The 144,179-nt window shown below is 33.1% G+C and overlaps 4 protein-coding genes and 2 long non-coding RNA genes across 9 annotated transcripts; 5 read left to right on the top strand and 1 right to left on the bottom strand.

Annotated features, from left to right (window-relative positions):
* Positions 1 to 7,693: 7,693 nt before the first annotated feature.
* On the top strand, positions 7,694 to 28,967 carry LOC105347703 (cardioacceleratory peptide receptor). Of its 2 annotated transcripts, XM_034446911.2 has the most exons (7): positions 7,700 to 8,209; positions 17,468 to 17,603; positions 19,978 to 20,175; positions 20,897 to 21,045; positions 26,854 to 26,974; positions 27,845 to 27,967; positions 28,282 to 28,967. In XM_034446911.2, the coding sequence occupies exons 1-7, from the start codon at positions 8,087 to 8,089 to the stop codon at positions 28,530 to 28,532; spliced, it is 1,101 nt and encodes a 366-aa protein (XP_034302802.2). In that variant the 5' UTR covers positions 7,700 to 8,086; the 3' UTR covers positions 28,533 to 28,967. The 2 variants fall into 2 exon arrangements, with proteins under 2 accessions (XP_065932251.1, XP_034302802.2); XM_066076179.1 differs by lacking the exons at positions 26,854 to 26,974; positions 27,845 to 27,967; positions 28,282 to 28,967 and adding an exon at positions 26,109 to 26,245 and having other exon boundaries at positions 7,694 to 8,209.
* Positions 28,968 to 45,577: 16,610 nt separating this feature from the next.
* On the top strand, positions 45,578 to 54,874 carry LOC117681892 (uncharacterized). The gene is made up of 2 exons (XM_066076180.1): positions 45,578 to 45,972; positions 50,676 to 54,874. Exon 2 carries the CDS (start codon positions 50,676 to 50,678, stop codon positions 52,557 to 52,559), a length of 1,884 nt encoding a protein of 627 aa, XP_065932252.1. The 5' UTR covers positions 45,578 to 45,972; the 3' UTR covers positions 52,560 to 54,874.
* Positions 54,875 to 57,489: 2,615 nt separating this feature from the next.
* LOC136271491 (uncharacterized) lies at positions 57,490 to 59,100 on the top strand. The gene has a single exon (XM_066071601.1). The coding sequence runs from the start codon at positions 57,490 to 57,492 to the stop codon at positions 59,098 to 59,100; it is 1,611 nt and encodes a 536-aa protein (XP_065927673.1).
* Positions 59,101 to 70,053: 10,953 nt separating this feature from the next.
* Positions 70,054 to 90,979, top strand: LOC109620815 (uncharacterized). Of its 2 annotated transcripts, none has more exons than XR_010711011.1 (4): positions 70,054 to 70,145; positions 82,120 to 83,966; positions 84,086 to 87,595; positions 89,021 to 90,979. It is a non-coding gene; the product is annotated as an uncharacterized lncRNA (long non-coding RNA). The 2 variants fall into 2 exon arrangements; XR_010711010.1 differs by lacking the exon at positions 70,054 to 70,145 and adding an exon at positions 72,898 to 73,004 and having other exon boundaries at positions 89,021 to 90,978.
* Positions 90,980 to 113,404: 22,425 nt separating this feature from the next.
* LOC136269716 (uncharacterized) lies at positions 113,405 to 119,515 on the bottom strand. Of its 2 annotated transcripts, XM_066076181.1 has the most exons (6): positions 119,428 to 119,515; positions 118,809 to 119,025; positions 118,494 to 118,666; positions 118,315 to 118,410; positions 117,212 to 117,364; positions 113,405 to 115,128 (listed from the first exon to the last, which is right to left on the bottom strand). In XM_066076181.1, exons 2-6 carry the CDS (start codon positions 119,023 to 119,025, stop codon positions 113,920 to 113,922), a joined length of 1,848 nt encoding a protein of 615 aa, XP_065932253.1. In that variant the 5' UTR covers positions 119,428 to 119,515; the 3' UTR covers positions 113,405 to 113,919. The 2 variants fall into 2 exon arrangements, with proteins under 2 accessions (XP_065932253.1, XP_065932254.1); XM_066076182.1 differs by lacking the exon at positions 117,212 to 117,364 and having other exon boundaries at positions 113,406 to 115,128; positions 118,809 to 119,509.
* Positions 119,516 to 122,831: 3,316 nt separating this feature from the next.
* Positions 122,832 to 140,172, top strand: LOC136272940 (uncharacterized). The gene is made up of 3 exons (XR_010711012.1): positions 122,832 to 123,120; positions 134,690 to 134,756; positions 136,709 to 140,172. It is a non-coding gene; the product is annotated as an uncharacterized lncRNA (long non-coding RNA).
* Positions 140,173 to 144,179: the final 4,007 nt, after the last annotated feature.

Below are 144,179 nucleotides of genomic sequence, written 5' to 3' on the forward strand. Positions count from 1 at the left end.
TAATTTATCGCCTGTCATGAAGTTGAAGAGAGAGAGAGAGAGAGAGAGAGAGAGAGAGAGAGAGAGAGAGAGAGAGAGAGAGAGAGAGAGAGAGAGAGAGAGAGAGAGTCTACTCTTAGTCATCTTTTGCAGACGATGGAAATGCTCGTTTTCTTTGATTTAGTAATGTAATTTCCTTTGTAATGATATAAAAATTGAATGACTTTGTTATTAACATCTTTGTCAGTCATTCGTAAAATCAGGAATAATTGGTTTAATATCTCTCTCTCTCTCTCTCTCTCTCTCTCTCTCTCTCTCTCTCTCTCTCTCTCTCTCTCTCTCTCTCTCTCTCATACATTGGCCTGTGTTCCGCGATTACGTTGGAAAAGTTAAAATTTATTTATTTTGGCGAAGACAAATTGCTAATTGCATTTACACAATTTTTTGTTGAGCTTGTTTTCATGGAAAATTTTGTAAAGAGAGTATACTTGTTAACAGAACAGGTGGAGGGAATTCAGAAGGAACTAATGGTTTTGTTAAAAAGTTAATACTGGTATAAACGCTTTTGTTTTTAACTTATTTATCTTACAACACGCTACACAAGCTTTCGACTGAGTAAAAGAATTAACACTTACGTCATAAATTTTAATCCCAATGTTTCAGTGGAATGTAACCAAAAACACGAACACGTGGCAGCGTGCATTTATAGAGTTACTGCAAGCTCCATTGTACTATGAAATACAAAAGAAAACCGCGTTGAAATTGAATAACATGCGTGCAATCATGCAAACCATACCAATGTAATTGGTCTGAAATCAAATCTTGAAAGGTAGTATTAAGATCTAATAGAGCTGTAATTGAAATATAATAATAATAATATTATATATTAAAATATAATGAAATATAATATTTTGAGATCACGTTAACTACATTGTTATAGCTAAAATTTAATCATATGGCAACATACTGTCCTTTCTGATATATTTCATTTTATCAAATAAAATATACAACACGATTGATAAAATGAAATATATCAGAAAGGACGATACCTTGATGAGATGCATTTCAGTTTCTTATAAAAGACGCACATACAAATGTATATATCTCTTTAACGGATTTCAAGAATCAAAAGACTGACCAAATACGGTTAAGTAATATTTTGGAAGAGTCGTTTGCTTTATATATTTCGTGAATTCTTGACATCCTAATAATAAATTGTGTATTTTACAATTTAGGTACATGTATATGTCTGCTGCGGACAAGGTTCAAAACCTAGCACTTCATGCAATCGCTTGCAAGGAGGTTACTTAAAGAAAGTTACTAAAAAAACTTTCGATTTGGAGGGGGAAAGGCGGGGTTGGGGAGGGAGAGTGGAGACTTGCCGAGTCTTTTCACATTTTCTTATCATGCATGCAGTGCCTTGATTGCGTTAAATTTAGAAGATATTATAGTAATTCAAATACCTAGTTAATATAAACACATAGAAACCCTGCTCAATCAGTACTTGATTCTTTCATGCAATCAGCACAATGAAAATCTAAATACATTTGGTGGAATGAACGAATAGTTCATTGAAGGTGTTACGCCAGATTCAAAAGATCAATGAATCCTTTCGCTAATTGATTGGGGAAAAACCCCAGAAAGTTAGACATGTGTGAGCTAACAATTGAATATCTGATAAACATTTATAATAAATAGTTGAATCCTGTTTGGATAATATCTAAACTCTGTTAATTGCTTCCTCCCTTCTTTTTTCATGCCAACAGATTACATATGTTGGTTATTGGCATTTTTTATGTAAGATATTGTATCTTAAAAATGTAACCTAAGTGTAAAAACGACATACATTGAATCACTACGAAATGTACAGTGTATTGTACATGTATTATGATTGTACTAATTATATATCCAAATTTCACCATATATGTACATTTGCATTACTTAGTCCTTTATAACTATATTGTGAAGAAATATATCATTTACAGAAAACAAAAACAAAATATTGAGTATATGTATGACTACCTTAAATTCATTTCAAATTAATTTTCTTGCAAGGACATATTGATTATAATATGCATCCGATATCCATTGACTTTTTTGTGATATGTTCCCCGATGTTCGTGCTTTTCAAATTACGCTTCAAATAGCTGTTCAAAACTCCGTCACTTTTCTAAATTAAAACAGATGTATCTATGGAAAAAGGTTGAAATCGGTAAATATTCACCAGATGACCTCTTGGATTTTTATTAGTGTCGTGTCATTAAAATTAAAAAAAAAACAACCCAAAAACGCGGATATAAATTGACTGTATTAAATCTCATGGTAACTGAGATTATCAAACTTGCTCTGGGTAAAGACCGTTAGTTTTCAATGCACTATATTGTTGATTTTTAAAAGTTATACATGAATTGTAAACTTAGTTAACATGATAATTAAGTAAGAACAAATGTAGAAGTATATGAAATCCACGAGGGAACCATGTTGTTAAGAAGTGTAAAGAAGGATCGATGGTCGTGGTCATTTTTAGACTGTATTGATCTCCTTTAGCAGAAAACCTCTACATGTATAATATAGAAAAATAGGAAAATAGCAAATTTAAAAGGAACACTGTTTACCTTTTTCTTTACTAAATGATTTGTTCAAGATAAAGACCTGGAGGTTAATTCGTTGACCACCAAGCCTCATCAAGAGAAATACTATCTTACGTCGGACTAATCCATTCTGTTCAAATTCTGTGACCGTCATCAGACTGTTTTCTACTTTGAGGTCTTTCATGTTAAACGACCCAAGTTTAACCTTTCTGACACATTCACACAAAATACAATAGAAACACGTATCATTAGGTTTTATTGCATACCCTGAAATTTACAGGAAAGAGGGAACGCACACAACCAGACGTCCGCGTGCGTGTTTGAAAATTACATGTACTAAATTGTCATGCACGTGAGATACCGGATTTGATTGTATTGGGTCCGTAAGATCCTGAAGACATGTAAAATTGTGTTTTGGTGATTGTAATTTCCACAAGAAATCTACAGATTGTAATATAAAAGCGAACTCAATTTCAGCATGGCTTCCGGCATGGCTTCCGGGCTCATTTTGTCATTTTTTCCTCCTTCATTTCACAATTCTGTTCAGTAATGACACTTATTAGCCTAGTAAAATTCGCCGTTGTCATCAGAGGGAAAGTGTAGCAATCACGAGTTCATGACAGTCGGGTTTGACCTCTGCATCGATTCGATCATTTTTCATTGGTGAAAGTTCTATTCGCCTTGTGCGTGATTCGTAATTTTTAGTCAATGGCATCATTATTAGATAAATTTGACTCTCTAATGAAACATTTGTGTCGCTGAAGTCTGCAATCACATTTAACGTCGAAATAAATGGATCATGTTTTTTATGGTGATAATAAGATATACATTGATAAAACAATCCTTTTAAGAATCTTCTTTTTTTTCAATATGATGTTCAGGGGTTTGAAACATTGAAAAGTACTCTGATAGAATTGCATCGAGCAATGACGTCAGCACACGACTAAATTCCAACCAGGTTCACTCTCAATCTAGAAATGAATAATGGTATTGATCTTCAGTTGGTTCTTTTAAAACAATCCAAATTTATCATGAATTTATGGATATGTTTAACGACACAAAAAAAAATACAAAAAATAAAAGCTTTTAATAACGTGATATGTCATGTCATGGTTGCTACACTATCCCTCTGATGACAGCGGCGAATTTTACTAGGCCTAGGCAAATAAGTGCCATTACTTAACAATAGTTATTCTAAATATCATGATATTCTATTCGATTTTTTATTATGATTGAACAATAAAAAATACATTAAATTTTATTGTATCTTCCTGTAACGTATCATTTTCAATTTATGGACTTTGTAACTGCTTAATTTAAATACGAAATTACACTCTGATACATGTAATACTATATACAGAGCAGCAGAGATGAAATTAAGCACACGTTTTGGGAAAAAAATGGGTGATTTCATAATAAAATAATTTTATCTTTTTATCCCTCTCTTTGTTTTTTTATCTGTCTGTCTTGTCCGTCCTACCTTTCTGCATGTCCAAATCATGACCAAAAATTGAATCATGGCACACAACAGTGTGTCATTAGGACTCATTACCCTAATCTGAAGTCTAATGTAAAGATTGCATCGTTAACATGTCATGTATACAAAAGAGGCTCTACTGGGTTGGGTCGTTCTTTTTATAACAGGTCTATTCTGACGCATGCGTGTACATTTAGCACACGTAGTATTGGTTCCGATGTGACCAAATTTGCCTTTCGGAAGAAGATGCAAAGTGCAACAATGCGAAGGCTAATGAACGGTTTCAATATTGTTTCTTCGCAATCGCATTGTCGCATTTTCGCCATTTACTCTTCTGACTCTTGCGGAACTCTTCAGCATTTGGAGATTTTAAAAGTCTCATGACAAAAAAAAAATAATAAAGTGTAATTTTGTGTTCGAAACCAATTTCAATGACATGTATGATTGCTCTGCGATACAAAGTGTTAGATATTCAGTCAAAATCCTTTTTTGTATGCAGCATGCACGTGAACGTGGGGTCAACATAGAACTTCAATTGAGGTGGTTTTTATTAATGGTTAAAAGAATAAAATATTGATACTCTCTTTTATTTGATAACAATTCAACAAACAAGTTCTCATTTTGTTTTATGTGTTATTCATATATAACCAGCTTCACTGGATGAGTTCTACGGCCATTTATTTTTTTTATAGTGTATCAGTTGAGATCAAGGTCCAATTTCCTTCCTATGTCGGCACGGAATTCATTGACATTGCAAAGCAATTCAAGAAACAATTAATCATAGAAGTTGCTGCGTGTCTTTTGTTCAATATAATTAATAATTTAGAGTAACGTCGATAAGAAACTTTTATATAAGTAATATGATGTATTAATGTAGTAGCATACATAGCTAAAGCCATTTGTCCAACTATTTTGAAATCCATTTCTTTCTTTACCATTATACATTATGTTGTATTACAAACAATTATCAAATCCATGTAGGTTTTAAAATCTAATTTAAATAAGCATTCTGGATGAACATTTCTAGACATCATTGGTCCAAGGAGATCGTATCAATCTCATTTTCGAACCGAGCAAATAGATATCTATTGCGAGTTTTATTACTGTTAATCATCGCAAAGATGGTCGCAAATTTTTATGCATATGGCTTAACACTCAACCCTAAGGAAATGGAGAGATGACCGAAGATGGTACATAATGTAAGATTAATTTCAATTTGCACAGGGACAGAAGCGATAAATGATCTTGTGGGTTTTCTAAGAGAGACTTGGTCCTTAAGCTTAAGGTTTTCTCTAGAGTGTAGAGTCTAGAGTGCATGTATGTGGGAATATTAATTGTGTTTTTCGTTTTCGGGTTTTCATTTAATACAGAAAGAGAGAGAGAGAGAGAGAGAGAGAGAGAGAGAGAGAGAGAGAGAGAGAGAGAGAGAGAGAGTTGCTTTAATTACTGGAACATGATCGCTTTCATTACTATAAAGAATAGCCACCCCTTGGCCATTTTTTTTTAATTAATCCCTTCCCTTTTATTATTGGCTTTAAATGTACGCGTTAGAGCTTTTATTTTAGCACGGATTTCAACACTTAGTCTAGCTAAAGAAATGAATTGATTTAACTTTAATAGAGTACTGAGTATTGCTGCGTTTACATTACGATATAATGAATAATATACGTTTTCTTTTCCAAGCGATTTTCTTTTCCCTGATACATGAATAAGGGATATAATATGAAGAATAACGACTCTTGCAGAAACATGTTTTTTTTTAATATTTCAAAAGATATTTTTTAACTACCTATTTACTGACATCTTCCCAAATCTACGTGTAGTACTTCTCTAGTGTAGAATACAAACTGGAACATGTCATGTCGAACATGTCATGTCAATTGTTTAAATGATTATTAAAGTGGTTATTTACGTTGCTGGTTAATTATGCGTTTTCTATTGTCAAACGATACGCGCGGGTATTAAATACGCGGATGGGTTATTTATCGCTCTCGTGTTGATATTTTTACCATACGCGCGTGGGTATTTTAAAGCGGTTTAAAGCTTACCATGCAAGTAGTGTAAATTTCCTCCACGCGTGAGTTTTCACTTTTACAGTATGTAAAAGTGGTGTCATTTTGGAGGAAATCGTTCATAAAGTATGCTCTTTGTAGGTCCTGCGAGCACAATTTATTGTTATTGAAATATTGACGTACTAGATCGAAATTCGGTACAACATTACATGTACAACATAGTACCTGCTAGCAATCCAACTGTCGCATATAACAGGCATTTAATTCCACCTCTACGTTTCTCGGTAACTATATAAGCATATCATTAAATGCTTAGTTTTGGATATCGTCGGTCCTATAACACACAAGCCCTTGCAGACAAAATGAATATAATAATTTGTCTGCACGGCCTGCTGTGTTACAAGACAAACGGTATCTAAAAATAAGCATTAAATTCTTAAATCAATATTTACTTTGATGTTTATATTTGAATTAAAGATATTTTTGTATATATCATCGCTATGTTTCAGGGAAATGAATGGAAAAGCCATAAAACGTTTTATTTACTGCGCATTCGCGACTTAATTAAAATATAGTGCCAGAAACTTTATCAGGGAAATCTCTTTAATGAGAAATATATATAAATCTATTCAAAACACGCGATGCCCTCGACGAGTACATTTACACATGTACATCATTAGCTAAATAGATTTGATAAATTAAGGTTAAATATACTATTAGCACACATGTATATAAAAGTATATATTTACATGTATGAGAGTTCACATGTTCAACGATACCAACACAGCTTAATTCATTTAAATAAAAAATAATTACTTTATTAATCACTTATTAATAAGGAGCATTTCATTCTCATCTCCTAAGCGTTCGTTCAAAACTTTACCGTGCAAGTCGCGGCCTTGTATTTTTAGCAGATGCTGTTTAATTATCGCGGGTGGCACGTGAACTACAACACATCTGTCCTATTTTGCTACACGAGCTCTAGATCTCTGCCACGCATTCTGCAATGTTGGTGAAGCAGAACGAAAGGTTCATAGATTACATGTGTAGCAAAATATTTGTCTCATTAATTCGTCCCTTTTTTTTCTCTTGTTTTATTGTCATCTCGGATGCCGGATTAAAATATTTCTAATGATTTCGGATGTACGTTCAGCGATTGCGCCATCAACTTGCGACTGCATGTGAACGCATTGTATAAGAAAATTCTGAATAAAAGTTAACTAAATTTGTATAATGTTGATGGTGTGAGTCTTCAGAATCGACAAAGGAAACATTGGTTTTATTCTGATCAAATGAACTAATTGTATGTGTAAGAATATCTTTGTTAAAAAAAACTGACACCATTCATTTTCATTCACGACAACTTAAAAATGATTATTTGAAAATTTCTGTTACACGTAAGTTGGTCAAATTAATGCAAAAATAAATAATTCTATTAAAATAGATTAATTATAAGTGTTCATAAATTTGGGATATATTTTGAAAGCCTGCATCTGGGTGTGAAACCTCGATTTAAGCTTTGAAGACCAAATGAAACCATACTAGTTGTAGTAAGGCTTTTATAATGTTCACAAGCGATCAGTTATTGAACGGTTACGTCAATGCACAAAATTACGAAAGCGGTGAAAATGCAGCTTGTTTCGTACTCCATGCTGCTTAAGTAGGAGGATGCAGTTTTAGAAAATGACTTTTTAATTATGTAAATCCCCTTATTATTCAACTTTACGAAACTGCATTATGATAGAGTGTTGTTCTCTCCTATGATCTTCTTCTCTCAGGTTCAGTGCGCTGCGAAGTATATAAAAAGATGACAAAGTCATGCCTCTACTGATCTATTGGAGAAGCTGTATAGCTCGTTACAGTGAGCGCCGTTACTGTGAGCGGTGCCGCTATTGCCGTTTCTTCTTTTAAGTTAACCCAACATCCTTTCAGAAATTGGTTTGAAAAAAAATCGTCCTCGCATTCAGTTTATTTTACGAAACATTTTTTCTTAAACACCGGAGTTCTTTTTTTCCCCCTCTGTAAAAATGAATGGAACATTTGGGGATTTATCTATCGTGAACACTTTTATCAACAGCTCTCTGCATAACAACAGCCTACAGATCCTGGATGGAAAAGATACTAATAATACCGCTGAAAAGTACGACCCAGTGAGTACCTTAATATTTTTTCTTTTTATATATATATATATATATATATATATATATATATATATATATATATATATATATATATATATATATATATATATATATATATATATATATATATATATATATATATTGTCCCCAACATGCATGCAAGTTATTTTTTTTTTACTAAATACTGCAATATAATGTTTACTCTATAAACATCAGTTTAAAAAAAACTACTTAGATGCATACATAAATGTCGGTGGTTTAGAAAACCATTTGAGGAAAATCTTTGAATAAAATATTTTAAATAAACCTGAATGAAATCTTGGTATAAATGTGCCAGTTATAATCTTACGCAAGAACACTAAGTAAAGGTAAATAAAATGACTTTTCCTATTTATAATTTTGAATTAAAAGTACTGATAACTCATTCAACAACAGTACGCTTGAAAAAAACCTTTTTCTAATCGAATTAAATGTTCTATCCGCATCTTTTTCTATTGTTAAAGTGTACAACGTAGAAATGTTGTCATTTGCATCTCCTGTCATTGTTGTCCTGAGAAGGCAGCAGAGATGGTTTACAATTCTCAAACTGTTTTACAGTATTTTGAATACTTATATTTTACTTTTACATGTGTACGACTTTAAAAAGTCGTGATTACGACTAATGAACTCGTTATAACGACTGTCAATTGACCGTTAAAAGCCGTTTTAAAGACTGATTACATGTATCTCGTTATGTCTATGCTAATTACAAACACTTAAAAAAACATTTCTCAAAACTTATACATTGATCATACTACACAATATTATATCGCAAAAATATTCCCTGGCAGTTTAGACGGTTTAATTCAGCAAACGGAAATATTTTCAGAATAAATGTATTTGGAACACTTCAGAGGAAATCCGGGTTAATTTGATATGCATCATTGACTACAAATAATAAGTAAGAGCTCGAGAGGTTCTGGCAAAACATTTTTATTTATATTTCTTGTCAGTTTCAGTTAAACCAAAGACACCTGCAATACATCTTTTAACACAACAGCCTCGTCTATAACGGACCTTATACTTTACTTTAGCAATATTATATTGTTCTTACAAACTTAACCAAAACTTGCGTATCTCAAGGAGCAGGTTGAATATTTTAGAAAAGTTCTAGAAAGATCTTAGTTCATTTGAAAGTTACACAGGACATTCCAGCAAAGCGATTGAGTTTGTTTACATAACAGTTGCACATATGCAAAAAAACACACACAAAAAAAACACGAATGCTTCTCCCAACCCCATCCACCTCTTGAAACCTTTTATCTTAACCATTTGGTGAATAAATATTTACAAATTCTTTGATAAAATCGATCTGAATTAAAGATTTAATCAAATTTTTATCCAAACATTCTAGCTTACTGGATAAAATAATATCAACAGAAGACAGATTGTTGATGACACAAAACAGAAGACAAGACAGATAGCCGATGACACAAAAAAGATTAGATTGTTGATGACACAAAACAGAAGACAAGACAGATAGCCGATGACACAAAAAAAGATTAAATACCGAAAGTGATTCCAACAGAGGTTGCCATTTTTCTGGACTGTTTTATTCTCTTAAATGACAGTCAATACTAGCTAGTATAGCAAAAATATGAATAAATAAATAAATAATCGACGAATCGACCTCTGACTAAAGGTGTGTAAAAGGATGCTTTATGAATTAAAATAATTTTCCTTTTCCAAAAGAAAACGGCGTGGCCCTTCTATTGAGAACTTATAAAATTCCTTCATAAATAAAATCTTTGCAGCAATGTATGTTGAAATTGGCTTAAAATTTCTAGAGAGGAAGGGAAAAAATGTTGAAATTCACATACGAACGGACGGACAGACTTCTCATCGCAGGTTATATGTAGCCTAAATGAATATATTTATTTCGTCAAGAAAACATGTATGCGAAAAATCGGAGGATTTACTATCTAAAATTATCCAATCACCTTGTAAAACTTGCTAAAAAGATGTTTTACGACATAAAACTACCGTTAGAAAACGTTGTGAAACAGCTTGAACAGATTATTGGGCATATTAGTACATGTTTCATTAAAAATCAAACTATATTATCTTAATCTTCAGACATCTTTGTGACGTCTCAGTCATTTGACAAAGATAACCATGTGTGTACCATAAACATGAACGACTAAGTCCCGTTGACCACGCAATCGATCATAATATTCAAAACCAATTGTCTTATTATTCCAACTGGAAGTGCCGCGATGAATCATTTCAAATAGATCCATAATTCATTTTGAAAATAATTTGGCACTAATCGGCCCATTGTGATAAAATGTGAAGATATTGTAAGTCAGTTAACCGTGTGTTATTTTTGAAATACCTGAACCAAACTCAAGCATTTACGGGTAGCTTAAAGGGGCATGGTCACGATTTTGGTCAAATTCTATTTTTATGTTTTTATTATTTACAGTGCTTTAGAAATGCATTTCTTATGATCAAATTAAATTTGAGAGTCATTAGTAGAGTTATAAGCAAGATACAGTAAAAAATCTTTTTCCAGCGTATTTGTCTATCTTTTTATTTATTTTAAGCATAGATATACAGTTCCTAACGTTTACCACATTCGTTTTAGGTTTAAAACTGAAATTTTTACTTCAACGTTTAAAATGTAAACAAACGCTTTGTTTACATAGCGAATAATTTCAAGCTCTGTAACTCGCTTATAACTCAACAAATGAGACTCTTTCGGTTGCCTATTAAAAATGCCTTTCTGAAGCATTGTAAATGTTAAAATCGGAAAAATAATTTTTGACCAAAATCATGATCAATATTGGAATCAATATCACGACCGCATAATAAATTGTACACATTAAAGATGTGTAAAATTTATTATGCGGTCGTGATATTGATTCCAAATAATAAATTGTACACATTAAAGATGTGTACAATTTATTATGCGGTCGTGATATTGATTCCAAATAAACATGCAGGAAACCAAGAATTATATATCATCAGAAACTAAGGCATGCAAATTTAATCCACACATAAATGTACTGTGTGATATCTACGAAGATATTAATAACGCAAAAAGGAGGGGAATAACATTTGTATGTTGTGCTTTTGAAAGCCTTTTCTTTTATCAAGTTGGAGATTTGGATGAATTGGTAAACGTATTAGCTATTGACAGATTATTTCTACTTCCTCGCTTCATCGTAATCAATTTAATGAGCTCTTGAGAATACCGGCGTCTTTTACTTTTATAATACACCGGGTTGTATATAATTTGTCTAAAGGCATTGTCAATTCCAGCACTCTTCAATCATATTGTATTCCTTTCATTCGAAAACAAGACGACCTCCTCTGTCGCAAGGGAATTCTTAATGTACTCAATGTATCGACTGATTATACGATTTTCAATGATCTAACACACTAGGTTAGAGTTATTTTACCATTCCGTAAGAAAAAGTCGAACACAAGCTGCTACAGATAAAGTGACATTTTGATGAAAACTTATGAGCGCTTTGAATTCACTTGACAACGAACAAAGCTCATTGATTCAAGCAGTTTATTAATGCGTCATCTGCTTGATTATCATGATAATGATAATAATGGGGGAAAAAAAACATTGAACATGCAAATGGATTTTTCTACTCGGATGAAGATTGCTCAAAAGTAGGTTACATGTAATGTTACACCGTGATGCAATCAGACAGACAGATTACTGTGCATTTATAATTTTTTTGGGGGGGGCTTTATACTTCTGCGATGTTAAAAGTCGGTCGGACCAATGTTCCGAGTCGATACTCCCCTCTCTCAGACAAGATTAACTACTAATCGATAATCGATACTCCCTTCTCCCAGACAAGATGAGCTACTTATCGATAATCGATACTCCCCTCTCTCAGTAAAGTAATGGAGGAACCATTTCTTATAGTGACCTTGAACTTGCACAAATGACCAAAGTTCTTGCTCAGGACATATTTGCAGATCATAGGCAATCTGTGTGACAAATTTAATGTGCTAATCATATTCCATTACATTCCATTCCATTACAAGATATGGCCTAGGCAGAAATTTGCATTTTTTACAATGACCCTGAGGGTGTCTAAATAGCCTTTGGCCAAACTCTCAAGACACAACCTCAGGTCTTTGGTAGGTCAAGCAATCTTCGTGTGAAGTAGAAACTTCAAATGTATCTCCATAAGAAAGGAATAAACCACACACGAATAATGCACTGTTCCTCCCAGTGACTCTAAACTTGCCCAAATGACCTTGAATCAAATCACACCACCGGGTAGTAAGCAATCTCTGTGTGAAGTAGAAACTTCAAATGTTTCTCCATGAAAAAGTATAGGCTGGACACGTATTATGCAACTTTTCCTTCCGGTGACTTGGAGCATGCCAAAGGATTTTGGATCAAAATCATGACACACCTTCAGGTCATCAGCAATCTGTGTGTGATGTAAAATCTTTCAATGTTTCTTTTTTATAACTGCACTGATCGACAGACGGGCAGACAAGATGATTCATAAACACCCCATCCCAAACTTTGTTTGTGGGGGTATATTTATAGTTAATGACCAAACACATCGTGTTAAAAAGTTTAAAACAGATTTGATGAATTATAAGTTGACCATTCAACCTCCCTCAGACAAAGAAACATTATCGTTCACTTTCAATATAATGACAGTAGAAATCATTAAGTACACTTTAGAAATATTGGCTGGCAAATTAAGACTTGTAAAAATTATGGCATATTATACAAATGATGACAATGCAATGCAGAAAATCGTTGACCAAACGTTTACAAAGTAGTCAAATTTTGTAGAAATTAAGTGTAAGAGTACAGATATAGGTATTGCTTTTGAACATTCTTAGGAGGGTTTTTTTTGCTGTGTGCACGATTAAAAGCATATTTTATTTTGCCTGAACTATAATTTTGAAATAAAACAAGTAAAAACTAAAGAACTTTTTTTTTAAACAAATAAAGCATTTTTTGTTCTTCCGTTTGCAATTCTTAACTATTTTTAGTTCTGGACATCTTTTTGATATTATATAAATCCAAGCAAAATTCACTTAAAATATGAGTTCTGTGTGCAATGTAATGTTAGACTTCTCTTGAATCCTTTTTTCATTACATCGGAAATCTGATAAAGATATAAAAAGATTATAAAGTTTCTAATCGTTACTAGAATTTCTACAAAACAATATCAGAAATTGATTTCAATTTTTCTCACATCTTCATCAGATAATGTTTACTATTCGAGCTGCTTTCTTTTGAATCATTTTGGGGTTATTGGTAAATCAAGAGGGGGTATAAATATCGCCATCTTTCATCATTTAACATCAAAACAGATTAAGCGATGCACAATTGCACAATTTAGACGGAGAACTTACAAGGAAATTAGACAGCGATCGCTTTGGTTCTTTGATTGCTTTGAAATAAATACTCTTGTGTAGCTCGTTTATTCGTTTATAAGAAATTCTCTCTCTCTCTCTCTCTCTCTCTCTCTCTCTCTCTCTCTCTCTCTCTCTCTCTCTCTCTCTTATCAGTATTTTCATTTTGTTCACACACCACTTGAGATGTAGAAGATTCTGTCACACAGGAGTAAACATCTCATCAAGAGATATTTTAGTAAGTGATGATTGACGTGGCGTCCTATCATTTTGGAATTTGTGATACTATAATATTTTACAATGACCGGTGTTAATATTCAAACCATTTTTTGTGATTCCCAACACCACAAACAGCCTATCAAACATAAACAAGGCATGTGACGTTCAACGTCTTCTGTTGCGTGTGATATACAAGACCTTAGTTAAAACCTTGAAAAATATAATTATATCGTGTAATTTTGATTTTTACAAGACAAGTGGGGAAACGATTATAAAACGATTCCCGAGCAAAAGCGATCAAAATTTTGATATTTATCAAAGGGTAAAAACAATACAATATAAACACAGATCCACACGCCTGCTATTCGCATGTACATGTGCATTGTACATGTAAATTGTTAATACAGCTTTGCTTCCACCTACTAAATACTAATAGAAAGAATACATAGCGGAAAAATGGATGCTGAAGAGTTTCAATTTAAAAGAATTTTGAAGTACAGCTAAATGAACATATATAAAACAAAACAGCTCGATGCAGTGACTGCGTCTTACTGACCTTCAGACATACCCTGTAATAAGTCATAATAAATATTTTTATTGTTAAAGTTATTCGTCAGAAGGACCATTAAGGTAGTCCTATACTCGGCACTAAATGGGCTCAATCATTAAAAGCTTAGCTTTAAATGATAAATATACATTCTAGCAATACATATACAAAAGAAAATATGCATGTTTACATGCTAGTTTGTTTGTTATCACCTCTCAGACGGGTGTACCCCCTTGCGAAAATTATTGACAATTATGAAATTTGCCAGACGTCCGTTGTTCCTAAAAATAATAACCAATTTTGGGAAAATTAGAACTGAACATACAAAATAGAGTATAAAGATTTATTTAAGCCATATCTCATCAATAATTTTGCGCAAATTTTTGTAAGTAAGTACGCTTTATTGCCTGATGTATCAAAATAGAATACAAAAAATGTAATGCTAGTATCGCGTTTGGTAATTTTTTTTTACTATTTTATGGACTCAAACTTAAATTCATGGTGTTTAGTCTATAGATTGACATCTTAGAAAAAAGATTTGGTAAAATGAATTATATGTTGACGGATTACTTTTCACGCTATAAGCTCTAAACCAAGTAGACCCTGACGAAAAAATTCGCAAAAATCACATTTTGCTACAGTTTTCTGCCTAGATCTGTCAACAATGTTAGATATCATTTAAACATTAATTTATTGACGATTGAATAAATTCGAAATAGCTTTTGTCTCTAAATTTACACCGGTTCTAGTAAAAGAAAAAGAAAATTTCGGGGGGGGGGGGCATCAAAACAAAGAAGATATAAGCATACCTGAGATCCTGGTTAATCAGAAACTTCGTTTTTCATTTTTAATTACTTTAACAGAATCGAGTTTCTCAACATAAATCATTTCTGTCTCTCATAGAATACATATATTACCGTTCTAATTGCTTATTATTGCCATTGTTTACAACAGCGATGTAGTGCAAAATCAATACCGGGTATCTAAAACGCTTTGTAAAAGTCGAACCAATATTGTAAAATCCGTATTATGACGTAGTGCGATACTCGGACTACTTTAAAATGAGAAATATCACATCGTTACGGCAAATGACAGAAAAGGATTTCAAATTTTCCCTTGAACGGACATATTTTCGAATATGATCGCGGATATGAAAGAGTCCCGCCATTAATTCCCAAATCTGTCAATAGGGGCGATTTCATGTAGTTAATCAATATGTTTATGCATGGAATCACCAGATAAACGTAACCAAAATCTGGAGAATATCAATAATTCAGAGGATTTGTAAAATTTATGTCCATTTTACGTTCGATGATGCCTATTATTAATGAACTTGATTATGATTCGCCAGAAGCGAAGAATAGATAGAAAATTCTGGCAATTAAGCAGATTTATATAATTGATAAAGCAAGATGCAATTTTCGATATCATTCTTAAAAGGCATACACATTAATTTTTTTTTTTTAATACGGCTTTAAGATCGTTGTGAATTCAATTAATTAATGTACACGATCGAGAGAAATTAATACAATCTTCTGTCTTTTGAAGGTAACACATCTCATTGCTGCTTAGCCTTGAAATTCTTTTGTACCTACATACCTACTAGTTATTTCATTCTGCAAGTTTTTAAGAGATTCTGTGTGGTCCATTTGTTCCTGAAGAACATTTTAACTTGGAGCTAACGTATCTTATAAAGTAGTTTTCCTTTGAACCTTTAAATTGAACCTCTAATTTTAAGTACTTACATCTCTCACAGATTATGTGTTGTCCGCTGGTATCCTTGAAAAACAATTAAGATGGATAGGAAACTTGACATTTCTCAAACAGGCACTTAGCAACGTTTTTGAAACGGGAAAGACTCATCACAATATTAATTATTGACAAGAACAGCAAAAACTTCTCAAATTCATGAAAATCCTAATCCGTGGGGGGAGGAGGGATGAGGATTAGTGTTACAAATCATCATTTATTTTACTTTAACCTATGACCAATTTTTCTTTACACGCTCCCAAAAAGTTGGGGGGTGGGGGCTCCATGTTAATTCACATTTTTATATGTAAATTATATGAATTTAAGCAAAGTGTTTGCTGTGAGAAAAATGGCTGTCAAATCCACTCTCTGCAAACCTGAAGGATCCAACAGTGGTTCCATCAAGTTCAGCAGAATTTCATTCAGAGCTACAACATGAGAGTTTCTGTATTTTGCAAAATGAGGCTAACTAAATAAATTGTTCTGAACCGTAAAAACTTTGGTTTAATAGGAGTTGGGGTATTGTCTGAAATAATAATCTTTATCTCTGCTTTATTTTTTTTGAAGAGGGAGGAACTAATTAGCTTTATGTAAGATTTGATTTTTTTCCCTTGTTAACCTTAGTTAATACTCATAAATTTGACAATTTGGCACCGAATTTTCTCTTTCATGCATTTAAATTTAAACTTGCATGAGTTTAACATAATTATTCGAAAGAACCATATCAGAGCCTTCCAGCCGTTTGTAGTTAATCTGAAATAGTGTTTGGGATAAAACTAATTATTGTAGTTTAAAAAAAAAATTATACAACATGTTTACATAGAATGATGAACAAACAACCATAGGCATTGAAATAATGCTTTTCTTTTGGGCCGAACAACTTTTCCTTCGATTCTCACAACAAAAGATTCGACCTTCGATGGAAATTCTACTGACAAAAATTAGATAATTATGCGACTTTGAATCGAAATAAACTAATACTTTTCCAACATTAGAATTAAAAAGCCTAATGCGAGGAAAATTATGTTTTATAGCATGAAAATAACTATTTTCGAGACGAAATAAGTTTTTGAACTTTACTAACGGACGGAGTATATCAGCGGAGCATCCTTAATCTTTAGCCATAAATCACCTTAATATAGGGAAATAATCGCACTAGAATGTTCGGAAGAAGACACTAAGCATTAAACTTAATTGCAAACGTCTCATATCGTGGGACAATAATGTTTTTTTTAAGAATGTTAGGGAAGGAAAAAGAGAGAATAATATCTACAACAGTTTGTTTATGTCATTTATCATAGACAAACATGAATTATTATACAGACTTTAGGTTCACTTTCTGTTTTATCCTTTTTTTTCAGACTCCATCTGTAGCATTCTTAGCTACCATTTTCCCTCTCATGGTCGCCGGAAACATATGTGTCCTGACACTTATATTCCGGAAAAGGGGATCTAAGACGCGCATGGACATACTGTTTGCAAACACTGCGTGCGCAGGTAAGAAGTAAAATTACAATAATTAAGACGGACATGTAAAGTCAGCAATTACTAGTTCATATTATACACCAGAATTCAAATACATGTACAACTAGTAATTGATTTGATTGCTAGATTTTTTCTGCTGGGTTAAGGACAAGGATTGTGTTATAAGCTATTATATGTGCACATGTACGCATACATGTATCATCCTTAATGCATTAATTCATGTTCGGGTGATATTTTTGATATACGATGAATAGATATCCGAATGCCTTGAAAACCACGTTAAACTTATCATGAAACGTTTATATACCTTTAAATTTTCTTCGAGTCAGAAGATTGCAGTTTTATTACAGAACAAAGTTAACAAATCGATACATCAGTTTGCGTTGGATTTGAGAACAGAGATTTCTTTGGAGAATAATGTCATGGTGCCTGTGTACATGCAATTCGTTTCAAAGGCGTAATCTGCGCGCCCTCCAGAGAAATGGTTTGGCATCTAAGAACACTTGGGGATCTCCGCGACCTAGTAATATAATTGGTATTTACAGCTTTTTCACGGATGTTTTCATTTACATATATCAAGAAGATTGTGTGTCAGAAAATAGAAAACCAAACGACAACACGATTCGTCTCATCTGACCCGAAAAAAAAATCTGAAAGACAAGTATGGCCGTGTGAAGATATTGATTACCTTCTAAGAATTCTTGCATGTAAAGAAATCGGAAAAGAAAGAAACCTTCACAGAAACCGCTTTTAAACAGGCTTAATTCATCAATCATTTGATTACTCCCCAATGCACCTGTTTTCAAAATATTCTACTATTAACTATTAAACTTTGTTTAATCTAAAAAAAATTTTTATACTTGAATTGCAAACGGACGTGAATTTCAATGTCTATTATTTCACAAGACTCATACACCATATGCAAAATATTAGCATATGGAACATTGTTCACCTGGCTATGAATATGAAAACTAATTAACAGCCGGCTGTGTGAGACCGGACCCTTACACTAGCACAATCGTCTTCAAGCTCCAAGTTGTTTCGTTTCATTGTGGTTAGTGTATGAATGAGGAAACTGTTGTCGAAAGAAAGAATTTTATTTATAAAATGTGTTAACATGTTGCAACAGGCTTCGACTGACGAGTGCGCGGGGACCAAGCGTAAGATTTAAGACAGGACGTCTTTTTAAAAAAAAAAACCGGTTAGGAAGCCTTCTTTCGCCAAGCGCTTTTAGATGAGGAGGCAAAAGTTGAGTGTCTTTAGAATGAAATCGTAACAAGAGTTTTACATACGAGACGCTCACACAGTCTGTAAAATGTCCATGTCAATAAAATTCTTCCCTTTTCAATATATGAGCAATAGGTTATTTGCATCTTGCCTACAATACTGATGACAAGATAATATTGATGCAAAGCCTCAAATCAGCCGCAAACTATTCGAAACCATTTCAAAAGCATTAGCATTTCAGTAAATCTATACTAGTATCTCATATTGATTGTGTTTTTATGGCACATGTATCGGTCATCCGGAAACTCATACTCATGACGAATAGGGATCATTAATTATAGTCAAACAAAATGACTACAATGTCGGATAATTATCTTGTAAAATTGGGAAAAATACATGTTTTTTAAAACATCACATTGATTGGACATTGACAATTTCAAGATATCTAATTAATGAGACCTAAAGCCAGAAACATTCTATCGAGACATGAAAAGGGACGTCTCATTTTCCCATGTGCACTTTCTACATGTAACACCACCACAAATAGAATGGCTGCTCCCGTGGCCAAAAGCAAGAAAAGTCATGTAACGACCTTGGCCTTTGACCACTGGGTTTAAAATAATGTTTCTCTCTTTGTCTGTATCTTTCTTGAAAGAGTAGAAAAACAGGCGTAATGCACGCCATTAAGGTAAATTACTATTGTGTTTTGATTCATAGCAAAATAGTATTTTTGCAGTCCATGCAATTGCTCTTTCATAATAAGATGTGTGTCTTTTCATAACATACTTTGGTAATTTCACAACAAGAAAATATTTTTGCAGTGTATGCATTTCAGTTGTTCATTTGTTTGCTTTTGCATATGCTGTTGTTTCTTCATTATAAGCTGGTTGTCTCGCATAATATCTTGTTGATATAATTATCTTATTGATGATTTTATGCCTATTTCATCATGTTATATACTAGGTTTCTTCATTATGAAGAAATATATTATTATAGTTATCACCCGTAACCCAAATTTAACGATGTAAATTTTCAGGCTGCGACTACCCAACCCCCCTTCAGTTACGTGTACCTGTATTTAAGAAAATACTACGCGGTTTTGCTTGCTTTCTTAACCCATATTAAATTAATATTTAATATGATAAATCTTTCTTTTTAGATCTCTCTGTTGCATTCTTCCTGGTTCTCAGTGATTTGTTTTGGCATCAAGCAGGACACTGGTATGCCGGTAACGCCATGTGCAAGATTGTTAAGTATTTTGCATTGGTTGCCACCTACAGCTCTAATTATGCCATTGTCGTTCTGAGTTTAGACAGATGCAACAGTGTTGCGCGACCGATGCAATCTTTTTCAAGAGGTACCTATGTGTTCACGTATAATTGTAGTGTAAGCATTTTTTTTTGCGATCTAACTGAATATTTTCAATTTTTTATTGATTTTTTTTCTATTTCAATGTTATTTAGGTATTTGAAAAAAAATGAGCGTCGTCTTCTAAGAAATACAGAGCTTAATTTGTTTTGTAAATTAAACCATTTTTAGTTAGATATTGAATGTTGATTGAAAAACAAGATGAACAATAGAAACTGTTTATTTGTAACGAACTGGCAGGGGAAACGAACTTTTACTAGTGTAATTAACAATGGTAAACAAAAAACATGACCGAGGCCTAATTTTCGATCCCATTGAAAAGCTCATAAGTTTTTAGAACAAATACAAAAATCTTTGTCTGAAGTATGTTAATGGTCAGAATGGAAAAATTCTAATCGAAAACTTGTTCTAACACATTGAAATAGTATCAATAATTAAAATTAAGTTTTCAATTTTTTTAATTTTGGCCATACACATTAATATTCTTCATCGACTTGGCTCGTTATCAAATAAAGGTGCATCAAGACCCTATTATGAGAGATAACTCAAACTTTGGTCAACGAATTAAGCGATTTCCATCACCCATGGTTTGCCGTAATCGTGTTCATTTCTACTTTTATATGTTTTGGGGGTTTTAATCGTCAAAGAACCACAAATAATTAATATAGCTTTGCCGAGATAATTATTAATTATTTTGTCATCTATCTAAGGTTTGAAAGGCTGCAGATGGTATATTGGAACGTCGTGGGGCCTGTCTTTTCTATTTTCCATATCGAGTTTAGTCCTATTTCGAGTACAAAATGACAAAGATGGTCAACCACAGTGTGGAAACGTCGAAATGAACGTTATACAGTGGAAGGTAAAGCATATTTCCTTTAGGACTAACCTCCTCTCTCTCTCTCTCTCTCTCTCTCTCTCTCTCTCTCTCTCTCTCTCTCTCTCTCTCTCATACAAATATAGATTTCAGTAATTCAAAGAGATGGTTGGCAAACGTTTTCTTGGTTAGTCATTCAATCGGGAACAGGTCCAAATTTTAAAAACAATCCAAATTCCTTGTTGTCGTAAACGTACGCGTCAGGTACTTGTAACTAGGTTTTGATTAATTTGTTGTTCCTTTGAGATGCCACTAAAGTTAAAATATAATAGTCTAGAAGTTGTCTATCCAGAATATGATATATCGACTACTCATCAGAGTTTATGGATGTCAAGAAACGCGTTGCACATAAACCGATATTTGAGATGTTCTATTTGAAAAACTCTTCCCATTGTACATTGACGTCAGAAAATATCTGGTGTAATTGCAATGACAATTCTGTACGCATCTGGGAAAAAAAAAAGGAATTTTACGCACTGCATTTGATTTTAAAAAATTCATTTCATAACCGAACTTGTCACATTTATTAACTAACACTTTGCCATTAAGTTATTCCATGCAGTGCCAATGTGATATTTTTGCACCCGTCTGGTGTAGCTGTTTCCAAAACATGGCAGTGACGCATATGTGTCAATTGGTAACCAATACCTAAAGAGTAATATATAAAAATCTATTCATTACAGTGTGTCTCATTACATGTATCATCAGACAGTTGAAAAATCTAAGTTTAAAACTTTATATCTAAGAAACTATTATTTCAAAGGTTCTGGACATTTTGAAAATTCTGAAGGGTTTTCTTAATTATTTATTCCTAAAGGAATTTTATTTCCTGTACCATAATAGTAATTCCAATCGAAACTTAAATTTGGACACTCAGGTACATTTCTGACCGGATTTTCAAATTCTGAGTGTAAATTGCTTTAGGAAATGAACGTTTTCCCTAGGGATTTTTTTTTTATATTTATCCAGTAAAAAGGGTCTTTGCCATTGGAATTATTGTTTTCCTAAAAGATTTTAATTTCAAAAGGCAAATACCTCACCTGCCAGGTTAGATACAATGAATACATAAGTGGGTAGACCATTCTCTATAGCGAACTACGTAGGAGCGATTAATAGGCGTTAACTTAATTCAAGTTTTACGTAATATTTTGACTGACCTTTGTCCAATCAGATCTTAGCTGGGCGGAGTTAAAACATTGCCGCTCGTGACTTGAATGGGAGAGAGGGAGAGAGAAACAAGAGGCCCATGGGCCACATCGCTCACCTGAGGAACAAAAGGTATGATAAAATCAGCTTAATGGAGTCATAATACAAACTATCTGGACAATGTACAATAATACATGTACATCCTGTATAAATAAAATCCATTTTCCCCTGGATATTCTTATGTTTATAATCATTAGTCCCTTTTCTAACAGGATGATTTTATAGTCATATCATATGTTGAGTATTGCAGTTCTCAAAAAGATCCTTAACAATAGATTATATACGGGATATAAACGTACATCAAACTCTGAACCTTCTCGGGAGGCCAAAGAATTGTCCTGGGGCCAAAGTCTTAACAATTATAAAGAATCATCTGGCTGATTAGTTTCTGAGAAGATTTTTAAAGATTTACCCTATATATTCCTTTGTTAAACTTTGACCCCCCCATTGTGGCCCCACCCTACCCCTGGGGATCATGATTTTCACAACTTTGAATCTACACTACCTGGGGATGCTTTCACACAAATTTCAGCTTTCCTGGCTGATTATTTTCTGAGAAGAAGATTTTTAAAGATTTACTCTGTGTATTCCTATGTAAAACATCGGCCTCCCATTGTAGCCCCACCGTACCCCAGGGGTCATGATTTTCACAGCTTTGAATCAACACTACCTGAGGATCCTTCCACACAAGTGTCAGCTTTCCTGGCCGATTAGTTTCTGAGAAGAAGATTTTTTAAGATTAACTTTATATATTCATGTTAAACTTCGACCTCCCCATTGTGGACCCACCCTACCCCCGGGGGTCATAATTTTCACAACTTTGAATCTACACTACATGAGGATGCTTCCACACAGGTGTCAGCTTTCCTTGCCAATTAGTTTCTGAGAAGAAGATTTTTAAAGATTTACTCTATATATTCCTATGTAAAACTTCGATCCTTCATTGTGGCCCCACCCTACCTCCGGGGGTCATGATTTTCACAAATTTGTATCTACATTACCTGATGATGCTTTCACACAAGTTTCAGCTTTCCTGGCTGATTAGTTTCTGAGAAGAAGATTTTTAAAGATTTACTCTATATATTCCTATGTTAAACTTCGACCCCCCATTGTGGCCCCAACCTCAGGTGAGCTAAAAAGTTTACAATACAATAAGTTGTTAAAGTTGGTTTCTGGAAGAACAGACTTTGAAAATTTTCTTAATAAATATTGACATTTTTTTTACTTTTTTAATCTTTAGTTTTTAAGATCTGTGTACAAACATATAATTGTGAGAATCTATGTATCTTGCTTACAATTCGAAGCTTAACACTCAAATATGGTGAGTAAATAGAAATTGTAAACAATTAAACACAAGAAACATGCACTACATGTATAACAAATAAAGAACACAATTTATTTTTTCGAAATGAATCATATATATACATGTATATACCTACATATTTCCGTCAGCGATATCAAACTCTATTTAAACTGAATAAACTCGAGACAAGTGAAAAGCTGTCAATGTGATAGCAAACCGGGTTTTCTTTTATGTGAACTGTATCCATAATCCATGTCAACCCGTATCCAGTGAAATGGAGTACCCTATATGCAACATTTTCCAAAAAATGACTAAGTTCAAAATCTGGTATTTTTTTCATAAAATATCGAAAATCAAAATCCTAGCAATATGCACACCTCTGATATATGTACAATTGATTTGCAAAAGAACAACTTCCTATCTTGAAAACTGTAGGAGGAGTTATCCATACAATGAGGGTACCCTATATGCAATATTTTGCCAAAAAATGACTAAGTTCAAAAGCTGGTATTTTTTTCGACAAATTATCGGAAATCAAAATCCTAGCAATATGCACACCTCTGATATATGTACAATTGATCTGCAAAAGAACAACTTCCTATCTTGAAAACTGTAGGAGGAGTTATCCGTACAATGAGGGTACCCTACATGCAATATTTTGCCAAAAAATGACTAAGTTCAAAAGCTGGTATATTTTCGATAAATATTCAAAAATCAAAATCCTAGCAATATTCACATTTCTGATATATGTACAATTGATCTGCAAAAGAACAATTTCCTATCTTGAAAACTGTAGGAGGAGTTATCCGTACAATGAGGGTACCCTTTTGGCAGCCGCCCGCCATTTTCACCATTTTAATAACCGGATTTTTCCGTTGGAAAACCCGGTTAAAAATGCCGTGCTATTGCATTAATCTTCCATTACGCAAAAGATAATGCCGAATTACCGATAGAATGAATTGTATTTCAGTACCCCTACATCAGATTTTGCCTAATTTGCGCAGGAAAACAGTTAACTGTTTGATTTACTGAAGTCTCTGTTTGATTTGATACGTAAAAATCACGAAATACAGACGATAGTTTCCAGGTTACAAAGCATAGATAATGAAAACGAAACGAAAATCAGAACAAGCTAACACCAACGTCATGTGTGAAAACTGTCAACGCATTGAAATATTTATATAGCCTCAATTTACTTCCCAAAATCGGCACCAATATATTTTGCATGTTTCAAAATTTCCCTTCATACGCGAACTGTTGCACAACAAGCAAATTCATCATAGTCAGATCGACCCTTTTTCGTATAATGTCATGGCTGCTTTAAACAAAGAACCTCGTTTTAGAAGTATGGAATCATTTTACCGCATGCCGAACCCGAAGCAATTAAACTAATTGAAACACGCCTTTCCTTTATAATTATTTTCGTAATAACTCAGATTTGACACAAAATTACCCCTTAATTTTTGCAATTTATATTTTCCTTCCCATAAGGATAATTTATGCTAAACTACGTTGAATTTGCCTCGGTAGTTCTTGAAAAGAAGATTTTTAAAAATGCACCCCCCTTTTTCTACAGTTTCAAAGTTTTCTCCGCTTTGAATACAGATCAGACTTTTATTTCTGCAATTTATATTCGCCCTCCCATAAGGATGCTTTGTGCCAAATTTGGTTGAAATTGGATAAGCGGTTTTAGAGAAGAAGTTCAAAATGTAAAAAGTTTACAGACGGACAGACGGACGGACGGACAGACGGACGACGGACAAAATGTGATCAGAATAGCTCACTTGAGCTTTCAGCTCAGGTGAGCTAAAAAGTGAGAAAAATTGATTTGAAAAAGTGTGAAAAATTGATTTGAGTAAACTATAGGTTATACCGACGAAGAAATCATCGTTAGTAATAAACTGGCAAACAAATTAAGATCTATATATTACATGCACATCCTTTATTTTAAAGAAGCATTTTAAAGAACGATTGTGAAAATTTCTTTGGCCGTCGACAACAATGCCTTCATTCATGTACATGTATAAGAATGACGTAACTGACCAACTTAATCTCCTGGCATTGCGTCCGAGAATACGGGTAATAAAAATATAGAATAGATAGAATATTCTATCGTTAAATTGACAGATGTCCTACGGACCCGGTTTAACGATAGATTTCGTCCCATATTCTCGCTTCGTAGCAAATAAGAAAAAAATATCGAGCTGTTACAGTATCTCGCCTAATCCTATAATTAGTCTCAAAAACTTACAATGTTGCTCTTTTATGATCCCATTTAACCACATTCACTGTTTTTGCAACGAAATCACTGCCACTTTTAACATCACGTTTGAAAATTTGCTATTTACGGTCGCCATGTTAATGATAAAATCCGAGACATTCCGAGTGCGATTTCCGACAAAATGGCAGGCAAATTCAAACGTGTATATATTAACAAAATGCTTTGGCACGACCCATTAAATGGATTATTTTGTGGATTTAACAACATATGCATGTTTAAAAAGTTTCTAGTGTATAAAAATGTGTTTTTCCCTTGCAGATTATCTTTAACAGAGTTGAAATCGACGCGAAGCAGATCCGCTTCGCGGCTGCTACATTGCAAGTATATGGGACGAATTCTTACTGTGACCTGAGCGTCTTTAGATAAAGAATGTTTCACACTGAGTAACCATGTAGAATTTTTTTTATACAAAGTAATGTTACAACCAGTTCGGCATACTTTGATTAGAATACTACCAGAGTACTTATAATGAAAAGCAGTTCCTTAAATATTCGCACAATTTTCGATGTTTTACATTACTTCATCCCAATATTCTATATATAGACATCGTTGTTCCCCGGTGAAAGAACTTCAAAACACAAAATATATATTTATAGGATATACAAAACCTTGATTAATAGATAGACCGCTCATCTGCATCATCTGTAATTTACTCCATTCTCTCTCTCTCTCTCCTTCTATCAAATTAAGTCACGAGCGGTATAATTGTCTTAACTCCGCCCTACTACGATCTGATTGGACAAAAGTCAGTCAAAACATTACGTAAAAACATTTCAGGAGTTAACACCTATTAAACGCTTCTATGTAGTTCGCTGTATCATTCTTATCATATATGACTTTGTTTAATACAACAACTTTGGCGAGTGCAAAAAAAAACCCACCTTAATTAGCTCCTGCATACATATCCTTTTTAAATCTGTCATAAATTTTTATTCATTTCATGTATTGTTGCCATGCAAAACTGGTTTTGATTTACTTTGAATCGTTGCTGATCTACTTTCAGATCTACTTTACACTTGGTGCTGTTTTGATGTTAGTTATACCTGCTATAATAATCACCATCTGCTACACAATCATCGTTGTTGTAGTGTGGAAAAATTCTGCGTTTACTCCATCAGACACAGGCAAGTGATTTTTTTCATGTTTTTTTTTTGTAGATTTTTAAATGTTAGTCGTTTGGCTTGTAAACCGCGTGCTGTCCAACTGATATCATCTTCTGGTTCTCGAATCGATTCCTCAGAAAAAAGAACAAGGATTCAAAACTCCCCATTCTATTCATCCTTTCGCAACATGACGTCACGAATATTGTGAACTTATTCAAGGTTTTCTTTCAAATTGTTAAAACTGTCATAAATAAAATAAACATGATATATGGATTTCATGTTGGCTGACGCGTGGTCCATGTTTTTAAAGAGGAAAAGCCGGTGGAGAGCATACTAGTAATATCAATCACTAGTCAAGTTGATTGACAATTTACTTGGTAATAACGACACAAAAAAATCAAATGATTAATTTTTTTATATTAAGTTTATAGTGGATTTTAACAAAGCACTTTTTATACACCATTATAAAATTTGTATTTGTTATGTTAGTCATTCTAAAACAAGAACCAAATTAGGACCACATTTTAGCCAAGATTAAAGTTTGTAAATATGTAATAACGTTAGACCCCATACCATCTCCCCAAGACTCACGAATCCTTTAAAAATTTGTAGGTTGGTTAAGAAAATGAAAATGAATCTTATATGTGGGTGTCAATATAATAACATTGTTTTCCTCAGAAACTCCTAGAATTTCGACCATTATTAATCGTAAGTTGAAGAAATATTTTAGATCCTAAAATATGAGTCGGTTTTATTGAGACTACGGCAAACATTCTCGTGAAAGTATAATGGAAACAACTCGGTATTATACCTTCCTATATTGTACAGAATACTGTATGTTTCAATGCCATGCCATTTTCTGGCGATTTATTTTCTGTTATACTCTTACAGACTGCAAATCGAATTCCAATGCAACGACACTTATCAAAGACACAACCACGTTGCCAAATGGGCGAAAAACTTTTTCTCGGGCAAAAATAAAATCAATCAAGATAACCTTTGGTATAGTTATTGGTAAGTACTGATTAACCAAATTAATTTTGCTATATATATATAGTGAAGCAGCAGCTAGCTGTTAAATTTTTAAAAATAAATATAAGAGAAATAAAAAAAAAAGGAATAGTCTTCAGACAAAAACAGTATAATTCCAATATTATATTGTTGGAGGTATTGGGTTAATGATGCATGTAATAATAATAATAATCCAAAGCCATTGACTTTTCTTCAGTTTTTTCTTCTTTATTAAACAAAGTTAAGACCTGTGTATATAAACTTTAAGTATTTTTGGGGTTTCTTATACTAAATTTCGTATATACGTTTTCTTTCAGCATTTATTCTGAGTTGGAGTCCTTATTTTATATTTAACTTTTTGGTTGTCTACCATCACATCAAAATTGACAGCAACAGGATGTACGAAATTTCTATGATGTTTCAACTTCTGGCGCCAATAAACTCTTTAGCGAATCCAATGATATTCCTGATATTTAATGGCAAGAAGTACTTACAACTGTGCAAGAATACGGATCATGTTAAGTTTCATACTGATACCCATACTCATACTCCTGGTGCAACAGTGTAAAAGTCTAAACGCAGTACCAGTTAAAGTAATCGGAAAGTAAAGGAAGGATATATACGAAGATCATCATGTGATCGATTTAAAAAAAAAAACATTTAAAGACTGATCGGTATGGACGTTTCATACAAAGCATCAATGAAAATGCAGAGAGGCTGATATCATTTTATTTATTTATTCACATTCAAGGATTGTCATCCCATTGTTTGGTGGTAGAATAAAAACGTTACAACATGAAGACACTTCTCAACACAAGGAAAAAACTAATTCTCGTGAACAAACTTCGGTGATAGTTTGGTTGATGACTAAATGAAGGCTCCACAGAGAAGTGGAGGAGACAAATATTTGACCTCTTCATTAAATAGACTGAACGTGTCATTGTTTAAAATTTTGAATATCGGAAACAAAATAATTTACTTACGGAATAAATTATGAATCAAATATTTTGTTTTTAATGAAAACTAATTAAACATGCTATTTTAAAAGTTTTTTCGGTTTTTTTTTAAAGTTTGATTAGTAGAACTCTTGATCCGTGTTTTAACAGGTTCAATCCACGTCCGCGATTATTGAAGGAGGAAAGGAATTATCAATTTTGTGACGTTCTGAGAATTTTGTCCTCCGACATTAACAGTAAACTGTCCTTCAAGAATTGCTGTGTTTAACATTGTTGCTAGTTTTCTTAAACTATCACTCACACGTCACGAGAAGTCACGAGTTGAAGACTGGCTTCAGAACGTACAAGTTTTACCATTGCATGAAATTTCAAAATCGAATTAAATAATGGTCAAAGTTTTACAATTTGAAAATCATATATTTTGAATAATTTATGATATTCAATGGAATAATTAACATTTGTGGTGTCTCAATTTTCTTTTGATTTCTATCGCAGTCTTCCATGCCATCTTTAATTCATCGTTAATACAAAAGTTTGTTTGGGCACTTATTGATCTTAAATACCAACTAATCTATACTGCATTGCTACAAAAAAAGAGAAATTATTACTGTTGTTTAAGAAGTCGAGTGATCAACAAATTACCTATAGATCTACCACATATTTTTAGATGCGATATTTCAAGCTATAAACTGTACACACGGGTCTAAAAAAAGTAAACAAAATAAATAATTTTAATAAGAAAAGTTAAGGAGTTTTTTTTGTTTCGGAAAATAATGTTCGAATTCTGTTGCATAGTTTAGGGGAAATACAAGTATTTATATCTATTAGTTAGCTTTCAATATATATACAACGTTTCGTTTTAGACGGCGAAGGAGAAAAAACCAAGTAAACTGTAGGGAACAAGGGAGAAAGTAGGATGTATTAGTCCCCTACCGGTTTCACCGGAGGGGACTATAGCTTTCCTCTGCGTCCGTCAGTCCGTCTGTCTGTCCGTCCGTCCGTCCGTCTGTCTGTCTGTCCGTCCGTCTGTCTGTCCCACTTTAGTTTTCCGTTGTTTTTTCTGCATGCGTTTGACGAATGATGTGAAACTTGCTGAGCAGCTTCAAAATATCAAAACAGCAGACCAAGTTTATACTTTTGTAGCGTCTAGTCAACACAATTTCCAGAAATTTAATTTTTTTTACTCCAAATTTTTTAATGATCGGGTTCGTTATCGGGCTCGGTGTGTACTAAATGAACGAGGACCTTATGTGGTCAGTCAAATAATAAATAATATCGTGCATTATTTGTATTATTACATTTATCATTTCTAATAACAAACAAGTTCTGTAAAATGGTGTCAAGTATTGTGTAAATTTTAACGGCAGGGTTTTATCATTATTATTATTACAATCGGGTTCGTTATCGGGTTTGGGCTGTTGAATAATAGACAAGTTCTGTGTTTGCTTTGCTTCAAATATGTACTTTTTAAATGGATTTTTGAGATTGGTTGCTGTTTATTATAATCATTTTTCATAATTTCATACTTTACAATTACTACATTTATGATAGGGGATATTTAATATACAGAGTCTCAAACTTTTGCCATTCGCAATCAAAGGGTTACCGGTAGGGGACGTGTATTGCTTATGCAATACTCTCAGAATGCTTGTTTCTATAGATATGAATGCGTTTATTGCAATTATTTTCTGAAGTACTATTTGAAATCTTTTTTGTAGACGAATTTGTAGGTTTACGGTGAATTGATTGAAAGTTTGTTTTAATCAGGTCCCGTGTCACAGAAGGAGCTAGCACAAAAAAAGAAACCCTCGCTGAGTAATTGCCTTTTGCGCAGAGGATAGATCAATAATGCCTTCTTTACAATCTGGTGGCAACTCAGACAGACTGACTGACAGAATTCTGATGGGACGTTTAACAACAATCAATTAATCAATAATGATAGAAACTGTTTCTTAAAAATATGCTGACAAACAATAATGCAAGAAGCCAGACAAATTTGCATGTTGATGCTCAAGTTTGTTGGATGGGAAACGATCGGTCATAAATGGAAATTTGCGTTCAATGCTTGGAACAATACCATCAAATAAATGACAAATTATCTCTTTAATCTTTTTAAATCTGTCCTATAATCTCTCAATTTATCTGTCATGCAATCCAAACACTCCTGAATTGATGAATCTTTGCTGTCTTTATCAAATAATGGCTTCCCTTTGTATTTTAACAGTCAATACATTCATGATTACTGACGTCACCAATGCAATTTTCAAATCATGTTGTTAAATGTATCTGAATAGAACAATCTTTATACAATAGAGTGTCTCCTTTTGGTGTTTCATGAAGGTAGTTAGCAAAATGTATAAAAAAAAATAACCCGCTAAACATTTTTTAACATTAGTACATGTACTTTACCTTAAAGTTGGATATTGAGAACACGTCATATTAAACAGGATATTAAAAACTGTTTATACCGATTTGTAAAATACTATAGTCACATTCACTATATTTAATTTTTTCTGACGGGTAAGCAGATACTTATTAAATATTTTTATATCACTTAGCCGAGTCACTCAAGTGACCTATTGGAAATGGCCTTCGTCCGTCGTCATGCGTAGTCAATAGTGCGTCGTGAATTACCAATTTAATTTACATTGTTTCTTCTTAAAAACTGCACGACCAATTATTATCATGTTAAGTTGAAGCATCTCTGGGATAAGAAATTCATAAAGTGGGAAATTTATGACCATACCACCCCCAGGGTCACATTAATTTGGCCAATTAAGCAAAAAAGGGCGAATTTTTATAAAATCATCTAATCCCACACATGTTGGAGGGAAAAAAATGCATGATTATATGATTATGATGCCCATGAAGCAAAAATAGTATAATTCATGGTCCCTGGATCAGGGGTTCAAGCCCAAAAGCGGGGGCAATATGAACATATACATGTACCTGTGGTAAAAATGTAATAAAGCTTAGAAATCTGATCTTCACTCCCATATACATGTACTTATGAGGAAAACAATATGCATGATTGGTGCGGCCAATAAGGCCATAATGTATAATTGGTTGTTTACGCGAGGGGGAAATTTACACGCGATAAGCTTAAAACCATGTAAAATGCTCCCGCGTATGGAACGCAATGCATGTACATGTAGATGCTGATGTTGGTATTTCATGAGAAGATGGTGCTTTATTATATGAAGATGGTGCTTTTATGTGTGAAAGTGCTTTTTATATGATGGTGCTTTTTATGTGATTGTGCATTTTAGTATGACGGTGCCTTTTTATGTGAAGGTGGTCACCCCGAACTCCTCCTATTTTTGAAGACTGGGCTTAACATTAAACACTGTGCCGGATAAAAAGCCGGTGCCAAGGGGACATTTTTGTACCCATCTAAAGTGCATGTACTCGAAAAATTCAAATACATGTATGTCATATGATAGACTATTGCTTAAAGAGTTTATAACCACATTGTGATTGATGTATCTCACCTGTCAGGTGAAACTTTTATTTTTTAAAAATTCGTCCAGGAAAATAATTTCTCCTATAGAGAAAACAATTGTTTCTATTGGAAAATTCAAATATCCTACCGGAATAAAAGAATTTCTTATAGGAGTATAAATTCCAATAGGAGTTGAAAAAAAATTCCTAGGATTAAAATCCTATAGGATATTTTATTTTTTCCGAAGGAAAACCATCTGTCTGAATTAAATTACTGTAGGATTTTAATTAAAATTCATTTCTATAAATAAATTACCTCAACCGAACATATTAATTGACAACTATAAATGACGGAAAATTACAAGAATAAAAATCCATATTGCTTATCGTTTATAACTTTGTTTAATAAAATAACTTTTTTTGATCCTATGAGTTCAAATATTACAAAGTTGATAGGCTGTGGTTGCTTTACACGTTTAACATACAAAATGATAATAATATAATATGGCCGTCATTCTCAAAATGGACGCCATGTGAAATACCTGTTACATCTCTGATTGTTTCAAACAATATTACTTTTCAAAACACAACAGAATTTATCGTGATTTAATTGATACCCTTAATAATGATGAAATTTGATAATTTGATCTTTTAATATGCCATTTTTTTCTCACTGGTTTTATATGAAAGTTTTCAAATGAGATCATTGATGACTAATGACAATTCGGAATGGCGATCATGTAAAAATTTCAAAACACGAAAACCAAGCTTTTTACTTAAAGAATTCAATTTTTGGCACCTGGAGCTAGAATATAAATAATCCAAGATTCTTCCAACTATTGCCAATCCCCCCCTTACGAATAAATGTTTTTCAGACAATAAATTCGGATAAGAGTTTAATAGACTAAAAAATGAAGCAATGGGACTTTCTGACAGGGTCAACCTAAAAGCTACGGTACTCAGTCGACCGTCAAGGCCTATGCCCGACCTAGAGGCCTCTTGTTCAGTTGACCATTTTTTTTTTTCAAAAAGACAACTACCATATTAGATACAAGTGGTGGTGGTGCAATGAATAAAACAATTATGAAACTCTTTCATTAAGAATGGATGAATATCATAACACTTAATTGCCAGTCGTGTTTGAAAAACATAAACATAAATTTCACAAAAATGTCGTATAACTTCAACGACCTTGTCAGCAAATACGATCTTCCACTGGGTAGCATGCTGACTGACGTTTTTCATACTAATTGTTAAACCATAATAAATCACCTAGTTGTCTACAGACTTTTCCCGGGTTTTTCCCGATTCTGACAAAGAGCACAATGCGGGTGTGACCGGTCAGCAGAGGATGCTCACTCCTCCATGGCACCTGTTCCTACCTCTATATTTTAAGAGGTCCTTGTTGCTCTGCTTTGAAATTGTATTTCGTTTTATAGATTTTTGAGACGGTTAACGATTTGTTAATGTCATTTTATCATACAATTAAACCCCTGTCACACCGGAGCTGCGTCCTCACGGCGATCCCGCTGCGTCCTTAAATAATGTAAAACGCCAAAGTAAACGCAGTAGAGTCTCCTACAGCGCCGTAAGAACGCAACGGCATCTTCGTCCGTCGCAGTGGGATCGCCTTGAACAACGAAGAACGCCATGCGACGGCGCGCACTTTGAACTTGCACAAAGTACGCGCCGTGGCTCGGCGTTCTGATAAACTCACCGTAGAAGCGTAGTGAAATCGCCGTGACAACGCCGTAAGATCTCCAACAGCGCCACGAGAGCTCCGTCGGCGCGCTCAAGGAACGCAGCTAATCGCAGTGTAGACGCAGTGATAAGTCAATTGCGCTTGCACGGAGACCTCACGGAGTCCTTTGAGATCCCACTGCGTCTCTATCGCGCTCTCACTGCGCTCTCACTGCGCATCCACAGCGTTTGAACAAGTTGTTTTCCATTTGGATGCGTTCACACAGCGACCCCAAAGAGCTGTTGCTGCGTTCATCGCGCTCTCGTGACGTTTCTTCTGCGTTTAAACCGCGTTCCAACGGCGTTTCTACTGCGTTGTCATCAAGACCACGAAAACTCGAAAAATGGCTGTTGTACAATAGCAAGAGATGGTAATAATTATTAAACTGGATGTAGATGACTATGTAAAAAGTAGAATTTGCTAATATTCCAGTACGTATCAATGGACGTAGATGGAATTCATGCCATTTGGTTATAATGTTTTCAAATCTTTTCTGTTTTCTAACAACGAATAACGGATCTTTCTTGTAGATCTGACTACTTAGAGTTTAATCCTAGCCCTTTACAAATTGTTTATAAGTAACTATGTTTCAATTACAATGTACCTTTTCATGTACCTTTTCATAAAATCAAAACAATTTTTTAATCATTTGTTTACTAGTTGTAAATTATTGTTTGTTTCCCATTCAATTGTACAAAATATTAACCTACCAAGAAGTAAAGAACGTCTTGTGCACGCAGTCAGCGCGCAGAGTACGCCGTGGACGCGCGGTAAAATCTCCTAGCACGCAATGAGCGCGCGGCGGAGACTCAGCGAGAGCGCAGTTAATCGCCAAGTAGAACGCCGTGAGAGCTCCGTAAGAACGCCTCGGTCGCCGTCAGGACGCCGTGAAAACTCCACTTGTAAAATTTTCAAATAAAACTGTACATTTTTTCTTAATTTTCCTTGCGATCCTACGGCGATTCCATGAATTTTACAACGCCATGAACACGCCGCGGGGACGCGGTTGGTGTGACAGCCTTTAGAGAGGCAATTAACAATAATTAGGCATAATGTTAGTGACTTTTACCTGATTAACCTGTGTTCCCAGTTATCATTTTCAGTTTAAATATCGTGTATAAGAACAAAGGCAACCTAAAATAAATACGACAGAATTTGTATCGTACTGTATGTTATGGATTAGTGAACTGAGCTTGAAATAATCGACCAATTTGCATCATCTGGGGCTCTAATGAGTGATGTATTTGATCATAAACAATGCATACACGAATGAATTAGTTACGTAACGGAGAATTACGAAATTCTTTAATTAAATCATAGTTCAATGCATGTATGAAGTAATTAAACAGATTTGATGATTTAAAAGATGATTATAAGATTACTTTTGAATAAATCGGGAAGTTTTATGTCCAGGTTTTCAATATTAATGCTTCTAATTAATGGATAATGAAGATGTTATTTTCTTCTTAACAAATCCATCATGTGTCTTTCATCCCTTACTTTAATCTTTTTTTAAAAGTTTAAAGTCACAGCAGGATGTCCCCCTTTTCTCGCCTGATTTACGCCATCGTTTGTCAGAATTTCAAGCCGTTTTTCATCAGCGTTTAATGCATTCTAGACTGTAATATGGCTCTGAACATGCTAAGCAATCAACTCTAGATCGAACGTGAGCAAACAACAAAATGTTGTTTGAAGAATAAGGAAAAGGGTGTTTAATCTTGCCATAATTTTTTGGTAATTCTTGGTATTGATAAGATGAAACCTTTATTTGTATTCAAGTAAAGAGCGTTTTTTTAAGCCACATATTTCACATCTATATCATAGAATGAAAATTACACAAGAAATACTGACAAGATCTCATCATTATATAAAAGAGTCAAAACTAGATATAACAATAGTTTTTCACAAATAAAAAATTCAGTAGAAACTCAAAATATGTGTTCGAGTGGTAGAAGCACAAAGCAATTAAATTATGTATAATATATTGATTATGGGTTAAAAATAAAGCCATTTATGCAATTGAATACTATGCAGAAGATGTGACCAAAAATATGATTTAATAATTATTTGAATTAACTATATATCATTGACAATTTAACAGGGAAAATGTTGACAGGAAAAAAGTTCTTCAAGAGTCAAGTAAGTACTTTGGAAAAAACTAGGAAACTTTGAAATTTAAAATGCTTAGATATATCTTATCATTTTAATTTTTCGAAATGCGCCTCCATTTTTTTTTCATCATATGATTTTAAATGAAAAGTAATATTTCTTGATTATTGGAGAAAAGTTTGTTGGTATTAGTTTTATTGCTACATTGAATATATATTCTGTAAGTTTTTAACAGATTTGCTTTTTGGAGTGAATTTTCATTAAATACAAGGAAAAACCATAATACTATTAAAGAGAACCATAAAATGTCGAATTCGCATTAAAGACATCAAATACATGTAGTAAACTACTATATATGACATGAGTCAAGTTTGGCCCCCATAATTAGCAGTTTTCAAAATGTTTCTGGTAAAAGATATATGTTATTTTTGGAATATGTGATATATGTTATTGATTTTTTTGCACTTACTGGCAGTATATATATATATATATATATATATATATATATATATATATATATATATATATATATATATATATATATATATATATGACGTCTAAAATGACGCTAGTTTTGTAATTCATTAAAAATCTGTCAAAATCTGACCGTTTTCTTATCTTTCTTTGAATGGGAAATAAAGAGCAATGCTTTGAACATGAATAATCTTTTTTGTCACTTATAAGTCTTAGACATATACATCTTTGATAAAAATATTTTGTTTATTTAAGCAATCACTCCATGTTTTCTGAAAGACAAACTGCTAGAAAACAAAACGTTTAATTGTAAAAACGCAAAAATTGCGGAAACATGTTAACTTTTTGTTGTCATATTTCAAAATTGTTGGTATTTGGACCAAAAATGAAAATTATGAAGAAATTTTTCCGTTATATTCGAACAAAGAATTACAGTAAATTGATGGTGTTCATTTTAGGGGGCCATGTTGGGCCCATATCATAGGTATCTACACAATTTAGTCCTCAACATAGTAGCCTGTTTCAAATATAAATGACATTAATGATTCATCTACATTTCGTGCAATCGGTGTTCTACATTTTTGTGCGAAAGGATTTTAAGAGCATTTCAATTTAATGTGCATAATTTGAATAACAACAAACAGCTGCATTGTACGTAAGTAAAGAATGGTGCTTTCTTAGCATATCTGATCTTAATAGCGGATTGATTTAGTGTACATAAAGTCGCCATATTTTTAAATTGACTATTACAGTCTCTTTTATATATGATATGTTACTATCATGAAAGACATCATTAAGATGCAACTTTTAACCGCCCCCCCCTTTAAACTCATGCTCAATCTGTCTCGCAACTATTTGTGTGTGCCGTAACGTTAACGTTGTGATGTAAAAAAAAAACACGTTAAGGTCATACAGCTAAATATAGATTAAATAAATAACTATATTTATTTTGTAAAAGATAACGAAAATAGAGCTTTATTCTGCCCCGAGGCTTTCACGACAACTTTAACAGAGAAATCTAAAAATAAATAATATTTATTAATAATTAAGGAGGCCGATTTGGGTTTCTCTGTGGAAAAACTACAATAGCAACACTCTGCTGAAAAAAGCTGAAACTTTTGTGGAAACATCCCGAGGTAGTGTTAATTCACAGTTGTGAAATTCATGACCCAGGAAGGTAGGGTGATGCCACAATGGGGAGGGTCGAATTTCTACATGGAAATATATTAAGTAATTCTTTAAAACTCTTCTTCTCAAACAATCAGCCAGAAAAGCTGAAACTTGTGTGGATGTATCCTCAGGTAATGTAGATTCAAGGTTTTGAAAATCATGTCCCCTGGAGGGTTAGGTGGGGCCACAATGGGGGGGGGGGTCAAACTTTTACATAGTAATATATTGATTAAATTTTATAAAATCTTCTTAGAAACCAATTGGCCAGAAAAGTTTAAACTTGTGTGGAAGCATCCCCAGGTATGGTAAATTCAAATGTGTTCCGATCCCCTGAGGTAGGATGGGGTCACAACGGGGTGGGGGCAAATTTTTACATAGCAAGATATAGAGAGAAATCTTTAAAAATCTTCTTCTAAAAAACCATTTGTTTAGAAAAGATGTAACTTTAGTGGAATCAACTACAGATAGTGAATATTTGAATACGTTTAAATCAAAATTTTTGGGAGTAGGGTGGGGCCACATTGGGGATCCAATTGTACAAAGGAAAACATTTTAATTGCTTACAAAATGGGAATTGTTATTACATACGGTTTTACTCATATGCAAGCATTTTGACATATTATTGATTCTTTAAAATTGTTGAGACTCTGGCCCCTGGATGATTCTTGGGCCCCACAATGGGTTCAGAGTTTGATGTAGATTTATATCCCATATATAAACAATTGTTTAGGATCTTTTTTAGAACTGCAATGCTTAACATGTGATATGACTAAAATCAACAAGATAGAAGAAGGACTTGGTTATTAACATAAGAATATTCAGTGAGAAAATGAATTTTTATTTATAAAGGATCGACATGTATTACACCACATTGTCCAAATATTTTGTATTTTGTCTCATTTTATTATGCCTATTGTTGCTCAGGTGAGCGATGTGGCCCATGGGCCTCTTGTCATTTGAATGATGCAAGTCTGAATATTATGACAATGTTTGGTAAATTACTCCAAGTTAACAAATGAGTGAAGCTCATCAAAGAAAATCATCGTCCTTTGAGATAATTGAGAGTCATTGAGTTAAATTTTGGGGGGAATTTAAGGAAACTTTTGAAAAGTCCAAAAGAATTTGTCTAGACTCAGATTAAAGAGGTATTCAAGATTTTACCTGCCAAAAAGCTTAGCATGACTATAATTCATTAACTAAAGCGGAAGGGGACGGGTCAAACATTTTTATTTTCAACTTTAACGGATATTTAATTTATTATGCTTGTCAATATATGGTATGTTTAAAAGATAAAAAAAATTGGAATGCCTTCACTAAATCCTTCTAACCAAATTCTCCACTACAATGCACCGATGTACACTGCCTCTTGGGAAGGGAATTCAAAATGAAAAATTTTCCTTCTCCACAAAAATTTGATCTCGCTACGTGAGATCTTGCACTTTTTCCGTATATAAAAAAAACAGCTCCGAAAAGTAATTTGACCTCTTTTAAAAGACATATTTATATCAGTACTCACAGAATAAAATGTAAATAAGTTATAAAAATGGATAATTGACACATGCGTTGCATAGATCTTAAGGAAAGCGTAATGTCTCAAATGTATCATAAGGCGTGTTGCAGCGTGGCAACAACCTAACCTTAAAACCTATAGTATTTGATATAATAAAAAGCATTAAGATTAAATAAATATAAAAAATTAATTCGTTGAAAATACCCATATTTTTTTTTCATGACTAATTTTCTAGTTTTACACCGACTGTTACATTTTCTTTTTATTTTTCACAACAGTGACATTACTTTTGGATAACCCTTGTATAAATTGTCGGCAAGACATTTCTTTTGGATCAACCCTTTTATAGATACAATAGTCTGCAAGTAATCACTCATCAAGATATTTCCTGAAACATAAGCTAACCAATCACTGAATAGAGCCATAACCTCATCAATTACAATCAAATATTTTGACGCCAAGGATGAAGTCAATCTGTTGGTATACTGTAGTTGCGTCATCACTTAGACTTGATGCTTGTTATAGGAAGATGGAGCATCCTGTAGCCTATGCATCTAAATCCTTAAATATCACCATGAAAAAAAGAGATCACACAGAGAAAAGGATTATTAAAATAAAATAATAAAATCATTTCGACACAGACCATAGACAGCATATTCAGTACAATTCATATAGTAAGCCCCAACTGACTAAAAGGTTCATATGCATGTCTGACATTATTGTAAAATGTAGGCAAGGACCTTTATTTACTGGCAAATAATAAAAATCTACATGACTTGAAGAAGTTGATCGGAATGAGCAAGTTGACGTTCGTAAGTGATAGACATGTACATTGTTTAAAAAAAAACCAAATACACATAATAAGTTTTAGAGTAAATCATTTTTTCAAATGATAGTTCATCATGAGCAGAAATTGTACAAAGATGATAGAAATAAAAAAAACTTATAACTTTAGAAATTGAAAAATGCATTAAAAGGAGCTTATGTTTAAAAGGGGACCACTGATTGTTTTTATCAGTGCAACTTAGACTCCGAAGTAGCGCAGTGTACAATGCACTCGCTTCACATCGCTGCGACTGTGGTTGTACGTGATGGGGTATTACTTTTCTCCGGGTACTCCGGCTTCCTCCCACATCAATGACTCCCTCACGCTTACCTCCGTGCCAACAAGAGGTACCAATATAAGTTTGGAACTTGTTTATCAATCGTTATAAAATAAATAAAGTGTTGTTCGGTTCAGTTCAGTCATCGAGACAAAGCGCGCCTTCTATGTTATCACTATCTGGATACTAGACACTTCCACACAGTGAAAGGACTTGATGTTTTCAACCGCTGCACGAAAGGCCAAGAAAGGTAAACCAATGATACTTCAGATTTCAGATCGTCTGCAGCAGAAAATTGCAACTGACATTCTGTTTCTCAGAAATGAACGGTATATATAGATTGTAGCAAAGATACGCCGTAAGTAAGGGTATAGGCTGAAATATGTTTACAAAGACTCAGAATGACAACAAGGACCCCTGTATACAAGTGCCTTTTAAGTTGAAGAAATCTAATAACTATCACAGAAACAGCGTTTGCTCGTATGAACCACAAGAACTCGAATACTATCCATGAAATCCACCCAAGCTCAATGGAATTAACTTTAATCACATGTTCATGGGGATCTTTAACACATTAAATACAAACTATAGCCTTATTTTAAAATTACACCGAAAAAAGAAACCTGGTTTTTTTTTACATGCATTAACGAACGTTTACTCTTCCAGTTTTAATATCATGCTTGAAACATTGATACATAGAGTTTTCGTTCTTGTCATGTTGGATCATGTTGGATCTAATCTTACCTTCACTGTAAATATGCTACAAATTATCTCCTAGACGCTTACGTGGTCGTCCAGCCTCGCATGGATACTTATTAAATTTTTAACATAATTTCATATTGCTCTTCCTTCAAAGTGTAGAAAAGAAGCATATTGAATATTTTTTTTTATAAGAAAAAAATGCTAAACAATTTGATTTAAGACAATAGTGAATTGTACCGATAGTTTTTCAAGCAACTGGTTAATTGCATTAGTGGATAAATCTATCACAGACACACTGACAAAGTGACTTCAGCCAAATATCTATCTTGTATAAAGATGTTCCAACTTATAGGTCGTATACTCTGACTGAAAAAATTGAACTATACACAAATACAACCGATAAAGGGTTGTAAAAACCAACATCCTAAAGAAAAAGCCGACTAAATTTTGTTCTGGTTTATTTCGCATGATGAGTGTATGTCGTGAAACAGATCAAGTTATATATTTTGCTAAAATGAATATACCGTATTGTTATACTTTCATGTTAAATACTGAAATCTGATTGGTTAAGACGCAGTTAATAATATTTACTATTACCCTCAGCGTTAGCAACGCACTTGGCAACGGGTAACATTAAAAAATGTTACATGCGCGAAAACTATGCGCGTACGGTTCGCTGTAGAATTCACGTTATTCCTATATAAAAGCAGTAAAATTTTCTTAAAAATTTTAAAAAAGACATTCAGTATAACAAAATAAATAGTGCCTGTTTGGGAGGATAACAGTTGAAATTGACACCCCTCGAAAACCATTGTCAACCTCCGCTTCGCGTCGGTTGACAATGGTTTTCTCGGGGTGTCAATTTCAACTGTTACCCTCCCAAACAGGCACTATTTATATAATATATTCCTTGTTTAAAATGAGTCGAGTAAAGCACGATATACAGAATAGACCGTCTCTTGTGGCCTGAATGACTTTTTTCTTTTGAAAAATGTCGTTTAGAGCTAACAGCGTCATTGAGTTGAATACAGTTGAAGCTTTACCATAGTTCGTCGAATCACATTTATCGCTTTATTTTGAGGAGGAACCATTGTTGCCTTTTTACCATAATTTTCCTCGTTTGTCCGTCTTTTAAGTCTTCAAATGTAAAATGTATGCAAACATTTTCCCATATCGGATCAGATACTTTACTTACATGTAATTGAATAATATCCTTAGCAATGTTAGCCAAGCATGCTTTTTTTATGTTTTTATACATGTAAATGACAATTTTGATTAGATTTGGATCAGCTATTGTCTTCTCGTATAGTAACATAGTTCATGGATCTCACAAATTATCCAAGACATCGTTTGTTCAAATTTGATATTTACAACATTCTAAAGAGGAATACATCATTTTATTCTGCGTCAGATTTTAAGGCATGTAAAATCACATAAACATTTGCACTAGTATCCATCAGCCGGACTCAGTAATGGATGTCTAAATAATGATCGCTGATTCTCTGTGTCACCAAGCAATGGGACAATTTCCCACGTCTATTCATTACCAAATGATTGTTTAAAAAAGTAAAATTACGTGAGCTTTCAAACGTTTCTCTTTGGCAAATTATGAATTAAAAGTTCATATTAAATTTGTGGCAATATCAAAGTTTTAGGATCACGGAAAATGAGTTTAAAGGGGCATGGTCACGATTTTGGTCAAATTGTAAATTGCTGTTTTTATTATCTACAATGCTTTAGAAATGCGTTTCTAATAATCAAATCAAATTTGAGTGTCAGTCGTAGAAATATAAGCAAGATACAGAGCTCGCAATTCTTTGTCATGTAAACAAGGCTCTGCCCTCTTTTTGTTTACATAGGTTCAAAATACCTGTAAACATTCTTTTTCAAGCTAATTTGTCTATTTTCTTTTTCATTTTAAGCATAAATAAACTTTTCCTAGCGTCAAAACACATTCAGATTAGGTTTAAAACTAGAACTTTCACTTCAAAATTCAAAACGTGTAACATACAAAAGCTTTCTTTACATAGCAAAGAATTGTAAGTTCGATAACTTGCCTATAACTAAACGACTGGCACTCAAATTTTGTTTGCCTATTAGAAATGCCTTACTGAAACATTGTAAATATTAAAATCGGAAATATGAATTTTAAGACATAATCGTGGCCATGCCCCTGTATAAATTATCACCAAATGAAACAAGAAATCACATTGACGCAAGCGTTAAACGGGCCGCAAAAATATACATGTAATTGTTGTTTGAATCATCATTGGTTGTTAACATAAAAACACAGAACGAAGAAGAAAATAACGAGTTGGTTGTACTAACCTTAATGGTAGATTTTGATTTCAATTACTATATTTTAAGCAACATGTTTTGAAGTTTAACATTTTACTATAAATATTAAGAATAGAGTTCGTTACTGTAAGCATTTCTAACGCTAGTTGTATGAGCATTGCTTTAGTATAAATTAAGTAAATTAATGGAGAACACATTGATTTGTACATAATTTTAATACAAAGTTCAATTCATTATTATTCTCTTGGAAATTATTTATTTCAAATTAGTTATTTCAAACCAGCTTAATTTTTTGGTGGATTGTATTGAATTAAAACTTATTGCATTAGTTTATATAATTTCAAGAGACCACATAATACAATAGAAATGGATTAAGATAATGGTTCATGTAAGATCATGCTCATCCGATAGAATCTGTTTAATCAACTTTAAAGGTAAAAAATAAGCCGGATAATTTTTTTCCTAAATGGAATTATAAATTTTATCTACACTACAGTTTACGAAAATAATCATGGTTATTTCAAAAGAATTAAAAATAAATCAGGTTAGCTCGAATTTTCAGGTCCATTCAAATTTTCAGTTACATGTAATTGATATGGATGTCATTTCATGATAATGTTCTACCACAAAGTACATGGCAATATAATAAATTCACACACAAAATCTCGTCTTATCCACCAATCTTCTTTTCGTCATCGACTTGACGTTCTCATTGATCAAAGAGGACGTCATTTGGAGTACATTGTTTAAATTTGTTTTGTTATTTTTTATAAACAGGTTCAATTTGTAAACAAATGTATGAAGTTTTGTGAAATTTGCTGAGTAAACATTATACACATTAATTAAAATGCATTTATTGTTTTGTTTGATAGATTTGATCATAAGTTATTCAAATGTAAATGGACTCAGTTATTATGGGACACCCTGTATATTGCTATTGTAAATATTGGATGGAAACGTTCTGTTTGAATGCTGCTGGTGCCTAAGTAAAATACATGTAATTGCAAAAGATACGTTAAATCAATCTTTTACTGACGGGTTCCCCAAACAAAAAGCATTTGTATATACCGTCTCTTGTTTGACTTATTATTCTCAAGACATGGGAGTTCTTCCAAAAAACCTATAGTAAAATTTATATATAGCACAATAAACAAGCTCCTCTCAAAGCGGCAGACAGCCAAACATATCATGCTGAGAGCTTCTTCCTGACTGCAGTAGAAGATAGCAAAAATTCCTATGAACGCTTCTTGCTTTATTTATGATTTGGAGTCAGTGTAAATCTCTCTCTCTCTCTCTCTCTCTCTCTCTCTCTCTCTCTCTCTCTCTCTCTCTCTCTCTCTCTCTCCAACCTGTTCCGGATAGAGCTAGCGCGTCTGCATTTTTACATGTATCATAATTAATAACTTTTTAATCAATTACTGTTTTTATCATTGTCTTTTAATTGTTAATATGTAGGTCTTTGATTGAAAATTAACTAGTGTCTGTTATGAAAAAAAATCTTAAGAAAAATGTTATATCTTTTACAAATATAATATATATATATATGTATATATATATATATATATATATATATATATATATATATATATATATATATATATATATATATATATATATATATATATATATATAAACACACATACGATTGAGTCATCGACTCCGAGAGGAAAAGAGAGATGGAGAGAAGAGAAATATCGTTCTTACACAATAAGAAAGAGTATGTCTCGATCGTACAGAATGAAAGATTTAGGAGAGAGTATTTAGTAATCATTTCTTAACTGCATCTATTTGGCTTACCAATTTAAAAGGCTAAGTTAACATTTCTTAATGTTCAACATTTTATTTATTTACTCCGTTTGCCATTTCCTCTTTGTTAATTGAAAATATTAGGTTTGATCCACTAAACGTGGAAACGATTTCTATAGTAAACACATTCAACTACTAATTATCTTTGGGGAGAACACGTTCTGCTTTTTCATTGATTTGTGTTACAGCTTCAGTATGGAATGTTAACTGCTGTGCGATTGATCAATAGACTTCCATGGCAGCAACATCATCCTCATGCATTTCATTAATACATTTAACGTCATCCCCTTATTTGCACATGGAATGCAACATCGCATCTTCATCAATGGATTAACGAATCTAATCAATAATTAAAAAGTGATCCTGTATCATACTCTATTGTAGGAAGTATGCGCGCCGATCCAACATTATTGCAGATATTTCTGCGTTATTAAATCTTTAATCTTGAGTGCTTATCTTCCAAAGAAGTGTATCAAATAAGACATTGGTTTAAAATGAACAACGGAACTATCAAATAAATGGCAATAACTAAGTGATATAATAATAAGATTGTAACCATAGCATCAGCATCGAATACACACAAGTTTAGACGGATCAATCTTTTTTTCGTATTGATTTTCTGGGTGACTGCCAACAGTTTCAGACGGAGAATAGGAAGAAGACGGAATCGGGAGGAATTATAAGCATCTTGAAAAAAGGTAAATCTTTTATCTCATTCATCAATTATTGAGTAACTTTTTGTTTCTAGTAATGCTTAAGAGAATTAAATTTGATCTTCTCATATTATGGGAGACTGTTGTAGTTAAATCGATGATTTTTTTTCTTCAAATTAACAAAAATAGCACGTAAACAAGCCCTTTTCATATTTTAAAAACCTCAGCTATAAAGCAAGTCTATCAAATGTCTTTATTTCAAAGATTTGATTTTCAAACATTCAAGTAACCCAATTGTGCCTTACAGGAATTTTTAGACCGTTATTCTCAACACATTCTGATTTAATTTAAGTAGTTTGTACCGTATACTTGATTAGGTGCTCTTGTTCATGAAAAGTTGAAGAAATAATCGAAGTACTGTCGGGAGTTGATTTTATTGATTAGTATCAATTTTAAAATCAACCATATGTTATTTTGCCTGGAAAGTAGTTTATCATCTGTATTTGAATTACGCACATTTTTATAATATGAATTCTCGAACTTTTCCGACAAGAATTTCGAGAAACCCCATATGAATCATGTGTGTAATATTTAAAGATAGAATTAATTCCATCAAACTGTGTATCAGTAATCGAAATGTTTCTAAAAATTGTACACGTCTGGATCCAAGCAATATTGAACTTGAGTCTCGTTCAACTAGACGCTCGGCTGTCTCCATTAATCTCCGACTACCAATAGAGACTATCTGTTTGTCGGAGATTTATGGAGATAGCCGAGCGTCTGGTTGAACGAGACTATATTGACCTCTGGCGTAGGAATACATACAACTACAAAACAGTTAAATTGTTCATACTTTATAAAAACTGACTATTTTCAAGGTATCTATAAATACGTTTCTTTTGAAAAACAATGATACAGCATACAGTACACCGAATTTATCTATTGTTTTCAAGATCTACGTCTTGTCAGCGGTGATGACTTGTGCCTAGGTCCAAACACTGTTTCACTTTCGGTTTGCCAGAGTAACTGTATAGGAGATTTGATTAAAATCAACTCCCAAAAATTGAATTATTTTTATATATAAAAGAAACAATCGAGCTTTAAGGGATAAATGTGTTACAAGGTAACACAAAGTCATCAGGTACATGTAGGAGAAATATCGATTCCATACAATCTGCATGTTCTATGGCTTATTAGCTAGAACATTTACAAACAAGAGGCCCATGGGGCCACATCGCTCACCTGAGCAACAATGGGCGTTCAAAAGATATTGTGCCATATGGTCCCTCGGTAGAAAAACAGAAAATAAATATTGTAAAGTATTCGAATTTTACACTTATTTTTGTATACATGTAATCTTTGACATTGTACCTTCATGAAATACTATTTTTTACCAGCATAAGAAAATTCTACGCAAGATATAAAACTAAACATTTGGTAGAGGTATACTGTTAAGTTGTTAACTTCCAAATCCCTATATTTTCGTTCTGCCTCCCCCCCCCCCCCACTTTGTAAAGCGATCAAAATATATGAGTGCATATAGGTACATTTTTTTCATCAACTACTCAGTACTTACTAGTTATTGTATTAAAAAAATAATAGTAATTGTTTTTTATTTTAAAAACCCTACATGTATAGATGTGAAGAAGAAAATTGTACCTCAATGTGCTCAAATTAAAAACATTCAAAAATTTTAGTTGTCTTCTTCATTACAATTAAATTACTGTTATTTACTTCGCGTACAAACCAGGATAATTTTCCGCTGTGATATTCTTAGGAATAGCGATAATTACTTTATCCCCGCAACAGAAATGTGTCAGAAAAATGGAAACTGTTTTTAAGATGTCGTTTTTATATACTCGTGTCTGAAAAACTATCAAAATTGATGTAGATTTCACATTATTTATTGTATAAAGAGAGGGCCCAGAGAGTAGATATATACTGAATCATTAAATAACGTGGGGGCCAATTTTCGTGGATGACTTAAATTTTACAGGTTCGTGGGGACGTAATTTCGTGTATTCATATATATCTACAAAAGGGAATATGACTTTATTACCCTAATTCATCAATTCGTGAAGGATGTTATTTCGTGGATGAGAGGTACCCACGAATTCCACGAAAAATGAGCCACCACGAAATCTAATGATTTCACAGTATCATTCTTTTATTTTGTTTGTACAAGTATTTAACATACTCTAATTCATAGAGATTTTCTAATGTTCAACCAAAATTTCAGCGTCAATTGTAGAATTATAAGCAAGATACAGAGCTCACAGTTCGCCTAGGTTTGATTCATATTTTGTTCACATGAGTTTATTACATTCAGTTATGATTTTTAACTTGGTATTTCCTATTCAGCATTTAAACTGGAAAAAAAAAATGGCCTAAGATTTTATATTCTTTTATTCACTCAAGACCAGTTCACTGGTATTTGAGGTTCAAAATCAGTTTATACAAATGTACACAAACACAGTGAAGGATCACATGTACAGTAGGAGTAATAATGACGAAAAATGTTAAGTTTACAATACAATAAGATGTTAAAGTTGGTTTCTGAACGAACATACTTTGAAAATTTTCTTAATAAATATTGACAAATTTTTTACTTTTTTAATCTTTAGTTTATTAAGATCTGTGTACAAACATAGAATTGTGAGCAAATCTCTGTATCTTGCTTATAATTTGAAGCTTAACACTCAAATATGGTTAGTAAATAGAAATTGAAAACAATTAAACACAAGAAACATTTACTATAACAAATAAAGAACACAATTTATTTTTTCGAAATGAATCATATATATACATGTATATACCTACACATTTCCGTCAGCAATGTCAAACTTTATTTAAACTGAATAAACTCGAGAAAATGCCGAGCATCGCAACAAAACCTATTGCATTTATCTACCATTACGCAAAAGATAATGCCGATCGAATTACCGATAGAATGAATTGTATTACATTATTTTTTGATACATCAGATTTTGCTTAATTTGCGCAGGTAAACAGTTGACTGTTTGATTTACCAAAGTCTCTGTTTGATTTGATACGTAAAAATCACGAAAGAATACAGACGATAGTCCCCAGGGTACAAGCAGAAAAATGAAAACGAAACGAAAATCGGAACAAGCTAACACCAACGTCATGTGTGAAAACTGTCAACGCATTGAAATATTTAGCCTCAATTTACTTCACAAAATCGGCAACAATATATTTTGCATGTTTCAAAAATTTCCCTTCATACGCGAACTGTTGCACAACAAGCAATTCATCATAGTCAGATCGACCCTTTTTCGTATAATGTCATGGCTGCTTTAAACAAAGAACCTCGTTTTCGAAAGTATGGAATACGAGTCTAGGTAAAATGGGTATGCAAACCCGGGCCGTGGCAAAATAAAAGCCAAGGCAGATCGACAATTGTCAATTCCAAATACGCATTATTTTGCAGCAATATTTACAGCGAATACAAATATACTAGTCCATCAAATATCCTGAAATTTTAATGAGATTGGCAGATTAATAACTGCCAATCTTTGTTTTGCCCATACCAAGTCTTGCCTACCCATTTTACCGGATGCCGGATTACCGGATGCCGAACCCGAAGCTATTAAACTGATTGAAACACGCATTTCCTTTATTATTATTTTCGTAATAACTCAGATTTGAAACAGAATTAGCACTTAATTTTTGCAATTTATATTTTCCTTCCCATAAGGATAATTTATGCTAAACTACGTTGAATTGGAATCAGTAGTTCTTGAGAAGAAGATTTTTAAAAATGCACCCCCCTTTTTCTACAGTTTCAAGGTTTTCTCCGCTTTGAATACAGATTGGACTTTTATTTTTGCAATTTATATTCGCCCGCACTTAAGGATGCTTTGTGCCAAATTTGGTTGAAATTGGATAAGCGGTTTTAGAGAAGAAGTTCAAAATGTAAAAAGTTTACAGACGGACAGACAGACGGACGGACAGACAGACGGACAGACGGACGACGGACAAAATGTGATCAGAATAGCTCACTTGAGCTTTCAGCTCAGGTGAGCTAAAAAAGTTTTATCATATCTAATACATGTATCTAAACAAATGTACAATGTAATATTAGAGTACTCACTGTGGAATCAAGGCACATGGAGATATGACAAAAACGATTCCGTATCATTGAATCAAGATAGAAATATTAAGTTTTATACAGATGACTCCATTTCTTTGACAATAATTAGATTCGATGAGAGAATTTTAAAACCCTGAACAGTTTCTCATTACATCCTAAAATCAGAATTTTATGATTTCTCCCTTTTTCATGTCTCTTAAATTTACTTACTATTTCAAGTGTCAACCTAGTACATATATATATATATATATATATATATATATATATATATATATATATATATATATATTCATTTTGTATTAAAAAAAAACCTTCGGTCTGACAGAATATTCCAATTGAAGTCAATGCATATAGTAAATTCAGTTATAACATCTCCGATATAATAGTATTTTTAAATTTGAGTACGTAGTTTATAAGGATTAACACTTCAATCACCAAAATTACTCAATACACACAAACTCTCTCTCTCTCTCTCTCTCTCTCTCTCTCTCTCTCTCTCTCTCTCTCTCTCTCTCTCTAAGATAAACAAATTGAGACTTCATCATTCCCGATATTTATGATAAAACACCCATAAAACTAAAAAAAAAAAGAAAATACGATAAAACATTAACATGTTCCTTAACTTCTTTTTCAGATGTTAAAATCAATAACTCTGGAGAATTTTGTGCATTTCAAAGACAGAACTGTTATTGATTTTGATACAACTCCAAGGGTGAAACAGAGTAAAGCAAGTTTGCATAAAGAGGCAACTTCTTCATATACAAGTGAAAATAAAAAGCAAAGGCGTGATGCTGAAAAAGAAGTGGCTTCGGGTTGGAACACTTTGAATATTTTTGTAGGTGCTAATTTCTGTGGGAAAAGTACCGTTATAGAATTAATACGACGTTGCATGACAGATGAAATAAATGTATCAGTAACTAATTCTTTTGATAATAACTTATTTGCGTATGTGTTCTGTCAATTCAATTTGTCTCCTTATGATGAAGTTATTTCTGGAATTATAAAAGAACCTGGGAATGATGTGATGTACAAAGTTTTCATTTATTCAGCAAAAAATGACACTTTTCTTCGCTCGAAATCGTCAGAAAGCATTGCAACCTACAACGGTTTGGTTCACGGTGCAGATGATAAAGAGGCAATACATTCAATTGTAGAAAAGGAGAGTGTCAACATTATCCAACTTCTTCATTTGATAAAATCTTCAAATCCTCAGAAAGATTGTTTACCAGAGGAACCAAGCTGGAAAACCATCGAAAACAAATATGTGTCTACACTTCCTTTAAGAGGTATTGGAATGGTACAGTGGACAAGAAGTGAGAAAATCAAGAAGGAATACAAGGAAAGCAACTACAGGATGGCTTGTGAACGAGCAGAAGTTATATCGACTTTGTTGTCGGAGGGCCATAGAGATGATGTTGATGAACAGTTAGAGGGGGAAATATTTCGATTTATTACATATCCAGAAATATTTAAATTCATAAAAAAAGATGGACTATTGTATGTTCAACATAACGAATCAGAATTCCCATTGCTGAAGACATCTGAAGGGATTTTAGAGGCAAAATTGACCTCTTTACTCTTAGCGCACAAACACATACAGACACTTTGTTTAGAAGATCCTGATCGAGGAATGCACCCTCAAATGATTGAACGATTAAAGACAATGATGTACATGCACGTAACATCATATAAGAAGACAATTATTGTTGTGACGCATAGTCCGTATTTTATTGACACCATTACCATAGACAAAACGCATGTTTTCTTTCGAAAGAAAACAGCCTCAAACAGTTACGAATGTTCTGTTAAAAACGCTGGGAAAAACAAGAAACTCTCCAAAGTGTCTGACATTGAAACACTGAGAACGTTGTTGTTTTCAACCAAAGTTTTATTAGTGGAAGGACCAATAGACAAGGAGGTTGTGCAAGGTCTTTTTACCCAATACAAATGCAATTTGTTAGAGAGGGGAGCGATCGGAATGAATGAGCTTTATAAGGATATAACCACATATCAAATTATTCCGGTCGGCGGCTGTGAAAATACAAAGAAAATACAATCATTTTGCTATTTTATCAATCTTCCATGCTTATGCTTATGGGATCTAGACAAAGTTGTAAAATTTGATAAACAAACATGTAAAATACAAGACTTTTTGGAGATAGGTAATGTTAGTAAAGATAAGTTAAAAGCAAAATACTTTGATAAAGAACTTTCATACCTCATTGGTTGTGATGAAGATTTCGAAACAATTTCAACATCATTAGAGCAACGAAAAATGTTTGTATGGAGACATGGTACTGTGGAAGATGCGATTTTAAGCTCTAGGAATCGTTATGAAGAAATTTGCTCATCCATTAACTGCCCCTCATTGACTAACAAAAGCCTAAAGAAAAAACTGAAAGAACGACTTGATGAAGAAGAAAGGAAAACGTTTTATAGTCAGCTGATGGAAGTCTCTGAAATACAACGATTTATAAGATTTATGGAGAAGGAAGAAAACGAAAGGTTCAATAACTAACTATAGTACACGTACACTACTAAAAAAAATATGGTAATCTGAAAATTAAAAGCGTGAAATTTGGTCTTACACAATTTTTTTAGACTGTCAGTGATATGTATAGTGTTTCTGGTTTAAATGTTTTAAAACCAAAACTTTTCGATGGATTCTACAAACGCTTGCATCTCACTACGAGTGAAAATGTGTTTATAATAACTATGTTTATATCACATAAAAAGACAGAATTTAACAATACGATTAAATAATTGATACAGCAAGTTTAAGAACTAATCAATATTTATATATGTTCGTACTTAAGGCAATTAGTGCAGTTTTGTATTTTGAAAATACCTTTTAGTTTATATAAAATTGTTAAAGCCATGCATGTATTGTAACCATATTCTAGTCTGTCCCAAGTTATTGCTTCCGTTACTTTTTGGTGGTTTTAAATGAAAATAAACACACGTGTCCATTAAGAACAAATGAAATCGATGAAAGGGGGAAATTCAAGATTTCTTCATTCATAAATCATCTGTTTACACCCAGAGAAACTCAAAAGAACGAAAAATAATTTCTTACGGAAATTTATAATGGGAAATACATGGCGCAACATTAAGGCACGTCCGTCTAGAAAAAGTTTGTCCGGGCTAGTAAACATTGCACAATGGTAGTCTGACTGGTCGTGTTAAAATTTCACTCAATGGGTCATTCAAGCAAACTTAGTGTAATATGTTTGTACAACGTAATTTTTAGCCAAAAACTACAAGTTAAACAAGAGGCCCAATGGCCACAAATCGCTCACCTGAACAATAGTTCTTTATCATATTTTATTTCGAAAAGGTTTATTATGAAGTGAACTTTGAATAAATATTGTACAACTCTTAAACTATAAAATACCCATTTGCAGTAAAAAAAAAATTCCCATTTCACTGAAAAAATTGAAAAATATTCGTTAAATAATTGAAAGATGATATTGGCATCTGTTTTGTATTTCAATCATTAAAAGCTTCTTTATCGATTCATCAAATAAAAATATTGCAGGTGTGACGAGGACATTAGGCATGTAAGATTTTGCATTCTCATCGATCATCTGTCTTAAAGACTTAACGCAAAAAAACATGGAAAGTCTATAAATAGTTGATAAAGTCTATCAATGATTCCTACTTTCTTCCCCATAAACTTTTTTTTTATCTTTTGTTCCTTTATCTTTCCACTGTGTGTTTGTGAATCAAAACTTCGTAAGAACTAAGATCCACACCTTCTTAAAGTTGTTTGAATTTATGATCTTTGATCCCGATCACTTGGATCCCGATATATGTGAGAATTGATGTCGGGATCGAAATTCCAAAAAAATAAAAAAAAAAAGTAGTCGATAAACATATTTTCAGATAATTTAACTATGATTAACTTATCATGGAAATTTCTTGTTTTTATTTTTGAATACCTCTTTTAATAAAAAATTATTTAAACAATTTAGAATCTGCACTATCTTACAATGACTGCATAGTAATCTCACAAACTGTATCATTGTAATTCTTAAAAAGAAGAGTTTAAAAACATTTTCCCATTATATAAGTCTATGTTAAACTTTGAACATCTTTTGGAGCCGTACGTAGTATTAGTCCGGGGATCATGGTTTTCACAATTCAGAATCTGCTCTATCTTAGGGTGATTGTATAGAAATCTCACTAATTTTAGAACTGTATTCCTTGAGAATTCATTATTAAAAACATTTTTCTCCATATATTTCTTTGTTAATTTTGTCTTTTTTAATAAACTTTGAACCCCTTTTGGGACCCCAGTATTGACCCGGGGATCGCGATTTTTACAATTCAGAATCTTCACAATATATACAAGCTTTGGTATTAATATTGGCATATCTGGTGCAGTGGTTCTTGAGAAGAAGATTTTTTAAGACACCCACCCAATTTTCACAGTTTCGCAATTACTCCCCTTTTAAAAAGGGTTGTACCCTTTATTTTAACAATTTAGAATCCCCTTTCCATAAGGATGCTTTGTACCAAGTTTGGTTAAATTTGGCCCAGTGGTTCTAGAGAAGAAGTCAAAAATGTGAAAAGTTTACAGACGGACGGACAGACGACGGACAACAGGTGATCAGAAAAGCTCACTTGAACCTTTGGTTCAGATGAGCTAAAAATACATGAAAATTCAACAAGTTACGGTTGTCGGTATCGTTGAAAGGAAAGTTTAGACTGGTCCTCTGTCTGACTGTCGGTCTCGTACATAGCCAGTCTAGGTACGGATAGACTGGCAATGCCTGTCTGATATGCGCGACATTCGTTCGATATAGACAGAGGACCAGTCTAGTCTCAGGCACGTAGCATCAGGGGGGAGGGGGGGGGGGGCAGGGGGGCCTGCCCCCCCTCCCCCAATTTTTCTCGCAGCAATCAATTTTTTAAAATTGACATATAAAAAAAAATGAATCATAATGGAGTTGGCCCCCCACTTTTTTGGAAGTAAGTAAGAAATTGATATGAAGATAAGGAGACGAGGAGTCAAAATGAAGTAACCCCCCCACGGATTAGGAATTACAGGATTTGAAGGGGAAGAAATTTTTTTTTGGAAGTATAGTTTAGTTGAGTATGACCACAGTGATAATTTGATGTTTTGTATTCCATGCAGTAAATGTGAAAAAGAAGGTCGATTTGTGATTGGGTCGAGTATTCGAATTGAATTCATAAAGCAGCACGAAGCTAGTAAGTCTCACATTAATTCTCAGAGAAGATTTGATATTGATTGCCTGAACGGCAAATCTAGCACTGTTTGTTTGTTCTTACACTCGAAAAGTGGACGATAGAGCAAGTCAATCTTTGTAACAATGAAGTCGGTGCTTTATGGCCACCTGTTGTTGGGGCACATGACATAACAGTGCAAAGGATAAACGAAAACCAAAAGGAGAAACTCTGCTGTGTTTTTAACACTGCTTATTTTGTAGCAAAAAATGAGCTCCCATATACACTCTACCTTAGAGTTCTAGAGCTCCAGGAAAAAAAATGGGGTGGTTTTGCCATCAAGTTATCAAAAAGATATGGCATGTCGCCGATTTATTGACTATATCTACAATGATAACCAGCAGCTCAATCTCCATGGTTTTAAAAATACAAGAGTTCTGTCTGTAATGGTTGATGGTGATACGGATACATCTGTGTCTGAAAATGAAATTTTTAAGGGGCATGGTCACGATTTTGGTCAAATTCTTTTTTTTATATTTTTATTCTTTACACTGCTTTAGAAATGCATTTCTAATGATCAAATTAAATTTAAGAGTCATTCATAGAGTTATAAGCAAGATACAGGGCTCACTTTTTTTTGTAATGTAAACAATGCTCGTGCCCTGTTTTTGTTTACATAGGTTCAGTATACCAGTAAAAAGCTATTTCCAGCTTATTTGTCTATCTTTTTATTTATTTTAAGCGTAGATTAACAGTTCCGTTCCTAACGTTAACAAATTCGTTTTAGGTTTTTAACTGACATTTACACTTCAACGTTTCAAATGTAAACAAACGCTTTTGTTATGAATACGATAACATTCTACTTGTGTGACCTATAATGTACAATGTACATTCCCGGTTATGACGTCATAATGTCGATGACGTCATAATAGTAATGACGTCATTGTGTACTTGTACTTTGTATTGTTATGATTGTATTTTGTTGTTACCATGTAAATAACTGAGTTAGTTTAGATAAAGAATTTGTACCGAACAGATGTGTTTTAGCTAGCTCTCGTAACATTTTGGTGCCGTGACCAGAGAAATGGAACTACGCAAGTTAAAAGCCACTAGAACAGAGAACAGAAGTGCTGTTACCAGAAAACTGAAAAAATACGAAGGATCTGAAGATTTTTCCAGGGAAGATCTTTTGTCAATTCTTGAAGACTTGAAGCAGAAAAGGAAGTTAATGGACAATCTGGACGAACAGATCTTGAATCAAATTACAGAAGAGGAGGAAATCGAGAATGAAATCATTGAATCAGATGAGTATAACACCGAGTTAGACTTTAGATTGAGGCGATTTAAAGAATTCATTGACAACAAATTTGCAAATGTAGCTGGGGAGAAACAAGATTTTTGTAAGTCAAATGATGAAAATGGTACATTCAATCCTCATGAAATCAATGAAGTGTCATCTGATCACACAACAGTTCCATTAATACGTGATCATTACCCTGTGTCAATGCCGTCAGGTAGTTTATCTGCTGCTTCCAACCACAAATTACCAAAGTTATCCTTACCTACATACAACGGAAACAAATTAGATTGGCAATCATATTGGGATTCATTTAACTCTGGAGTTCATGACAATATCAGTTTAAGTGATGTTCAGAAGTTCAATTACTTGAAATCACTGCTCCTGGGTGAGGCTTTATCAGTGGTAGAAGGATTAGCGCTTACAAATGCCAATTATATATAGGCCATTGATCTACTGAAAGAGAGGTATGGACAGCCACACAAAATTACTCAAATTTATATGCAAGCATTACTGGACCTACCTGAACCAACTGATGCTTTACACAGTTTGAGGGAATTCTATGACAAGATAAAAACATACATCCGTGGATTAGAAACTCTGAACCAGACTGAGGAGTGCTATGGAAACTTACTGGTACCTGTAGTCTTGAGGAAACTACCATCAAAAATCAGACAGATCTTGGCTAGAGCCCATGGAGGAGATGACTGGACACTTGGTGATCTGAGGAAAGCCATAGGACATGAGCTGTCAATTCTTGAAGCAGGATCGAACACTGATGAAGATTGGTATTACAATGACTCAACATGTCAGAGAACAGCAAACTTTTACAAAGGCATTTAAGGGAAAGCCAACTAACAATAGAAGACAGCAATTCTTTCAACACAAACCAAACTTTGAAACCAGAGATGCACACGAGTATCAAATCAAATCCTGTGTATTTTGTGATGATAAAACTCACATGGGAGGCAACTGGACCTTAACCTGTGAACAGAAGAAAATTATTGTGAAGCAGAAATCATTATGCTTCAACTGTCTTGGAACACATAGAGTCAAAGACTGTCCTTCAGAGAGAAACTGCAAAAAGTGTGGGAAACGACACCATACTTACTTATGCAATGGCTTAAGGGAAACAACACATGATCCAACAGGATACGAGAAAGCTATCCCTTCTTCAGTGGCTCTACATGCATCTTCAGTGGCGAATACTCAAACAATATTTAAAACAGCAACAGCCAAAGTTACCAGTGGAAAAACGGTCATGACCACAAATATATTATTTGATGAGGGGTCACAGAGGTCATTCATTACAAAGGAATTAGCAGAAAATTTGAACTTGAAGTACACGGGAACTGAAACTCTGACGATTGCAGCATTTGGTGGAAAAGAAATGATGCGGACTTTGAAAACCTCTACCTTATATCTGATTGGAGATTCTGGGGAAAAAATTCAGATTCAAGTAGTTGTTGTCCCAGGTATTGCAGCCAAAGTCCATACGTATCATGTACCAATCAAGAACCTCCCTTATCTGAAACATTTGAAGTTTGCACACTCATATGATGGAACGCCATTTGATATCTCGTTACTTATCGGCGTTGATCACTACTGGGACATTGTTGGAAATGACATCATACGGGGACCTGGACCAGTTGCTGTAAGTTCTAAAATAGGCTATCCACTCTCAGGACCAACACACTCAAATGTCAAACACAATCATGTTTCTTCCTACAACGTACTATCTTATCTTCGCCCAGAGGAATTAAATTTAGAAAAATTCTGGAAAATGGAAGACCTCGAAACCTTGGAAAAAACAACTGATTTGCCAGTTGAAGATCGGAAGTATGTTACCTATGAAAATGGTCGATACACAGCAAAGTTACCATGGAAAGAAGAAGTATGCAATTTACCTTCAAATGAAATAATTGCACTGGAACGCACAAAGAATGTAATTTGCCGCTTATCTCAAGATCCAGATATGTTAAAAACATATGACAACATAATCAAGGAACAAGAAAAATGTGGATTCATCGAGAAAGTAGAGCAAGAGGGGCCTGGTGGGCAAGTACATTACATTCCTCACCATCTAGTTAAAAAGGATTCTAGTACAACACCAAATCGAATAGTCTATGACTGCAGTTGTAAACTATCTGGAAGCCTTAGCCTCAACGACTGCCTTGAATCTCATTCTCCACAACTCAATGGACGCCGAGCATTTCCAAAATACTTCTGTGGCCCGGAGAAAGATCACAAAGAGGAAGTGGACAAGAACCGTTTGACAGATTCCTTCATTCGAAAACAGAATTTCCTTGCCAATTTACACAAACGATGGAAACACAAATATCTTACAAGTCTCCGGAAATACCATCGTAATTGTGGGAACAACGTCCAGACTTTAAAAGTTGGAGATGTCGTCCAAATTTATGACACAAGCCCAAGAGTGAATTGGAGACTAGAATTAATTACAGAACTTGCAGAAGGCAGAAATCACTTGTCTCGTTCAGCAACAATAAGAATTAGTAATGGTCGTGTAACTTCAAGACCCTTATCAAAATTATATCCACTTGAATTGTAATATGGAACATTAACCGTATATGTATATATCTATTCGTCATCAGAAACATTGTGCCCTGCGGAGGATGTTATGAATACGATAACATTCTACTTGTGTGACATTTAATGTACAATGTACATTCCCGGTTATGACGTCATAATGGTGATGACGTCATAATAGTAATGACGTCATTGTGTACTTTGTATTGTTATGATTGTATTGTGTTGTTACCATGTAAATAACTGAGTTAGTTTAGATAAAGAATTTGTACCGAACAGATGTGTTTTATCTAACTCTCGTAACATTTTGGTGCCTTATTGTGTTGTTACCATGTAAATAACTGAGTTAGTTTAGATAAAGAATTTGTACCGAACAGATGTGTTTTAGCTAGCTCTCGTAACAGCTTTGTTTACATAGGAAAAAAATTTCAAGCTCTGTCACTCGCTTATAAATCAACAAATGACACTCAAATTTCGGTTGCCTATTAAAAATGCCTTCCTGAAGCATTGACAAAAATCGTGACCATGCCCCATTAAGCACGATATGTGGATCAAGGTGTGGCAGGAAATATTTACATACGCAAATTAAAGAGGCAGTAGAACATGAACATGCAGAAGGTGTTTTAGCGGCAATTGAATCAGCCATGAATAAAGTTGATGAAGGCTGAAATTGAAAGGAGCGTTTATAGTTGCTACTGGTTAAAATGGAGCTAGCGTTTACCTCGGGAAAAGGCACAGTGTAACAAAGCTTTTGAAAGATGAAGTACCTCATCTGTTTGCTATGCATTGTATCTGCCATAGTTTGAAATTGAGTGCATTGAATTCAATGAAGGACAGGAATGCAAATATATTTGCTGATCTTAGAAGTGTACTGTTGAATTTACACACATAATACCACTACAGTGCTAAAGCTTTGAGAGAATTGCAGATGTTGGCAGAGGCTATGGCTGAGTTAAACCCAGTGAATCTAGAGGGGACAAGGTGGATGCCCCACCAAAACAACTGTCTGGATGTTCTTTTGCGACGGTACTTGGTGTTTGGCAATCACTTTGAAAACACTATTGAGGCAATATTGGTTCTGTTGATGTTCAAAGCAGAGCAAAATTTAATTTATCTTAAAGCACCTAAAGGACAACAACCTTTTGAATCACATGCACTTCTTAACAGATGTCCTTGCTGTTCTTAAATCGATCTCTCTATTAAGTTTCAGAAGGACAGTTATGTGTTGCTCGATGCAGTGAAGGCACTTGAGACGGCCACTTTGCAGCTTGTTGATAGAGGCAACAACGACCATTTGAAAAACTGTAGAGTTTTCTAGACAATGTTGATCAAGAAAACATATTCAAGAGAGTTAAACTCTTTGCCCCTTCTTCCACACCTAAACAGTTAAAGAGAAAACAGAATGGCCTGATTCAATCAGTCATAGACCAGGTAAACAAAAGAGTTAGAGATATATATTTAGATCAATTACTCAAAGACTTGCAATTTTTCTTTCTAATAAATCTCCCTGAAACAGATGCTATGGCAATGTATGGGGAAGAAATAAATGCCTTGTGTAAGTTATATGCTGCAGTATTGAATAAGATAAACTTCAATAAACTGCAACTGAAGCAGGTAGAATGGCCAGGTCTCAAAGTGGACATGAAAAGACAGAATGTTGGAGTTGGAGTGCAAAAGTTGTACAAGAGATTATTCTGTGATCCCAACCTGGTAGATACTTTCAAGAACATACTTATGTGTGTTGAAATTGTCCTATGTATTCCTATGTCCAGTGCTATTTGCGAACGTGGGTTTTTAGCAATAGCAAGAATTTAATCTGATTGGAGGGCCAGTAAATGTAGACATGCTCAATTGCTTGATAGCTATTTCAGTAACAGGTCTAGATCCTAAGGATTTTAATGCAAGTTGTAGCTTTGTAATGGCATAGTGGTCAAAGAGCAAGAAGGCCAGAATTTAATTAAAACAGAAAAGACATTAATGGTGTTTTGGCATTTAACTTTCTTTTTGACCATTCAGATAAATGGTCATATTTGTCATTATTGGAAAACTGGTTATGGCTTTTAATTTTTTTTTCATGAAACAAAGGAGATTTTGTGTATCAATGAATTTATAGATAAATATGCTTTACTTAAAGTTTACAAAGTGAGAGACTTACGCTGACTGGCAGGATTTAGTTATAACTGATTAACCATAAGTATTGTATGATATCATATTCTTAAGAAATTTATGTATATTATAAATGACTCACTGTTAAACATTATAATGTTCATTCTTTAAGACTCCAATTCATTCAAAATATCTTAAAATGATACTGTAACAGTAAAATCTGTTAATGAACAATAATTGGATTGAATAGTATACATTATGTAATAATTGCATGTTGTCAAAAGGCTTATTTTTATAAAATTTCCAATCTTATTAAGTCAGGGCTAGTAAAAGTAATGTCAAGGATAGTGAAATTTATTACTAATAGCCGGATTCGTCTTTTCTAATGAAAAATTTATGTTGAGCCCTGAAACTTTAATACATCTTTTCTCCATTCGGAAGCCTAATTGTATTAAGCGCGTCGGTGCGCTCGCGTAACAGATTTTGTTTGTAAATAAAGTTATTAAGGTCTTCCGTTTCCAACGGAAGACCTTGTACTGATTCTGATGGTTCTTCTTCATTATAATTTTTCTTCTTCTAGACGTTTTTAAATCCTCAATAACTTATTTGTTTGTCATCCGATTTCCGTCAAATTTTCACGGTATATTGTAAATTAAATAAGGTTGCTAGAGCACAAAAAGAATTGATATCGCAACTTCCAGTTTTGAGTTATTTCCCTTTTTCTAAAATTTTAGGGGCATTAGTTTCCAGACAAAGGCTCCGAAATGGTCCGTAGCAAATAATTTATAGTTAAAAATCTTTATTATTGACACTTTGAATATTGTCCTCTGATTTTTGTATTTAAGTTTTTTCCAATTATTCCACTCGAATTAATCAATCGAAATCTATGTTCTAAAAATAGCAAAAATTTTCTCATGGTTTAGCTTCGTAACTTTTTAGTTTGAAATATTTCCTAAATACATATAGAACAAAAGTTGTGCAGAATGTTAAGGGCTTTCATTTGACACCAATAAAAAAGGGCTGGCCCCTTCAATTAAGGGCCAGTAGCCCTTAAAAGGTTTTGCTGAATAACTCAAAAACGGTTAGGATTTCGATATGGCTGTCGCTTGAAAAGTTGTTTGTTAGGATCTTATAAAGGTCGTTACAATGTTATTTTGTAAGTGATTTGTGTAGTATGAGTGTAAAAAGCTTTACATGTTAACATGTACCTGTTTTCATTTGGCAACTTAACGAAAGTCTTTGTGCTTAAAACTTGCATAAAGTCACCACAGAAAGTATGCTGGTTTATACAGGAGGCTTTAATTCATGAGAAAAAAAATTAGAACACATGCTGTTTTCTATTTTTTTATTTAAGAATTCCGAAGTTTAAGTCCTTGTTGCTTATTTCTTATGGTGCACAGTCCTTCAAGAAGAATCGAAAAACAAAACATTCTTTTTCTTCTCTAGTAAAACACAAAATACGTATTGAAAAAAAATTCTATGCATTACATTTTAGTTATCATACTGCATGCATTTAAAATCCACCTTGAATCAGAGCTGTGTGCGTATTATTACGTAAGCTATCCCTCGCCCGCGGCCGAGAAATTCGGTCACCATGGTCGCGGCTGGACTACCTAGCGGTAAGCGGTTATCCAATACACGAGCGTTGCGTCTCTCATATATGAGTTAATTTAGCTTCGAACTGAAGAATTGTTTCAGTTTTGATTACGTACATGTAAAGGTTTATTCTTCAATTGGATTAAACGATAGGGTGTCAATTAAAAAATCGTTCAGTTAATTAATAAAAGCAATGCCATTCTCAATCTAATGCAATATCAGACATATAGATCAATTGTGGGTTTAAAGTAAAAAAAAAAAGTTTCTATTTGATAGATTTTAGTCATTAAATTGCAAACTTTTCAAATCTTCCTAGGTTCTGAGCTGTGCGTGTGTATGCGTTCAATCGATCTTTACGTAATCTATCGTTCGCCCATGGCCGAGGAAATGGTGTGTTCCCGTTTTGCACACATTTGATAATTGGGTATAGAACAATAGGTGTGAATTGTGTTGTGATAGCAATTATAGTCTGCTTTAAGTCAAAGATTTTACCTGGATTTTTACTTGTGTTTTATCATTCATTCATAGCGCCATAAAACAAGAAGAATATAGGTATTTTGTTGTGTTTTAGTCTAATAACTATCACCATTTTTTTTTTCATTTGATAAAATAAAGATGACATATTAAATGATATTTTTAGTCTTAAATTTCCGCTCACTGGTAAGAAATATAAGGATTAGATGATTTGACTTTTACATTTTTGCCCATTTACTTTTAATATAAAACTAAAAAAAGATGAATTTAGGAAACATTGCCTGTCCCAATCCAAATGGAAGCTGATTCAGTGCATGGACACATTTATGATAAAGGGGAAAACTACACGGACAGTCATATGGGGTACTCCGTGTCTCTTTTTACAACTTACATTGTAGCTGCAAAATATGTAAAACGCATGTTTATAATTGGTTGTTTGGTATCAACAGAAATATTTTCATAAAAAGAAACATACCTATATCACAAAATATTTCAATCTTTGAATTAGCAGCCTTCACAGTAGATCTTATGATCGACATCACCGATTTAGTATATTGCGGGTTCACTTTTCTGGTTTTTCAAATCAGTAGCTCAAAATTCCGAGAAAAATGATAATTTAAATATTGATTCGATATGCCTCAAACATGGCTGAAAATCTATGAATTAGGTGTACATTTGATAGGTTTTGTGAAAATATCTGAACAAGAAGTTTTGAAGCATATATACATAATTATAAAATTGCCGATTTATCATCATACCATCATCCAGTTTGTCTATTTTCTTCGATTATTCAAACCACAGTATAAATGAAAAATATTTAGCAGCGTTTTCACTAGACACATTTTTTGCATTTATGTAAGCAAAAGCAATAAATAAATATTATAAACATATGGAAGTTTTTCTTCAAACTTGTAGCTTGTACATATACTTCCTAAAGGCAGGAAGTTGTACAAAAGAACTACATACACAATATTTTTGCAATAATCTGTTTTGTTTAAAGAAAATAAATGAAATTGTTCGTGACCAAATCGATGTTTGAAATTAAATTCCAGAACATGGATGTCAATTATTGTGTAAATGTGTTTTATGCAAGTTATATTGTAACATAAAATAAATGTAAATATCATTGCGAGTAGATACTTTTATTTATTTCATTGTCAATTGCCGTTAAAGGAACTGTGATATAGACTATAGCAATTAAGCAATTATCTCACCTGGTCAAATTCCCGTTTCGCACACATTTTTTCGATACCTTATTTTCAAATGTGTGCAAAACGGGAACAAACCGAGGAAATCATCCGCGGCTACACTACCTAGCGGTAAACGGTTATCTAATTAAATACACAAGATTCGCACCCGCACACTTACATGAATATGAACTTGTTTGAGTTTATATAGCCGTAAATACACTGTACACTGTCTTAATTATATGTTATAAAAGTTTGTTCATTTTGTATCTGTTTAAATTAAACATTGGAGAATGAATTAAAAAGTCGTTCTGAAAATTAATAAAAGCGATATTACTCCAAATCGGAAATACTCGTCAGACATATTTGAATGGTTGGTTTGAAAGTCTTAAATGTTTTAAAAACTGTACAAATAATGTTTTCAAACAACAACAAAAAAACACACACACAAATATTAAAACCTTTAAATAATGATTATCACTCGCACATGACCGAGGATATCCCGCGCAAGTGACATCTTCTACATTTACCTTATCACGCGTGCATGTTTGGTATTTTGTATGAACGCAACTATTTTTATTATGTTTTCAACTATTATATTGGTTTAAGGTAAACAGATGAATTTATGTTACTCGTACAGTTGATTTAGCATTGATTTATACAACAACGTACAAGGTAATTTAAAAATCAAATCAAATTATGATCAAAGTTCCATGTTACATGTTTGCAGTAGGTGCTGGCACGATAAAAGAATGCCCTAAATTGAGGCATTCGGTGATTATTTTAAAGAATATTCAATTGAATTTTGAAACAAGTTTTGTTTAGATTCTATCGGTCATATATAAATAACTTCTGTAGTGTTTCTACATGGTCGTTCGATCATTTCATTGTGAAAACGAACTTATTTCTGTGTTGCCCTCCCACCGCCCCGCTGCCAAGTGCTTTTTTTTTAAATTCCAGATCTGTCGAAAATCATTTGATAGTGACTTATTCTTATGTTTAACATTTTCTCCTGAACGTGTTCCTCTTTTCCACCCGTTTTTTTATTCGGTCAGTCTATGTAAATTTCAACTTTCTTGATTGCGTAAATTCAATCGCCACGTGCTACCGAAAATCTTGTGTCGCTTCAGCGCACATAGCTCAGAACATATATAGCCCCAGGTTATTTATAGCTGCAAATCATCAATTGTTATGTAATTAATTAACAGTTCGCAGGGTGCTTTCTTCAAAGTGGTCAATTATCAAATAATAAGACTTTCGTTTCACATTAAAGGTGCAAGTTCATAATCTGAGAATCTGGCTATAATAAATTGACCTGTTGAACACGCTAAACTTCTATTATATATAGTTATGAACAGAATTATATATATTATAATAAAAAGTTTTAAGTCAAAAGTAATTTGTTCTTTGGATTAGATGTTATGAAATACGACTACATTATGCTATGCAGGCGGTCGCCATAGAAATCATCAAAGTATTGCAAGTGTGGACAGATTAGTTCACTTGACTTACAGACTATAATATAGTGACATACATGTATCTGCCTCATAAAATATATGCGCTTCTCAAAGTTACACTTCAGTGAGATGGACATGTGTTCTTGAGGATTCTTTTATTGCTAATTATATGAAAATTGATTCTTATTATATGAAAATTGATTTAAAAAAAAAGTTTTATTGAAGTTGTGTGGTATGAGGTTGTCATGCAACTTAATTTACTTACATGGTTAGCTACAGCCACTGGAATACAAATTTTAGGTAAACAATGACTACACAATTTATTAAAATACCAGAGAAATAGAGAAGGCAAATATTGCTTGTGACGTACGTAATTTTTTATATATATCTTTATGATAAAACAGAGAAAAGCAAAAAACAAAAACAAACAAAAAACCCACAAAAAACAAACAGGGAACTTGCATCAAATTTACTTCATGTACATGTTACCCCAAAATTCCGACCGAATATGCCCCTTTGTCACATTTAATTTAAGTGACTGAAAATAAAAACCGTAACACCTAAATTTTTCGCTTATTTTTATTGAAGTTTATCGTTGTTTTTATTTTTTAAATACATACGTAAACTTTCTCCGAGAGAATTACTTATGATCCGATAAAGGAGAAAAAACTGACTTAAAAATAGGTATTTTGCATATTATTGCATCGTCGAGAGAAGTAATATTCATTTCTGTAAATAATGTCATTTAATTTTAAGTTACATAACGGTGTCTCTATATCAGATGTAAAATTTAGACGCTCACTTATGCATAAATTCTCCCGATGATCTTTCATAGCTGATTATTATTTTAAATGTTCAAGTCTACTCGTATTATCAAATAATATCAGCCCTGAACACAATTTTAGAGATGCCATCAATTTTGGCTATTTACCAAATTTTGACAGCACGCAACCATTTCAATCTTGCACATAGTCTTCAAAAAATAAGAAAGATTTAATTACAGAAGTTACGTGTTTTTTATGCATGTTTTTGCGTGCATTTCCTTACATGAATCATGAATACATGTATATATATATATGAATTCTTGCTACCCTTAAAAATTTAACTCGCCATTAAACTTCTCATTGTTTAAACCCCTGTCACACTGGAGCTGCGTCCTCACGGCGATCCCGCTGCGTCATTGAATAATGTAAAACGCCATGGTAAACGAACTAGAGTCTCCTACAGCGCCGTAACAATGCAACGGCATCTTCGTTCGCCGCGGTGGGATATCCTAGAACATTTTAGAACGCCGTGACAGCGCATGTGCACGCAGGGCACGCTGTGAACGTGTGGTAAAAACTCCTAGCACGTCATGAGCACTCGGCGGATACCCAGCGAGAGCGCAGTCAATCGCCAAGTAGAACTCTGTGGAAACGTAGTTGGGAGCTCTGTAAGGACGCCTCGGTCGCCATCAGGATGCCGTGGCATTTTCAATTGTAAATTTCCTTGCGATCTACGAATTCCATGAATTTTACAACGCCGCGAACAAGCCCTGGGAACGCAACTTGGTGTGACAGGGCTTTAAAGAGTTTTCAAACAATTACACAAACTGTGTTCGACAAATAGTTTTCCTAAAACATTTTCTTCCTGTCTTTATACAGGCTTTCAATCACGACACGTTTTTATAACAAAAGCAGAAGTGAAATTTTAGTCATTAGTCATTATAATCGTTTGACACCAAATCATATAAATTTTCAACTCGCAGCAACAACGGAAGACCTACTCGTGGCTTTGCCACGAGCTCTGCTCTAGTTTATTATACAATTTTATTTTCATCGGGCACGTTGTTTTACTCTTCCAAAATGAGTAGTGAACAACGATTGGCGGATGGCTATTTCTTCGTGAGCGAAGCTCGTGGTTAGTAATTTCTCATATCTATACTACTATATTAAAATAATAGACTCGAATTTTTGGTCTTTAATACCGAGAAATTGGAAGAATACTGTGTTTTGTTTTATATATTTTAAACATCAATGGTACTTGAAGATTACCAATTTGTTTTTTTTTTCTAAGTTAAGCTTTGCTAATTAATAATCAAAGAAAATTCCTTAAAAAAATCCCGGAAATCACCTGGATTTTTTGGAATTTACAATCTTGCGCTTGCGCAATACATTCACGCTAACGGGATCTTTAGTTAAACTTTATGTTTCCACATTATCACATCTGCATGAATAGACTCAGAAATGATAATACAAATACGGGTTAATTTTCATTGGACTTTTGCTATAGATTCTGTTCGTATATATTAATGATTTCTTACGAAAGAAAGTATAAAAAAAACAAATATACATTTCAACTAAGTACTTACTTTTGTCTTTGTGATGACAAAAAATATTTTGATTACATGCAAAAAAGTTACATTATATTTGTTAGGAGAGTGAAGATAGAATATGTTTTATCGTAAAAATGAATAATATCCTACGGACCCAGATTTACAAAGAAAATAGGTGTACGTTGGTGAAAAGGTGTTCAAATCTTCCATTCTATGGATTAAATTTTTAGTTGAAAAATATTTGCAGTCTCAAAAAGGTTTGTTGTGATGAATTTAACTGTTATTTTCAAGGCAACTTCATTAACGTTCTTCAAAATCGTTCCGGAGCGATTTTGCAATTTTCTGCTACATTACGGGTATGAGGGAGGCATTCTAACTGTGGTGAGGGCCTTTTCCGAGACACAGATTTTTCAAACTAAGGAAAGTTTAGTGAAATTAATAGCATTATTGAAGGCTTAAAGCTTTGTTATGTAAATGTCAGTAATAAGGTGTGTCGATGTACCTATTTCGTAAATGTCCGATATGCAATGTCAACCTGTGCACGCACGGGTCAAAGTCTAGTTCTAATAATCATAAGAAAGAACAAATCACTATAACCAAAACCGTACTATGTAGAAACCTTTTATTTATTAAAATTAAATTGTTTGATATGCTATAAACATTCAAAGATCTTCCCGTTTGTATAAAAATATGCAGATATTGTCTTCGACTTTTCTCAGTGCTACATGTATATGTTCTATATATTTACCTTCGTCTAAAAATAGCGTTACACAAAAATGTACACTTCCGTTCCTTCACTGTATAGTTAGCTGGCTGAATTGTTATTTTGGGTACATGTATTTGTCAACTCAGTGGCACTCATAAACCCATCGATTCTTATGTCTGAAATATCTGTAGAATTGATCAGTGCATTAAACTTAGCATTATTCTCACGATATAGTGTTTTATTATAATTATCACTTAATTGTTAGCTAAAACAAATTGTTTCCCTTGAACTGAAATGTCACACTTTCACTGGTTTAAACATAGCACGTGATTGCTCATATATCTCTATATTTGTTCGGTGAGAAATAATATAAGGCAATATGGCCGTCATTGGCCGACGCTTCGCTTCGCCTCGCCATCTATGAGATTGATCAACCCAATATATTTCCGTAGTGAGTCAGTAACTAACCTAATAAGTAATAATAAGTAGACTATGCCCAACATAGTTACGTGGCTTTGGGGTTTACCAGTAGGCTCAACGGACATGGTAAAATGTGCTAATTTTTTTAGTTAAACTTTTTTTTAATTTTTAGTGATGCTATTCAAAGCAATATATTGGTGTCTCAGTTATCCCACTATTCAGCAGCCATTTTCGATTTAATCTCACGAAGAATTCAGCTTTTCTTCTGTTTTATTGCATATATTCTGGGTGTACTGCCACTTCATTTCAGTAAACTTCAATTTTGAAAATGATCGATATCCTACTTTAACACTAATTTGATGATCTCGTTAAACGCGGCGCGGACTATATCCATACTGAAAATTGTTAATTTCCAAAATCACAAAATTTATGGTCATTGTTCACTTCTGTTTTTAAAAAACAATTGTAAAGTAAGCTTTTACAATATCTAACATTCAGCAGGAATATGATTAAATGACAATTTCTTTAACATTCAGCTTCATATACGGAGCGAAATTGACACTGTAATCGTTTTGTTCGCCCTATAAGTATATTTAATGTGAAACTTATATCAAATATCGGTATATTTTCTCGTGAAAAATTCTTTACAATGGAATGTTTTACATTACATAATCAACAAAAAAGGAACTTTTTAATGCTTTTACTTCCTTTAACCAAATAGGTTTACTCTCAACATTATGCTTTTAACATACCGAAAGTCGACGGATTAAAATATCATCAATTGCATGCTGGAAAGTAAAACAAAACGTAAGTTGCAAGATTAATGATTTTCACGTTCAAATTGAATGGTGTTTAAGGTGGTATTGAACCATCCATGTTTTGACGTAGTGTTTATCGAAATAAACAATAAAACCAAGTGTAATTGTATAAGTAGTTTATTCCCAATATTGTCACCTAACAGCGTAGTGCAGTGGATGAGAGGGTTAACTACAAATCTGTACGTCATCAGTTCGAATTCCACAAGGGGTTTTACAAAGTTTAACTCTCAAAATAATTTTAAAAGGTATCTTTTGGTTTAAATGTTGTAAAATTTGTAAATTCTAAACGTGTGAGAGTATGTCAATTGTAATGTTCTTTAATCCACTTTAATCTTGACAGATGTCCCATACCACCTTAAAGGTTAGACACGCAAATTATACACTAGTCAAGATGAATGAAATCACCCAATTGATTAAAAAATCGGGACACGCCCCGTTTCGGGGAATTAGTTCCTACAGTTAATATTCCAGCAATATAAATATATATTGTAATCTAAACTGATGATTTTGTGATTATAATGATAATCCAACATAAACTATTACTGACATTGTACCGTAATAGACAAGAGGTAACAACTTGTTGCGGTGAACCTCTTTTTTACTTGAAAACTCCTAATCCCTGTTGCCTATTGTATCTCATATAACATTTTCATTATTCACAATGTTTGTAAAGTGAACCGTTGTTCATCTCCGCCATGCAATCATTTTCCTCATCTACCCATTCTTAGGGGACAATATGAAAGCATTGTTATAATTATGTCCAAAATCAGTCGTACCATAAGACCCATAGAGCAACATAACCCCTATTACAGAAGTCAACAAAAATGTCATAATTTGTGTTGAGAAATCATCTAAATAAAACAAAGTGACTGAATGGCCAATGCTCAAAAATGAGAATTTCATATTTTCATATATCAATGCCTGTACAAAACACTACCAATATATAGACCCCCTCCACTCCCAACTTGTTTCTAATGTGAAAGTATAGAACTACTACCTGGTAAAATAACTCTTGAATTAAGTTACATCATTCCATTGGTGTAATTTTTTTACAGTTTAAAATGTGGAATGCAACACAAAATATTAATAAAAAAACATGAAAAAAATATATTATTATATACAATGTAAATAGTGCCTGTTTGTGAGGGGGGGGGGGGGGGGGGTAACTGTTGAAATTGACACCCCTAAACAACCATTGTCCGACGCGAAGCGAAGGAAATTTTACTGCTTTTTTATAGAAATGAAGTGAATTCTGCGGCGAACCGTACGCGCACAGTTTACGCGCATGTAACAGTTCCATGTGTTAACCGTTGCCAAATGTGTTGCTAACGCTGAGGGTAATAGAACAGATTACCAACTGCGTCTAAACCAATTAGATTTCAGTATTTGACATGAGAGTAACAATGCACTTTTAAAATACACATATCTTTGTAGAAATACTTTAATTTCCGTGCCTATCTTAACAATAGCTGCTTCTTTGAAAAAGTTAATACAGCTTTACATTCTTTTGTTCTTTGTACGTAATTCGAAAAACACCATAAATTAAATATCACCCTGCATGTACAACTTATATTCGAAATGTCTTATATAGTGTTTCATCATTTAGAGTACAAAAATCTATCTTTTATTCCATGTAATGCCTTTATTAACAGGTTTAAATTACATACACAACTATCAAATATCAACTTTTTACAATTAAATTTCATATTGCTTTACATATTTCTGTATTGTAAACTTGAATACGTGCCTGTATCCGTGACTTCTTTTTAAAAAACACAATGCAATTTAAATTGATACAAGTTGTATATGATATTAAAAGGGCACAGAGTCATTCCCATTGACAAAACAAGTTTTAGTGAATATATATTATTTTGAAATCAATATAAGGTACATAACAAGCTACACCATCTGTTCCTTAAAATGATATTACATATTCAACATTTAAGTCACATGTACAACAGTGCATAGCATGTACCTATTTTGTTTGATAAATAATGATGGACCCGTCTCATTTGAACTACTTATAATAACATATTGCCCAACAGTTTGTGCTACATGTATTTATTAAATTAAAAAGATAAAAGGAAACATTCACAAATATTACTATTTATTGATTAAAGTTTAAAGCTATACAAATCATTTGTAACAATTTAAGGTAAATCAGATGAACTTGTTGACCACCGAGCGTCCTTCAGTTAGCTAAAATATCGGTGAATTCCGGATGTACTCTGCGCTCTTTCTAGTTTCTAATTTTGTTAATTTAAATACTTAGTAGTATGATATCATAAACAGATAAACATATTTCTGTTTGTGTTACACATCAAAACAAATAGTTTGCCTACGTGTTGCATAATACATGTATATATAATCAAAACGATATGTGTCTGTCGTGATACTAGAACACATATATAGTGATATTCGATAACTGTCGATCAACATTATCTCTCACAAAACAAACAGTTTGCCTACGTGTTGCATAATATGTATTTCAAAAAGATAGGAGACTGTTATGATACTGGAACATAAAGATAGTGACAATCGATAACTGCATAACACCTTAATCTCTCACATGATGTGCTGCTCTTTACACAAATGCGAAAGAATAGTAACTACTTATGTAATATAGATAACGAAGGTGAACTCATGTTTACTTAAACTGCTAAGTGTTTTGTTGTTAACATTCCGATAATGATATACCTTAAAATAAAGAACATTGCTAGATAAATATTATTCAGCGAATTGGGTAAAGTATAAAACCGAAAGCAATGCACAAGTTTAAATAGATCAATTTTCTGCGGTTTTGACAACCGCTGCAGAGAGAAGTAAAGAAGAATAAATTGACTCAATCGTAAGTTTCTCTAAAATGATAAGTACATTTGTAAATTTCATTGCAATGAATAATTACCGAAAGTAGTTGAACATTTTTACGCAACTGAATAAGTGTGATTTATTTATATACTCTTTTAAAGAAAATTGTTTAAACCAATGTTAAGAATTTTTGGCTTAATTAGACGTTCAACCTTCTTCTAGCGCTTTATCATTTTCCGTTTTCCACTCTTTCGAAGTGTAGATTCTTTTTTAAATATTAAATTTTGAACTTTCTGTTAATGAGAGTTTTTTTTAAATCATTCTAATTTGTAGTACTATAAAAGTGTATATTCAGATATAGGGATTTTCTTTTTTTGGTTATAGTGACTGCTTTAAAGCTGCTTGGTCCGATTTTTTTGTAATTACAGTCTGTATTTTTTTTCCATACAAATCATTTATCTTAGAAAGTTATGGACTTTCTGCTATTTACACCAGCAAAATCAGGCTCCTTTCAAAGTTAGAAATATTCAAAGTAAATAGAATAATTTCTCTTTGGGCAAACGAAAAAACAAACCAAAATGCATCACGGGAATGTTTAGAAAAGGAAACCGCTTGGTTTCGTCCCCCGAATGATTGGGGTTATTCAACCCGCATGCTATGCATCGATTGTAAAGAAAGCAGACTTTGGAAATATTAGCGAACAAAACGTACGCATGTTTATTTGTAATTTGTCTGATCATTTCGACCTTTATTTAAAGCGATGTCAAAGTCGTAATACAACCATACCCGTCTCATCGTCAGGGGTGAACTTTAACATGAGGCGAAATAACGCGGTACCTTTTAATGTCGTTTGTTTTGTTAGCAACTTTTGTACATATTTTTCTTCATTGAAATTTGGCATAATTGACGGGTAAAACTACTGCACTGTCTATTATTATACATATACTAAGCATAGCCATCGTTTAAAAGCGTGCATAAAATTTGATATAAAATCGGACCAAGCAGCTTTAAGCAATGAGCTAATTTCAAATCTACTGCGCGGAATTAAAATGTGTGAATCCAAAAGCGTTTCGTGTAAACCGTTTAGGGAGCGTGTATTGTAGTAGTACGTTTCAGGGTCTGCAGGTTTCCGTTTAAATTCTTAATTTAATATTATGTCTTCCCCTTCAAGTCAAATTCGACAGGCCTTTTCCCGCAGCGAGCATTTGCCATATTAGGTCATGTCAAAATTCGACAAACTTGCAGACTTTACATTTGTCGATTTGTAACATGTCAGTTGTTCTATATCCAAGGATGAAGAAACAAATGAAGAATTATGAAACTATCAAGTAAAAATGTGCATAGTTGAAGTTTAAAAAACTAACAAAAAATTAAGTTACAAAATGGTGCAACATACGAAGGAACTGGGTCAAATCTTAAAGGTTTATCGGTTGACAATGGTTTTCTCAGGGTGTCAATTTCAACTGTTACTATCTCAAACAGGCACTATTTATTTTATTATACTGAATGTCTTAATTTTAGAGAAAATTTACTGCTTTTATATGAAAATGACGTGTATTTTACGGCAAACCGTACGCTCATAATTAACGCGCATGTAACAATTCGTTGTGTTACCCGATGCCAAGTGTGTTGCTAACTCGGAGGGTAATAGAACGGATTATCAACTGCGTCTAAACCAATCAGATTTCAGTATTTCGCATGAAAATATAATAAAAAAATCACACTTAAATCGATGCATTATTCTCGCTTATTTTTCACTTAGATATTTTCCTGGGTAACAATGAACGACCTAAATAAAGTATCTTTGTTGATATTTAATGTTAGGCACTTTTTACTATTTGCGTAATAAGGTTTTAACGACAGGTTATATTCAAATACACTAAATGTTATTTGATTTTTATACTCAACAAGATTAGAACACATGATCAAGACGAGAAAACTTTATCCATGTTAAAATGACCAACACAACGAACAAATTTCAAACAGAGCTTTACAGATAAAATACTAGACAATATCATATCCTTTTAGCACAACTGGCGCAGCACAAAACATTTGAGAAGTTATGGTGGTATGGGACATCTGTCGATATTAATGTGGATTAAACTATTATATAATTGAAAAACTTTTACCGGTTTAGAATTTTCAAATTTTACAATATTTAACCAAAAAATAGCTTTTAAAGATGAAGTATTTCAACATTAAAAATGTCGCTTTTTAAAAAATAAACATGGAGATAAGACCCAGAGATGACTAATTAATATGTACTTTTTCAAAATATTTTTTGGAGAATATAATACAAAGTTCAGAGATATGACAATGTTGTTTCAATCACTACTTTATACCACACATTTTAAAAGATGTCTCGCATGGCTCACTGGTTTCGTTTTGGATAAGTGAATAGAACCACGCACTGTTTTGGGTTCAAATCATTTTTTTAATGTATGTTGATATAACATTATGCGAATTATTATAATAGAATACCCGTATATTTTGATAAGTCGTTATTGATTTTTGTCGTATGAAGACTACTTTCTGTTCTTATTACTAGTTTATTTTGATATACAATATAAGTGAATTAAAACATATATATGCATTTTTACATTGCCAATATAACTATGTATCGATTTACTCCTCATTGCCCTTTTTAGAAAGCTTGTGAGTTTTAATAGCACCGGAATAGACATGTACTTCAACTCTCAACATAATATAGTTTGAGTAATCAATTTTTGTTCAAACTTGTACAATCATAGCATTTTAAAGTTATAGACATTTAAATCCCAAATGATTCGTGTCGATGATTCCTGCAAACTTACAATTTTGTGCGCCCAATTTCTTTTTGACCGGCACAGAGATCGTAAAAGATGTAGCTAAATCTGTGACTGCATCAGGCGTGGCAAATGTTTCAAAAGTCAGGAAGATAATTGAAAGTGACGGCATTTACACAATTTGTGGTATTACCACAGCTGTTGGCATATCGCTTTTAAGGATGCATTTCATTTGAAGCGTATTTTTAAAGTACGAAATATTTCTGTCCGAGGGATTGACAGATGATCTAAAACGGCTACGAGGAAAAACCGCTAAGCAAATGCAAAGCATATTTCCTGGATGCAAATAGTGTTACTGGTGATGAAACATGGGTTTACTATTTCGAACCAATAAAATAAATTGAAAACGAAAATGTATCTAAGTAAACACGGCGCAAGGCCTGCGGTTGCCAAAAGAACTACATTGTATAGGCACAAAGATGATTCTTTATTGCATATTTTCCTCATGTGATGGTATAGCCGTACAAATGACGATGCCGAAGCGCAAAAGTGTTACAATTCCGGAATTACAAAGTTGTTAATTACAAAATTGCTCAAGAAATATTTATACATGTAGCACAATTAGCCCAACATACAAACGTGCTAGGTTTCATCACAGTTAATCTAACTTTAAACTATTGAATTTAAACTATTCATCTTTTACTTTTTTAAGACAATGCTTTTTCGATGATAAAGAGTTTGTAATGACATGCTAAAGAACATAGAAGTTTACACATATACATGTAGCTGTTATCGAGGTCACGATTTTGGTCAAAATTTATTTTACCGTTTTTAAAGCTGGTCCGACAATTTTTTGCTATTACAGTATCAAATAATTTGCCATACAAACTAATTATCTAAGAAAGTTATAGACTCTCGCCTATTTACACCAGCAATATCGGTCTCTTTTCAAAACTAGGAAATATTCAAAGTAAACAATGAAAAATGATATCTTTAGGGGCATTCAAAAACAAACCAACAATATGCTTCTTGAGAATGTTTAGAAAAGGGAACCGTTTGGGTTCGTCCCCCGAATGTTTGGTTTTATTCAACCCGCATGTTACATATCAATTGTACACAAAACAAACTTCAGAAATAATAGTACACAGGTTTATTTTTGATTTGCCAAAACATTATGACTTTTATTGAACGCGAGGTCAAAGTCGTAAAACATGTCATCCCCGCTTCAACGACGGCGGCAAATTTTAATATAAGGCGCAATAACGCAATACACGTTTTGTGACGTTTGTTTTGTAAAAAAAAAATGTTGTAGCCTACATCCTTTTTTCATTGAAATATGGCTTAATTGACCGGAAAACTTTTGCATTGTCTGTTATCATACACATACTTAACATCAAATTTTGCATACGCATTTAAACGATAGAAATTATAAAAATAATGATACTGAACACATACTGGCCATGCTATTCAGTACTTTAGTACAAACCGAACCTGATAACGAACCCGAACATTAAAAAATTGGAATATAAAAAATAACTTTCTCGAAAATATGTCAACCAGACGCTACAAAAGTGTAAACTTGATCTGTTGTTCAACATGTTGAAGTTGTTCAGCAAGTTTCATATTATTCGTTAAACGCATAAATTCGCATAAAGATCAAAAGTGTGGAAAACTGAAGTGGGACAGACGGACGGACAGACGGACTGACGGGTGCAGTGGAAACTACAGTCCCCTCCGGTTAAATTGTAATTGCACATTTGTTTGAAATAATCAAAACATGAATATCGATATCAAAATCAATAATATGTTTTATAACTTTGTTAATTTGGGTTGTTGACTTTAAACTTCGTAACAATAGGTTTTTTTTGAAAATTTGAAACTTGAAAATATTTCCTAAAAATCCATAAAGTCACTAAGGCTTAAAAATCCATAAAGTCAAGGAAGACTATTAAGCAGTTAATAAGTTTATACTGTTAAGTATATTATCATTTTAAAGTGTTGTGTTTTTCATTTGTTAGGTAAAAAAATGTATAATATATAATGGGAAATATGTCAAGAACAAATTAATTTGCTGTGCATATATTTTTTAACCCTAAATGTACACTTTAAGGATATGTGAACCTGACAAAAACAAGTTCATTGCGCAACGCGAACTGTCGTCTGGCGACAAGCAATCGTATTTCACATCGACGGTTTATTTGCTTAATTTAAGGTTTAAAACAGTGATATAAAATGTGTAAGTTTATGAATTTGCATAAAATATAACTTATATCAACATTTACATCAAAAGGTTTTACTTTTTTAATCATTTACAAACTTAAAGTTTACGACATACTTGCGCCGATTTCCGGTAATTTCCCAAATCTCGATGTAAACAACAAGTCGGAATGACAAAAACTGACGGATATTATTAGTGTATGACGAACATTGCGAACACAAACTGATGTCGGGTGTCATAAAAAGGGAATGGAAAAAAGGACGAGACCATACACCAGTTCCCTGTGATCTAAACCTTCCATTTGCAAGCAGTAAGCATGGTAGGTGTCTTATCATGACATGTGCTATATTGTATTATGTTAACGTTACAGATTATTATGCTCGTATATTATCCACGTGAAAACAATATCGCCTAGCCTATATGCAGAATAGCTACACAATAATCCCAATTTGTTCAAACATAAAAATTATTCATTGTTAATTCAGTCAGTGTTTGTAATTAAAATAATCACAATTTTAGTTCGAATTTTCTTAAATGAAATTAACCATCTGATGATAAATGGTAAGGTTGACCGCATAGTGGGCCCTGAGTTTACTCTAGCATATGACAAGCTTATTTACCAACATTTACTCACAAAATATTTTTAGTCTAACACTTTCATGCACATTAGCTTGAACAGTATATTTGTAAGGAATAGGTTATATGTTTGTATTGATGATTTTTTGAAGCACATACTGGCGTGCGACCAGTTCTCGCCGAGTACCATTTCTCGCCAGTACATTGTGACGTCATTTTTCGTCTATAATTTTATGTGTTGATAAAATGACGTCACAATGTACTGGCTAGAAATGGTACTCGGCGAGAACTGGTCGCACGCCAGTATAGTTCATAACATGAAGAATTAATCTTTTATTCACTATCAATAACTGATAAAGTTGATTCTCTGTATTGTGAAAACATTTGAACAGCTGACTGATATTCACCTTTATTGAACTGTAAAAATCAAAGTACAGTTGAAGGAAAAATTAGTATACTCACTTCATGGTTTATCGGTTGATAGAATTGCTCACATCATATTTAGATTTCATGTGCTGGGTTCATTATTGTTACAAATTCTTATTTTTTTCCCATTATTTTCAAATCATTAAAACGCAAGATTTCTAAATACACACAGTTATATAAGATATGAAATTGTCAAGTTAAGTAACATTAATATAAATTTTCAAGATTAGAATAAAATGTTGACAAGTTTCACCTGATATCAAATTTTTATATAGAATAATCCATTTATATAAGGTTCTGTCTGTCTATGTTGCATACACTTTCATGATATGCCTATATGAATTTTATATATTTCTTAAAATCATCCTTTCATATAACTCCTTCTTATATGTTATAAGTAATAGTACCAGTAATATCAGTTTTTTTTTTAATACAGACTTTTCAAACCTCCAAGAGATGAGAACATCACTGGTATGTGTTAACGAGGTCATTCCTAATACAAGACACAATGCGGAAAAATATAAGACTAATGTAAAGAACTGAAACCATGAGTGATGAAGAGAAGAGCTGATAATCAGATTATTGTCTCTGTTATGTTCATCCTGATAAAGCCTTTCCCGATTGATGCCCTGGATCATTTATTTGGTAATTTAAGGATGACTATTTATTTCAACATTTATGATATAATATTAAGACAATTAATAAGCAGCACAACATATCCTGAAACATGAAACTGGACCAAACCAGTGATAATCTACCATTTATGATTTATTACATTTACTTGGATTTTAAAACCATTTCTGAAACTCCAAAAGTCATGAATAATTTGGACATATAATGCATACAATTAAGAATTAGTATTGTAAAAGCATATATATTATGATAATGCATATGCTATAAGAAATACAATTGATAGATATCAATTCAAAAGGTGTTTATACTGACCAAGTGCAGTAATGAAGTTTGTAATGGCTACGGTATATTCTGTTCATGTGGAGAAACTGGTTTTTAAAATATATGTCTTATGTTTATAATTATGTTTAATTTGATGATTGCATAGTATATCAAATCATCATTTCTGTCTATTAGTGTCTGTCTGTCCATCCATTTATCTGTATGAAGTCTGTTTTATTTTATAACCCTGATGAGGTTACTGATGTAGATCAAGTTGAGATCATCATTGTGACACTTATATACAACAAGCCTCACAGAAAATATCAGTCCTCTTAAATTACAGAGTTTTTGAATGAGTTATGAATGTATGGTTGAGTAAAATTTTTATTTTAAATATTTTTTGAAATGATTTTTGTGAATAAGAATATTTTTGTTATATTTAACTTATCCTTATCTATATTTTTATCATTTTTGCTTGAAAAAAATATACATATCCTAGTTAGGCCACACCAATATAATTTCTTGCTTGTCGGACATTAAGTGGAAAAGGGTACAAGCGGGCTAGCGATAAAATAATAAGATTATTATTTTTTGTAGCCAAATTTTGAGGCGGTCCATAGTGATATGATTTGTAAAGTTTTCTTTAAACACGAGCATGCAGGATCCGATAAAAAAGAAATTTAATTGGTGTGGCCTTCCACATTTTCTATATTTTAGTTCAAATTGAGGCTGAACCATTGTAATATATTACCCTGCATAATCATTCTGATAAAGTCTCAATCATACATTATAAATAGCATTAAGACCAATATGGGGACCAAGGAAGGGTTCAAAGTTCAAAGGAATCAATCATGTATATACATAAGGACAAATCATAAATCATTTCAGAATCTGCAGTGTTGTTTAGTCCAATCAGATAATATGATTTAAAGAATTATCATGATTAAGTATCAAATTTCATTTTATACCTGTAATCATTTGAAAGATTCTCCGACACCCATTTTAATGCAATACCTTACAAATCAGACAAAACTTTTAAAGATTGATAGATGAAATTCAAATTAATTACAATCAGTATATGATTTTTATGAAACCTGTGATTTATTTGGTTTGATTGTATTTTAAATCTATTAACAAAGGCTTAATAAAGATTTTGTGTATTAAAGTTTTCATGCATGTTTTTCTTTTTTGTGTACAGAGACTAGAGTTTCTTGATTATATCAGATGCACAACTATTACACTCTGTTAATTACCATTAAAATAAACTCTTTAGGAAGTGAAAAAATTGTTAAATTAAAGAATCATTTTCTCTTTATATGATTGGTTTTTAGAAATACTACCATTTATGGCAGTGTTGACTTTCATGAAGCGCGCAGAGTGATTTTTTGTAAAAGTCAGATCAGAGGAAATTCGGATTTTCAACCTTTTTAATTCAATTAGTTGTAGTATTTACAACACAACTCCTTTAATTTTGTTCGACAAGAACTTATGCAGGTTCACAGTATAACTAGTTGAAAGAAATCGCCATTTAAAACTGTATTATACGTCTTTTTTTAACAGCATGTAGGGTTTGTAGCATCTATTTCAATAGAGGTCAGAGGAAATTCAGACGTTATTATCTTTTTTTCTAATTCACGAACATGCCAATTATTGATTACTAATTTTTTGCTATTTATCATTTCTTCAAAATTACATAAAAAAAATAAGAGTGTAATTATAGGAAATTGTATTTTTTGCAATTTTTCTAGCTCGGGTCACGTCAAAAAATGTCACTTTTTTAGTGGTCAGAGGAAATTCAAACTAAAATAGCGGATTAAATAAAAGGAATTCTTATAATCCATTTTTAGATAAATAGAGTATTTTATTAATCTTTATAATATTTTGGTGAGAAAAGTATTCTAGTTAATTGTAAATATGTCTTTAATGACATTTTAAATTTGCATTTAAGGTTTTTTGTCTCGTTCTAATTTTTTGAACATGGGTAAGTTTAAAGGTCGTTGCCATGGAAACGAACTCACGAACATATGCGTAAAATGTTTTTTTTAACAAAAACAAATGGATTAGAGTCTGTTTAAACAATTTTTTCAAATATTCAATTAGTTTCATGTCAGGTTCACATGTCCTTAAAGGCTGGCCAATCCTTTTTCCTTTACATTTGCCATTACACTCGCAATTAATCATTGGAATAACTTACTATAGAATCATGCCTTTAATTTATGGTATTCAAATTGCAAGTCATTTATACTTTTTCTTACATTTTAATTTAACCATTGTAGATGCTGAAATCAATTGTTTTTGAAAATTTCGTCCATTTCAAAGACAAAACAACCATTAAGTTTACTACTCAAAATGAGGATGCAACAACTACAAACAGAATTCCAAATCAAAATCCGGGAACTGACGAGAAATGCCTGGATGGTTGTCATGCTCTAAATATCTTTGTTGGAGCTAATTTTTGTGGGAAAAGCACCGTGTTAGAGTTAATAAGAAGATGTATGACTAACGAAATTAATGTTTCTGTAACAAGTTCATATAATAAAAAATCGGTTGCATATGCACTTTGCCAATTCAGTTTGAATTCGTATGGCAATGTTATTTCTGGGATAATCAATGAACCACGGTATGAGTACAAATTTTTCATTTTCGCCGATGAAAGTGGACTTTTTATGCGCTCCAAGTCTTCAGACAGCTCTAGAAGTGCCTATAATGGTTTGGTTCAAGCAGATAATACTACTATGCAAGCAATCAATTTGCTTTTTCAAGCCCCAGCTGCTGGTAATATGACTCATATAAACCATCTTCTCAATTTGATTAAGGAGGCTCAATTAAACGTAATTCTAGAAGATGAGCCAAGCTGGAAAACTATTGAAAAAAAATATGTTGCCACTTTTCCAATGAGAGGAATAGGAAGCGTGCAGTGGACTAGAAGTAAAAAGATTGGAGAAAAGGAAAGGAATTACGGCGTGGCGTGTGAACGAGCAGAGGTGTTATCAACATTGTTATCGGAAAAACATAAAAATGATATTGATGAAAAGCTTGAGAGAGAGATTTTTCAATTTATAACATATCCTGAAGTATTTCATTTTCATGAAAGAAATGGGTGTATTTCTGTTGAACATAAAAAATCGGTATTCCCTTTGTTGAAGACATCTGAAGGAATACTAGAGGCAAAACTAACCTCTTTGCTCCTGGCGCACAAAGACTTTCATACACTTTGTCTGGAAGATCCAGATCGAGGCATGCACCCTCAAATGATTGAGCGGTTGAAAACAATGTTGCACAGACACAGAGCAGCATATAACAAGACAATAGTTGTTGTAACACACAGTCCCTATTTTATTGATCCCATTACGATTGACAAAACGCATATTTTCTCTCGACAGATGACAAAAAAAGCTGATTATACTTGTTCCGTGACAAATACTTTGCAAAGTGATATTCTGTCAAGTGTGTCCAACATTGAAACACTAAGGGTTTTGTTGTTTGCAACCAAAGTTTTGTTGGTAGAAGGAGTAACTGACAGAGAAGTTGTACAAGGCATTTTCACCAAATACAAAAGCAGCATGCTAGCGAGGAGAAGGAAAAATACGAATTATTTTTGGAGGGACATAACTACATATCAAATTATTCCTCTCGGTGGATTTGGCATTGCAAAAAAAGCACTAGAATTTTGCAAATTAATCAATCTACCCTGTTGCTGTGTATGTGATCTCGACACCGTTGTGCAAAAAACTAAAAAGACGAATCAAATTGTGAACATTAAGGGCACAGATGAAATAGATTTTACAAAACTGAAAGATAAATATGATGGAATAGAAATTTCTACTTTTGTCAATTGTGATAAAGATTTTGATACAGTTTCAAAGTCTTTGGAGTCAAAAAACATATTCATTTGGAGATACGGTGCAATAGAAGATGCAATTCTTGAAACTTTTAAAAAGGATAAAGAAAAAGAAACTACTTTTCTTGGTGAATCAGAACCAAAGAATCTAAAGAAACAATTGAAGCTAATACATAATGAAAACGACAGACAAACGTTTTATGATCGGCTGATGGAACTCAGTGAAATAAAGAGATTTATCAGTTTTTTAAAGACAAGGGAGAGCATGAAACTTTTGATTCGGTAAACTATTTAATAGCTTTTGGTTAAAGTTAAGTACTAGTGTTTAAGATTTTTTGGTGAATTTTATGCCTAAAAGATTGCAGTTTGAAATGAACTAATTGGTCTAATTTTCTTTACAGCTAACCTGCCACATTTTCAGACAGAAGGCGGCAGTGATTCAAGAAAGGAAAATAAGAAGAAATGCAAAATGTGTTGTGTCTACCTTTCTGCATCAAAGCATGTGAGCTCTATTTGAATGTGGAATTTAAATGGATATACTATTGTGCAAATCGGCTTAAATAACAGGAAAATGATTGGTGTCTGCACTAATTATTAATTTTCCGAAGGTCCGAAGACAATCACGGTTTTATTTTTTATTGTCGTACAGCAAAAAATACTTGTTAATATTTACATTTGAAAATATTCTTCCTTTTAATATGTTTTACGTTGCAACTGTTGGGGCGAGGGCGATCAAATCTTCTTAGAAGCCCTTCGGGCGTCACAGGATTTGATCATTTGACCAAACAAAGTCATATCCTGGTGAACTTTTTAATTTGCCGTTTATTTCCTAAATGAAACATGCATAAAAAATGCAAGGTATTGACATCTTATTTACGTTATTTTGAGAGACTGTTGTAACATTAAGTGTCGTTTAATTTGAATTGTCAATGCATCTGTCAAGATCACCTAGAACCATTGTGGCTGATTTTTCAAATAGTAACGTATTCGTTTTCATATAGCCCACTTTTCAAATATATATTTTAATCATTTTAATCTAGCTAGATATCGTAACGGTTTAATTACTTTTACCTATTCTTTGCAATGAGTATGACTTTAAACCTTGGAATACAGATATCAATTTTTATCTACATCGTTTGTTTTATCTCCCTGTGTCAATGTTTTCCTATGTTTAGTTGGTTTGTGAGGGCTGAACACAAATTTTATCATCAAAATATTTATTTTTTTATTTGATTTAATTTGTGTCATCCTATTATTTTTTTTAGTTTAAAATTATATTTCATAGTCGTTAATCTATGATTAATCGGTTATCATAAACGAGACTGGTCACAGCTTTTCGACAGTGATTTGTCTGTAAATTGTCTTTACTATTTACTTTATCACGGTATTTTACAAGGATTTCGCAAATCAAATGAATATCAGAAAAACAATTGATTAAAGAAGATTTTAATAACTGATTCTTTTGTCACATGTTTTACAATTTAAGCTCGCTGCGATGAAGACAAATAAAAGAACATGCCATTATACTGTGGAGATATGTTTGCAAATGATTAACTATAGCTCTTCAATTAACTATTATTAATCGGCTATTTATAGATCTGGGTAAAACATTAATCATATGCTTTAAAAAAAGAAAATAGTACAAAAGTGAAAACCGGAAAAAGATATACACGAACTGGAACAATATCGTTCACAACAGTCATCCCCTTATTTGCACATGGAATGCAACACCGCATCTTCATCAATGGATTAACCAATCTAATCAATAATTAAAAACTTTTTGATATTGTTTTCTCACATTTTGTCAGAGGGAAGGGATTTTGGAAATTTAATAATTCTCTGTTGAAAGATAAAGAATATGTAGTTGGGGTGAAAAAAGTTATTGTTTCTCAAAAACATCAGTATGCAGAAAAATCAGACTCACTGGAAGCTATAGAACAAATATCTGATGCCCTGTTATCTCTAACTATTGATTACCAGTCCTTCTTTGAGCAAATCTTACTCCATATTAGAGGATATACAATTGAGTACAGCTCGAGAAAAAAAAAGAAATAGAGTAAACAAGCAAATAGAAATAGAAGAAAAGATGAATACTATAAGAAATAATGAATATGAAACTAATAATGATGAACTTATTCTTTTTTCAAAATGAGTTAGAATTAATCAGAAAAGAACACATGAAAGGTTTAATGGTAAGAGCTCGTGCTAAATGGATTGAAGAGGGCGAAAAGCCTACTAATCATTTTCTTGCACTTGAAAAACGAAATTATATAAACAAAACAATATCCAAAATTGCCAATGACAGTGGAGTTTTAATCACAAATTAACAAGAAATACTTAATGAAATTAAATACTTTTATCAAACCTTATATAGCAATAAAGATAATGACTTGAATGATGTTGATATAGAAGAAATTATAGATAAAAGCTTGGTAAATATACTTGATAGTAATATGCGTGAAAAACTAGAAGGAAAAATAACCTATTCAGAAGCCTTAGAAGCTCTAAAAAATATGAAAAACGATTAATCACCAGGTTCAGATGGCTTTACCGCCGAATTTTTTTAATTTTTCTGGAAAGATATATGCCACTTCTGGTTAATGTCAGCTAATGAAGGCTTTGGAAAGGGACTACTATCAACAACTCAGAAACTAGGAATAATAGCTATCTTGCCAAAAGAAGATAAATGTAGAGAATATTTAAAACATTGGAGACCAATATCACTTTTAAATGTATCTTATAAACTAATATCAGCATGTATCGCAAACAGACTAAAACAAATACTAGACTACATTATAAATGAAAATCAAAAGGGTTTTTTAAAGGGTAGGTTTATTGGAGAAAACACCCGTTTTGTTTATGATATTATTAATGAAACAAAAATAAGGCAAATTCCTGGAATGATATTACTTATTGATTTTGAAAAAGCTTTCGACTCGATATCATGGTCTTTTATGTTCAAAGCACTTAAATTTTTCAATTTTGGTCCAAATATTATTAGATGGTACAAAAGAACCTGAGTCAATTGAACATTTGTTTTTTTATTGTCATAAGAGTAAACAATTATGGGTGCGATTAGAGCATTTTTATCATTTTATTGTCATTTTGATATAAACTTCTCATTAAGTGAAGTAATATTTGGCTATACAAGAGAAAAAAATGATATTGTTAATATTTTGATATTATTAACAAAACAATATATTTTTTACAAATCAAGGAAAAGTTCTGATCTGCATATTAGCGAATTATTGAAATCAATATTGGCATATTATTTGATAGAGAAAAAGTTGTTTGCAATAAAAATGAGATGTGATGAATTTATTACTAGGTGGAAAACTATTGAGAATCTTATTGCAAACATTCATGTTTAATTATTTTTAATCATCTCCATATGCTTACTTGCTATACTGGACATTACACATATATCTATATCAACATGTAATTTTAACATGCATCATATACTGTAGTAACCCCTTAGTAACTGTGGTAAATGTACATTTAGAATGGGTGTGAGAGTGAAAGTTTGTGTTATGTCTTTTTGATGTGTTTGTCTTTATATATAGAACTATTGTATTGAATGGTAATAATAGAAATAAATCATGGGAAAAAAAATAATTAAAAAATGATCCTGTAGCATACTATATTGTAGCAAGTATGCGCATATATTTCTGCGTTATCAAATCTTTAATCTTAAGTGCTTATCTTCCTAAGAAGTGTATTGAATAAGACATTGGTTTAAAATGAACAACGGAACTAAAAAAAATAAATGGCAATAACTAAGTGATATAATAATAATACGATTGTAACCATAGCTTTTTTTTCGTATTGATTTTCTGGGTGACTGCCAACAGTTTCAGACAGAGAATAGGAAGAAGGCGGAATCAGGAGGAATTATAAGCATCTTGAAAAAGGTAAATCTTTTATTTCATTCATCAACTATTGAGTAACTTTTTGTGTCCAGTGATGGCCAAGAGAATTAAGTTTGATTTTTCTCATATTATGGGAGACTGTTGTTGTTAAATCGATGATTTTTTTCTCTTCAAATTAACAAAATTAGCACGTAAACAAGCACTGTTCATGTTTTTTAAAAACTTTTCAGCTATAAAGCAAGTCTATCAAATGCTATTATTTCAAAGATTTGATTTTCAAAAATTCAAGTAACCCAAATTCGCCTAACAGGAATGTCTTAGACCGTTATTCTCAACACATTCTGATTTAATTTAAGTAGTTTGTACCATGCACTAGATTATGTGTACTTGTTCATAAAAATTTGAAGATATAAAAATTGAATTAATTTTGATAAATAAAAAAAAATCGAGCTTAAGCGACAAATGTGTTACAAGGTTACTATATACCTGTAAACTACTGAATCAATAAAAAGTTAAACAAAAATGCGCTACATCTGTTGTTAAAATAGGTAAATGAGTGATATTACGGACACAATCCAATACTAAAAATACATGTACCGATGTACATATGCCAGATCACTTCTTATTCTCTTCCTGAATATTTTCAAAAACTTAATCTTAGCACTTTAACTCATAATGAGTGTAAATCAAATTTTTGAAACGTCCTAAAAACGGAAATCAAAAGTTAAACACTTTTTTGTTTGTTTATATATATTAAGCATAAGAGAGAAAAATAGATTCTGTCTCTGTCTCTTTAATAGTCATCAGGTAGGAGAAATATCGATTCCATACAATCTGCATAGCTTATTAGCTAGAACATTTACAGAAAAAGTTTTATTATATTTAATATCTAAGCAAAAGTTCATGTAATGTTAGAATACCCACTTTAGAATCAACGAACCACGATACATGTCAAAATTGAATCCGTATCATTGAACCATACGAAATAAATGTTACGTTTTATACAATGGCTCCATGTCTCTGACAAACATCAGATTCGACAACAGAATTTTAAACCCCTTAACAGATTTCTCATAACATGCTAAAATCAAAATTTTGTGATTCCCCCCTTTTCATGTCGCTAAAATTTACTTCTTATTTCAAGTGTCAACCTTGTACATATATTTATGTACATATATTATTAATTTTTATGTCAGTCTGATAGAATATTCCAATTTAAGTCAATGCATATAGTAAATTAAGTTATAAAATCTCCGATATCTTAGTATTTTTAAATTTGAGTACGTAGGCACTACAATCACCAACATTACTCTCTCTCTCTCTCTCTCTCTCTCTCTCTCTCTCTCTCTCTCTCTCTCTGATAAACAGATCAAGACTTCATCATTCCTGATATTTTGGTTAAAATACACCCATACAACTAAAAAATAATGGTCAAACATTAATATTTTTCTTAAATTTCTTTTTCAGATGCTAAAATCAATAATTCTGGAAAATTTTGTGCATTTCAAAGACAGAACTGTTATTGATTTTGATACAACTCGAAGGGTGAAACAAAGTAAGGCAAGTTTGCATAAAGAGGCAACTTCTTCAAATGCAAGTGCAAATAAAAAGCAAAGGCGTGATGCTGAAAAACAAGTGACTGCGGGTTGGAACACTTTAAATATTTTTGTAGGTGCTAATTTTTGTGGAAAAAGTACCGTTATAGAACTAATACGACGTTGCATGACAGATGAAATAAATGTATCAGTAACTAATTCTTTTGATGATAACTCATTTGCGTATGTATTCTGTCAATTCAATTTGTCTCCATATGATGAAGTTATTTCTGGAATTATAAAAGACCCTGGGAATGATGTGATGTACAAAGTTTTCATTTATTCAGCAAAAAATGACACTTTTCTTCGCTCGAAATCGTCAGAAAGTATTGCAACCTACAGCGGTTTGGTTCACGAAGCAGATGATAAAGAGGCAATACATTCAATTGTAGAAAAGGAGAGTGTTAACATTATCCAACTTCTTCATTTGATAAAATCTTCAAATCCTCAAAAAGATTGTTTACCTGAGGAACCAAGCTGGAAGACCATCGAAAACAAATATGTGTCTACACTTCCTTTAAGAGGTATTGGAATGGTACAGTGGACAAGAAGTGAGAAAATCAAGAAGGAATACAAGGAAAGCAACTACAAGATGGCATGTGACCGAGCAGAAGTTATATCGACTTTGTTGTCGGAGGACCATAGAGATGATGTTGATGAACAGTTAGAGGGGGAAATATTTCGATTTATTACATATCCAGAAATATTTAAATTCATAAAAAAAGATGGACTATTGTATGTTCAACACAACGAATCAGAATTCCCATTGCTGAAGACATCTGAAGGGATTTTAGAGGCAAAATTGACCTCGTTACTCTTAGCGCACAAACACATTCAGACACTTTGTTTAGAAGATCCTGATCGAGGAATGCACCCTCAAATGATTGAACGATTAAAGACAATGATGCACATGCACGTAACATCACACAAGAAGACAATTATTGTTGTGACGCATAGTCCGTATTTTATTGACACCATTACCATCGACAAAACGCATGTTTTCTTTCGAAAGAAAACAGTCTCAAACAGTTACGAATGTTCTGTTAAAAACTGTGGGAAAAATAAGGAACTCTCCAAAGTGTCTGACATTGAAACACTGAGAACGTTGTTGTTTTCAACCAAAGTTTTATTAGTGGAAGGACCAATAGACAAGGAGGTTGTGCAAGGTATTTTTACCCAATACAAATGCAATTTGTTAGAGAGGGGAGTGATCGGAATAGATGAGCTTTATAAGGATATAACCACATCTCAAATTATTCCGGTCGGCGGCTGTGAAAATACAAAGAAAATACAATCATTTTGCTATTTTATCAATGTTCCATGCTTATGCTTATGGGATCTAGACAAAGTTGTGAAATTTGATAAACAAACATGTAAAATACAAGACTTTTTGGAGATAGGTAATGTTAATAAAGATAAGTTAAAAGCAAAATACTTTGATAAAGAACTTTCATACCTCATTGGTTGTGATGAAGATTTCGAAACAATTTCAACATCATTAGAGCAACGAAAAATGTTTGTATGGAGACATGGTGCCGTGGAAGATGTAATTTTAAGTACTAGGAATCGTTATGAAGAAATTTGCTCATCCATTAACTGCCCCTCATTGACTAACAAGAGCCTAAAGAAAAAACTTAAAGAACGACTTGATGAAGAAGAAAGGAAAACGTTTTATAGTCAGCTGATGGAAGTCTCTGAAATACAACGATTTATAAGATTTATGGAGAAGGAAGAAAACAAAAGGTTCAATAACTAGCTATAGTACACGCACATTACTAAAAAATAAGCTTAAACATCTGAAAATAAAAGGTGTGAAATTTGGTCATCCCCAATCTTTTTAAGACTGTCAGTGATATGTATAGTGTTTCTGGTTTAAATGTTTTAAAACTAAAACTTTTCGATGGATTCTACAAACGCTTGCATCTCACTACGCGTGAAAATGTGTTGATAAAAACTATGCATTAATTTCAACAAAATTTATATTTATAGCACATAAAAAGACAGAATTTAACAACATGTTTAGATAATTGATACAACAATCTTTAATATATATATATATATATATATATATATATATATATATATATATATATATATATATATATATATATATATATATATATATATATATAATGGCAATTAGTGCAGTTTCATGATCATATTTTAAAGATATTCTATCTGGAATTGATTTTAGGTATTATAAAGATTTTCTCCATCGCTTGCCAGCCAGTGTTATAAAATAAAACACGATATAATACAACAATATAATATATAAAATGATATGAAAAAAACATAGAAACTTAACTTTTGTAACTATATAGCTATAGAAAGTTTTCAAGAGAAAATAAGAAAATGAAAAAATTAGTCCGAATTTCCTCTGTTTCAAATTTTTTTCTACCTTTATCGTAGCATAGCTTCCTCAAATAAACAAAACATGGATATCAATATTGATTTTTTTAATGAACTTGTTATTTTGCGTTTTCAAAACAACTTTTGACTTCAGATTTTGAACTTTGTAAAAATATTTTTTGAAATCTCAAACCCTGAGTAAACTTAAGGCCGTGCATGTATTGTAACAATATTTTAGTCTGTCTCCAGTTATTGCTTCCGTTACTTTTTGGTGATTTTAAATGAAAATAAACATACCTGTCCATCAAGTACAAATAAAATCGATGAAAGGGGGAAATTCAAGATTTCTTCTTTGATAAATAACAAAGGGAAATACAGGGCTCAACACAAGGCACGTCCGTCTAGTAAAAGTTTGCTCCGTGCCAGTAAAGATTGCCCAATGGTAGTCCGACTGGTCGTGTCAAAATTTCACTCAATGGGTCATTCAAGCAAACTCAGTGTTATAGTTTTGTACAACATACTTTTAATACATGAAAATTCAACAAGTTAGGGTTATCGGTATAGTTGAAAGGAAAGTTTAGACTGGTCCTCTATCTGACTGTCTCTCTCGTACATAACCAGTCTAAGTAAAGATAGACTGGCAATGCCTGTCTTATATGCGAGACATTCGTTCGATATAGACAGAAGACCACACCTCCTTGTATTATGTACATGTATCTATTCGACAAAAACGATCGGCAGACCTCGGTAGTTTTCTAGGCATTAAAAATAGAATCGAGCAAGTGGCAAGTTTTTACGACAACTGATCGGTTGATTATCGATTTCTTTATCTTTAACTTTGGTTTCTCGAAGAAAAAAAGGAAAATGATGCATCTGAAGCTAAAAGCAGAGCAATAGCAAAGGAAAAATATGAAAAGAGAGTTTTATTCCAAATGGAAAGAAGATTACAAGGGGGTTGAGTATGACCAAGGTGATAATTTGATGTTTTGTATTCCGTGCAGTAAATATGAAAAAGAGGGTCGATTTGTGGTTTGGACGGGTAATTTTAGAATCCAATTAAATAAAGCAGCACGAAGCTAGAAAGTCTCACATTAATTCTCAGAGAAGATTTGATATTGATTGCTTGAACGGAATATCTAGCACTGTTGTTTGTTCTTACACTGGAAAAGTGGAAAAGAGCAAGTCAATCTTTGAACATTGAAGTCGGTGGTTTATGGCCACCTGTCGTTGGGGCACGTGACATAACAGTGCAAAGGATAAACAAAAACCAAAAGGAGAAACTTTGCTGTGTTTTTAACACTGCTTATTTTGTAGCAAAAAATGAGCTCCCATATACACTCTACCTTAGAGTTCTAGAGCTCCAGGAAAAATGGAGTGGTTTTTCCATCAAGTTATCAAACAGATATGGCATGTCGCCGATTCAATGAGTATATCTACAATGATAAAAAGGAGCTCAATGTCCATGGTTTTAAAAATACAAGAGTTCTGTCTGTAATGGTTGATGGTGCTACGGATACATCTGTGTGTGAAAATGAAATAAATTATTTAAAGTAGATCCAGTGTTCTGTGATGTAAAACTTTATTGTAAAACTTTGAATTTTTTAAAACTTGTGCAAGATAGTTTTATTTATTTTATGTGAATATAATCCCATGGCTGTAATTAGAAATACTGTTTAAGTTCAAGATATTTTTGCATCTTAATTTTATCCTAAATTTCCAATTTTTTTACATACATTTTATCTATGCTAAGGGGAAACAACTCTTTTTCTTATTTATCTCTTAATTGTATGTCTAAATGCTATGATTATTATAATCAAAACAACCAATTTCAAAATGTGTTTGTAGTTTTAGTTTGTTAACACAGTTGACAATAAATTAAAAAAAAGATAAACAAGTTTCTGCATACAAAGATTTTACTTCTAACAAAAAAGTACGGTTTTCTGATGCTAAAATATGCTCTAGTTCATGTTTATCAGACATCTCAAAAAGTGTGATGACATGTGTATTTTTTCTAATAATTGATGAAATTTAAGTCTATCAAGTTGAAATCAGTTCTGTTTTTAAACTTTCTTAACAGAATTTCACGAGTATGGAGTTACTTTAAAGGAGCATGGTCACGATTTTGGTCAAATTCTATTTTTATGTTTTTAATTATTTACATTGCTTTAGAAATGCATTTCTAATAATCAAATTAAATTTAATAGTCATTCATAGAGTTATAAGCAAGATACAGGGCTCACATATCTTTGTAATGAAACAAGGCTCGTGCCCTGTTTTTGTTTACATAGGTTCAATATACCAGTAAAAAAAATTCCAGCTTATTTGTCTATCTTTTTATTTATTTTAAGCGTAATTAACAGTTCCTAACGTTTAACACATTCATATTAGGTTTAAAGCTGACATTTTCAATTCAACCTAAAAAATGTAAACAAACGCTTTGTTTACATAGCGAAGAATTTCAAGCTCTGTAACTCGCATATAAATCATTCTTCGAGCTCTGTAACCTGCATATAAATCAACAAATGACACTCAAATTTCGGTATCCTATTAAAAATGCCTTCCTGAAGCATTGTTAGTATTAAAATCGGGAAAATTATTTTATAAACAATTGTAACCATGCCCTTCTAAGCACGATTTGTGGATCGAGGTGTGGCAGGAAATATTTACATAAACAAAGAGGCAGTAGAAAATGCACATGCAGAAGTTGTTTTAGTGGCAATTCAGTCAGCCATGAATAAAGTTTATGAAAGCTGATTTTGAAAGGAGCGTTTATTGTTGCTTCTGGTTCAAATGGAGCTAGCATTTACCTCGGGAAAAGGCACAGTGTAACAAAGCTTTTGAAAGATGAAGTACTAGTACCTCATCTGTTTGCTATGCATTGTATGTGTCATAGTTTGAAATTGAGTGCATTGGATGCAATGAAGGACAGGTATGCAAATATATTTGCTGATCTTAGAAGTGTGCTGTTGAATTTACACAAACAATACCAGTACAGTGCTAAAGCTTTGATAGAACTGCAGATTATGGCAGAGGCTATGGCTGAGAAAATGTTAAAGCCAGTGAATCTAGAGGGGACAGAGTGGATGCCCCACTTAAGCAACTGCCTGGATGTTCTTTTGCGACAGTACTTGGTGTTTGTCAATCACTTTGAAAACACAGTTGGGGGCATATTGGGTCTGTTGATGTTCAAAGCAGAGCAAAATTTATCATAAAGCACCTAAAGGACTACAACTTTTTGAACCGCATGTACTTCTTAAAAGATGTCCTTGCTGTTCTTAGATATATCTCTCTCTCAAGTTCCAGAAGGACATTTATATGTTGCCCGATGCAGTGGAGGCACTGGAGACAGCCACTTTGCAGCTTGTTACTCTGCAACAACGACCATGTGAAAAACTGTAGAGTTGTCTAGACAATGTTGATCAAGAAAACATATTCAAGAGAGTTAAACTCTATGCCCCTTCTTCCACACCTGAACAGTTAAAGAGAAAACAGAATGGCCTGATTCAATCATCATAGACTAGGTAAACAAAAGAGTTGGAGATATATATTCAGACCATTTGCTCAGACATTAAATTTTTCTTTCCAATAAATCTCCATGAAACAGATGCTGCTAGGGCAATATATGGAGAGGAAATAAATGCCTTGTGTAAGTTCTATGCTGCAGTATTAAATAGGATGAACTTCAATATACTGCAACTGAAGCAGGTAGAATGACCAGGTCTCAAAATGCACATGAAAGAGAGAATGATGGAATTGGAGTGCAAGAGTTATACAAGAGATTATTCTGTGATCCCAACCTGGTAGATACTTTCAAGAACATACTTATTTGTGTTGAAATTGTCCTATGTATTCCTATGTCCAGTGCTATTTGCGAAGGAGGGTTTTCAGCAATAGCAAGAATTAAATCTGGCCAGTCTAAATGAAGACATGCTCAATTGCTTGAGAGCTATTTCAATTACAGGTCTAGATCCTAAGGATTTTAATGCAAGTTGAGCTGTAGCTTTGTGGTGGCATAGGGGTCAAAGGGCAAGACAGGCCAGAATTTAACTAAAACAGAAAAGACCAGTCAACAGAGGATGCTTACTCCTCCTAGGCACCTGATCCTAACTTTATCTATTTGGAGGTCCTTGCTGCTCTGCTTTGAATTTGTATTTAGTTTTATGGATTTTTGAGATGGTTCACGGTTTGTTATTGTCATTTTTTCACATTAATGGTGTTTTGGCGGTTAACTTTCTTTCTTACCATTCAGATAAATGGTCATTTTCAGGCACGTAGCACCAGGGGGGGGGGGGGGGCAGCCCCCCGAACTTTTTCTCGCAGCAATTAATTTTTTCTAAATTTACATATAAAAAATTGAAATATCATGGAGTTGCCCCCCCCCCCCCCACTTTTTTGGGAGCATATAGAAAATTGATATGAAAATAATGAAATAATTATTGAAATTGTAGTTATATAGTACGCCTGCCCCCCCCCCACCCCTCCCCCACCACGGATAAGGATTTTGAAGATTTTTGGATAATCCCTAATTTTCCTTTCTATTTTTTTTGGCCCCCCCCCCCCACTTTCAAAAACGATGCTACGTGCCTGATATTTGTCATTGTTGGGCAACTGGTTGTGGCTTTTAATTTTTATGCCTCCCTAGGAAGAAGGGAGGACATATTGCTTTGCTGCTGTCTGTCGACGTCGGTCTGTAGGTCCACTAACAGTTTCCGTTCATTTTCTTCACAGAGGATGAACATCCTGAAATGAAATTTGGTATACAGGTTTATCATAATAATATCTAGGTCAAGTTTGATATTGGGTACGATTGAGCCATTTTCAACAGCGTTATGGCCCTTGGATGTTGAAAAGTTCTAGTTATTTGCAGTTTCCGCTCATTTTCTTTGCAGAGGATGAACAAATTGAGCTGAAATTTGTATACAAGTTGATCAGGATAATATCTAGATCAAATTTGATATTGGATACGATCGAAACATTTTCGACAGAGTTATGGCCCTTGGACGTAGAAAAATTCTAGTTATTTGCAGTTTCCGCTCATTTTCTTTGCAAAGGATGAACATACTGAAATGAAATTTCGTATACAGGTTTATCATGATAATATCTAGGTCAAGTTCGATATTGGGTACGATCGAGCCATTTTCGACAGAGTTATGGCTCTTGGACTTAGAAAAATTCCAGTTATTTGCAGTTTCCGCTCATTTTCTTTGCAGAGGGTGCACATAATGATATGAAATTTAGTATACAGGTTTATCTAAATAATATCGAGGTCAATTTGATATTGGGTATGATAGAGCAATTTTCGACAGAAGTATGCCTTTTGGACTTAGAAAAGGAGGGGGGCATAAGTGTTTCACAAACATCTCTTGTTTCTATGAAACAAAGGAGATTTTGTGTATCAATGAATTAAAAAATAGATATTCTTTACTTAAAGTTTCAAACTGAAAGACTTACTCTGACTGACAGGATTTAGTTATAACTGATTAATCATAAGTGATAGTATGATATCATATTCTTAAGAAGTTTACATGTATGTATATTATAAATGACTCATTGTTAAAACATTATAGTGTTCTTTCCTTATGAATCATTCTATAAGACTCAAATTCATTCAATATACCTTAAAATGATACTGTAACAGTAACACATTGTTAATGAACAATAATTGGAATAAATAGTATACATAACGTTATAATTTCAAGTTGTCAAAAGGCTTATTTTTAATAACAAAATTAATCTTATTAAGTTAGGGCTAGTGAAAGTAATATCAGGGCAAGTGAAATTTATTAGTACTAGCCGGATTCATCTAGTCTATTGAAAAATTAATATTGAGCCCTGAAATGTTTACACCTTTTCTCCAATCGGAAGCCTAATTGTATTAAGCGCGTCGGCGCGCTCGCGCAACAGATTTTGTTTGTAAATAAAGTTTTTGATTATCCAATTTCATTTTCATCGGGCACGTAGTTTTACTCTTCCAAAATGAGTAGTGAACAACGATGTCTATTTCTTCGTGAGCGAAGCTCGTGGTTAGTAATTTCTCATTTATTGATAAGACTGTCAACTCCTAGCTGTGATGGTATTCAATGCAAAACGTAATAAATAACCCTGATATCAATGAGTTGGATTTAAATGAGGCAAAAGAAATATAATAGAGAATAATGTTTACTTGACAAAAAAGTGTGAGCTCTGTATCTTGCTCAAAGCTCTACGACTGCCTCTCAAATTCATATGATCATAACAAATACATTTCTAAAGCATCTATACTACTATATTAAAATAATAGACTCGAATTTTTGGGCTTTATTACCAAGAAATCAGAAGAGTACTGTCTTTTGTTTTATATATTTTTAAGATCATTAGTACTTAGAGATTACCAATTTGTTTTTATTTTTCTCAATCAGGCTTCGCTACTTGATAATCAACGAAAATTCCTTTATAAAATCCGGAAATCGTCTGAATTTTTCGGATTTTACAATTTTTCGCATGCGCATTACATTCACGCTAAATCAGGGGACTCTCTTTAGTTTTTGTTTCCACAATATCACATTTGCAAAGATAAACTAAAAAACGATGATACAAATACGTGTAATTTTTTTTATTTAAAAGAGGTATAGTATAGCGCATTTTCCAATTATTTCGCCTACACCTGTGTTTGGACGGAAAGTACCTGTTACTAAAAATAGCTTCAGGTACCGAGCTGTCGCAATGTGATTTTCAAAACCTGGATACACTGTACTGATTTTATAATGGTGTCTGTAATAACTGATTTGTCATAAATTCGGGAAACTCTGTGTATAGAAGTAGTTTATATTCTGAACCGTGATAAGTTCAAGCAAAATGCAATGGATCTAAGTGTAAATAGAGTACATGTTAGTGTTAATGAAGAGATCTGTTTATTTTGGGTAAGCTCATACTCAGACTGAATTAAACAAGATAATATAAAAAAAAACCCAGAAGAATAGATATATGAAACTTAACTATTCTTTTCATGTTTCAATTTAAGTGAAAAAAAAATACTACTTAGTGAATTTGATCCAGCGACCACAAAATCAAAAAGACCCCCGCGTTACCACTAGGCCACACATCTTACATTTTCAGCAGATGCATTTTCAATATAAATGGCTATATACATGATTGTATTAGAAAAGAGAGTAATTGAAATATTTGTCTAATTTTCAGTATGAAAACCACGTTAAACCAAAATTAATTCAATGTAAACGTGTAATACAATACCTGTAGAACATAATTTTAATCGGATGTCTTTGGTTAAGAGTGGTTCAAATAGTGAAATATCCAATTTTTTATCGTATACTATCTACTTTCCTATATATCCCTAACAAAACCTGAATATTTTAATGATGTCGTGGAAGATAATTAAGATTCTTAGAGCATGGTGATTGTGTAATTCGCATTTCTTTGAATATATTTAAACTAAATATTGTATAATATTGAAAATGTCTGATGTTTGCAAAAGGCTATTATATTTGAGAGGCCAAATCGTATATTAAGTGCGCTATACCTCTTTGCTTATATATTCTGTTCATGAAAGAAAATACGGGAGATAACTCTAACTCAGTGCATTTAACATAAAAAATTCCGAGAGTTCTGAACGTCAACATGTTATGCAAATTTGATGAAATTTGATGAATATATTTCGTAAATGCCCGACATAATATGCAATGTAAACCCTTTAAAATAGAAAATCTGGACTTTTTTTGCGTTTTCTTGAATGAATGTAGTTTGTACAAAAGGTATTTATTATTATCGATATATTAAATGCAAAAAAGTGGTGGAAGCAGAGACTTTGTTGACAGAGTATAACAAAGTAACTTTTAGTTTCTATGTTCTAATTTCTTATACATGAAATTGGTAGATTCTTATTCCATTAGATTATATGTACAATACATGTACATTATATGCAGATAAACATTTAGATAAAGTTCAAACAAGGAAAATAATTTTCGTTCTTTGACTTCCTGTTTATAAATCTTAATAAAGCCTGGGGATTTTATTCTTGATAGTGCACAATGGCGTGACAATTTTTAGACTATTTTAATCTTCCTGAGAAGTGTTCTGCAAAAGAAATAGGGAAATTTCAAAGCTAAATTATATGGAATTTTTCTCTACTGTATAATAAAATGAAATTTAAAAATATATTAAATTTTTTTTTGTTTTTTGTTTTTTGTGTGTTTGTTTGGGTTTTTTTTTTTTTTGCTTTAAATAAAATGTCATTCTAATGATCAAAAGAAAGAACAAATCACTATGACCAAAACCTACTATGTAGAAACCTTTAATTTAATAAATTTAAATTGTTTGCTATAAACATTCAGAGATCTTCCCGTTTGTATAAGAATATGCAGATATTGTCTTCGTCTTTTCTCAGTGCTACATGTACATGTATATGTTCTTTATGTTTACTTTCGTCTTAAAATAGCGTTACACAAAAATGTACACTTCCGTTTCTTCACTGTGCCATTAGTTGGCTGAATTGTAATTTTTGGTACATGTATTTGTCAACAACTCAGTGGCATTCATTAACCCATCGATTCTTATGTCTGAAATATATGTAGAATTGATCAATGCAGTAAACTTAGCATTATTCTCACAATAGAGTGTTTTATTATAATTATCACTTAATTGTTAGCTAAAACACAACAAGTATTTTATTTGGGCATTCTACAGGCAACACAGACTATGCCCAACATAGTTACGTGGCTTTGGGGTTTACCAGTTGGCTAGATGGACATGGTAAAATGTGCTAATTTTTTTAGTTAAACTTTTAATTTTTTGGGATGCTATTCAAAGCAATATATTTGTGCCTCAGTTATCTCACTATTCAGCGGCCATTGCCAATTTAATCTCACGAAGAATTCAGATTTTCTTCTGTTTTATTGCATATATTCTAGGTGTACTGCCACTTCATTTCAGAAAACTTCAATTGTGATAATGATCGATATCCTACTTTAACACTAATTTGATGATCTCGTTAAACGCGGTGCGGACTATATCCATACTTAAGTTTAATTTCCAAAATCACAAAATTTTACGGTCATTGTTCACTTCTGTTTTTAAAAACAATTTTAAAGTAAGCTTGTACAATACCTAACGTTTAGCAGGAATATGATTAGATGACAAATTCTTTAACATTCAGCTTCATATACGGAGCGAAATTGACACTGTAATCGTTTTGTTCGCCCTATAAGTATATTTAATGTGAAACTTATATCAAATATCGGTATATTTTCTCGTGAAAAATTCATTACAATGGGATGTTTTACATTACATAATCAACAAAAAAGGAACTTTTTAATGCTTTTACTTCCTTTAACCGAATGCAAATAGGTTTACTCTCAACATTATGCTTTTAACATACCGAAAGTCGACGGATTAAAAATATCATCAATTGCTAGCTGGAAAGTAAAACAAAAGGTAAGTTGCAAGATTAATGATTTTCACGATCAAGTTGATTGGTGTTTAAGGTGGTATTGAACACTTCCATGTTTTGACGCAGTGTTTATCGAAATAAACAATAAAACCAAGTGTAATTGTATAAGTAGTTTCTTTCCCAATATTGTTACCTAACAGCGTAGTGCAGTGGATTAGAGGGTTTACTACAAATCTGTTCTTCATCAGTTCGAATCCCACAAGGGGTTTTACAAAGTTTACCTCTCAAAATAATTATTAAAGGTATCTTTTGGTTTAAATGTTGTTAAATTTGTAAATTCTAAACATGTGAGAGTATGTCAATTGTAATGTTCTTTAATCCACTTTAATCTCGACAGATATCCCATACCACCTTAAAGGTTAGACACGCAAATTATACACTAGTCAAGAAGAATGAAATCGCTCGATTCATTAAAAAAATTGGGACACGCCCCGTTTCGGGGAATTAGTTCCTACAGTAAATATTCCAGCAATATAAATATATATTTATTGTAATCTAAACTGATGATTTGTAATAATAATGATAATCCAACATAAACTATTACTGACATTGTACCGTAATAGACAAGAGGTAACAATTTGTTGCGGTGAACCTCTTTTTTACTTGAAAACTCCTGCTCCATGTTGCCTATTGTATCTCATATAACATTTTCATTATTCACAATGTTTGTAAAGTAAACCGTTGTTCATCTCCGCCATGCAATCATTTTCCTCACGGAAACCCATTCTTAGGGGACAATATGAAAGGATTGGTATAATTATGTCCAAAATCAGTCGTACCTTAAGACCCATAGAGCCCTTTATAACAACATAACCCCTATTACAGAAGTCAACAAAAATGTCATAACTTGTGTTGAGAAATCATCTAAATAAAGCTAAGTGACTGCATGGCCGATGCTCACAATTTGATATATCAATGCCTGTACAAAACATTACCAATATATAGACCCCCTCCCCTCCCAACTTGTTTCTAATGTGAAAGTATAGAATTGCTACCTGGTAAAATATATAATTCTTGATTTAACTACATCATTCCATTGGGGTGATTTTTTACAGTTTAAAATGTGGAATGCAACAACAAATATTAATAAAGAAAAAAACATGAAAATAATATATCATCATTGGTTGTTTACTATTACAATGCACTTTATACATATACCCATGAGGAAATACACAGGTAAAAAAAATCATTAGGTTGTAATTTCGGTGCCTGATCTAAACAATTGCACATAGCTGCTTCATTGAAAAAAATTAATACAGGTTTACATTTTCATGTTCTTTGTACGTAATTCGAAAAATAACATATTTAACTTAATTGGCACCCTGAACGTACAACTATTATTCCAAATGTCTAATATTGTGCTCCATCATTTTGAATACAAAAATCTATCTTCTATTAAATGTAATGCCTTTAATAAACAGGTTTAGATTACATGCAAAATTATCAAATATCCACTTTTTACAATAGAATATCCTATTTCTTTACATATTTCTGTATTGTAAACTTGGTTAAGTGCCCGTATCCGTGAATTCTTTTTAAGAAACACAATGCAATTTAAACTGATACAAGTTGTAAATGATATTGAAAGGGCACAGTGTCATTTCCCACTGACAAAACCAGTTTTAGTGAATATAAACTATTTTGAAATCAATATATGGTACATAACAAGCTACACAATCTGTTCCTTAAAATGATATTACAGATTCAAATTTTAAGTGACATGTACAACAGTGCATAAAATGTACCTATTCTGTTTGATAAATAATGATGGATCCGTCTCATTCTAACTACTTATAATAATATATGAACCAACAGTTTGTGCTACATATTTAACTGATATCTTAAGGAGGCTGGGTTGTCAGTAACCTACCCATCAAATCTACTTAGAATTGAAGGATATCCTTTGTTTAGTTATAAACTATTATCAAGTAATAAAACAATACAAAATTATTTTTTTGATATACAAATTTTTTATCTTTAAAATTTGAGCATTTTCCTTATTTTTATATAGACCTGTTCTTCTAGAGGGAACTAATATATGTACCTCTAAAACTGATCATAATCATTTAACCCTCTTAGAGGTGTTACATTCATCATTATTATTTAGTACTAGACCAAGAGACCGTGCTATAACTAATATCTATTTATCACTTGTATTCTAAATGTGAAATGTCCTTAAAGATTTACAACAGGTCAGAAATTAAAATATAATCTAGTATAATTTACCGTGAGAAAAAAATCAAAATACCAGTTGTGTCGTATCTGAAGACTGTCTCTCATATCTTGATTTAATATTGTTTAAGGTATTACCGTTTAGATATGGGTTATGAAGAGGGTCTCGCATTAATTTTCCTGTTCTTTGGCAATGTTGTTCCAGTACTTTCATGCCTGCCAATAATGTGCCAACCTTGAGGTCAGAGCTGGATGGATTTTTTTTTTATAAGAACTTTTTTCTTTAAAGGAATTAGCTGCATGCTGGTCTGTGGCAACGCACTTTGAAAAAATTACGCACTCTGAAATTTTTTTCAAATTGCGTTAAATTTTGAACCAAATCAATGCACTTTGAAAATTTTTCTAAGTTAACCCACTGAGAATTTTTTTTTCAAAGTGCGTTAAGTTGGTACATCAACATTTTTTAGTATCGAAACTCTTAACGCACTTTGAAAAAATATGTATTAAACACAAATTCTTGAATTGAATTTCTAATTTGTTGATTAAGTATGATGATTTGTTAACACTCGTCTGATGAATCTATAATTTACCGTATTTGAGAACGGGGATGGGGGTGGGTTGGGGTTAACCAAAGATACCGGTCAATCACCAGTGCATCATTTACTTGATTACAGGAAGAAAAACCCCTACCCCTCATTTTTCCTTCCAAAACATATGATATTCAGCAACTTAATGGCTTAAGAGCGGAAAAAGATATATGCTCTGTTGTAAATTAAGTACATGGAGTGATATTGAAAAAAAACGAGCTAGGCAAACAATATTTTCTCCATTGGTATGTTAAAGAATGTATAAGAGTTTCAACATTCTTTTTTTTTAAATTCTAATAAAATAAATCACTTCAAAATAAAAAGTAAATTATATTAAGATAAGAAGTAAATTTGCTGCATACTCAAAATAGGAAAATGCAGTAACTAAGCGATGAAGTATATGTCATATTTGGATAATTCAAATCTCCCGAAATGTTCTTTAGGTGTAAATTGTCGATATTGTCTTATGAGAAAAAAATTCTCATCTAGAAACTGTTTATTAAGTTAGCTGAGAATACAATGGGTTCTTATTTAAATCAAGCTACACAAGGGTAAAACAATCATTTATCATATATAAAAGTATTACATGTAATTATTTTGACTAAACCCTGAACAATTTATTTTCAAAGTGGGTTAATATCGACGATATCGATGCACTTTGAAAAATAATTTTTTTTTTCAAAGTGCGTTGACTTGGTCCCAAATTTTTTCAAAGTGCGTTGTAACAATGGTCTGTAGCTCCCGGTTTGAAAAAAAAATCGGGTGGACGACTTGGGAGCTACAGTGCCACCCATTGAAATATTTGTATATTTGTTGCACTCAAAAACTTGCGCTAGTTCTGGACTGATTAACATTATTTATACACGAATTGTCTGAGAACAATTAATACCATTAAATTCTTCATGCAATTTACTACTGATATCGTATTTTTACTTATGTCAATCATTCCAATGAATTTTTGGCTGGATTACCTTTATACTTTTTGCTAGCTATTTATCTTTTTTTATATATTTAAATCTTTTAAGTTATTTTATTTCTTCCAAGGCAAGATTTAAGTTGTCTGTTGAACATTGAACAAATTATTCTATTCTGTTTTGTTTAAAGATTGGTTATTCGAATATGAGTTTTCTCGTTTAGTAATAATCGTTATAATGGCAGCTAGAAGTATGGATCGCCATAGCTGCCTTATACATGTAAGGCTATGTGAAGATGGTGGTTTACTATATTATGCTGTGGTTATTTTATGTGAAGATGGTGCTTTATTATATTAAGATTGTGCTTTATCATATGAAGATGGTGGTTATTTTAATGTGATGCTTTTCGGTTTCAAAACAAAACATTATTAAAAATATATATATAGGAGCGGATCGAGGATCTGATTTTAAACAGATTGATGTCCTAGGTGATAGGATTTCAAATTGACTTGAAATGACTTGAAGAGAAAGTAAGGGAAAGGTATACTATACTGTACTACCTATATACAAGAATAACACTCTACTATACTGTTCAAACAGGCCCTTTTATGGGCGGTAAAGACAAAAGTAAAATGTCAAGAAATACTGACAAAATATTGCATTATTCTATTATTCGTATTTGTCAATTTATTTGAGATCAAGTCGTGCAATTAATTTTGTAACTTTAATACATGTTCTTGTTATGTTAAGAAAGAGGAACTAGGAATGGTGTATTAAATGGATTTTAATTGAATCAATTTTTGTTCTAGTTTCAAGATTTCGAGATAATAAATTTTAACTCGGTCTTCTGAAATTAAAAAGCACCACCTTCCTATAATAAAGCACCATCTCCATATAATAAAGCACCATCTGTGAAAAGCTCTGTTGTTAGACTGGGTAAAAACTGCTATTTTTGTATATTTTTTTTTTAAAAGTAACATTATTATAAATTGATAATTAGCAAAACAAACTTAAGTATGTGCTTTCTTCAGTTATTTTATTACAAATCAAATTGAAAAATTAAGTTCTTTTCGGATGCATCCATAAATTCGACAGTTTACAAACTACTGCAAATAAGACATGATAACATTTTAAAAACGTTTAATGGACCATTCTAACAAATTAACAAACAACTATATATTCTGGAACGTTTAAGAACATGTACAATTAAACATAAATTGATAAAATTAATTGAATTGAGCCGAATCTATTGAGCAGAAATCACTTAAATTCCATACTTCAAAAACTTCTTCGTAAAATTTTCTATATAGAAATATTTTATCTGATAATTTGTGCGCCAAATGATACAAAATAAGCAATTGACAAATATAGATATTAAGAATGCTGTATTTGAGCAAATATCTTTAAAAAGTAATTGAAATGATGTTTAGCGCTACCTTATATGCCTTAAATATGCATTAATCTATAATGGACTTTCTTGCATAGTAGTTTGTGAAATAAATGCATACGAGGATTTGGAAACGGGGGTTCGTACCCCCTCCTCCCCTGAAAATTTTGAACTTATTATATTCACATAGTAAATTTCTGGAAATAGGCATTACAAACAAAATTATCTACTGGAACCCCCCCCCCCCCCCCCCCGCTAAAAAAGGTTTTTATTCTTCTTCTTTTTTCGGATTCGCGCAAATACATCATACAATTTCTTCAATTTCAGAAAAAAGGAAGTGCAAAGTCCAAGGAGTGTTTACATTTTAACCAATTGCACGACTACTTGACGTTACATAACTATGTGTTAATTTATCAGTCCCGCTGTATGGCCTACTCTTAAATAAATATATAATCATATGTCATTGAATATCTTGTGTACTTTGTGCTTCTATAGTACAAACTAGATTTTGATATCGGGAAATTGTAACACAGATAAACTTGTATTTTTTGTTATTAGAAATTTTATTACAAATCGAAACAAAGAATCTGAAGCTGATTATGTTGCATAATATTTTAAGTCATATAAAATACTAGAACATAAAGGATTATGTCATTCGATACCTAGAAATCAACTTAATCTTTCACATGATATGCCACTTCATATTCGAATCATATTATGTTTATTTAATATAGGTATCAATGTAGACTCATATCTTTTTCAAATGCGGAACTTTGCTTGAAATAAAAAAAAAAACCCTAATGATATTTTTGTTGTTATGAAACGAAACCCCATAACAGATTATCACAAGGCATAAATGATTCAACAAAACCGCATAACACAATCTGCAAATGCGGAATTAAAAACGAGTCAATATCGATTTTCTGCGCAATAGCTGACAATCATAACAGAGATAAAATAGAAGACTGAAACAAACGGAATCGTAAGCTCTTTATAATTAATTGTACATTCCATTGCTTTTAATTAATGCCAGAAATATGATTTTATTTTTTCAAGAAATTGTGTTCAAAACTTTGGTTGAATTGCATTTATAACTTTTTCTAGCATTTTATATTTTTGGTGTTTAACTCTTTCAAGGTATGTTTCTTTTTCCGAGGTAAATTTTGAGCTGTGTGTTAAACATTATAAAAACTTCTATTTCGCTATGTTTAAAGATTGGTTATTTGGATATGAATTTACACGACAAGTGATAATGGTAGCTTAAAGTAAAAAAATCATTTTAAATGGATTGCACGATTTTTTTTTCAATTATTATGATAATAAACATATCATGTCAAAGTTTTGTTAAGACGCTACAAGCGAACAATTTATTGACGGTTTCGCTCAAAGGAAAATGTATTTGTATACACCGGTTTCTTCTTGTTTTAAGCAGTATTTTCAGGATGTTTCCAAATTCTTGTTTTATAGTTAATATCAAAAGACACTAAACAACCAATCACTATGGGGAGATAAACGTATTAACGAGCTCCTCTGAAGGGGACATAAAGCCAAATACATTGTGCTGTGACACTCTAACTGACTACTGTATTATAATATTAGAAAAGCAAATGCTTATGAACGTTTCTTTTGTTATTTTGTTTCAAGGCAAGGGGTGAAACTCCGTAAATTTACAGCCAAAAAAGAAAATGAACTCGCAATTTCACCAGACTACTCACAATTTTAAAATGACACTTTTTTAATTATAAATGCGCCTAACTACTATTATTTGATAAATGCATAAAAATACAACTGCAGATATACTGTATGTTATTAGAATATATTTAATCAAAGGCATCGTGTTTTCAACATTCTGCATTTTGGTTCATTTAAAAATGGCGGATCTTAACTTCAGAGAGGACGACTCAAATTTAAAACTAAAACCGATATGGAACATGTATTACCAAAACAGTAAAGTTTGTTTATCAATTGTCGTTAAATATTAGATTTGCTTCTTAACCATTCTTCCAAAGGGTGCCACATTTCTTTGACATGAAAACAGTCGACAATTATAAAGATTCTCTATCTTGATAACATAATGAACATGTTCGTGAAACAATTATATTGAGTTTTAAAAAGGCATTCATTTGTTTGCAAAATTCTAGGTTAAGTCTGGAATTGCACCCATTGAATCTTTCTTTGATTCTTTTGGGGTTTTAAATGTGGGTTCAAAAATGTTATTCCCTTCAGTTTCTGTATAAGCAAATCCAAAATCTGTCCTCTATTGACCAAAATGTTTCTTTTTGTTAATGAAAAACACAAAGTACATATCTTTACATCCTTTGCTTGGATTGTAAAATATATTGAGAGAATTGGGTATAAATGGTCCGAATTTTACCTCAACAAAATTGCCTTCATCTTCAATCAAATCCTTAGTAAATTTATAACCTGAGATGAAATAACTTTTTAAAAAAATTGGTCAGTTATTAATTCTTATGTCAGGATTAAATTATATATGTACGTAGTGGAGTCGTATATTTATTAACAAGACACACAGCTCGAAATTCAATTAGATAAATCTTGCTTTCGTCTTTGATTTTTGAATTGCCAAGGTAAAAGGAAGATATTCTATATAAGGAGGATTCAATTATTTTTTTTAATCTAAAAAATGTTTTTTTCCTTAAGTGTGTCTATGAGGAAAAATTAAAATTTGAATAGCTGAAAATGACTTCCTTTTTAATTTAATTTATTTTAATAATTTTGATCAGTATCAAAAGATGATTGTCGAGTTTTAGTGCATATTACAAAATTTAAGATTCTTTTCCAAAAAAAGTAAAAGCTGCCTAATGTTCGTTACAATATATATATATATATATATATATATATATATATATATCTATATCTATATCTATATCTATATATATATATATATATAAAGCACATGGAAATTCATTTTGTTGGAGATGTGCTTTATATATATCTATATCATTCACTATGGCCAGGTATATGTCAATTTGAGAGTTATTGCAATGTTTGTGCTATATATATATATATATATATATATATATATATATATATATATATATATATATATATATATATATACAGACCCTAAAACGTGCTACTACACCTCTAAAACAAAACGTACCGTTCACAAAACGAACCGTACCGTGCAAAAAGCGTGCAAGATAATTTATGCAAGACCCGCCTCCAGACGGACAAAAAAGCGCACCGTACCGTGCAATAAGCGTGCAACTTCCACGGGTTATTGACCTAATGTCTTTCGATGAATACGGACGGAGATTATCGCTGACCAGTTAAGTTCAATATTTTGCTAGATTTTTTTTATACTGAATTAGAAAAAACATACTAAGATTTTAAACTGTTTTTCTTATTAAAACAGTTACAAAATATTTTAATTTCAAAATAACATTTTTGTTAAAAAAAAAACTTCATGAAAATTGCAGCTCATATTGCATTAAATGTTTAACTTTGCTCAAAATTAAAAGTACTGACAATAATATGCCTTCTGATATGAAACAAAAATTCTTAACAGATCATTACAAGGAAAAATGATTTTACACAATCGACGAGGCTTGACACAGTAGTCAAATGCACAGGTTAAAACGGGTCAATATCTTTTATCTGCGCAGTAGGTAACAACCCCCACAAAGAATAGAAAGAAGACTGAAACAAACAAAAATGTAAGCTCTTTATAATCAATCAAATGTACATTTTCTTGCTTTAAATTTACGCAAGATTATTTTTTTTCTAAAAAATAATCAAAAAATAAATTTTTATGATTTTATTTTTTTAGAGAATAATGTTTACATCAAACTTATGGCTTCAATTGCCTTTACCCCTTTTCCTAGCAATTTTTTGATGTTTATGTCTCAAATTATTCTTTTACCAAGGTAAATTTTGAATTGTCATTTGAACATTTAAGAATAATTCTTTTTCGTTATATATTTGAAAATTGATTTTTAGGCATGATTTTTTTTCTCGTTTAGTGGTACTGGCAACTAAAAGTATTCAATTCATTTTAAACGTACTGCGCGGAACAGATTTAGGTTTTTTTCATCTATATTATAAAGCATAGGATTTTTTAACTGTTTGTATTTACTATCTGATGACTATTTTAAGGCAAGATATGCCGACATAATTTGCAGCCACCAAATTCAAAATTAACCCGCTGTCATTCTGATGAATGTCCTTTTAAAGGACAGTATGTCCCTTTTAAAGTATTACATTACAGATCTGCAGAGAAGACATTATTAACAAGACTAAAACTATAAAAGGACCGTCCTAAAAATAAATATGAAACAAAGGTCAGTATGTCCCTTTTAAAGTATTACATTACAGATCTGCAGAGAAGACATTATTAACAAGACTGAAACTTTAAAAGGACCGTCCTAAAAATCTAAACAATTATATATTCTGGAAAGTCCTGATTTTCTTCATGATTTAAAAAAAAATTCTTCCTCCAGATAATACATGTACATGGTATACAAGACTATTTTTAACTTGATGCAATGAAAATCTATAATATGCGACTAGTACTATTTGCTAAAATTGTATCTTAAATGTTGAAATTATGGCTTTTTTATAGCATGTAAAAAGTTTCCGCAATATTTGACTCAACAAATTATTCAAAGCAGAAACATTATCACCATTAATTTATTAATTTCTACCGGGACAGCAAAATGAGACATTTTTTTTAAATAAAATTTCCATTGGGGAAAACACGTTCTGCGTTATATTCAATTGGCTATCATCATTGATTTGTGTAACAACGTCAGTATAGAGCCTTTACTGCTGTGTTTTTGATCAATGAGCTACCAAGGCAGCGGCAAAACCTGCTGCCATCCTATTCATGCATTTCATCAATACTTTAACCGTGATCCCCTTATTTAGACACGGTATGCAACTGTATCATCATCACCAATAAATTTAATTTACTCATTTATTACAGGCCGCCAGAAGGTGGTCCGTTATTTGATATACATTTAGCTTTTGTAACTGCGTTTCTGCGGGATAGTTTTTTTTTTTTTTTATAGATTTTTAAATATAACGCTTATTTTTTAATGAATTTACAGTACATTTGCATGAAGAAATATGTTTTATTCCTTTAAAAAACATTACACATTTTTTGTTTTACTTGTAAATGTATAGTAGATCGTAGACTGTCGTGTTAGGTGCGTTTTTATCGAGACTATAATGTATTAGGAAAATTTCGGAGATTTTCATTCTTTTCAAAACAATGTATCGGGATCGGTATACGGGACATACAAAAGGCCTGAAATACTAAAGACCTGAATGACATGAAATTTTATGTAAATGATATATTTGATTCATGAAATATCAATTATTTACGCAAAAATATGAAAGACCTGAAAATTTGAGCTGACCATATTTTTTAAAATACTTTTGATAACCGCATGCAATTAAATAAGCATGATTGTCTTGATTATCTTCAAAAACTGAAGTGTAGATACGTCAGATTTAGGGAAAAAATTATCCGGCTTTATTTTTACCAATAAAATTGTGCAGTTTCTACCGGATAAGCATAAAATCTTACACGTACCTTTAAAATAGTCCATTTCTATTTTATTATGAAATCATAAAAAAACACTAAGGCATTTAGTTTTAATTCAATACAATGCAACAAAAATAAAAATGATATGAAATACATAATCTCCAAAAGAATAATGATCAGTTGAACTTTGTATTAGACTCTAGAAATGCCCGCGTTTATGAAACCTTCTTTGATTATCATCGAAAAAATTATTTCAACTTAGACATTGGCTAACAATGGACATTGCAAATAACAACATAAAAGTTCTATAGTGTTCAAGCATATTCTTACGTTCAGAATGTGTACTTAGCAGGTTGAAATTTGGCTTAGCATATTGCTTAGTTCTCTCTCTCTCTCTCTCTCTCTCCCTCTAAAACACTGTTTCAAAATATTTCGACCGTGTTTATTGACTATAGCAACACAACCAGTAGAGAGAGAGAGAGAGAGAGAGAGAGAGAGAGAGAGAGAGAGAGAGAGAGAGAGAGAGAGAGAGAGAGAGAGAGAGAGAGAGAGAGAGAGAGATATTATGTGGCGGCCGCCAGATATATAAGTAGCGACCGCCAGAAAATTATGTGGCGGTCGCCTGTTAATAAGTGGCGGCCGTCAGATAAAACATTTTTCCTACGTGGCATCAACGGACTTCCGTAATATATATAGTTTCCTTGTCGCTTTCTTAGCGTTTATTCATTCAGAACTCAATAATTAGATATAAATATATTAATGAATGGGCCCTTGCCGAACTCTATGTGTCGGTCCGAAGCACTTCGTCACTTCTATCGGTCACTTCAAAGCGACCACACGCAGCACCCTTGTATCTGACAACCAATGTCTACCCGCTAATTTACAAGCAACGCTCACGAAGACAGATTGCTTCTGTATACTTGTATTATTTTTCTGCAAATCGTTAAGCAATTTTATTTTACGAACCTTACCTCGAAGTATTCTCACTACAGTGGAAGACATGGGTGCACAGTTGGTGACTGGAGCTTCCAACTCACTACAGACTTGCGATATCTGCTTATTTATACCCTTTGATCACGTGATATGAGATACTCTGAACAGAAATTCGGGCGTTTGCGACTTCAGAGAGTCTCTGGGTACTCACCACCCTTTTTCATTTACCATTAATGTTACAAAGAAAAGCTGGATGTGTTCACACGGTGTGCTTTGGAGTATTCTCATGATCTCAATGTTGACTCGTCCACTTAACAGTGCGTTAAAATTATATTGCGAAGACCTACTTCCCCTTTCAATCGAAAGACGAGATCTTCGATGCTTTGAATAAACTCGTCAATGAAGGGTCAAATCAATTTCATGACATTTGTTTTATAACAACGATATATACTATATATAGATGGAATGTATTTTGAAGAAATCTATCGAACGAAATATACACATATAGCGTACATTTAGCAACCTGAGGCGCAAATTATAACATTTTCAAGATGAATGAAATCGCCCAACTGATTAGAAAATCGAGACACGCCCCTTTCAGCGAATTAGTTCCTACAGTAAATATTCTATCTATAAGAATATATTTCAATAAACAAAAACATGAAAATAATATATCATCATTGGTTGTTTACAGTAACAATGCACTTTATACATATACCCATGAGGAAAAACATAGGTAAAAATGTCATTAGGTTGTAATTTCCGTGCCTTATCTAAACAATTACACATGGGTGCTTCATTGAAAAAATTAATACAGGTTTACATTCTTATGTTTTTTGAACGTTATTTGAAAGAAAAAAAAATATAAATTGGCACCTGCATGTACAACTATTATTCCAAATGTCTAATATTGTGCTTCATCATTTTGAATACAAAAATCTTCTATTCAATGTATTCCCATATCACATGTGGAATCACATTTCAACCTCAGTTCCTTTATAAAGTATTGGGTGTAAAAGTCTCGTATCTAGGAACCAAAGTCGAGAATGTAACCCCAAGGGTGGGTGGGTGGGAAATCTCACAACCCAACCGTATCGCGTTGTTCTTCCATCTCCTACTGTATACACATCCACCCATCAAACAGCGAAAAGGAATGACGTCACTTCGGTAGCACGTGATTTCACTTGTGATATTCCCATATCACATGTGGAATCACATTTCAACCTCAGTTCCTTTATAAAGTATTGGGTGTAAAAGTCTCTATCTAGGTATCCAAATCTCAATTCTTATCTCAATATCTAGTGCCTCTTCCCAACACTCACTATCAAATATATAAAGTTAACATTTTTAAACACATTAAATTATCATATAAAACACATCAGACCCTTATATGTTATCAAAACTTTAATCATTAAAATCATAAATCATATTCAGACATGTAAATGTACATAATGTACACTTAGCTCTCTATCTCATCACTCACTCTCTACAAAAGCTGAATCAAGACTATCATACTGCATGCACTCTCGATACTTCTCTTCCATCATTCCCGCATCTTTCACACTTGTTGCCAATCTTCCAGCTACAAAATCTGATTCTACCAAGGCTGGAAGTCTACTATAATACTCGGCACTCCCTTCCCCAAACCAACCAACATGTCTCATTATCTGACCCACCTCACTCACTGAACCTGACATAGCCAACGCAACAGCACAACCTGCCTGGAAACTGTGTGGAGTCTCACCTTCATCAACACCAAGTTTCCGCAAATACACACGCAACCTATCATAAACAACTGAATAGGAAACAGGCTGATCCAAAACCCGTGCATCCTCTGTAACAACTCGAAAGAGATAGCCACAAGATAGATCAACTCCCAAGTCTTTACATCCTGAAACAAAATCTTGTATTCCTACTACAGGACAAATAACCTTATCATCACACCTCTTTACAACAAACATATTACTCCTCCTTTTACCTCCTCGAAGAGTCTTTCCAAAAGTGTGATTAAACACAAAACCTGAATAATCTCTAAGCCACTTAACTTCTTGAGCCACCAAATTTGCAAGATCTCCTGCCCTATCTCCTGCAAAAAACTGCAATTTGAACCAAGCCTGGTCTCTCAATAAGATATACCTCTCCCTAACTGACACAGAACTCATGCTTAATCGACCCCCTATATAGCCAACAATAGCCTTAACCTTGGTCAAAAAGATGGGTTTAGCCTGTTTTTGTACCAAATGGGCTCTCGCTTGCTCCTCTTGTATAATTTTCAAATAATCTTTCACTTGACTTGATGCAGCCGGATTCCCTAATCCAAGAGCCATGTTCCACGATCTTTCACATCCCATCTCATGAAAAATGTTCACTAATCTATTTATCATTAATGAGACAGTACCAGAAGCAAGACGTATTGGACAATTACAGTCAAATAATCCCTTGTTTCCTAAAAAACGACAGTCTATCTTATGAACTTGACTTTTACCGCACTGATCCTTCCATACCAAAAATCGCCTAATGTCATCAGGTGTACAACTTGTCAATTCTCGACCAGACATCCTCACAAGAAATTCGGTAATTTCCCTTTTTAAACAATCCTGCCTCTTTGAATCCAGTGAAGAAGACCTCCTTGCATCTAAGTCCTTTAACCTCTCATCCAAGACTTGAACATCGACACTCTCTACCTGAAAAAGATTAATCAGGTTTATTCTCTGAAAATGTCAACCTGTAAGCAATCAATGCCCATTTCAGCCCCTTATTATCAAGAACATATCCTTTCTTTGTAGGGACCCGAATAACCCCCTTTTCCCCCTGCCAACCTAACACCATACTAGATATCTTGCACTCCTCAACGAGAGACTGCCATACAGGCACTGGTTGTCTATATGGAAGAATGCATGTACATACTGGAATTTCTTGTTCCTTCAAAAATGATAAAACTGGAAAAACTATACCAAATGGAGGAAATACATAGGGGTTCAACTCCTTTCGAATATTTTGTGCGAACACATCAACCCCTGCAGTGAATGGCATTGGACATGGTGTAAAATGACGCAATACCCCACCCCCCTTGGCCTTCATTGAATTAGAATCACTTGCCATTAAATCAACAGTGTGGGGACCAAATACTTTTTCCACTATACCCCAAGTCCTCCCATCCAACATTGAGTCAGCATAACTAATCCGTCTCGAAGGGGCATCAGCCTCATTTAACTTCGAAGGAACAAACTGTAAATTTAACTCAAAATTCAACTTCAAAGTCAAAGAAAAAATACATTTTGTAATACAGTTCAACGCCCTGTCCTTTCCCCCCTGGTTCTGCCAGACACTAAGTACAGCCATGTTATCTGTGAGTACATGTACTCTAGAATCAGCTAAGTTCTCTCCAAGAGCCAATAACACCTTATAAACAGCATCCGCCTCCTTTAAATGAATAGGTCTTTGATCATTCTCTTCCCAAAAATCACTAATCTCATACCTATTCCTACCCTGCTCTACCACTGCCCCGTACTTATACAAGGATGCATCTGAAGACAACATAACCTGCTGATGACACTCACTTCTCCACTGACAACAACCTTCCCAAGAATCTAGAAAACGCCAATGTTCTAATTCCTCCCTCAGCTCATCAGTCAAACACACATGCTTACTACTTTTTACAGCTCTAGAAATTGCCAAGTTAACCTCCCGACAAAACAGCCTACAACCAGGAACTGCAAGGCCCATTGATATACATTTACCAGCAAATCGCTGAAGAGTTTTCACAATAAGTTCTTTTGAACCAAGAATACTTTCTCTCAAATCAGCAAATTTCAACTTCTTGCACTCTGGCAAAATATAAGCTTGTTTTTTGGAATCAACCAAAAAACCAAGAAACTTGACACATGTCAATGGAACAAACGAGCATTTCCCCAAGGCCAAAGTGTAACCCAACCTTGTCAACACTTCTACTAATATGTATGCGACCTTGCAACCTTCTACATATGGGTCCACAGCACCAGAGACATTCGCGATAGCCAACCTATCATCAATATATTGTACAGTACTTATAGACAGACTCCGAAGGTATGATGTAACAACCATCCCAATGGTCTGGTATATAAAAGGCGATGCCTTGAACCCAAAAGGAATTACCGTATACACCATAACATAACCACCGAAAATAAGCCCAAAGTATCCCTGAGAATCACTGGACAACCTAACATGATCGTATCCAGATTTTTCATCTGTCTTTATCAGAAATGCATTACACCCTACAAGCCTATGAACATCTCTCAAAGTCTCCAGCTGAAAGGGAAGATCCTTCACCCAGAGGTTCAAAAATCTGTCATCATGACATAGTCTTGGTTTACTTGGTTCAATTGTCAACGGCATCACAATATGGGGCATCTCACACTCACCGACTTTACCGAGCACTCTTATAGCACCTGACCTTATCTTTTCATACAAAACATCACAAATAAAAGCATGATACTTTTTACATAAAGCAGAGTTAGGGAATACAGCACTTGGGGGCAACTCAGAATCAAAAGACTTTCCACGAAAATTCCCTTTAAAACGAGTAAAAAATTCTGTCACATCCACTCCCTCTGTAAGCCACTTTCTCACCCTCAATATCGTATCTTCATTCACCCCACTCCTCTCTAACACATATTCCCAGGCCGAAACATTTCTACCCAACTGTCCTGCAATAAATGAATCTGGACTATATACCAGCAATTGGTTCATATCAAAATCAGAACCTTCAATTACAGATTCTGCACTAACTCGGTGGGTTGCAAGTGAAGGAGTCCCACCACTGATTGTCACCAATTCTCCCTTCTGACGAGGAACTATTGTCATGGGATTAAATTCTACCATCTTGTCAAACTCAGCAGTAACCTGATTATCATTAATCAACACTGACGCTCCATTATCCTCCTACAAATTAAAATCATAATCCATTTAAAGGTCATATGGTGACAATCATAGTGGAACTCCTTCACTTAACAACCCACGTGGACTTGGTCCACTAAGGCATCAGGGTCCTCGGGTTGCAAGATCAGGAATTCTTATGCATGTATAATATATAACAAACAATCCAGTTCCATCAAAACATTTAATGTGTCACTTTAACTCTATTAACCATCTTCATCAAAAATATATGTGTATTTTTCACTACAGCCATTTACAATTCTACCAGCTGCATAAATCAATCAAAGCAAAATTAATTTCATAAATGAACCTTGAATGAACAAAATCCTGTTACAAAATTGTATCCTTACAATTAAATGCACAAATTTCCATACATTTGTATTCTCAATTCACTTTCTCCTAGCAGCCTTCATCAACTCACAATCTTTAACTAGATGTTGTGTCGAATCACAAAAATGACAAGCTAACCTACTAGCATTCCATCTTCCCATACCTCCCATTGGTCTGTAACCCCGCGGCCTTGAATAAGTACCAAAGTCTGAAAATGGATGAAATGGATAAGGCTGAAAACCAGGGGCACCAAGAAGAGGCGTTGAATACATAGGGTACAGTCCAGCTAATGGAGAATTTGAACCTTTAGAACCTTGATCTCGTTCCATCTCACCCCTCATCTTCACACCCTCACATTTAGACCCCAAGTTTTGTCCTTCTTTAATACATTTATTAACTGCTTTTGACACCAGATCAGCTCCCTGCCCCCCTAGAACTGTAAGACATAAATTCGCGATATTCACTTTCCCTTGCAGACGACCACACTGCCTATACAATTCTTCATATACTTCCATATTTTTATCCCCCAACTTTCTACTTAAGCGAGCTAATTCATCAAGAGTTATTAATATCAGAGGTTCACTAGGGTCCTGCTGAGCAGCTAAAGCTTTAACCCTCTCCTTCACCTTCGAAACATCCTCCTTCTCCAACTTCTCGAGCATCAGCAGTCTCCTTTCCATGTCATCAATTGTCTTTCTCCTCTTCACTGGGGTGGCCTCATTCTAAAATAAACAGGATTTGCTCAATTATTATTAATTTTTTTTTTTCCCACACACACACTCATACAATATATTAGACACAGTACCTCCACAGTATTGTCTTCAGTCTGATTCTGTCTCTCTGCAGGTGCACCAGACGTACTCGGACCCGCTTCATCATCATGCAACACCTGCCCTTTGTGCTGTCCCCTTTCATTCGCTGCTAGTACACAATAGTGCAACAGTAACTTTGCTGCATCATAATCTCGAATATCTCTCCCTACAAGACAGACTTTGCACGTAACAATATCAACTAGACACATAATAGTGATAATACCACTATTACATCAATAAAATTAAACCAGATTAAGTGCTCAAGACTAAATATCGCCCATGCTAATCTATTCAAGTACACAGTTTACCTGCTAACTCCAACAACTCGTCCATGGGTTCCCCCGTCATCTCCATCACCGCTTTGGCGATATCCTTCAACTGCAGCGCCTCCGTGCGCTTCCCGACGCTTAACCGCGCCAGCTCCTTAACATTTTCTAACCGCCCATCCTTTACTTTCCTGATTACAGGTAACAGATTAAGCCCCTTCAGACTATGTCTCTTCTTTAAAACTACCGGCTGAACCATCTAAAATATAAACAATCATGACGTAAGCATTCATGCTCGACCCGAACTTTTCCGTCCGGATAAATACGGATAAACGAAGTAGATAATATACAGGCATAAAATAAATTTCAAGCTGCCGACATTGTAGTCAATATCCACATTCTTCTCTAATCATATATAAAATGCATTTGAATGAAAACCCAGCTTAGATATTCCAATTTCACACAAAACGCCGCTCCACGGCATGTCTCATATATCATTTAATGGCCCCTGGCCCTGCCATATTCCAAATACAATCCAGTTCAAATCTGCGACATCCAACAGTCACATTAACTCAAATATTCTCTAAAGATATCCAACAATCTTTAGACCATAAATTTCACTCAAGCCTCCAACGGCATATAATGTAAGATATAATATTACCTTCCTCTCGATCTGCTGTCTGCTATCACCATCAAACAGCGAAAAGGAATGACGTCACTTCGGTAGCACGTGATTTCACTTGTGATAATGCCTTTATTAAACAGGTTTAAATTACATGCACAATTATCAAATATCAACTTTTTAAAATTAAATATCCCATTGCTTTACATATTTCTGTATTGTAAACTTGATTACGTGCCTGTATCCATGAATTATTTTAAAGAAACACGAGACAATTTAAAATGATACAAGTTATAAATGATATTGGAAGGGCACGGTGTCATTCTCACTGACAAAACAAGTTTGAGTGAATATATATTATTTTGAAATCAATATATGGTGATAATGATATTAAAGATTCAACAGCAAACCTGAGTTCTTAAGTCACATGTACATAAAATGTACCTTTTCCGTTTGATAAATAATGGTGGATCCATTTCATTTTAATTTCTTCTAATAATATCATATGGACCATCAGTTTGTGCTACATGTATAACTACATGTTATATCTTAAGGAGGCTGGGTGGTCAGCAACCTGGACATCAGATCTTCTTAGAATTTTAGGATATCATTTTTTTAGTTATAAACTATTATCAAGTAATGACACAATCCATATATTTATCTTTTAAATTTGGGTATTTTCTTTATTTTTTATATAGACCGGTTCTTCTAGAGGGGATCAATTCCCTCTAAAAATGGTCACAATCATCGAACCCTCTTAAAGGTGTTACATGTATCTATTCATCACTACTATTTATTATAATTACTAGACCAAGAGTCCGTGCTATAACTGATGTCTTAAAGCGGTTACATGTATATATTCCTCGCTTCCATTCTGAATGTGACATTTTTTGTTAGATTTACTACAGGTAAGATATAAAAATATACCCTAGTTTAATTTATCTTGTGAGAAAAAAAGAAGTTAAATTACTTACCATTTTTGTTGTATCTGAAGATTGTCTCTCATATCTTGATTTAATATTGTTTAAGGTATCAACGTTTAGATATGGGTTATGAAAAGGGTCATATCTTGAATCCTATCGAATAAATATTCTTTGGTAAAGCTGTTCGAGTAGTCCTATGCTTGCCAATGATGTACCAAATTAAGTTCAGAGCTATATGGATTTTTTATTAGATATTTTTTCTGGAATGGAATAAGAAATAAAACTAATTGTGGTGTTTCCTGGTCTAATTAATCGTATAAACCATAACAAAAACTGAATTCCAATCTAATATATTGCATGTTAAAGGTATTAATGAACGTCACCACAATCAATCTGATGTCATTAAATAGCAAACTTAGCTGTGTTACAGTCTGTCGGGTTCTGTTTTTCATCCAAAGTTGATAATGAACTGAAAAGAAAAACAATTTATTTATCGATAGGACAATGCAAGAAAACAAAAAATTTTATAAGATTTCCCTCTGTTTTTTTTTTACAGCGAGGTTGACCTCGTGACGTCACAGATCATCTCGCGCCAAATCGGCTTGATTCAAAAATCGCTCAAGTGTGAAATCGCGGTTTTCCAAACAATCTTCAGAATATAAAAATTGACCGCCATTGTAGTTACTCTTTAAAAGTTAAAATTTGCTTTAAATGTATATACTGATAATATCATTGTTGTTACATGTATCAAACAAAACACTGTAACAGATCATCACTAATCAAACTGATTCAATACAACCGAAGCACAACACGGTCTGCAAATAAACAAGTTAAAACGGGTCAATATCGATTTTTCTGCACAGCCGCCACAAAGAAAAAGAAATGTATACATTCATTTTATATATACTGCACAGGTATTCCATTTAAATTTTTACGTATAGGGTTTTTCATTGTGTGTATTGACATTGAAAATTTTAAAGCAATCTATGCTGACATAATTTGCAAACGATCTGATCCAAAAATAGCTTGTTGTCACTCTGGTTAAAAATCTTAGTATAAATCAATAATAATGGAACAATAGAACAATAGAACAAACAACAGTTTCTGCTGTTTTCAGGTATTATTAGGAAGATCTATTTCATCAGACATGTACGAGGGTTGTTCGGAAATTATTGAGACAAATCGATTATTTTCTTTTCTAAGTGACGAATTTTGGTGAAAATTGGCATAGACACTGAAGAAACACCAGCAAATAATAAAACAAAGTAATATTAAAAGAATATTTAATATTTTGTTTACGACGGTAGATAAACAAGTCGGTGGTCGGTGTACCCGGCGCAGCCATGAACTCGGATATTAAACAACTTAAACATCTACTTTATAAGTGTCCGTAGAATTACAGTTAATGATAAAAGAAATCAAATTAAATATATTCATTTTGCTATTCTTTGCGACTAACTGTTGATTAAGTTTCACTGATGTTCAAGTTGAAATACGGATATGGTACACATATATTTACCAAACAATAAAAATCTGACAACGACTTTACATTGAATTTTGACGTCAATGCGGCGCAACGAAAACCATTAAACTGGTGGAAATCTCAGAAGAAGACCTTTTAAAGCCACGCAATTGCGTAAAAAACTATACGATGACAAGACATGGTATAGAACTTCAGTTCATCATATTTTTTTCACTGATTGTTTAACTAGAATTAGGCCAAAGGGATTAATTAACAACTTTTAACACACTAACTGTTGTCAACAGTTCTAAAATATGTGAACAATGACTGCAGGAGACATTCACAGTAATTACTTTCGGGTAAAAATAACTCGATTTTTTCTCTAAAAAAAAACAATAATGAGAGAAAATGTAAATGATGACATCTTGAAATTAAAACAAACGATGAGAAATAAAGAATAATTCTGATTTCAGTTCGTTTGTAAGGTGTTTAAAACACGGGAGCAATAAGAAGCGTTAAAATGACGTTGCGAAAAGTTTGCGGTTGCGCCGGGTTACAGGACGAAGGCACGTTGGTCAGCTAACTAAGAATGATCTATTCATGCCACGAACAAGAAACTTTTCACATTGATAAACTCTATCCTGATTTACGTTTTGGTAAAATTTCAAGAGTTTATCTTTTTTACTAAAGGAATAATAGAAAAATTTCTCAATAATTTCCGAACAACCCTCGTATTTCACCAAAACTTTTCTTGATTCCTTTTGTGGACATGAAATTGAACTGTATATTTTTTACTACATAATAAAATTACTAATTTTTTAATAATTGATGTTAAATCCGCTACCCTGCACGCTACGGTTTGTGTGATGGGTATGCGAGGACATTTCAAAACTATTCATTATAGGACTCTAATAGGGGTGCCCAAGTAGCCCAGTGGACAATTCACTTGCTTATTGCCGCTGCGTCCCGAGTTCGACCTCCGTGATCAACGTGGGTTTCCTCCGGGCATTCCGGCTTACTAACATTTAATATAATTAAGTTGAAACTTGTCAATTAATCGTTGTAAAATAAATAAAGTTCAGTTTTAGTTTCAGTTTTTTTAGACTCTAGAAATATTTCATATGATATCATACAAAAATCTATTTCCACTTCCTATCATTAACTATAAATATTGATCACTCTGTAGTTTCATTATTATTTAAAGCACAACAGGCGCAGCATTTAACACTCAAGAAGGCAATACACAAGTTGAGACAGATCAAAAATTTTCCGTTTTGCTACTGCCAACCGTAACAGACAGAAAAAGGAGGAACACGGGATCGGATGTTATTGTAAGCATCTTTGAAGGTAAAGTATTAAATTAAATTTTATTTTACTTTTGCTACATGTAAGTTTAGTTTTATGTTCACTAATTCTTACATGAATGAGTCTGATTTTCCTAAAGTCTTGGAAAACTGCTGTAGTTGAAACAATGACCTAATTTTGTTTCAAATTACCCATTAATTACTTTTCCTGCTCTATGCAATAATTTTTCTTAATATTTTTATGAAATCTGTCATTCTAATTCCTACGTTTTCGACGTTCAGCTTAAGACTTTAAAAGAATACTAGTAGTCTTTAGGCGCCATATTGTAAAAAAAAAAAATTAAAATCCTTCTCACAGGTAAAATCTCAGCGTAAGCTGGTATCCATTTTCAGCTGGGTGGACTGATTATGTAGAACGTTGTTGTTTGCAACCAATGTTTTGTTAGTAGAAGGGCCAACTGACAGAGAAATTGTACAATGTATTTTTACCAAATACAAACACAATATATTACAAAAGGAAGCTTAAGCAAACGTAAAATTAAAATCACATCTCAAAAGAATAAAATGGGGGGAGAAGTAAAGTTAAAAGATGATTTTGAAATATATAGAACAACCTTTCAAGTTAATTCCGTTGGTGGGTGCGAGGACATGAAAAAAGTACAGAAATTCTGCAAATACATCTACCATGCGTGTGTTTATTGGATCTTGACAAAGTTGTGAATAAATGTAAAGACAAAACAGTATGTAACGTGAAGACTAGATTTATATTTAACTTTTTAGAGAAAGAGAAAAGTTTAGAGGTAAAGGAAAGGTTTTTAATGATTATATATATATATATATATATATATATATATATATATATATATATATATATATATATATATATATATATATATATATATATATATACATATATATATATATATATATATATATATATATATATATATATATATATATATATATATATATATATATATATATATATATATATATATATATATATATATATATAATATGCAATGTAAAATGTAAAAACAAAACAGTGATTCAATGATTTATTTTTCTCCCTAGGAAGTTAGAGTAAATGTTTCAAGAATTTACGAACAACCCTCGTATGGCAGCAAAAATAACTTAAATGACTGCTCTTATAATTCAGTTATTTATTTATTACAAATTTTGTTTCCTACATGTATTTTAGAATCATGTCAAAGGCAGCTATGATCATATTACATTTTACATGCATTTATTTATTTTATTGAACCTTTTAAGCATCAGTCCTTCTTGGTTTTCCATTTATTTTATTCAAAGATGACAAGTGTTTAATATATACAGTGATATATTTTAAACCAAAGTATCAAATCATCATATTTACCAGATAGAGTAAATCATACATTTGAAAAAGTTTTACATACTCTTTGTATAAATTATAATTTCCCCTGGAAAACATCTTTTTCAATTATCCGGGGGAAGCTACATGTATACGATTCAACGCCTATTGTATTGTACAGGACTTTAATATATATAACATCATTGAACCATCAAACCGCTAACAGTCGGGTTCCACAGGTTCTTGTTCGGAAGAAACACAACAATTTAAGATTTGCAGTAGATTACCGGAAGTTAAATTTGGTAACAAAACCAATAAATTTCCGTTACTGCGCAAGGAAGACATAAATACCCTAGAAGATAGCAATAGGCAACTTTTTAGTTCTCTTGATTTGTTCTGAGGGTTTTGGCAACTAATTCTATTTATAAACTATTATCAAGTAATAAAACAATACAAATATTTTATCTTTTAAATTTGAGTATTTTCCTTATTTTATATAGACCTGTTCTTCTAGAGGGAACCAATACATGTACCTCTAAAAATGATCACAATCAGTTAACCCTCTTAAAGGTGTTACCTGTATCTATTCATCATCATTATTTAGTCGTAGACCAAGAGACTGCACTATAACTAATATCTTAAAGTGGCTATCTATTTATCCTACTATTCTAAATGTGAAATTTTCTTAAAGATTTACTACAGGTAAGAAATAAAAATATACTCTAGAATTTACCTTGGGAAACAAAAAGAAATTAAAATACTTACCAGTTTTGACTTGATTTAACATTGTATAAGGTATCACCGTTTAGAAATATGTTATGAAAAGGGTCATATCTTGAATGTTATTAAATTAACTTTCCTTTTCTTTGGTAATGCTGTTTAAGAAGTTCCATGCTGGCCAATGATGTGCCAAATTTGAAGTTAGACATTAATGAATTTTTTTCAATAGATATTTTTTTTCTATATAGGAATAAGAAGCAAAATTAATTGTGGTGTCCTTTTCGCAATCCTGGTGCAATGAATCTCATAAACCATACCAAAACTTAATTTCCATCTTATATATTGCAGGTATTTGAAAGTTAATATAACGTGACCACAATCAATTCCTACGTCAATAAATAGGTTTTTCACTTCATCTAAAGCTGATAATGAATCAAATTATTTATCGATAAGAAAATGCAAGAAAAAGAAAGGTTGTAAATATAAGATTATCTTGTTTCTTTTACATCGACGTTGACCTTGTGACGTCACAGTTCACCTCGCACCAAATCGGCTTGAATAAAAAATCGCCCAGGTGTGATATTTTGGTTTTCCAAATTATTTCCGGAATAAAAAAAAATTGACCGCCGCTGCAGGTACCCTTTAAATGGTAATTTTGCTTTAAATTTTAAGTACTGATAATAATATCATTGTTGTTATGAAACAAAAAACCATAACAGATCGTCACTAGGCAAAAATGATTCAACATAACGGAAGCATAAAAAGTAGTCAAATGCACAAGTTTAAACGAGTCAATATTTTTTCTGCGCAATAGCTGACAACCGCCATATAGATAAAATAGAAAGAAGACGGAAACAAACGGAAATGTAAGCTCATTTTTATCATATGTACATTTCTTTGCTTTGAATAAGTAAGTTTTTATACTTATCAAACAAAACATATTATTTCATTTTTCGAGAAATTATGTTCAAACCATTCCGATAACTTTTTGTCTGGATTGCCTTTTAACTTTTACTAACACTTCATCTTTTTCATGTTAAATCTTTTAAGGTATGTTTATTTTTTCAAGATAAATATTGAGTTGTTTGTTGGACATTAAAAATAATTCTATTCCATTTTTTCTGAAGATTGGTTATTCGAATATGAGTTTTCTCGTTTAGTGATAATGGCAGCGTAAAGTATACATGTTTTTTTAAATTTCCTGGATAGAACAAATTTCATATAGATTTGCCATTTAAAGTTTAAAGTATAAGATGTTTGTTTGTATGTAATGACTATGAAGATTTTACAGCAATCTATGCCGAAGAAATTTTAAAACGCCCCAATCCAAAAATATTCTGTTTTTAGTCTGGTTAAAAATGTTTTTATATACATTTTTTAAGTCACATTATTATAAATCAATAATAAGCAAAACAACCCTCAATATATGCTTTGTTCAGTTATTTTATCACAGATCAAATTAAAACTAAATTCTTGTAAAGTTATATTTTCGGGTGCATGCATTAATTCGATAGTTTACAAACTACTGCAAAGAAGACATGATAACACCATAAAACCGTTTAATGGACCGTCCTGACAGGTTAACAAACAACTAACAGACACTTAAACACGAATTGTTAAAATCAATTGATTTGAACTAAAGCTGTTGTGCATATATCAAGTGAATTCTATTGTACTTCAAAACTTCGTAGAATTTTCAATTATACAAATATTTTTATAATAGTTTGTACCAAAAGACACAAAATAAATATAAAGAATTATTCCATTGCCTTGCTTATTGAGCAAATACCTTGAAAAAAAACCCCCATTTTAATGATTTTAATTATAAGCGCTTCCTTATATGCCTTAAATATGCATTAATCTACAATCGACTTTCTATGAAGTATACAGTGGTTACAATATAGAACATTACATAGACTTCTTCCAGTTAAAGCTTACTTGAAAAAGCTAAAATAAGTTTATAACGACACTTGTACATTCTGCAAGAGTGAAGTTGAAACCATTGAACATATTTTCACACCTTGTCTTACTGTACTTACTACCTGGAATAGGTTGAGTTTGCATATTTACAAAACTGCCTCAAAGAGAGTTGGTTTTAAGGTAATCAATTATACTAGTATTATTTGGAGAGGCTCCTCTCTCAAAATCAAATTTAGTCATTAACTTTCTAATTTTATATACAAAACAGCAATGTCTTTGAAATAAAAAAAAAACAAACATTGCTGGGCTGATGTGTCATTTACATTTTAGATATGAAATTGAAAGTTGTCTAGATATTAGAAATTCTTCTTTTTACAAACATATTAAAAATGGTCTGAATGGAAATAATATATCCAAAAGCATAAGTCATATGGATTTTTTTTCCTGATTGTATCAACTTCATAGTATAATTACTTATGTTTGTGTAGGTATGGATATGAAAAATGAAATTACAAAAAATTGGAAATAAAAAAAAAGAATAAGAGATAATATTTATTATACAGAACACATGGCGACAAATTATTTACTATGAGGAGTTGTTTGTACCTTGTACTGTGTACTTCATTACCCTCATACGATCCGAAATTTTAATGAGATTCATTTAACAAATATAAGAGCTTGTTGTTGTTGATTTTCTGTATTCAAATTTCACGTGGAGTCGTTTAAGGTAGTTCCAGCCTCTCAGAAACACACAGAAACTGGCAAAACATTATGATAGATATTAGTGCAGCTGCACCCACCAACTTTTTTCCGCCAAGTTACTCAGTTTTTAGACGTACTAATGGCTGTCGTCTCTTTTCGAAAAAAAAAGCTATGTTTGGAATGAAAACACCGAACCATACTTGCTCGAAACATTTAATCAAATACATGTTATATAATTGATCGTCAAATCAAGGTCATCGATGTACGCTAAAACTTTTATAAGGAATTTATCACGGCATTTAAAAATCGAAGTACTGAAAGCCGGGCTCTTTTGGTGTGTCTTTATGCATATTGTGTAGTAAAAACTGAAAATCTCTCTCTCTCTCTCTCTCTCTCTCTCTCTCTCTCTCTCTCTCTCTCTCTCTCTCTCTCTCTCTCTCTCTTATTCATACTTTTAATGTCGGCAAAGCATCAGAGAGCGACCAAATTTTGTAAGCGGGTATAAACAAAAAATATGTCTGTCTAGTAGAAGTTAAACAGTTTAACAGTTGCTGCCTTGAAATTTGCAACAAGCATTATATATTCAATCCCCGTTTCTTCATCGTACAGTAAAGTAGTTCATGGAAATTCATTCATGCGCATTGTATGTGTCCAAAATGAATAGTAATGTTTTAAAAACACGTTATTAATAAGAAAATTAAAAAAGATAGACAATTCATTCGGAATTTAAAAAAAGGAAACAAAATACCAACACTTTTGACAAAACGTGGTTCTTTGTGTAACTATTTGGTATAGCGGAAGCTTTACCTTGACGCTGTTTGGTTTTTTTGTTTATTTGTGCTATTTATAGTAACATTGGCGATTTGCCTGCCTATAGCCAGGACTCTGCTTTCAGCAGAGCCCGGCTAAAAACGAACACGAATATCAGTGAAAATAATATCCTTAATAAACAATTTGGTATTGTCGACTTTGGGAGTGTGTTAAACTATCATACCTGCTGTATCGCCTACTCTTACGAATATATAAAATTATATGTCATTGTATACCCTGTTTATAAAATTTTGCCATATATAAGGTCATGTCAAAATTCGACAAACTTGTAGACTTTACATTTGTCGATTTGTAACACGTCAACTGTTCTACATCCGAGGATGAAGAGACTAATGCAGAAACTATGGATTAAAAATGTGCATAGTTGAAGGTTAAATTAACTAACAAAAACAATTAAGCTACAAAATTGTGCAACATACGAAGGAACTGAGTCAAATCTCAAAGTGTTTGTGCCCGAGCTTTTATAGGTTACACGATCAGAATCAAACACATTAATACTCAGACTCACATACCAACACCATTGTATATTTGAATCTACAAGTTTACAGGTCTGAATTTTGGAACACGATTACCCTCCATACGCTTCGCGTCGGTTGACAATGGTGATGTGAGACGAGTGAATAATGTCAATATTTATTGACACGTGTGTGCATGTATACACAAACCTTACAATACATTGGTCAAACTAAGACTTCGGAGAGGAGTCTGGTCTGTTCCATGTGATGAGGGTCTGTGTATATATATATATATATATATATATATATATATATATATATATATATATATATATATATATATATATATATATATATATATATATATATATATATATATATATATATATACATTGATTATGGGCCCTTACCCAGTAGCCACATCCACAACACGGAAGGCGCTCTGGGGATGCACCTTCAGCATAGCAATCACATACTGGCCTATCATCTGCATCTTCGCTAGCCAAAGGTTTTCGGTCCACTTTGCTCCCCATAAACCCTTGGCGAATTTTATTACGAAACCTCGGTGATGTGGTGGCGCTATCTAGTGAGCAACTTGAGTTGCGTCCCTTGCATATTTAGATTTTAATCGAATGAAACAACGGGTTATATACACACTACGGCGCTAATACAACTTGAAAACATGTTGACTACCGAATATTGGGACATAATTAACGATGCTATTAAATGCGAATTACGTTATAACCTATGGAAAGCACGGAATGTTTTATTCATAGTGTTTTGTAAGGACCTTTACCGGGAGTGAAGAAGTCGCCGATTTATATGAAAGCTTTCATGCCATAAAACCAGGTAGCGTTGTCGTGAATATTGCGAACCAAAGAAATTAAATAAAACAGAGTTCATTGAACCTTTAAAAACAATAATCATAAGCAGGAACGTATACACTAACGGGATAGGCAACTTCTACATTTGCCCTGTTTACTTCCTATGCTATCACACGAGCCTTGACAAGTTTGTAGAACTTTGTATCATCCCAGTAAAATATATAGTTTTTTAAAGCGAACTAGCTAGACCATCGTTGGGGAGGCACTGTACTAGAGAATTGAGCCACAACTTGTTAAAAGCACCAAATGTTTAACCAAAGATCACACATGTGTTTATATTTACACGCACTGCGATTGGATCAGCTACTCGCAGCTGCAGCCAATCATAAAACAGAGCTTGTCACCGAGTTTTCGTAATGAAATCCGCCAAGGATTTATGGGGAGCAAAGTGAACCGAGAACCCTTGGCTAGCGAAGATGTATCATCTGGAATTCTGCTCAGAGCATCTACATAAGTATGTTTATTTCCTGGGCGATGTAAAATTTCCATGTCAAATTGAGCCAATTCCTCTAACCAGCGTGCTATTTGGCCTTCAATGTGCTTAAATCTCATTAACCAAACAAGACTATTGAGGTCAGTACGAACCATAAATCGTCTGCCTAGTAGATAGTGCCAAAAATGCCGACAGAATTTTACCACTGCTAGTAGCGCTTTCCTCGTGGTACAGTGCTTCCTTTGGGGCTTTAAAAGCACATGACTTGCGATGTAGATTACCGTTCCCTTTCCGCCTCGGACCTGTGAAAGTACTGCGCCTACGGCATGATCCGAATCATCAGTGTCCAGTACAAACAAATCATCAGGGCGTGGATATGATAGGCATGGGGCAGTTACCAATGCAGTCCTTGCTCGAAGGAAAGCCTCTTCATGTGAATCTTCCCACAGAAAATGTCCTTTTGTGTGAGCTAGATCATACAAACATGCACTCCATGAAGCAAAGTCCTTAAGGTGATCCCTATGGTAGTTTAAGAATCCCAGAAAGGCTAAAACTTCATTCTGCTTCATTGGACGAGGCGAGGCCTTTACCGCTTCTATTTTGGAAGGAGCTATGGAAATTCCAGATAAGCTGACAACCTTTCCTAAGTATTCTGTCTCGCGACGAAATAATTCACACTTATTCGGCTTTAATTTTAGAGAGTACTCTCTGAACCTTTGTAATGTAGTTCTTACATTATCAAGCCCATCAGCAAAATCCTTTCCTAAGTCAATGACGTCATCCAGGAAGACAAAAACTTGACTCAAAGTCAGTCCCCTAAGAATCAATTGCATTGCCCCCTGAAAAGTGGCAGGGGCATTACATAACCCCATCTCCATTTGAGTGTGCTCAAAGAGCCCGTAACGGGTAATAAATGCTGTCTTTTTCCTATTTTCTTCTGCAATCTCAACTTATTAATAGCCAGAGGCCATATCTAAGGTTGAGAAGAATTTGGTTCCTTGTAAGGTGTCTATGATAGGCAGGGGAAAAGAATCTTTCACAGAGACGCTGTTCAAGTTGCGATAATCAATGCACCACCTTACATTTCCATCTTTTTTCTTGACTAGGACAGGTGCTGATGCCCACTCTGAGTTTGATGGCTGTATTATACCTGCGTCAAGCATTTTCTTTAGATGCTCCTCCTCCTGGTGTTGAAATTCAAGTGGCGTTCGATGCATTTTATACTTAACTGGGTTGGCATCCTTAGTATCGATACGATGTTTCATTGCTGAAAGGCAACTGAGGTCCAGATCATGCTTAGCAAACACATCTTGAAAATCTATCAGCAATATCTTTAAATGCTCCTGTTCGACTTCCTTGAGGTCTTTTGCAGATCTATTAAATAAATCTACAAGATGTTCAGGTAGGGCGAATTTACTATCCGGGTCTATGTTTGCGTAATTCCAGCCTTGTTATTTGACGATGGTCCAACTACTATAAGCAATCTTCACCAATTACCTCTGCAAAGCCAACACACTTGCCACCGGGCAACTTAATACACTTGTTGGAGTCATTGATAAACTGCATGAAGGTTTGCTTTCCCCTTCCCAGTATGGTTGAGCCTAAGAGTCCTCTACTATCCTGCGTAGGCTGTACTATGTAATTCTTGGGAAGACTTGGTATTGAGGGGGAAAACTTGACGGAAGACAAGGTGAATCTAGAGATCCGCCTCGCAAATGCTTCTTCATACTTACTCAGCTCTATAGGTACACGTACTATACAGCCTATTATGATGTCATCATTCATAGCAACAGTCGCAGGTAAAAGAAAGCGCGCCAATTTGAATCTTTTGCTTGTAGAGTTTAAACCTCATTATAGTTACAGTTTAACTACCTTATGATTTCCACTCTGGGTTTCAACATGCTTCCTGTTTACTAGGGTCAGCATTGCTGCAGTGTCTATAATGGCCCTAAAGCCGTTGAATTGAACTTTGCATCTACAACTAGGCTTTTTCCTTTTGACTTTCTTATCATAGCTTCAAGAACTTGGCTTTTCTGTTCGAGGACCAATCTAGGCCTGTAGACCTGGTCCTTTGGTGTTTAAACCCTCATCCTTAGTACTACCCACTCTTACAGATGAAAGCGAGGGCCCTACTCTGCGAATGGGTCTCGTGCTGTCGATAGTAGGACATTGCGGGTGACTTGTCTTGTTGAGGGCACATATGGTTCCAATCCCTAAGCTTTTGACCTTGCGGACCATCTGAAAATCTTCTTGGGCTCCTCTCTCTCATATTTGGGCTTGGCGACCTGAACCGATCTTGTCTGCTCTCAGGACATAGTATCTGTTTGGCATTCTTAGATTTGTATTTAGAGTTTCAATTGCCTTGATAAGAATGTCAATTTGATCCTGCATGTTATCAGTGGAGCCTGTAGAAGCTGTCTTATTTGATTCATCTTGAAATGTGACTTGGCGTTAGCTCTTCCTCCAAAGAGTGCTCTATCATTGGCTAGAGTAGTTTTAACAAATTTTAAAGCTTTTTGGATGATACGAGGTTCCATATCATCCATTGCATGTCTTGCCGCAATTTTCTCTCTGCAGCCTCTCAGGAAGGTATCTCCTGTCAGATCTTCTATCATATCACCCTCACATTCCTCATAAGCATATAATGTTAGGGAATAAACCCGCAAAGAAAATTCTTTCATTGTTTCATTTTCATGTTGTTTTAAGAATGAAAGTTGTCTGCGAGCTACAACTGGAGCCCCCTTCGTACTGAATCTCCTCTTCAAATACTTCTTGAGGGCATGGTAGTCATTGTGAACATTAACTCGACGGGCATATTTCAATGCAACATCCCCCAGGCAGTCTAGCAACCGACACAACTTCTTATTGTCAGACCATTGTCTCCTACCAGCTGTTCTTTCAAATTGGTAGATAAAAGTTTCCCAATTAATGAGTCAGTTCCTTTAAAGGTGGCCATTTTTGGTATGCTTGGGCTTTTGCTTCTGGATCTACATGTATCTTTTTGTCTTTCATTTCCATGCTCAGTACATGTACTGGCATTGACTGGAAGGTCACGAAACTCCGGATTATCCATATTCAAATAGTTACCGAAGCCTGATTGAGAAAAAACTAAAACAAATTGGTAATCTCCGAGTACCCATGATGTTTAAAATATATAAAACAAAAGACAGTACTCTTCTGATTTATCGGTATTAAAGACCAAAAATTCGAGCTTATTATTTTAATATAGTAGTATAGATAGAGGGAAAGGCGATTTATGGGCAATCTGTACTTTCAGTGCAGAAAGGTCATATTAAATACACCGTAGCGTCAAATGCATATAGACCCCAAAAGTTTGTTCTGAATTTTGGTTAAGCTATGTGTGTAGATTTTTAAAAAATTCTTTAGGAAAAAAACTTTAAGACTTTTGATCGCAGGATCCAACGTCCCTAAGTTAAGTTATTGAAGGCTATCATGCAGTTTTTTGCGAAGAAAAACAAATGTCATATATTACGGAAAATTATAAATGAATATTTTGTTTAACATAATTATAAGCAGAACTATAAAGTCTTATTTTCATTTTGTTATAAGCATGCATTGTATAAAGAGGCAACCTCAGTTTTGTATAAAATATCGTATATCTTAAAGCTGAGTACCTAAATAAATAACTTAACTGCAATGGCACACACTTACCTGATCCTGACAAACTTTTACATGTGAAATTGAAATATGCTATGTAACTTAAAAACTTCTAAGATCCTTGTAAAACTTATAAATTAATTATTTTTTAATGAAATTAACCCTGTGACCTTCAAGATTATTCAACATATGCATTAGAAACTACGGTTTCTACGAACAAATAATCTTATCCTAAAGATTACGCAACGTTTTTCAAAATCTACGATATAACATCTTTATTATTAAGTTTTTTTAAAATTCAGTTGTGAATTTTTTTCACAAGTATATATATATATATATATATATATATATATATATATATATATATATATATATATATATATATATATATATATATATTAAAACACAATAAAATCAACAGCGGTCGGCGAATTATTGATCGAAATTTAAAAAAGTAACACGAAAAACGATATATATATATATATATATATATATATATATATATATATATATATATATATATATATATATATATATATATATATACATGTACTGAAATATACATGTATACATTAAACATTTAAATGTTTTAAAAGATGTCGAAGAACCCATTGAACAAGTATGAAAAATATATTCAAACTTTGCATTGCAAAACTATTACAATATTGCTTTATTGTGTCGTTTTGAAGAACTTACATTTTTAATACTTCTCTTTTCAGATGTTCAAAGCAGTTACTTTTGAAAACCTTGTCCATTTCAAAGAGAAGACTATCATTAATTTAAACAGTGAGTTTAAATAAAAACAATCTGACATCTGCCCTCGACCTTGCAAAAACAAAGGGACGGTGGGTGTCAATGGTCTCAATATTTTCGTTGGTGCCAATTTCTGTGGGAAAAGTACTGTTTTAGAATTAATTAGACGATGCATGACAGGGGAAATAAATGTGTCTGTAACAAAATCTTTCGAGAAAAATTTGATTGCATACCCGTTCTGTCAATTCGATTTAGATTGGTATGATGAAGTTATCCCTGGAATTATCAAAGCACAGGGCGATGAAGTAAAAGTATACAAAATTTTTATTTTCACTGACAAACAAGGAATTTTTCTTCGCTTGAGGTCGTCGGACAATAGTATTACCTATAACGGTTTTGCGCAGACAAAATAAGGTAAAGAGGCAATCCAGTCAATTTTTAGAAAAAAAGATACCAAAAATCTTCTAGACTGGATAAAATGTTCAAGACCTGGAGAAGTTTACATAGGAGATGAGCACACAGTCAGATTTAATTTAAGTAGTTTGTACCATGTACTTGATAATGTGTGTTCTTGTTCATGAAAATTTGAAGATATAAAAATTGAATTAATTTTGATATATAAAAGAAACATCGAGCTTTAAGCGACAAATGTGTTACGAGGTAACTTTATACCTGTAAACTACTGAATCAATAAAAAGTTAAACAAAAATGCGCTACATTTGTTGTTAAAATAGGTAAATGTGTGATGTTACGGACACAATCCAATACTAAAAGTACATGTACCTTTGTACATGTGCCAGAACACCTCTTATTCTCTTCCTGAATATTTTCAAAAACTTAAAATTAGTTCTTTAACTCATAATGAGTGTAAATCAAATTTTTGAAACGTCTTAAATAACGGAAATCAAAAGTTATGTATTAAGCATAAAAGAGAAAAATAGATTTTGTTTCTTTAGTCGCTTTATTAGTCATCAGGTAGGAGAAATATCGATTCCATTCAATCTGCTTGGCTTATTGGCTAGAACATTTACAGAAGAAGTTTTATTAGTCCCCTACCGGGGGACTATAGCTTTCCTCTGCGTCCGTCTTGTCCGCCCGTCCGTCTGCCTGTCCGCCCGTCTGTCTGTCTGTCCCACTGCAGCTTTCCACACTTTTTTTCTTTATGCGTTTGAGGAATAATATGAAATTTGCTGAACAGCTTTAAAATGTCAAACTACAGATGAAGTTTACACTTTTGTAGCGTCTGGTTCACACATTTTCGGGAAAATTAATCATTTATATTCCAATTTTTTAATGTTCGGGTTCGATATTCTGCATAACAGTGCATTGTTTTCACAATTCCGGTAGGGGACGTGTATTGCTTATGCAACACTCTCAGAATGCTTGTTTTATTTAATATCTAAGCAAAAGTACATGTAATATTACAATACCCACTTTGGAATCAACGAACAAGGATACATATCAAAATTGATTCCGTATCATTGAACCATACGAAATAAATGTTACGTTTTATACAGATGGCTCCATGTCTCTGACAAATATCAGATTCGTTGAGAGAATTTTAAACCCCTTAACAGATTTCTCATAACATGCTATAATCAAAATTTTGTGATTCCCCCCTTTTCATGTCGCTAAAATTTACTTCTTAATTCAAGTGTCAACCTTGTACATATATGATTCATTTTTATAACCAAACTTCAGTCTGATAGAATATTCCAATTGAAGTCAATGCATATAGTAAATTAAGGTATAAAATCTCTGATATCTTAGTATTTCTAAATTTGAGTACATAGGCACTACAATCACCAACATTACTCAATATACTCTCTCTCTCTCTCTCTCTCTCTCTCTCTCTCTCTCTCTCTCTCTCTCTCTCTGATAAACAGTTCAAGACATCATCATTCCTGATATTTTGGTTAAAATACACCCATAAAACTAAATAAATATGGTAAAACATTAATATTTTTCTTAAATTTCTTTTTCAGATGCTAAAATCAATAACTCTGGAGAATTTTGTGCATTTCAAAGACAGAACTGTTATTGATTTTGATACAACTCCAAGGGAGAAACGGAGTAAGGCAAGTTTGCATAAAGAGGCAACTTCTTCAAATGCAAGTGCAAATAAAAAGCAAAGGCGTGATGCTGAAAAAGAAGTGACTGCGGGTTGGAACACTTTAAATATTTTTGTAGGTGCTAATTTTTGTGGAAAAAGTACTGTTATAGAACTAATACGGCGTTGCATGACAGATGAAATAAATGTATCAGTAACTAATTCTTTTGATGATAACTCATTTGCGTATGTATTCTGTCAATTCAATTTGTCTCCATATGATGAAGTTATTTCTGGAATTATAAAAGAACCTGGGAATGATGTGATGTACAAAGTTTTCATTTATTCAGCAAAAAATGACACTTTTCTTCGCTCGAAAGAATCGTCAGAAAGCATTGCAACCTACAACGGTTTGGTTCACGGTGCAGATGATAAAGAGGCAATACATTCAATTGTAGAAAAGGAGAGTGTTAACATTATCCAACTTCTTCATTTGATAAAATCTTCAAATCCTCAGAAAGATTGTTTACCAGAGGAACCAAGCTGGAAAACCATCGAAAACAAATATGTGTCTACACTTCCTTTAAGAGGTATTGGAATGGTACAGTGGACAAGAAGTGAGAAAATCAAGAAGGAATACAAGGAAATCAACTACAAGATGGCATGTGAACGAGCAGAAGTTATAACGACTTTGTTGTCGGAGGACCATAGAGATGATGTTGATGAACAGTTAGAGGGGGAAATATTTCGATTTATTACATATCCAGAAATATTTAAATTCATAAAAAAAGATGGACTATTGTATGTTCAACATAACGAATCAGAATTCCCATTGCTGAAGACATCTGAAGGGATTTTAGAGGCAAAATTGACCTCTTTACTCTTAGCGCACAAACACATTCAGACACTTTGTTTAGAAGATCCTGATCGAGGAATGCACCCTCAAATGATTGAACGATTAAAGACAATGATGTACATGCACGTAACATCATACAAGAAGACAATTATTGTTGTGACGCATAGTCCGTATTTTATTGACACCATTACCATCGACAAAACGCATGTTTTCTTCCGAAAGAAAACAGCCTCAAACAGTTACGAATGTTCTGTTAAAAACGCTGGGAAAAATACGGAACTCTCCAAAGTGTCTGACATTGAAACACTGAGAACGTTGTTGTTTTCAACCAAAGTTTTATTAGTGGAAGGACCAATAGACAAGGAGGTTGTGCAAGGTATTTTTACCCAATACAAATGTAATTTGTTAGAGAGGGGAGTGATCGGAATGAATGAGCTTTATAAGGATATAACCACATCTCAAATTATTCCGGTCGGCGGCTGTGAAAATACAAAGAAAATACAATCATTTTGCTATTTTATCAATCTTCCATGCTTATGCTTATGGGATCTAGACAAAGTTGTAAAATTTGATAAACAAACATGTAAAATACAAGACTTTTTGGAGATAGGTAATGTTAATAAAGATAAGTTAAAAGCAAAATACTTTGATAAAGAACTTTCATACCTCATTGGTTGTGATGAAGATTTCGAAACAATTTCAACATCATTAGAGCAACGAAAAATGTTTGTATGGAGACATGGTACTGTGGAAGATGCGATTTTAAGCTCTAGGAATCGTTATGAAGAAATTTGCTCATCCATTAACTGCCCCTCATTGACTAACAAAAGCCTAAAGAAAAAACTGAAAGAACGACTTGATGAGGAAGAAAGGAAAACATTTTATAGTCAGCTCATGGAAGTCTCTGAAATACAACGATTTATAGGATTTATGGAGAAGGAAGAAAACGAAAGGTTCAATAACTAGCTATAGTACACATACACTACTAAAAAAAATATGGTAATCTGAAAATGAAAAGCGTGAAATTTGGTCTTACACAATTTTTTTAGACTGTCAGTGATATGTATAGTGTTTCTGGTTTAAATGTTTTAAAACCAAAACTTTTCGATGGATTCTACAAACGCTTGCATCTCACTACGAGTGAAAATGTGTTTATAATAACTATGTTTATATCACATAAAAAGACAGAATTTAACAATACGATTAAATAATTGATACAGCAAGTTTAAGAACTAATCAATATTTATATATGTTCGTACTTAAGGCAATTAGTGCAGTTTTGTATTTTGAAAATACCTTTTAGTTTATATAAAATTGTTAAAGCCGTGCATGTATTGTAACCATATTCTAGTCTGTCCCAAGTTATTGCTTCCGTTACTTTTTGGTGGTTTTAAATGAAAATAAACACACTTGTCCATTAAGAACAAATGAAATCGATGAAAGGGGGAAATTCAAGATTTCTTCATTCATAAATCATCTGTTTATACCCAGAGAAACTCAAAAGAACGAAAAATAATTTCTTACGGAAATTTATAATGGGAAATACATGGCTCAACATTAAGGCACGTCCGTCTAGAAAAAGTTTGTCCGGGCTAGTAAACATTGCACAATGGTAGTCTGACTGGTCGTGTTAAAATTTCACTCAATGGGTCATTCAAGCAAACTTAGTGTAATATGTTTGTACAACGTAATTTTTAGCCAAAAACTACAAGTTAAACAAGAGGCCCATGGGCCACAAATCGCTCACCTGAACAATAGTTCTTTATCATATTTTATTTCGAAAAGGTGTATTATGAAGCATCTTCGCTAGCCAAGGGTTTTCGGTCCACTTTGCTCCCCATAAACCCTTGGCGGATTTCATTACGAAAACTCGGTGACAAGCTCCGTTTTATGATTGGCTACAGCTGCGAGTAGCTGATCCAATCGCAGTGCTTGTAAATATAAACTTTAAAAGAAAACACATGTGTGATCTTTGGTAAAACATTCGGTGCTTTTAACAAGTTGAGGCACAAGTTCTCGAGTACAGTGCCTCCCCAACGATGGTCTAACCAGATCGCTTTAAAAACCTATATATTTTACTGGGATTATACATATGTAGTTCTGCAAGGCTCGCGTGAATGCATGGCGAATGTAGAAGTTGCCTATCCTGTTAGTATATTCGTTCCTGCTTATGGTTATTGCTTTTAAAGGTTCAATGAGCTCTGTTTTATTTTATTTTTTTGGTTTGCATTATTCACGACAAAGATACCGGGTTTTATGGCATGAAAGCTTTCATATAAATCGGCGACTTTTTCACTCCCGGTACAGATCCTTACAAAACACTACGAATAAAACATTCCGTGCTTTCCCATGGTTATAACTTAATTCGTACTTAATAGCATCGTTAATTATGTTCCGATATTCGGTAGTCAACATGTTTTCAAGTTGTATTAATGCCATAGTGTATAAAAAACCCGTTGTTTAATTCGATTAAAATGTAAACATGCAAGGGGCGCAACTCAAGTTGCTCGCTAGATAGCGCCACCACATCACCGAGTTTTCGTAACGAAATCCGCCAAGGGTTTATGGGGAGCAAAGTGGACCGAAAACCCTTGGCTGGCGAAGATGATTATGAAGTGAACTTTGAATAAATATTGTACAACTCATATATTTCAAGATTTTGCCATATATTAAACAATACATAAAAAGAAGATTTTTTTTTATCTTTTGCATGTTTTTATTCATAGTTATTTTAACATCAAATGAGACATAATTTTAAGCTCTAAAATACCTATTTGCAGTTAAAAAAAAAACCCATTTCACTGAAAAAATCAATGATTCCTACTTTCTTTCCCATAACTTTTTTTTTATTTTTTGTTCCTTTATGTTTCCACTGTGTGTTTGTGAATCAAAACTTCGTTAGAACTAAGATCCACACCTTCTTGAAGTTGTTTGAATTTATGATCGTTGATCCCGATCACTTGGATCCCGATATATATGAGAATTGATGTCGGGATCGAAATTCCAAAAACAAAAACAAAAATCTAGTCGATAAACATATTTCCAGATAATTTAACTATGATTAACTTATCATGGAAATTTCTTGTTTTTATTTTTGAATACTTCTTTTAATATAAAATGATTTAAACAATTTAGAATCTGCACTATCTTCGAATGACTGCGTAGTAATCTCACAAAGTGTACACAGCCACGCAGACCGTACATAGCCAGTCTAAGTACGGATAGACTGGCAATGCTTGTCTGATATGCGCGACATTCGTTCAATATAGACAGAGGACCAGTCTAGTCTAAGGAAAGTCACTCGGCACACCTCCTTGATTATGTATCTATTCAACAAAAACGATCGGCAGACCTCGGTAGTTTTCTAGGCATTAAAGAAAGAATCGAGCAAGTGGAAAGTTTTTACGACAACTGATCGGTTGATTATCTATTTTTTTATATTTAACTTCGGTTTCTCGGGGGAAAAAGGAAAATGATGCATCGAAAGCTAAAAGCAGAGCAGAAACAAAGAAAAAATATGAAAAGAGAGTTTTATTCCAAATGGAAAGATTAGATGGGGGTTGAGTTCTAGAGCTCCAGGAAAAAATGAAGTGGTTTTTCCATCAAGTTATCAAACAGATATGGCATGTCGCCGATTTATTGAGTATATCTACACATGATAACCAGCAGCTCATTCTCCATGGTTTTAAAAATGCAAGAGTTCTGTCTGTAATGTTTGATGGTGCTACGGATACATCTGTGTCTAAAAATGAAATTTTTAAGGGGCATGGTCACGATTTTGGTCAAATTCTTTTTTATATTTTTATTCTTTACACTGCTTTAGAAATGCATTTCTAATGATCAAATAAAATTTAAGAGTCATTCATAGAGTTATAAGCAAGATACAGGGCTCAATTTTTTTTTAATGTAAACAATGCTCGTGCCCTGTTTTTGTTGACATAGGTTCAGTATACCAGTAAAAAAGCTTTTTCCAGCTTATTTGTCTATCTTTTTATTTATTTAAAGCGTAAATTAACAGTTCCTAACGTTTAACACATTCGTTTTAGGTTTAAAACTGACATTTTCACTTTAACGTTCAAAATGTAAACAAACGCTTTGTTTACATAGCAAAAAATTTTCAAGCTCTGTAACTCGCTTATAAATCAACAAATGACACTCAATTTCCGGTTGCCTATTAAAAATGCCTTCCTGAAGCATTGACACAAATCGTGACCATGCCCCTTAAAGCACGGTATGTGGATCAAGGTGTGGCAGGAAATATTTACATACGCAAAGAGGCAGTAGAACATGCACATGCAGAAGGTGTTTTAGCGGCAACTGAATCAGCCATGAATAAAGTTGATGAAGGCTGAAATTGAAAGGAGCGTTTATAGTTGCTACTGGTTAAAATGGAGCTAGCGTTTACCTCGGGAAAAGGCACAGTGTAACAAAGCTTTTGAAAGATGAAGTACCTCATCTGTTTGCTATGTGTCATAGTTTGAAATTGAGTGCATTGGATTCAAAGAAGGACAGGTATGCAGGTATATTTGCTGATCTTAGAAGTGTGCTGTTGAATTTACACAAACAATACCAGTACAGTGCTAAAGCTTTGATAGAATTGAAGGTTATGGCAGAGGCTATGACTGAGAAAATGTTAAAGCCAGTGAATCTAGAGGGGACAGGGTGGATGCCCCACTTAAGCAACTGCCTGGATGTTCTTTTGCGACGGTACTTGGTGTTTGTCAATCACTTTGAAAACACTGTTGAGGGCATATTGGGTCTGTTGATGTTCAAAGCAGAGCAAAATTTATCATAAAGCACCTAAAGGACTACAACCTTTTGAACCACATGTACTTCTTAAAAGATGTCCTTGCTGTTCTTAGATCTCTCTCTCTCTCTCTCTCTCTCTCTCTCTCTCTCTCTCTCTCTCAAGTTCCAGAAGGACATTTATATGTTGCCCGATGCAGTGGAGGCACTGGAGACAGCCACTTTGCAGCTTGTTACTTTGCAACAACGACCATGTGAAAAACTGTAGAGTTGTCTAGACAATGTTGATCAAGAAAACATATTCAAGAGAGTTAAACTCTATGCCCCTTCTTCCACACCTGAACAGTTAAAGAGAAAACAGAATGGCCTGATTCAATCAGTCATATACTAGGTAAACAAGTTGGAGATATATATTCAGATCATTTGCTCATAGACATGAATTTTTTCTTTCCAATAAATCTCCCTGAAATAGATGCTGCTTGGGCAATGATATGGAGAGGAAATAAATACCTTGTGTAAGTTCTATATGCTGCAGTATTAAATAGGATGAACTTCAATATACTGCAACTGGAGCAGGTATAATGACCAGGTCTCAAAGTGCACATGAAAGAGAGAATGATGGAATTGGAGAGCAAGAGTTGTACAAGAGATTATTCTGTGATCCCAACCTGGTAGATACTTTCAAGAACATACTTATTTGTGTTGAAATTGTCCTATGTATTCCAGTGCTATTTGCGAAGGTGGGTTTTCAGCAAGAGCAAGAATTAAATCTGATTGGAGGGCCAGTAACACTTTGCCTGATAATTATGCCAGTGCCAAGGTGGCATTTTTGCACCCGCTTAAGATGCAGTTCCGGAAAAATCCATGTATACCAAATGATAGACCATTGTCTAGAGAGTATATAACCACTTTTGCTTTTAGTGTGTTTCACCTGACAGGTGAGATATTTACCTTTAAAAATTAATATCCCATCGGAAAATGATAATTCCCATAGGAGAATTGACTCTCCTACAGGAAATATTGACAATCCTATAGGATTTTTTAAAAGTCCTGTAAGAAATATATTTCCTATAGGAGAATGGTATTTCCTGTAGGAATTTGATTCAGACATGTAGTTTTCCTATAGGATATTAAGTTTTCCTATCGGATTTTATCAAATCCTATCGGAATTGAAATTCCTATAGGAAGTTCTTGTATTCCGATAGGAAATTTATAATTCCTATAGGAATATTGAATTTCCTATGGGAAAAATTAATTTCCTATAGGAATTTATTTTTGAAAGGTAAATATATTACATGACAGGTGAGATACACTGATAACAAAGGTGGTTGTTAACTTTTTAAGCAATGGTCTATCATATGGCATCTTTGAATTTTTCGAGATATGCAGCTTAAGCGGGTGCAAAAATGCCACTTTGGCACTGGCAAAATTATCCGGCACAGTTTTCAGTCTAAATGAAGACATGCTCAATTGCTTGAGAGCTATTTCAATAGGGTGTTGCTAAAACGCGGAACGGAAAACGGAACGGAACGGAAAACGGAAAATCTTATCTAATGTTATTTACTTGATAGATTTGTTAATCATGCTAAACACATATACTTTTAATTTTTTTTTAAAGATAAGCAGTACTGGATTATTTATTCAAGAATAATATTTCCTCAAAATTAACAGTACATGCATTGACCACTATATTCTGTCCCAAAATATCCTCGATTTACATTTTGCTGAATAACTCTATACCTCAGGGCTCAAGCATTTCCTTTCAGTAGCATGAAAAATTCTCATTATTCCTTCTTTAAAACGT

Source organism: Magallana gigas, chromosome 2 (genome assembly GCF_963853765.1).
Source record: "Magallana gigas chromosome 2, xbMagGiga1.1, whole genome shotgun sequence".
In the NCBI taxonomy this organism is placed as follows: domain Eukaryota; kingdom Metazoa; phylum Mollusca; class Bivalvia; order Ostreida; family Ostreidae; genus Magallana; species Magallana gigas.

Bases quoted from the DNA above. Each gene is read 5' to 3' on its own strand.
- LOC117681892 (XM_066076180.1), top strand. From the start codon at position 50,676: ATGTTAAAATCAATAACTCTGGAGAATTTTGTGCATTTCAAAGACAGA.
- LOC105347703 (XM_034446911.2), top strand. From the start codon at position 8,087: ATGAATGGAACATTTGGGGATTTATCTATCGTGAACACTTTTATCAAC. The intron at 8,210-17,467 runs GTGAGTACCTTA...CTTTTTTTTCAG, and splicing joins CCGCTGAAAAGTACGACCCA to ACTCCATCTGTAGCATTCTT. The intron at 20,176-20,896 runs GTACCTATGTGT...CATCTATCTAAG, and splicing joins GATGCAATCTTTTTCAAGAG to GTTTGAAAGGCTGCAGATGG.
- LOC136271491 (XM_066071601.1), top strand. From the start codon at position 57,490: ATGGGAGGCAACTGGACCTTAACCTGTGAACAGAAGAAAATTATTGTG.
- LOC136269716 (XM_066076181.1), bottom strand. From the start codon at position 119,025: ATGGTTCAGCCGGTAGTTTTAAAGAAGAGACATAGTCTGAAGGGGCTT. The intron at 118,667-118,808 runs GTAAACTGTGTA...TCTGTCTTGTAG, and splicing joins CGAGTTGTTGGAGTTAGCAG to GGAGAGATATTCGAGATTAT. The intron at 115,129-117,211 runs GTTAGTGCAGAA...AATCTTTTTCAG, and splicing joins CTTCACTTGCAACCCACCGA to GTAGAGAGTGTCGATGTTCA.